Source organism: Danio rerio, chromosome 14, assembly GCF_049306965.1.
Source record: "Danio rerio strain Tuebingen ecotype United States chromosome 14, GRCz12tu, whole genome shotgun sequence".
NCBI classification, from domain to species: Eukaryota; Metazoa; Chordata; class Actinopteri; order Cypriniformes; family Danionidae; genus Danio; species Danio rerio.
This window is the reverse complement of record NC_133189.1, coordinates 34,794,079-34,938,257: the sequence shown is the minus strand read 5'-3', so window position 1 is coordinate 34,938,257 and position 144,179 is coordinate 34,794,079. Positions and strand designations below refer to the sequence as shown.

The window sequence follows — 144,179 nt, the reverse complement described above, 5'->3', positions numbered from 1 at the left end:
TGCCAAAAAAAATATTTATTATTAAGTAAAAATGTTCCTTGAATATATTTAGTAAATTTACTACTGTAAATATATCAAAATTCAATTTCTAATTAGTAATATACAATATTAAAAACTTAATTTACACAACTTTAAATAGGATTTTCAGTATTTAGATTTTTAAAAAGTTTTTTTTAATGCTTTGGTTCCAGATTTTCAAGTAGAAGTATATCTGCCAGATATTGTCATATCCTAATAAACCGTATATTACAATGGAAAGCTTATTTATTCAGTTTTCATGTGATGAATAAATCTCAATAGCAAAAAAATGGCACTTATGATGGTTTTTGGTGGCCAGGGTCACATGAGACAAGGCAAGGCTGTTTATTTGTAAAGCATCATTAACAACAAAAAATAGTTGTACAGCATTTAAAAACAGTAAGATTTTTTAAATACATAACTTACTGTACCTAACCTATACAAAATATTCAAAAGGGATTTAAAGGTCCCCATTGGGGGCAAACTATTCCAAATTTTTGGAGCTGTCAATGAAAAGGCACAAGAAAAGAAATGCCCCAGTATGTCAAGACAGTACAACAAGTAAAGGGTAATTTTACACTGCGAAAATGTGAAACCCTTTAAAATGTTAACCCTGCTTTTAATGATATGTAGAGGATGTTTACACCTGTAATTTAAAAGCAGGCATTGCACAACTTGATTCTGTGCTCTTGAGCAGAGTTAATCCAATTCTCACCAAACTGACAGACATCAACCAAACAGCATTGGGTCTTGTCAGGTCAGCCCAGTTTCCACGATTTCCTTCAGTCACATTTGAATGTCACATTTCACCCTGTCACGGAAGGAGCACAGAACTTTCACAGATCTGTCCTTAAAGCAACTTCTCTGCTGGTTTATTGACTATGATAAAATAAAAGGACTTAAAGGGGACCTATTATGCCTTTTTACAAGATACAAAGTCTCTGATGTCCCCAGAGTGTGCGAGTGAATAATCCTCAATTTAAATGCAATCAACATAGATAATGACCTGATTTAGTTGAAAAAAAAAAAAAAAAACAACTGTTAAAAGTGCAATAGGTAATTGTCTTCTGAAATAATCTTTGTTAAGCTAGTTGACAGTCTCTACACATCCTGATAGCAATCAATAAATGAAGTGGTCTAATCGTATTTTTATATTTTTAATATTCTGTGGAAGGTGTAGGATCATAAAAAATTCATCCTATCAAAATTTTTGGCCCGATTATTACAACAGGCTCTCCTACCTGCCTGTCAGACATATTTAATTGCATGCACCTCATGTTTGCTCAGAAAAAAACGTCATGTGCATGTTCACAGACATAAAATGGCCAGCAAACACCAGCATTCTACCTTCTAGTTTTAAGTTTGATATTGTAATTACTTTAAAGTTTTCTTTCTGGTGAATGTTGTGTAATGTATTGTAGTGATGTATTCTATGTGTGTTCCTGCATTCAGGGGGCGTAGCTTTGGATGGCAATTTGCTGGTTGGGATGCAGGCTTTCAGTGCTATCAAGCTAACGTTAGCATTTTTCATTATCTCCTGTTGCATCGTTGGGTTAGATGAATGCAAAGGGTCACAGAAGTACAAAAACCATCCCAAACTCTAATTGGATGTGAAGTTTACATATGGAAGGTTTTACACAGCTGCTGTACTATTGTATTCTGAAAATTATGACTTCTGCGTGATCACTTGTAGACTGTCAGAAACATGGAAACATGGTTTTACCTCATGTTGATATCTGTTGGCATTGGTTAACAATCGTTTTCATGTGTTTAATGAATGGGAGAAGTGCATTACACTGTGGGATACTGTATAGATGATTCCGTTGATGGTCTTTTCATTGTTTCAGTGCTGGAGAATCGCATCCGTTTCCTCCTAAACCTCTGAGAGAGTCACAGAGTCGCCTGCTGAACAACGGACAGACAGACGGAAGTGAAGACCGAGACAAGCGAGGTGAGAGACAAACAATATCATTACTCTTGATATGAAGATGAGTGATAAATCAGACATTAAACACATTCTATACACTCCAAAAATGAGTTTAAGCAACACAATTTTTAAGTTTTTTTGGGGACAACTTAATTGTTTTATGTTCAATCCACTTAAATTTGTAAAAAAAAAAAATATTAAGTTAACTTTTGTGTCAGGACAGCATGAAGGAATTGTGTGGAAGCCAGCATTTTTACAGTTGAACTGTCAATGTGTGAAATGATAAATCTGTGTGATAAATACTTCTCATTCTCTATTTTCCTAACAGGCACAAGCAACCCAGCCTTGACTATTGAGAAGGAAACTTAGAAACAGGTTTGTTCTTTTTTTGTAATGCTTGTAAACATACAGTTGAATCAGAATTATTAGCCCCCCTTTGATTTTTTTTTTTTTATATATATATTTCCCAAATGATGTTTAACAGAGCAAGGAAATTTTCACAGTATGTCTGATAATATTTTTTCTTCTTGATGAAGTCTTATTTGTGTTATTTCGGCTGTAATTAAAGCAGTTTTTAATTTTTTAAAAAACCATTTAAGGTCAAAATAATTGGCCCCTTTAAGCTATATATTTTTTTGATAGTCTACAGAACAAACCATCATTATACAATAACTTGCCTAATTACCCTAACCTGCCTAGTTAACCGAATTACCCTAGTTAAGCCTTTAAATGTCACTTTAAGCTGTATAAAAGTGTCTTGAAAAATATCTAGTCAAATATTATTTACTGTCATCATGGCAAAAATAAAATAAATCAGTTATTAGAAATGAGCTTTTAAAACTATTATGTTTAGAAATGTGTTGAAAACATGTTCTCTCTGTTAAACAGAAATTGGGGAAAAATAAACAGGGGGGCTAATAATTCTTACTTTAATTGTATTTTTTTAAATAATACAACTTATAATAGTTTTAGAGTTGTTGATTAAGGCATACATTATTTAAAGCTTATTTTGCTCATAAAGACTGCATTTGTTTGATCATTAATACAACAAACACAAGCAAGAAGGTCGCTGGTTTGAGCCCTGGCTGGGTCATTTGGCATTTCTGTGTGGAGTTTGCATGTTCTCCCTATGTTCGCGTGGGTATCCTCCAGGTGCTTCGGTTTACCCCACAGTTCAAAGACATGCACTATAGGTGGATTAATTTCTTCTTTATTTTCTTTTCGCCTTAGTCCCTTTATTAATCAGGGGTCGCCACAGTGGAATGAACCACTAACTTGTCCAGCATGTTTTACACATGTCCTTCCAGCCATAACCCAACACTGGGAAACACCTGGTATATGTGAATTAAATAAGCTTCATTGGCCCTAGTATATGTGTGTGAAAGCAAGAGTGTATGGGTGTTTCCCAGTACTGGGTTGCAGCTGGAAGGGCATCCACTTCGTAAAACATATGCTGGATAAGTTGGCGGATCATTTCGCTGTGGACAACATCAAGGAATTGTGGAATAAAGGGACTAAGCCAAAAAGAAAATGAATAAATATAATATAATATAATATAATGTAATATAATATAATATAATATAATATAATATAATATAATATAATATAATATAATATAATATAATATATTTTTTTTAAGTTTTCTTATATTTTATTATGTTTAATGTATTTAAGAATACAGTTGTTATTTATTTAGTTTTGAACTCTATACTGTATTACTCAGATAATATTTTTATTGTTACTGTAAACATTATTGTCCCCGTTTGGGCTGATTTGTTCTGCAGCGTATAGATTTACAGCACATATATCATATCACACACCTAAGACAAACATTAAACAGCATTAATATTACTTAAAAAACAGCACCTACCTCTTCCCATTAAAGTTCAGCAAATCAATCCCACAAGAAACAAATGAAAATTGAAATCTGTTGGTCCTTGCCAAAGGGATGCTATACTGACATCCTGAGGGAAGTATTTGAATTGACTCAAAATGAGAATGAAATCTATCAAATTTAATCTGATGGGCTTTCTTTAACACCTGGCTTTCAAACAAATAGGATAACCCCGGCAATCATTTCTCAAATCATTTCCTGAAAATGAATGAATGTGTATTCTGACCTTAATGAACTCTCTTTCTCCAGGACTTCTGTGCTTGTGATCTCTGATGAGTGAGATGTTTCTGCTGCTCTAAAATTGTCTATCACTGTCCACCTAAAGGCTTGAGATCTTTCACAAGAGCAAACAGTGCAGGATTGTGGTCTGTACATACACAAAGACATACACGCAGAGTCTCCTTTCCTGCTCGGAAACAGTATGGCAGAGAAATCTTAACGTGCCTAAAGAAGCCCACAAATGTGGCTGAACATTTGGAAACATGACCGTGGTGCTAACTAGAAACCACATCTTAAAGAACAACAACAAAAAAAGTAGACATTTGTATGGTAAATGCCTTGAATATAGCTTGTGTGGTGTAGGCAGTGCTGAAAAAGGTTTTTGTGAGTCTGGGAAATGTTCAGTATTTATGCATGCATGTGTGATGATGGTACTTTGTCGTTTGTCATGTTTGAAATGTGAAAACCGAAAAGTGTTTCTGCGCTAAACGTTATTCAGTTTTTGATTGAAATGCAGCGTTGAACTGTTTTGATTCATTACTAAACAAATGCATTTGCACATTTGTAAATATAATCTGTTCTATTTGACAAAGTGTCAAAGAAGAGCTTGTCCGTCACCCTTAAGTCTGGATCTCAGCTGTAAAGGTCACTTACAAGCAAAACGACTGATGTAGCAAAAACTGAAGGCTATTTTTAGTGCTGGATATATTCAGACGAAAGCACGGTTTATTCAAGTTTTTACCTGACAAGCACAGGGAAGACAAAAAATGCTCGATATGCACTTTGAACAGCGCTTGAAGCTGCACATATTTTTCACATTTCCAATTGTCTGTTCGTTTTTCATTACAGTTCTGTCAAATTAAATATGCAAGGAGTCTTGTGTCCTTGTGTGTTATTAAACTGCAGACATTGTTAAAAATGACTGTATATATAAATATATATTCGAATATTTTTAGCATAATCCTGTTTGCACAATTAATGCAAAAATCAAGAGATGTGGTTTTGGTATCATGTCTGATTAATCTAAGGGCTCTATTAATGTACTTTCTTATCTGGATTTGATTGCATGTTAATACACTTGATTTTGACTGAGGTGTAACGAAACCTCTGAAATGCCAAGAGTTGTGGTGTGTTATCTGTTTTGTAGTTTTTAAGTCGTACAGTAATTCTGTTCTTTTGAGATTAGTTTCACGCACCACATTAAAAGAAACTGTGATTTCTACTGGTTCTTGCTTTGGTGTCCTTTAGACTGTTGTAGCTGCTTTTGTTATCTTTGAGAGTGTGTATGTGAACTTCTGCTGGCTCTCTGCGTATGTAGCTTAATGTTTTCACGAAAGTCAGACTCTGTATGACAACGCCATTGAAGGATATGCCTTGATGAGTGTTAATGTAAAAAATAATAAAATGATATTTTATTAAACGCAACACAGTCTTGTTATTTTGGGGTTTAACTGTCCAACAGAGCTTGACTTGATTGGCTGGTAACCGAACCAATGTGTGTATTCATTTTTAGGGAGTCGAATGGCTGAAGTATTGATTCTGATCAATTTTATCCAGCAAAACAATTAAATGTAGACAGCCTGGCTAAAACAAGGCTAAACTTGGGCTGTCAGTGAAAATCTAACAGACATCTAAGAATACCCCACACCGAGACTTGTCATCAAGTAGACAGACTTTATATGTGGTCATTCATTTCTGTTTATTTGATGACTAGTCTAGTTTTGGCTTATTCTTAGTCGTCTATTAGATTTCCACTGACTGCCCAAATATAGCCTTGTTTTAGCCAAGGCGACTATGTTTAGATGTATATTCTACATCTTTAAAAAACAAAAAATGCTTGCTGGGTAGTTTTTGATTTCACAGCCAACAGCTGGAGAAAAAACAATCGAACCGAAACAATAGGCTTTGGATATAAGATTTGTGAGAAACAAGTCCTAGTTTTATGGTCCAAACTTGATGTTTAGGTGTGTGTAAACAGTCCATCACCATCTTGTGACCAACTCATACCCTCGCAGGAGGGATTTTGAGCCATTCTTCTTGCATAATAGCTTTCAGGTTACTATGTGATGCTGGTGACAGAAAATATTTCCTGAATCGTTTCTCCAATACACCCCAAAAGAGGCTCAATAATGTTTGACTCAATGATGGTGACTGTGCAGGCCATGGGAGATGTTCAACTTCACTTTCATGTCTATGCACCAATATACCCAGCAAGTCTGATAACAGTGATTTGATAATCATCCTGATAAATAGCACCACCTTTAGGATAGAATGTTGGGACCATTGGGTACACACGGTCCTCCAGAATGGTTTAATGGTCCTTGCCATCTAGAACAATTATTGGGCGTAAGGAATCCTATGATATTGCGGTTCAAACCATCACTTATCCATCCCTATGATTTACTCTGGGCATGGGGCTTCTCCACACTGTAACTCTCTCAGATGTGGGAAAGGCAATGAAGGTGGACTAATCAGAATACAATACATGATTCACATTGTCCACAGCCTAAGATTTCCTCTGCTTACACGAGTGATTAGAGGATTGGCTATTGCATTCTGGGCCTGTATATTGAACTGTATATTGAATTCAATTCCTGGAGGGCCGCAGCCAACACACTTACCTGTAGGTTTCAAACAAGCCTGAAGGACGCAATTAGTTTGATCAGGTGTGTTTAAATAGAGTTGGAACTAAACTGTGCTGGGCTGTGGCCCTCCAGGAATTGAGTTTGACATTCCTGCCCTAGTACATAAACAGTGAGTTTAGTAAAGTGTCGTATAGCCTTCTACAGTGTATTTAGTTAAAAGAACTGAATTTTTGTTTTCACAAATTAAATCATACACTCTTACCATTTAATCTAACATGAAAAGAACTTGTAAAAAGAACCTATAAAATGCTCTTATCACCTCTTATCCACACAAAGCGATTCAAGTATAGCTTTTTCATGACTTTCCATCAAATTAAATATATTTTTTTATTCCTTTAATGATGATTAACAAGTATTGAAATTAACACCCCTTTTTAGGGTCGGACAATGTCCGCTATGCCAGGGGTTCCCTAACTTTTGAGCCTGCGACATCCAAAATAACAATGCCAGTGACTTGCAACCCCAACATTCCTCTGAGATGGTTATAAACACAACAACCGGCCTACAAAAACATGAGCATATTGACAACACAAAAAAGTGCAACAGTCTAACAACCATATATAATTTATATAGTCAATTATCTTGGTTTAATTTTGCAGACAACCACTCAGAAATCATTCTCAATGTTCAGCTGTGGCCTGTATTCATTTTGAAAGTATTTGGTTGTTACAAAGGGTATAAAGTCAATCTGCTGCAGCTAACATTATTGCTGTGTTGTTAATTAAATGTAAACACCCATTGTATGACAAAAAAATAAATAAATATTAAAGGCTGATGGCTTTTTATTTGCGTTGCTGTTGTTTTTATGTAACTATTAACTACTATTTTTAGCTTCTGTGGGTTATGGATAAAATATGGTAATTCTAATAGTTTAATACGATTTATTTGACTTTTGGAAATCACCAAGCGACCCACACTTTACTGCTCACTCACGCCTGTAGAATGAACATGTAATATGAACATCACTGTTTTCAGAAAAAAAACATTATTTAAAATGTATTATTAAAATTATTATTACAGTCGGTTGAACAGTTGCATAAATGTATCCTAAAACGATACCTTCAATCAAACCTTAGTGGAGCATACGTCTGAACAACATTTGAATATGTTAGAAAAGTCAGGCTTTTATTTCCAAATTCTCTAAAAACAGTCACTCTTCATATTGCATAATGCCACCGTGGATACTGTACACATCGAGATGACAGACAAACAGGAGGGGAAAGGTTAAGAGCTACCAAAATGTAATTCACAGAAGTAAAAAAAAAAAAAAGCTATGAGCCGTTCATGCGATTCACATGTCTATAAAAGCTCTGAATAGTTAACACAGCATTTATTCAAATATCTTTCAGCAAGTACATGCAGCAGATCTACGCAACACACAATTGTAAAGCAATACAATACAAAAAAGGAGAAAAACCCAAACAGCACAACATTTGCACCATTCAAAAACTAGCACTACAAGTAAAACTAATTCCACTGACACTGAGTATTTGAGTTGGCTAAGATTTCTTTAAGAGACATCGTCATTTCTTAAACGAGTAAAAGGCTTTGAACTTTATCGGTACTAAAATACTACAAAACCTTTAAATCTTTTTTAAAAATGAAAACGGAAAGACAATCTTGATCCAGGAGGTGACCTCAGTTCACTTAAATAGTGGCAGTTACTACAGTACATCACTCTTAATTTACTTGTGTGGTAAAATCTGTGCTAACCCAACGTAAAGGGTAAAATCGGTGCGAAGCTTCGCTTGACATTTAAGTGCCAGCATTTACCTGTGCGTCCGTGAGATCCTCCGTCTGTCTAAAGCTATTGTCAAGTGTGAGGAGTCAGTGATCAGGGAATGACAGTTCATGTAGGTGACCGGTGCAATCAGTCGATGAACCACGCAACAATACACAAGAAGAAACGAATGCAATAAATTAACGATAAAAAAAGAAGAACGTAAAAAGTAGCTTAATATTAAGGCTGAGCTGTGGGAGGGAAAAAAAACCTAAAACACCAAATGGTTCGTCTTCTTTAACTATAAAAGATGAACTTTGTGTGAAAAGATTTAACCCAGAGAAGGCAACAAAGGGAAGAAGTTTTTCTCCGATCTGTTGGATTGGAGCTTTAAAGTGCAAATTCCTATCAAATCTCTCATGGAAAACAAAACAAGGACAACTAAAAAGCCAAGTTTTAAGCCCTGTATATGAGGTTGTTTATGGTGAGGGATTGTTGTTGTGTCATGACTGCTGCTTGTTGGCCTCCTCCTCGTAGGCATTTCCGGTACCGTTCTGGACATAGGATGAGCCTGAACCCAGTCCGTATAAGTGACCACAATACTTTGCATCATCAATGTGATCTTCAAAAAACATCTGCAATGACAATGTTCTTAAAGTCAGTATGCAGTGCCACTTTAACATATCAAATAAGATTAGCATTTTTTTGGCTATTGTTTAGCTGAAGGCACACCTCTCTCATCTTGAAGAAAGCCATTCCTGTGAGGAGCGAATCAGAGCCTGCTTGATGCTGAGGTCCGATTCTCTCCAGCTCCAGCTGCTCTGCCACCTCCTGCAGGCCACCCTGCGCAGCACAGCACAAATCACACTTACACATACACACACTTCATACTTCAGTGCTGCACTGACGACAGTGCTGCCATCCAAAAACTGTGATGCCTTTAAAAAGCATTCACACTCAGGTTTATTTTGCAAAGCACGCACACGCACGCACACACACACACAAAACGCATTATGCCTTTTTTTTTTTTACTGGTTAACAAAAACATATCAATGTTAGGCATGGGCTGGTATAAGATTCTGACGTGTGACAGATAAAAATATCACGGTTTCATGGTCATATGTATATAATTTGGAAACACAGACTTCTTTACTATTTAAAACCACATCATTGGATATCTTTTCTGCTGGAGATTTCTTTTCTTTCTGTTGTCCTAAAAAAACAAAAAAGAAAATAAATAAAAATCTTACCACAGGAGTGGCATAGCAGAAAATCGTGGCGGTTTTTAAACCTTGAAAACAATTATCATCTCATGTCGCCTGTGTATTATTATTATTTATAAATAAATATTTATTATTTATTTATTTTTCCAAGTGATGTTTAACAGAGCCAGAAAAATTTCAGTATTTTCAATTATATATTTTTTTCTGCAGAAAGTATTTTATTTAAAAACTTTTAATAATTTAGGTATTTTATTTATTTAACAATTTTTTATTTTATGTTTTAGTTTGGCAAAAATGTAACAAACCACTGCTGTCCAATTTATCCTAGTACCAGTAGTATCCTATTTGCCCAGTTAACCTTAGTAACTACCTTAAACCACTTTAGGATTACTTAAAATCACAAAAAAATGTTTTTAATAAATAAAATCATTTAGTGGTAAATAGAAATGTATTTACAAAAACTATGGGAACATTAGTAAATATTATCTATTCATAATGGCAAAGACAACAGAAATATCATTCGTTATTAAATCTATTATGTTTAAATGTTTTGAAAAAATGTTAAACAGCACTTTAGAAATATATTAAAAAAATTCAGAAATGTTGTTCAGATAAAAATTGGTAAATAGAAATATAGTTAGAAAAATTACAGATGTCTTTAAGTGACTTTCAAAATATCTAAATAGAAAACAACTTAATAAAAATAAATGCATTTTCTTTTAAGTGACTTACAAGCAAGCAGAAATAATTGTAGACATATATACATATTAGTTTCAAATGAGAAACATGTTTTTACAGCACATTTCACACATGCTGCTAATTTCTTAACAGTAATAATAAAATACCTTCAAGTTCTTACAGCTCTTCATGAGGTATTTCACATCATAAATGATGGGGAAAAATAAACGAAGAATCTCAAAGAAGTCGACCTCTTCATCTGGCAACTTCGAGTTGGACAAAATTTTAATCAGGTACCCAAAGTCATAGCCGCTGTTTAAAAGAAACACAAGAATATGCCTGAAAATAAAGAAGAATAATTGAAGATGTCACAGCTTTAGATTTTACACTTTAAATGGAGCCACAGCTTGAATCTCCACTGAAACACTGCATTCGTTTCAGTATGTCTGGTCCATATGACAAAAAGCATGTCACGATTTAAGTAATTTCATATCCCGATACGATATATATCACGATATGGTACCATTTCTGTAAATTCAATCAATTAATGGTGTATATATAAACTTATCGGCCACTTTATTAAGTACACCTGTCCAACTGCTCATTAATGCAAAATTTCTATGCAGCCAATCACATGGCAGCAACTCAATGCATTTAGGCATGTAGACATGATCAAGATGATCTGCTGCTGTTCAAATCGAGTATCAGAATGGGGAAGAAAGGTGATTTATGTAACTTTGAACACGGCATGGTTGTGCCAGGTGGGCTGCTCTGAGTATTTCAGAATCTGCTGATCTACTGGGATTTCCATGCACAACCATCTCTAGGGTTTACAGAAAATAGTCAGAAAAAGAGAAAATATCCAGTGAGCGGTAGTTATGTGGACACCAGAGGTCCGAGGCGAATAACCACTGTTACAACTGAGATATGCAGAAGAACATCTGTAAACGCACAACATGTCAAACCCTTGAAGCAAATGATCAACAGCAGCAGAAGACCACACCGAGTGCCACTCCTGTCTGCTAAGAAAAAGGAAACTGAGGCAACAATTTGCACAGGCTCACCAAAATCGAAGATTGAAAAAAATGTTGCCTTTTCTAATGAGTGCATCAGCATCAGTGCATCTGCTGCAATATTTGGATGATAGGGTCAGAATTTGGCGTCCACAACCTGAAAGCATGGATCCATCCTGCCTTGTTTCAACGGTTCAGGATGCTGGTGGTGGTGTAACGGTGAGGAGGATATTTTCTTGACACATCTTGCTCCCGTTAATACCAATTGGGCATTGTGTCAACACCACAGCCTACCTGATATTGTTGCTGACCACATCCATCCCTTTATGACCACAGTGTACCCATCTTCTGATGGCTACTTCCAGCAGGATAATGTGCCATGTCATAAAGTGTGAATCATCTCGTACTGGTTTCTTGAACATGACAATGAGTTCTCAAATGGCCTCCACAGTCACCGGACTTCAATCTAATAGAGCATCTTTGGGAGTGGGAGATTGGCATCACAGATGTGCAGCCGACCAATCTGCAGCAATTGGGTGATGCTATCATGTCAATATGGAGCAAAATCTCTGAAGAATATTTCCAGTACCTTGTTGAATCTATATCATGAAGGATTTTGGCACTTCTGAAGGCAAAAGTGGGTTTAACTCGGTACTAGTAAGGTGTACCTAATAAAGTGGCCGGTGAGTGTATATTGACCACATTTAAAGGACTAATACTTTTTTAAAATTTAAAGTACATAATCAGAAAAGTACTCATTCATGTGTGATCATATTTCTCAATTTACTTAGAACATCGGGACAAATGTTTAATTCCAGAAATTGTAAATAAATCTGAACAAAATATGAACCAATTTTCAAAAATGCTTAATCGTAAAATAAAATGCAAAATGTAAACATTGCACTTTCAAGATTACACCTTTCTCATGCTGCTAGTCATGTGTCCGTGTCCAATCCCGTAATGGTGTGTATTATTGCACTCATATCAACTATAAAAAAAATTACTAAAAGCAATGTATTTTTTGACATCACAAAATAAACAGTAGAGCATAATATGAAACTATATACTTTTTATTTTGTCCACATATACACTACCTGACAAAAGTCTTGTCGTTGATTCCAGTTGTAAGAGCAACTAGAGCAATTTCTAGTTGATCATTTGTAAAAGTGGCAGAAGGTAGATTTTTCCGATGAATTATCTGTTGAACAGCATCTCGATCTTCACATATACTACAGAAGACTTATTGGAACCTGAATATAGTCCAGATTCTCACAGGTATCAGTAAAGTTTGGTGAAGAAAAAATTACGGTTTGGGGTTACATTCAGTATGTGGGTGTGCGAGAGATCTGCAGAGTGGATGGCAACATCAACAGCCTGAGGTATCAAGACATTTGTGCTGCCCATTGCTTTACAATTCTTCAGCAGGATCACTCCTTCTCATACTTCAGCCTCCACATCAAAGTTCCTGAAAGCAAAGACGGTCAAGGTGCTCCAGGATTGGCCAGCCCAGTCACCAGACATGAACATTATTGAGCATGTCTGGGGTAAGATGAAGGAGAAGGCATTGAAGATAAATCCAAAGAATCTTGATAAACCTGAGTCCTGCAAGAACGCTTTCTTTGCGATTTCAGATGACTTTCTTAAGTTATTTGAGTCATTGCAGAGATGTGTGGATGAAGTCCTCTAAGCTCATGGGAGTCATACACAATATTAATTCTTTTCCACTGCACCATGACTTTATATTCTATACTGTACAATATTTCTGTAAGTTTTGTCTAAGCAAAGTCAGACCTTACTGTCCTAATTAAATAATTAAAAGTTAGGGGTGATCGTATTTTATTTTGGTAAAATGAGCGTAATCTAGAGGCCTTTGCCTTTCATTTAAGCCACTTGAACTACTAGAAATCAAGTTATTATTTGTTTTTCCTAAAACTTGGATAAGCGACATGACTTTTGCCAGGTAGTTTATATACAGTTGAAATCAAAATTATTAGCCCCCTGTTAATTATTTTTCTTTGTCAAATATTTCCCAAATGATGTTTAACAGAGCACGGAATATTTCACAGTATTTCCTATAATATTATTTTCTTCTAGAAAAAGTCTTATTTGTTTTATTTCAAAGCAGCTGATTTTTAAAAATCCATTTTAAAGTCAATATTATTATAAGCCCCCTTAAGAATTTTTTTTTTGACAGTCTACAGAACAAATCACTGTTATACAATGATTACCCTAACTCACGAAATAACCTTTAATAAGCATTTAAATTGCACTTTAAGCTGGATGGTAGTGTCTTAATAAATATCTAGTAGAATATTAAGTACTGTTATCATGGCAAAGATAAAATAAATCAGCTGTTAGAAATACACTGTTAAAACTATTCATTCATTCATTTTCTTGACGTCCCTTAGTCACTTTATTAATCCGGGGTCGCCACAGCGGAATGAACCGCCCACTTATCCGGCAAATTTTTTTTTACGCAGCGGATGCCTTTCCAGCCGCAACCCATCTCTGGAAAACACCCACACACACATTCACACACACACTCATACACTACGGACAATTTAGCCTAACCAATTCACCTGTACCGCATGTCTTTGGACTGTGGGGGAAACCGGAGCACCTGGAGGAAACCCACACGAAGGCAGGGAGAACATGCAAACTCCACACAGAAACGCCAACCGAGCCGAGGTTCGAACCAGCGACCCAGCGACCTTCTTGCTGTGAGGCGACAGCACTACCTACTGAGCCACTGCCTCGCCTGTTAAAACTATTATGCTTTGAAAGAAAAACTCTATGTTAAATAGAAATTGTAGAAGAAAATATACAGGGAGGGATAATAAGAAAGCAGGGCTAATAATTCTGACTTCAACTGTATATATCATCATACTGCACAGGCCTAGATTTCTGTATGTAAATGTTACAGTGAGATTACCTATGGAATGAGAGCCATTTGACCCCTTCACAAAGCACCACACCTGAGGTCATGAGCAGCTCAGCAAAATACATTGTCTCAATACCCTCCTCCTCATGCTTCTTAAACTGGATACCCGACGACGTGAGCAGCTCTATGGAGTCCTGTGCATACATGTCTTCCCTGAAAAACACAGGCCAGCTATCAGAAGGTATCACACAGATACACCTGAAGACAAGGAAAGTCATCCTTGTCATCTCTCTTTAAAACACGATGCTCTGATAAAAAAAAAAAAAAAGAGCGTTATACAAAGTGCAATTCTTACGTGAGGTTAAATTTAAAGTTGAACTGCCATGTCGATGTCCCTGGTGGGTATTCGCCCTGTTCGTTCATAAATGTAAGGCCAAGCTGGATGATCTTTAACAAGTCCACGTTACACCGCAGCAGCTGGTACTGGTAATCTGCATTGCTTCGAAATTCTCCGATTGGTCTCGCTACTACACCTGGAAACTCTGTGTCCTACAGATGCAACAAAACGCATGATGGTTGTCATGGGGATTTGCATATTTATAGTCGAGGTTATAGTTAAATACAAAAAGGGGCTTTGCTGGGGATTTTTCAAAATATTAATCTTTATTAAGAAGCCTTTGAGGCTAATATAAGAAAAAAAAATTGCTTTTAGATTTTTTATTCAAGTTATTTAGTTTTATTTTTAATAAGCTTGTGCTTCATCCCACTCCCCTTTGAATTATATTTTAAGTGTATATGCATAAGTAAATATTTTTGTTGATTATGATTTATTATAGTATGGTATTTTTTGAAGAATTGTTTTAAATATGTGATATTCAGTTTAAAAATACATGATAGAATCAAATAAATAAAAATTTAAAACTCCTTTAATGAAAACTTTTGTAATTTTTTTATTTTAATAAATGTTTATCTAAAAATATATTAAAATTGTTTGCATTTTTTTCATAGATTTAGTTTGTTAGCAATAATATTAGAACCAAAGTTTAGCCTTCATGATGTATTGTCATTTACAAAGAGCAGTAGCATCTACAGCTGTCTATCTATCTATCTATCTATCTATCTATCTATCTATCTATCTATCTATCTATCTATCTATCTATCTATCTATCCATCCATCCATCCATCCATCCATCCATCCATCCATCCATCCATCCATCCATCCATCCATATATATATATATATATATATATATATATATATATATATATATATATATATATATATATATATATATATATATATATATATATATATATAATATAATAGTAATTAAATAGTATAATGCTGTATAATGACAAATACATATGATAGTAAAATCACCAGCAGGTGGCAGCAAGTAAAGGTTCACTGAGTTGTTCGATTAAGCCAGGGGTTCCCAAACATTTCAGCCGGCGACCCCCAAAATAGCAATTCCAGTGACTTGCGAAACCCACTACCTTATTTTTTTTTAATCCTTTTATTCCTATTTTTTTTTAATATATGCAAGTGCCATAAAGGTCACAATTTAACATGGTGCTGTAAAATCAATCTGATGCCCTTGATGGTATTGCTGTGTGGTTAATCGAACATAAACACCCCAGGAGTCTCAATCCAATGAAAGAAAAAACAAAACAAAAAGGCAGATTTTTATTTGTATGCTGTTTAATTCATTCATTTATTTTCTTTTTGGTTTAGTCCCTTTATTAATCTGGGGTCGCCACAGCGGAATGAACTACCAACTTATCCAGCATATGTTTTACACAGCGGATGCCCTTCCAGCTGCAACCCATCACTGGGTTCACAAACATACACTATGTGCAATTTAGCTTACTCAATTCACCTATACCACATGTTTTTGGACTTGTGGGGGAAACCGAAGCACCCGGAGGAAACCCACGCGAACACGGAGAGAACATGCAAACTCCACACAGAAATGCCAACTGACCCAGTGGGAGCTTGAACCAGCGGCTTTCTTGCTGTGAGGCAATTGTGCTACCCACTGCGCCACCATGCTGCCCATGTTGTTTAATGTAACTATTAAATACTATTTGTGTGCTCTGTAGATTATGAATAAAATATAGTAATTCTAATAGTTTATTTAAATTTAATCAATTTTTGGAAATCATCAAGCGGCTCTCCCACATTGTCCTGCGACCCCTCCCCACCCCCCCAGGGGGTGCCAACCCCCTCTTTGGGAACCACTGATTTAAGCAATGCAATTAAAACTGCAATCTGCTTTATTTCAAAATTAAATGTGACTGTGTATTTGACTTGCAGGGCAGCACATACTGAACAGCATCTGACTTAAAGCAGTGAATGCTACTTTATCCAACTTGAGACTACACCGATGTCAAGTTTTTTTTCCTCCTTCCCTTTCCCTTGTGTTACTGCACAAGCTTTGATGACAACACAAGTGTTTCACATTTGGCCAGGTGACAATGCCTCTGGTCTTTTCTGAAACATTACAGCTCAGGTGATGCTTCTGAATTTGTTTTTATAAAAATACAAACACATTTTATGCAACCATAACTATCTTTTTTTAACTTTTTCATGTATAGCAAAATAAAATTGATAAAAATGTATAGAAAATGTATAGATACCGATGTTACAGGCTGGGTATAAAGCAAACTGTTGCATTAAAAATGATCTGAAAAGGCTGTCTATTTGAAGCATTCGATCCCAGAATGCATGTGTAATTATAAAAACACAAACTGTTTTTTTCTTTCTTCACTTGAATTACACAGGCCTATCTAGTTTAATGCTTTTGGGCCCTCAAGATGTGTTTTTGTTTTGTGCAAAGCTAAGGGAGTGACATACAGCTTAAACGAAATTTAAACAACAAGTATAACAATCATCACATGCCCTTACACCTCTGTGACATCTGATGTAGACATTCTGGATATTAACAGCACTATTTAAACTTGCTAAGCAACAATCCTAGATTACATGTGAAAAATAAAACTGGACTCATTTAAATGAAACAACATGACTTTCAAACTCACCATTGCAATGTAGTTGAACTTTCGGGTCACCTGTCGGATCCTCTTCATCTCTTCTTCCAGATTACAGGCCCAAACCTCACATATTCTCTGGCTATGATCCACAGTGGCTGCGGGCATAGTTCCACTCTCAGGTGCACGGCATCAAAACCAAAAAAACACTCCCCAGGGGATATTCTCATGAAATAATAGTTGCTTGTTCCCTCTTTTTGCCTGCAAAAACAAACAAAGCATTACAACTAGCCTGCTGATTTAAATCAAATGACTTTATTCTTACTACATCACAAACAATACACTAACAAATAAATAAAATGCAAATTCATTTTATGAAAGTGTAAATAAACAGTGTTCAAAATGCAGAATGAATAAAAGAATATGTACTAAATGGTTTATATATGTCACCAAAAGTCCATCATCTGTCATTAAAATGAGAATTTTGTAATCAAGTATGCACAAACTGAATTTTCTGCTCTAAACTCTAAATAACAACTAAACTTGTCTGTGAATTTAGTTGTGGATCCTACGTCTGCCATGGCCTGGATGATTCACTTGGGTAAATCAATATAAATGTGTTTACAAATTTCACACTTTGTTAGATGAACAACCTTTTCATTCCAGACAGCATTATGAAGATTAGAAACAGAAGGAGATTTTCTTCCTCTAAGCTTCCTCTTTGTAAACATGACTCCTCGGCTGCTATTTTTGCTTCATGACAGCATTTGAATAATGATTCATACTTACAACATACAGAAAAAAACTACTGTAGTGTGACTAAACATTACAACAAGTGCCAGATAAGACAACATGGTTTCAGGCTAACAGAAGCATTCACTTCAATATGCAAACAAAGCATGTAGGAAGATTGGTTGTGTGCCAAAAATGCTTTTGAATATTCATGCACGTTAAAGTGATTTTATAGTCTATTGTATTCTGCCTCACATGTCCTTAAGCTATTAAACGCCCAAATAACTTACTGTGGGTTGACAGGTTAGAAGCATCAGCAGCAGCTAGGACAAAATCTGCTAAACTGAAAAAACAACACCGCAAACGTCCTGAAATCACGTCTACACTAAGCTTTCAAAGAACTGTGTTAGTAGCCTCTCGTAACGTGTGAATTGTGCTGTTTGGAGAACGGGGTGAATGTTTATTTCTGTATGAGGCTAGCGTGTTAGCTACTAGCTTAGCCACAAAGTTTGTCCTGTTAGAATGATCAAACTTGACTTTTTTTCTGTCAGGACTTACCTTTCCTCAAACAAGGTAGTTACACTTAAAGCGTATACTGCTTCAGTAATACACAATCACCTTGTTTAGAAAGGACTGGGACGTTTGTTCTTTACTTTTATATAGTTTTATTGGGCTAACACCGATATCAACAACCAGCTGCCACCTCTGAAACTACATCACAGCGCTACAGCGTGACGTCACAACACCACGACGCCTGACCTTTGAACTCCTCGTGGGAGTTTTATGTTCGTAAATAAAGACGCTGATGTGCAATTTAGTTATTTTTATGTTTATGCTTCATAACCCCCAGGTAATGTTTATTTTCATATTATTTTCTATATATTCATATTATCTCTCTGTTTATCTATCTGTCTGGCATGGGACAATAGCCGTTCTCAAGGTATACTGTACTTTGGAAAAGTCAACGTTTTAAAACCGCCCAAATTTTCAGCTATAACGTTTCTTACAAGGTATGTGTAATAATTTGTATTCAGTTTTTTTTTTTTTTTTTTTTTTAGGACAACAGTATCTCCAGCAGAAAAGGTATCCAAAGATACTATTGTAAAGAAACATTTGTAACTAGATTCTTAAAGTTTGAGGACAAACTTTGAGGCAGGCTTGTGAAAGCCTGATGATAATAGTTTATTTAGTTTAAACAGTTTTAAAAAGTATGAAAAGATGATTCTAGCATGAATTAGCATGATAGATAGATAGATAGACAGACAGACAGATAGATAGATAGATAGATAGATAGATAGATAGATAGATGATAGATAGATAGATAGATAGATAGATAGATAGATAGATAGATAGATAGATAGATAGATAGATAGATAGATAGATAGATAGATAGATAGATAGATAGATAGACAGACAGATAGATAGATAGATAGATGGTTTGCTAGCATGAGTCAAACAAGCCAACCCCAGCTTCTCTAAGATGTTCTGATACTAAGATATAGCTGCTGTTAAATCGTTGCTAGGTTAGTCTGTTTTGTTGCTATGGAGTTGATTGACAGTTTAGACTGTTGATGTATCAAAGCTTCTTGCCAGTATGAACAGTTAAAAGCAACACATGTCTCTATCTCACTGCAGCATGACGATATCAGTCTGAACCTCTATAATAGCAGTCTATGGGATCGTTGCTAGGGTGCCGCATCTGGTTGTTAGGGGTGTGGCTAGAAAGTTAAAAGCTCATCAGTTATTGGTAGTTTGGTAGTCTGAGTTAATTGAGCCCAGTTAAAAGTCTGTGCAACAGTTTCATGTAGAGTTATGAGCTCACAAAGTTTGACCCAATGTAAAGTCAATGAGAGTCTTTTGCAGTGGAAGTCTATGGGACAGTTTCTAGGGTCCCAAAAGTGGTTGCTAGGGTGTGGCCAGAAAGTTAAAAGCTCATCAGTTATTGGCAGTTAGGTAGTCTGAGTTAAATGAGCCCAGTTAGAAGTCTGTAGGACAGTCTGATGCAGAGTTATGAGGTCACAAAGATTGGTCCAATGTTAAGTCAATGGGATTTTTCCGATGGTCCCGGGACGTTTTTCGGAAAACCGAAAGTCGGATCAGTCGGAAAAGATATAGCAACCCGAGTCAGACCAGTTTGGAGGTCTGGTGTGAGTTTGGTGGTCATAGCTTGAAAGCTCTAGGAGGAGATAGAGTTTAATTTTTAGTCTCAGAAGAAAAATAGGATAACAATAGTCTGGCTTGCTACACAAGCCAGCCTAATTATAAATAGACATTTTAAAATAATGCATTTTTAAGAGCAGTAATCACAATACCATGATTTTTTTTAATCCAAGGTTATCATACCATCAGAATAATATAACGGCTCATGCCTGCCTACTATCCATCCATCCATCCATCCATCCATGTCTGTATGTTCTGTTCCAGCTTGAATTGATGAGCATCAAAAATGTTTCTTTTAATTTTGCCTTTATTTGTATGGACATCAACATCACACAGCTGGGAGAAACATGTAAATAAGTTAAAGCATTATTCACTATAATCTGTGAATTGTCTCCAATATTCCTTCAAAATGAGTACATTATAACATAAATTCCATTAACCACAAAAAGCATGATTTATTAAATATCAATAATATTAATCACAATTGTAATCATTGGGTCATTTTCTTTTGGCTCTTTGAGTTTGTTTTTGACTATATGTGCCAAGCTCTTAGTTTTAGATCTGCTAAAAACAAACCACTGTAAATAAGTTACTTAAAGCAGATTTGAAGATTGAAATATCACAATTTCACACAAAAAAATCTTTTTTTTACGTGTTTTGGATATTTTCAAGTGCATAAAGTGCAAAAAAAGAAATAAAAATTGAGGACATTTATTGCACACAAGTGTTTAATGTTTGAAATATTCCATGCTAATGAGAAATTATAAATATATATTAGAATAAAACATCCCTCTTTATATGGAACACCCGTAATACACATTCAGACAGACAGACATGCTTCTGTAGTGCCAAACACATGACATGAGGCACATAATCCAGATGGTCCAATATCTTTGCATAATTTAAAAATACCCACTCCCTTACTTTGCTCATACATTAGACACATTAGTGTTTGCTTTTTGCAGACTTGCATTTGTTCAGGCTCTGTTGTGTCCAGTCTCGTCTGAGTCTTTCACACTGTCCTCACTTGGCAAAGACTCTTCGCCAGAAGAATGGCAGCTGAAATCTGCTACTCCTGATTCCTGGTCGCTATTTTCAGCATCTGAACTTTTTGGTTTGTCTCCAAACAGGCTAAACTCTGTGCTTTCTTTCTCTCCTTGCTGTGAGGTGAAAACATTGGGAGCACCACCTATAAAACCACCAAGGTAATCCTGAGGTGTATTGGCCAGACTTACATCTAAAGGTACCGACCAAAGAGCCTGCCTGCTCTCTAACACACCCTTTTGCATATAAAGAATTTTTGCACGCTCCTTATCTAGAACAGCCAGTTTCTGCAAGAAAAAAAAAAAAACATTCAATCACATAACTTTCAATGTAAAGGAAAAATCCTTATATCATATACTCAAAAGTAGGGTTTTTGGAAGAAAATGCTGACATTTTAATGCAGTTTTCAAAATGAAATAAAAATGAAACCATTATCATCTATGTGTAAAATACAAAAACAATATCTAACCTGCTCATAGAGAGCCATCTCTTCTTCTAATTGCTGTGTTTCGTCTTTTACTGCCATCAGACAATCCAGCTCAGACTGACGTGGGTGCAACTCTCGGTCAAATCGATTATACAACCTCCTCCAGTATCTAAACTCAGAAAAGACACAACAAACAGACATAAATAACACTGTATTTCGAACCATTTCCTTTTTTTAAATTGGACAGTAATCTGAGGTACACTTTGTTTTGATGGTCCCCTTTACCGTAGATATTATGCTGACTACAACTAACATTGCAACTACAAGGGAGCTCTATTTAGTATATAAATAAATAAAATCAATCACTGATTAGTCATATCTGACGATTTCCAAACATGAGTAAAGGCAGTTATTATTAAGCATATTTCAAGAGTTATATTTATTTTGAAGCAAAGAACAAATAACATCAATGTGACATAAAAAACAAAAATCAAACTTACAGAACATTTTCATATTCAGTTATTGGTGTTAATTGGTGTTACATTAACGAATGTTGTTTAAACAGCAGCTAAACTTTGCAAGATGGTGAGCTAAAAAGTGACTGAAACCTACTGCAGCTTGCCCAGATGAAGGCCTCTTAGGTGCTGACCCAAGGGCCACCTACTACTATTTTTTGACTGCCGTATCTAAGGCTGCACAATATATTGTTTGTTTCAGCATTGATATTGCAATGTGATCAATCACAATGCTCACACTGCAGGAATATATGCAATGTGGAATATTGAGTCTGGATGAACATTTTTAATTTTTAGTTTTTGAGGCCTGTGACTGATGATTCTAAAAGCATTTATGGATAAGATTTTTTTTAGGCTCGAAAAAAGATAAAACAGTTTTTTTCTATTGCATATTTGTTTTTTTGCTGTATTGATCTATGCTTGTAGTTTATTATATGTTATGAAAATGCTCTTCTCCACAGATTCATCACAATCAGTCTAAAATGATTAATTCTCTCCAAACAGAGATAGTCAAAGCATCTGGTGAAATGATATTTAAATCGCAATATATATATATATTGCAGAATAACAAAATATAGCAATGTTACAATTTTCTGAAATTTGACAGCCCTATAGCTGTAACCTTCAGCATTTTAGCTATAAACTTTGTGCTACAATCACTGCTCTTCTATAGTTTTAATCAATATGTTTTTTATAAAATAAATGTTTCTTGTTGTTTAATTTATTAAAACACTGTTCTACTAGCATGGTAATATATATACAGTTGAAGTCAGAATTATTAGCTCCCCTTTGATTTTTTTCTCTTTTTTTTAATATTTCCCAAAATATGTTTAACAGAGCAAAGAAATTTTCACAGTATTTCCTATAATATTTTTTCTTCTGGAGAAAGTCTTATTTGTTTTATTTCGACTAGAATAAAAGCAGTTTTTGATTTTTAAAAAAAACATTTTAATGAAAAAATTATTAACCCCTTTAGGCTTGTTTTAATAGTCTACAGAACAAACCACTGTTATACAATAACTTGCCTAATTGCCCTAACCTGCCTAGTTAACCTAATTAACCTGGTTAAGCCTTTAAATGTCACTTAAAGCTGTATAGAAGTGTGTTGAACAATATCTAGTAAAATATTATTAAATGTTATAATGGCAAAGATAAAATAAAGCAATTATTAGAGATAAATTATTAAAACTATCATGTTTAGAAATGTGTTGAAAAAAAACTGCTCTTTGTTGAACAGGAAACAGGGAAAAAATTAACAGGCACTAATAATTTAAGGCGGCTAATAATTCTGACTTCAACTGTATATATTCTTTACCAAAAGATTCACTTTTTATTTTTAAAAACAAAAGTGAATTGAAATTATTTGTATGACGGATGGGGAAGATCAAAACAAAGTGTTACCTAAACATGTACTATCACATTAAAATTATTGTAAAAAACAAAGCTGCGTCCTAATACGCATACTATACTATGCTGAAAAGAGTATGCCAAAGGTTCCCTGATTATTTACTATTTCCTGTAAAACTTTGAAGTGAAGAAGCGTCCATACACTACCCTCTAATATTGCCCACAATACATTGCACGTTGGATGTGAATTTGACTAGAACTACAAACTTGGGTAAAAAGTGTAAACAAACTATAAGCATGACGGACACACGAGACCAATCGTCAAGTAGAGAGGCATTGGTAAAGTTGTTTGATTGACTGTTAATCAATATCTAGCCAACAGAAACATAATTAAACCAAATTTCTGTGTTATATTTCATCTGCAAGAACAATGTGATCTTATATCAAAGATTTGTTTGAATATTAATTTTTAAATGCATAATTACCAAAAGACCTGAGGAGATTTCTCTGCATGAAAGACTTGTGAATGGCAGCTTATCCTGCTGCTGCTTCTTCAATAAGGTAGGTAATTAATTATGAAAGAAATGTAGATGATGTGTTGAGATGATTGACAGGGTATGTAACTAAGCAACATAATAATCTGTTAATGACGAAGTAGTATGTCCCAAAATTTGTATACACACTCAAAAGTATATGCTTTTCTTTTATCAAAAAAGTACATACTTTTAGGGCATGGTATAAATAGGTGAATTGGGGACGCAGCAACAGTTTACAGTACACAGAGGAAGAGATGTTCTGACATACTTAAAACAGTAGGGGGCAGTGCTAGGCCTTAAAAGTCCCTGATTCTGGATCTGATCAGGTTTGAACAGAGGGTTCATGAAGTCCAGCTTGTTCTCCATCAAATAAGGCCATATGGAGTGAGTTTTCTCTCTGATGCTGCAGAAAAAAGTGAAAAAAGAAAAAAAGATTCTAATGTCTTGCAAAACAACAAACAGAAACTACTTTTCATCATATTATTAAACAAACGGGAGAGTTACCGCAGATCTTTCCTCTCCTTCTGGCTGTTACAAATGAAGTTGCCGTAGTGGCTGGAGTAAACGTGGTTGTGGATGCTGATTAGAAACTTCTCATTGTACTCAAAAGCGCAGGGAAACTGGTCCATAAGCTGCCATACACATTCCAGAAACTGGTCTAGAACAGGAGACACTTCTTTGGCTTCTCCGTCTAGGTGACCGCATCTGTAAAGCCATAAAGTAAAACACAGTAAGAATGAGAATGCTCATCTATAACAACAAAACCGGTAAAATAAATTGTAATATGAAGGCCAACCTGTGTGAAAACTTGTGTCCAAATAAAACCCAGTCTTTCTCAATCAGCACCTACAGATGCAAATATAAATACAATTATACAATTATTTAAAAAGTGTTTTACTTAAACTATCATTCAATTATGTTTAGTTTTTTTAATCAGTAAAAAGACTCTCACTCTCATTCCTAGTGCTTGTTCACTGCTTTATCAGGGATCGCTACAGTGAAATGAACCGCCAATTACTCTGACAATTGTTTTATACAGAGGATGCCCTTGCAGCCAAGTACAAACCTCAGTGCTGTGAAACTCTCACACACTCTCTTCATTCTCACACTATGGTCAATTTCATTTATTCATTCATTTTCCTTCGGCTTAGCCTTTATTTCAGAGGTCACCACAGAGGAATGAACCACCAACTATTCCAACATATGTTTTATGCAGCAGAACTAAAACCAGTGACCGATTTTTATTTTAGAAAGATTTCATATAAAGGCTGTTTATTTTTAAATTAAATGTATCAAACAATCCTTTAAAAATTGTACAGTTTCCAGAAAAACATTAAGCTTGATCACTGCCAAATTTAGGTTTTAAAATCCATGGAATACAAGAAAATTTGAATAAAACTGTAATGTTTGCAAGTTTATCTAAAATTCTGGAGTTTATATTTTGGAAATTTGAGATAAAAACACATTTGAGTAATTAAAAATTCCAAAAATAAAAACAAAAAATAAATAACAACAAAATGCTTTGCAATTATACAATAAAAAAATACATTTTAAAAAATTGTGAGTTGCAGATCTAGGTGGCACATTGCAGAAATTCTAACAAAAATTCAGAATCATGAATTGTAAATTCAAATTTTTTTAACCTTAAAATCTCAAAAATTTGATAGTTTAAAAATAAAACGTCCATTTTAAATGTTAAAAAATACATAAGAATAAAGTACAAGTAGATAATTTGTAAAAAGTGTAAACAAGTTGGTCATCTAGTCACTAACATTATGATAAATGTGATCTATTACGAGAACCAAGTTTGGCACAGAACTATATTGTTAGTCTTAACCATTAAATACATAGGAACTGTTTACAAAACTGCTTTTAAAACAAAGAAAATTTTAGCAATTTTGTTTATTGATTATTATTGCTTGTGGTAAAATTCCTCTCTGTAAATGGGTCATATAGAATCATTCTACACATACCACCTTGTTTCAGCGCATCAGGAAATGAGATGGTTTTCCAGACAGAACTAATCTGTGCTAGAATGCATGTCCTACTTTCTATGCTGACCCCATGAGGGTAAATTTCTAAGAATGATTTTACAAACTGAGACCATGCTATTGAATGAAGCCTCTCCAGCAGAGATGCAGCCTCCCTCCAGCAGAGAACCAGCCAGAGTCAATCCTTACCATTAAGTAAGTTATGCATCTTCTTACACTGTGAACTCACTGACTTGAAGGGTGGGGGGAAAATCACTAGTGCAGCATGTGGTTATTTACCATCAGTCCTTTGATGGTTCTGTAATAAGGGTCCAGAAGAACACTGGCCACAGAGCACACCTGAGAGGTCCTGTCCCAGCCGTCAGAACAATGAACCAAGACACTGACACCTTCATCTGCCACAGCCTGAGTGTGTGAGAAACATGAAATAAGTTCAAAATATAGATGCTGAATAATAGCATTATTTCCTCACCCTTCGTTTATCCAAACCACTCAATGATTGTTTATTTCAAAAGATCAAAAAATTAAATCATACAAATTAAGCAGTTTAAGTTTAATTTGCTAAACAATGCACAAATATAATTTAGGCTTTTATATGGATAAAAATCTTCATTGGAGAGTAAGCAGAGAGATTAAACCTAATTATGTTTTGCAGAAACGATTTGACATGCAAGAATAAACCTCATTGGTTATCACACGTCAAGCAAGCAAGGCTGAAAACTTGGGGTGGGGTTGGGGTGGTCTGTGTAAAGTGTCATTTCACTTGAATTTATTCTTTGATCTCTTGATAAACATTCAAGTTTCCTATCTGGTAAAAATAGATTTTCAACTGAGACACATAAATCTCATTTATTCCAATGATTTAAACTTTGTTTAATAAACCTGAATTAATACATTTGTTAATTATTTAATAAATGTATTTATCAATTATTATCAATTAATTCATTTGTTTATTAAATCTGAATGAAAAATGTATTAAACCTTAACTGTAATTTAAACTTAAACGTTTATTAAACCTGATAAAACATAATTGTTTTTTACTGTAAGAATTAACCTCATTGGTTATTACACGTCAAGCAAACATGACTGAAAACTCATCGGGGAAAGGGTGGTCTGTCTAAAGTGTCATTTCAGTGTCATTTGGCCTGCTTCCACTGAGTGGTATGGTTCGGTACGCTTTTATGGCCGTTTCCACTGTCAAAAAGTACCAAAAAGCAAACTTTACCATACCACTTTTTGGGTACCATTTGTAAAGGGTACCTAGCACAACGTAAGGGTACCATAAGGCGGAGCTAGACACACAGCTAACCGCTATTGGTTTACAGAGAAACGTCACTAGCGCATACATAAGCCAGGAAAATAAAAACAAAGGAACCGTCATTTTTAAATAAACAGCCGAGACATTACATTGTAATACCATAAACATACAATAGCGAGCCACGGTCGACCTGAGCTCAAACAAACCTTGCTGTTGTTTTAATAAAAAGCCACAAGGCCAAAAAGAACAAAATCACCCATAATCTGTTTTTGTTTTATGAGGTTGTCTATCAGCTAGAGCGGTTTCACTTTCTCCAGAGTGCACGAGAAACAAATTTCTTGAGCTCATGATAATAATGTGCACAGAATTATTTAAGTGCTTCTGACATCTGATTCTTTCAGAAACGGATAAATGCAAGAGTCAAGCACAAAAAAACTAAGGAGAAACCGGACAAAACAAAGAAGCGAATGATCCTTTCAGCAACCTAAAACATGAACAAACTGCCATGTTTAACTATTATTATCAGCTTTTGGACTATTACGAACTCAGAATGACGGAATTACTTTCTAACAAGAGGTTACATGTGCTGCTGAAGATTAAAGATATAGATGAGAGGTTTGCACTGACCATTGGTACCCTTTTAGCAGTGGAAAGGCAAGCCTGAAAAAAGTGACCTGTACTGTACCGCTCAGTGGAAACGGGCAAGAAACATTCAAGGTTTCGATCTGGTAAATAGATTTTCAGTCGAGACACAGTAATCTCATTTATTCCAAGGATTTAAGCTTAACTATTTATTAAACCTGAATTTATTTATGTATTAATTATTTATAAAAATGTTTTTATTTATTTATCATTTATTGATTGATTCATTAATTAATCTGTTTATTAAATCTGAATAAAAATATATTAAACCTTAACTGTAATTTAATCTGAATTGTTTATTAAACCTGATAAAACATAATTGTTTTTTGCAGAAACATGCTGATTTGACAAACAAGAATGAACCTCATTGGTAGGCCCACACGGAATCTCCGCTCGCTGAATTCCGCAGATTTCTGCAGATTTTTAGCCCATCATTAATTCTGTTTATTTACTTATGTAAATGTGTAAATCTGAATTTATTCAGTTTTTATTCAGTAATTTATTACTTTTTATTTCATATATTAAGGTTTTAGTTATGATACTCTGCTGGATACTCCCAAAATAATTCCGCAGAAATCCGCAGATTTTTACCAAAATTCTCTGCAGAAATAGCAAAAAACGTCCGCAGATTCCGTCTGGCCCTACTCATTGGGTATCACACGTCAAGCAAGCATGTCTGAAAACTCATCAAGGATTTAAACTTAATTGTTTATTAAACCTTAATTTATTTATTTATTTGTTTGTTTATTAAATCTAAATAAAAATGCATTAAACCTCAATTGTTATTTAAACTTAATTGTTTATTAAACCTAATTAAACTGAATTGTTTTTTGCAGAAACATGCTGATTTGACATGCAAGAATGAAACTCATTGGTTATCACACGTCAAGCAAATATGATTGAAAAGTCATAGGGGGTAGGGGTGGTCTGTGTAAAGTGTCATTTCACTTGGATTTAGGCAAGGCAAGTTTATTTATATAGCACATATCAAACACAGTGGCAATTCAAAGTACTTTACATAAACAGGAATAAAAAAGACAAGTATAAGAAATAAAAACAAATAATAAAAATGATTAAAAACAGATTAAAATGTGTTAAAAACAGGTCATAAAAGATTGAAAAATAATTTCTTTGATCGCTTGTTAAACATTCAAGTTTTCTATCAGGTAAGTTGATTTTCAACAGACACAGAAATTTCATTTATTCCAAGGATTTAAATATTTCTCATGGGTTTGAAATGACACAATGGTGAGTGACAGAAATTGAATTAACCTTTTTTACCTTAGATATGAAGATTCCAGCCTCCATGATTGATCTGATGTGCTTCAACCAGTCTGAATTTTCAAGACCCAAGAGAAACTCTCCCATGGAGGGAGAACGCAGAGCAGAAACTGAAAAAAGACAACAAACACTCTGAGAACATCCAGATATATTTACTGCTAAAGTTAACTATATGATGAAAACCAGTAGCTCTATCAAGAATTTACAGTAGGAAACTGATACCAGGATTATTTTTAGACCTCTTCTTTAAAGTGCTCAATATTTACTTTGGCTTTACACAAAATAAGCTAGTGACTAACATGCGAATCTGTAGTGTCCTCTGTGAGTGTCCCCTTTATTTATATTACTTAAAATATGCACGTCTGATGAATTGGCTTGATGACAGTTCTGTCTTCCGGCTCATTACTTATTATGACAACCAAATAAATTAGTATTTCTATAAGTGGCGTTGATTCCTTCTCCACCCCAACATAAACATTCCCCATGAGCACTGTGAGCTTGGACATGTCAACAGTTCAAGTGTGATAAGGGCTGGTGGCGTCCCATGAGAACAGTCCAGATGAGAGCTCAAACCTTACATGACAAACCTGCTCGCTGTTAATGGCAGAACTCCATTTCAAGGAAAAGAGCATTCTAGGAAGAATCAAGCATGCTGTGATGAGATCTCAAACAGTCTCTGCTGGACGGCTATATGATTATTCGACCATATGACTCCCTAGTGTTTTCTGGGTCAAAATGCTATCTCACCCAGTGCCACTATTATTTCTTTAACACTGGAAGATTTCATTTCTCACGCCCTGCTTTTTCTCAATCAGCGGATAAGGCTCCCCAATCGTTGAGTCAACAAAACAAAAATAGGCAAGGAATAAAAGCCAGATGGATTTAAAGCACCCCTTCTACACCATCTGCTATGCCAAGAAACTCTCCTGTGGTACAATCTACTGCTTCATTACAGAATAATATCTTTATTATAGACCCTATTATAAATATTATAAAACCCTAAATCTTGGTTTTCTCACAAAAAAAACATTTCATACTGGTTCAAGCTGGTCTAACAGATGGATTATTGCAGAGAGAAAGCACATTGGTTCATAAGGTGAAAAGAAAACGTTTTGCATACCCTCTATGAGTTTCTGCTGACTGTTTCTCATCACGTGGATGTTTTCAATGCCGATAAACTGGAATTTAATGTTGCAGTAGTTGTCCTCATTTTCATAGCCTTTGCCTGCAGCTCGGTTCGCCATAGCATTTAGCTGGAAATACACAGGATTCTCATATATGGTGTCTTTCATATGCATTATTGATATTTCTATTAAGCGAACTGACCTTGGGTCTGGTGTCCACAACGTACATGAATCTGCTGCCAGGATTAGACTTCATGATGGCCTGCAGCATTTGCTCATCCTCCAGGCAACGAGCACTGAAGCCAGAAAGAGGCTGACTGCTGCGACATATCGTGGCCTACAAAACGAAAACATGAGACAATATTTGAGCAGGTGCTTGCCTGTGTGCTCTAGTGATGGTTCTTGTGTACCCTAGCCAGATAGGACAAGACCAAAACAAAACTGCTTAGTAGTTCTTCATATTAGATAGTCCATGTAGTAAAAATGTGAATAAAATAAAATAATAACTAAATATATGTACGTGCATGTATAGAACAGGAGTGCCCAAACTTTTTCGTATAAAAGGCCAAAAACCAAATATCATTGAGAGCCGTGGGCCGAAGATAAATATACCAAACTGTATCACATTAAAGTTGCCATGGGTAATTAAATTTAATTTATAAATGTATTTTCTGATATTTCAAAACAAATAGAAAACATTCATTTAAATTGTATTAACTAATGCAGTATAATTGTTTTGATAAAAAAATGGAGATACATAATTTATTACAATAAAAACATAAACAATCACATGTATAGCACAGTGGAGTCCCACCCCTCAATGCTGTATACACTACTCAAGCCCAATCTGCCTTTATTTGCTCACTGATGTCTGTGCATTGGCCTTTGTCCATCAGTAAAAAAAATTGTGCTTGTCCGACAGTAAAAAAAAAAACTAAATCTGATTCATTTTATTGAAACATTAAATTTCTGTTCAATTTTTGGAGCTTAGAAATAAAACAAACAAACAAACAAACAAACAAACAAACAAACAAACAAAAAGTTACATTAACCCTTTAGACAAGCCAGTGCAAAAAAAGTTTCTGACTTTTATATGGAGTTCTATTGAGTAAAATGGCAAATTGTAGTGTGCATGCATCAATACACTTACTATGTTTACTATGTTCTGAGAGCTGAAAGGCTTATTTTTTATGTTCTCAAACATATCAAGGTAAGTGTGCAAAGGTCTCTCACACACACTCACACACACAGCTTTTTTTGCACTGCAACTGATGATCAACAGGAAAAATGTGTAAATTTACCTTTTCCCAACAGGGAAAACCAGCAACAATCAAGAACGCATGATTATAGGGTGTTTTGGATTTGCAATCGAAAATTTGTTTATAATGGAAGTCAATGGGGAAAAAAACAGCCAAAAAGATAACAAAAGGGTAGTTAACTTGCCCAGAGTGTATTGTTAAATGTTTATTTTACCCAAAATATGTCAAAATAAGATTTGTCACCAAAAATCATTCTATTTGCTGAAACACATTGAAAGTCAAAGTCACGCCAGAGTGGATAAAAACATCCAAACCAGCACATAAGGGTTACATTTAAATCATTAAAATACATGTTTGATATAGTTTTTTTTAAACAAGACAAAATATTAGTAAATCTAGCAAAAATGCATTATACTATTGCCAATTAAATTTACCCGGAGTAATAGATAAATAAACTTTTTAAAAATGCAATTAATGAAATGTGTGTGTGTTTGAAAATAATTAAAAATACCTCAATCACATTCTTCCCATGAAACCAAACAAAATACTGCTGCTCAATCAAGAAAACATGCAATCATCAGAGTCATTTCCAGCTTGATCCTTTCACGCTTGATTAATAAATTAAACGGCACTGTCCCCTCAGTGGAATGGCTGTTTCATGAGAATTTGGCCCTGGGCTCTTAAAACTCTGAGCTTGCAATATTACATTTTTAGAAACTGTTCTAATCATATTTTGGGGTTAACAAGCCATGAACAGAGGGAGATATTAAACTATAACTGACCCCTGTGGGCCTGACCGTCATGATCCTAATGTGGAAGTCACACACAAGACTCTCCATGTGGTTTGAATTCATGTGTCCAAAAGAAAACAGAGACTCCAGGGGGAATATTTGACCTCAATGAAATTAAATGTCTTTTAACAGAGAGCCGAACCCAAGAGGGTGCAAAAGAGGTCTGGCTTTGGCATTAAAGTATCCATTATTGTCATATTTAATGAAGCAAGCATATGCTGCATGACACATTTAGTGCCTTGTCATGTTAAATGCACCACTTAACATTTAACTTACTGCAAAGCTGGAGTAAAATTTTATTTGTAAATCAAGCTGTAGTTTAATGTTAGATCAAGCTGGAACAAATTTATATATTTTATACACAGTATAAGAACATTATGTTCATGAACTCTCATCCTCAATCGAACGACCAAATATTTGGCAGGCAAAGACATATGAAGAACAGGACGAAATTCTCCACAGCCTCATTAAAAAGGACAGATGAATGTTAAAATGGAGACACACTGTACCAGATGTAGTCAAACTCACATGGTTTTCTTTGCAATAATATGACAACGTGGGAAATCGACCTCTGCTACGAAACTTAGAGCTCCCTACGATGACAGGGAGGGTGACGGATTTAGGCACAAACAAGTCAGCAGGGTAAGTGTCACACACCTGTGTTAAAAAAAAAAGTTATGCATATAAACAAACCTCCATGTAATCAACTGATTGTGTTTACATAGTATTGGTGGGTCATTAACAGTACTAACCCTGTAGTCTCGGTTGATTGGAGTAACATGCCAGAGTTTATTTGGAAGTCCCATTCGACTGTACTCAGCCTTCAGATCTATAAAGTCCCATGAGTGTTGTCGTTCAGCCTTGTCAACAGCAGGATTGAAGGAAAAACAATACAGCTCTTCATATTTTTCTGCAAGACAGGAAAAGAAAACATGACAATAATGTCCTTATTAAGTACTATAGGTTTTATATTATATTAACCCTTTTAAAGGCATACATTGAGTGTGGAACATTATTTGCTACCCTCCTCATACTTTTGTGCAAGATATACACCTTTAAAATATTATTAATATAGCTGGGAATTGTTTTTTTTTATTTCCTAATACTTTTTTTGTTTTAAAGAAGTGCATAGGGTTGCTGAAGATATGGTATGAAATAGTGTAAATATGTTTTTTGATCAAGGCTCAATTCTTTGTAATTCATCAAATTAGCAATTTCTGATATAAAACAAGGACACAATTTAACCATAATTAGCATAGTCATAAAACTATTGTTTATCATCAGCAAAACAGAAATACAGTAGTTTGAATGACATTAGTTTCACCATTACTTAGTATGACTTAATATTGTTAAGAATGTAAATATAGAAAGTAAAGATAGTAAATTCCTCTGCTTAAACTGAATTGTTCCAAATTCCAGGAGCTATAACATATATTTTATTTGATTATTTTGACATTTATTAACATATTGGAAGAATAAGAGATTAATCAATGTTAGATATACAGTATAGGTCAGGGCCAATGAAGACTGGCATATTAATGATTTCATAAACATTTATGCATTTAAAGGATTAAGTGCCCTTATTGTGCTTTTTTCAAATGTGTATCCACAATATAGCAGTTAATGACTAAAAAGTTAATGACTTTGTCTCCAACTAACTGCATTTTTTATTCTCTGCACAAGCCTAAGTATTGTTTTAAACACATTTAGGTATTGCCAGCCAGTGTCTCTCCACGAACAATATCTACACCATCAAATACTGTAATTGTAACTAATAAAAAAAAAAGACTAATCATATCCACTCTGAATAAAATCCCCAAAGGATCAGGTCAAATATACTCCACTGTTACCATCTTATCATACATTCACATGCTATGAACTGAAATTCAGATATTGTAATGGGTATTTCAGAAGTGTGCTGACCGATCAAAACAGACGAAATATCTTGCCAATCAGAGAAGGGTAGGATTTTTTTTAGAGATCCAATCCTTGAACTAATTATTTCAAATATTATATTGTCACAAAAGAAGTGATGCTGCAGTGCATACTATGAGAAGTGTTTTAACCTTAAACAATTTTTAGTTGTTCAAGAAATGGAAATCTAGCACTCAAAAATTCTCTCTTGACTCAAAATTCTTATCCACAAAAAGAAGCTGCTAAAAGCTAAAAAAATATCAAAAATATATACGATAAATGTCAATAACTAATTTTCAGCTACAACAAAGTTACTGCCTTTTGCCTTTGCACAATATTATTGTAGTGGACTTTGAAAAAGCATTATAGGTACAATTTGAATGTTTAACTATACATTTTTCTGCAATAATCCTGCATATTGTTCAAACAATGCAAACATGTATGACGCACCTGGTCTGGAGAGACGTGTGAGTGAAATGTAAACATTGTGCAAGTCGCTCTCTTGAAGAATGATAAACTGTATGACCTGAAAGTTCTTGCAGTGGATTAATAAAGGGTATCCACTATGTGATGCTTTATGTTTTACAATGTTACATACTAAACTGTGCAGGACCTGTGAAAAACAAATATGCCATTTCAGTACTTAAAACTGAACATTTAAAAAACAGAACAAATGTTCAGTGAAAAAAGGAAAATAATGTGGTACGGCAGGCAAGAACTTACCCAAAGCTCATTTCGGTCCTCAGATCCTTTACCTACAAAGATAGTGTGTGTTGCTGTCAGGTAGAGTGTGCCCACTTGAGATTTCCGAGAGGAACTTCTGTCCACTAACCGGACATTTTCAACCTGCAGACACAAAAACAAAGTAATTAGACACATTAATATGTGAAGAGCTACAAATTGAACAAACCTTCAAGCCTGAAGTGATACTGCTGTATGCTAGAATCATCTTCATACCGTTGTCACACAAGAAAAAAAAAAAAATCTGCTTTTTAGACTTTTTAAAAATATATAAGATGTAGGCCTAATATTATGGTTTTCATTTTATATTGAACACAGTGACTGAGCTCACTGAGTATAAAATGTCATAATATCCCATCAAGGATGTGGAAACAATGCACTGAGAGTTCTGAGATACATGACATAAAAGAGATTTGTTGTGATGAATCATTGTATCATTCATTGTATGATGCTGGGCATTTACCTTTGGCATTCTGATGTGTTCCATCTCTGACCACCACACCTCTGGCGCATGAAGCGTATCAGGGTTCAGAAACACGTATTAGTGTCATGCTAAACGAGTGTTTTTGTGTTCGTGTAAACAAAATAATATTTCAAGTATTATCCGAAACGCTGAGCCGCTTCGAATCCGGGTTGATACGGTTACATATGGCTCCTCCCGTCATCTGTAATGATTCACCGTATGGTCTCTGTGCCGCTGCTGGGTCCTAAAGCCGACGAGTTTGGTAATGTGCGCGCATTACGTTATGATTTCAGCAAACAAGCATATCTCTCTGAAATATTTAAGTATTTACTCAAATTAATTGTATCTTTATTGCGGTTTCTTTTATATAACACAAATAATAGTAATGTGTTCAAGATCAAGATCAGAGCAATACTTGGATGTTTGGGACATCAGAGAAGCTGCACTGTGCGAGTGTCCAAAGGGCCAGGATAATCTCCTCATGCTGCTGCGTGCGCTGTGTAGAGGATGTTATCACTGTGCATTTTTCTCAAAACAAAATGAACATATCTGCAACTAAAAATTTTGCAGTGAGAAAACAGCAGTTAAAAAGCATTTGGGAAAAGAAGTGTAGGTGCTTGTGCAAATTCTGTAGTTCAGTACTCAAGTACACTCATGTCACATGTATTTCCTAATCAAATAAGTCAGAGCCCCATTACACCTATACAGGCCCGAAGCCAGTCTGGTGAAAGGGGCAGATCTTTTTTCTCAAAAAGTGGACCTTTTAGCAGTTATTAGGCTCATTATCTATTTCTACCAGGTTAAGTATTTAAAGTTTAAATACTGCATTTTAGTGACATTTTAAGATTTATTTACTTTGTGATTAGCTTGTCGGGTGGCCATCATTACCATACATTTTGATGTGTCAAAACCTTTCCTAAAGGTTTAGAATAAAGAAATATGAAAAACGTATATGTATTCTTTTTATTATATGTCATTATGAAAAAAAGAATCTATTAAAGTTTTAAATCAAAAGCTGCCTATTAAGGCTAAGTAGCCTTTTATTAAGCATTTTTTAAGCTTGAATACCTTTTATTATCATTTATGAAGCAAATAACAAACTAGGCAGCACATTCAACTATTCTAAGTTAGAATTTGGCCACTTGAATAATAAAAAATATACATGATATTAATGTTAATAATAATAATAATAATAATAATAATAATTATTATTATTATTATTATTATTATTATTATTATTATTTAGAATGTCCTGATTTTTCTAGCCTCTCTTGCAAAAAAGTACATTTGAAAATTCATGAATAACAACAACTTTAGCCTAATTAGTATTAAAATTAACTTTTATATGCTTTAAAATTCACTTTTGGTGGTTCACACCTTTTTATTGGTAATTTTTTCTTTCAAGAACAAGGTGCAAGATTTAGAATAAAAGTTCCTTGTAAAACGTTTTCTCCAACAAAACAGTAGGTCAGTAGTGAAAGTTGACATCACTTTAGTCAGATTCTTCTTGGTCTTAAAGCCTTCTTCGATGAGTTATTTTCACAATTGATGATTTATACAGGTCAAAATAGGACTCATGAGCTCATGCATGGGACAAATTCTGGACCTTTATCATTAGGGGTTGGGTCATTCGAATTCGAACCACCTGAATCCTCCTCAGCTACAGGTCTGATCTATTATGCTAGTGTTGTAGTGCTACATTTAAGGTGCTTACCAATTGTGTGCTAGTGAAGGGTTGCACCAGTTGTTCGTTCTTGTTTAATCTAGAACATAAAGTCCATACTAGAGGTTTTGTAAGTACAATGAAGTCTATTCTAATGGTGCAATGCAAAAGTGTGTAAGTTGTAACTTGGGGTCCATTTACATCAGCTATGGGGTTAATTTGTGCACTGCTGGTACAATCAGGGTCAGATGTTTAACAACAAGAAGCTGTACATTATCCCACTTTTTATCACAATTTAATTTAGAGTAAATTACATTTTAAATGAAGTTTACAATGTAGGTTCTAAAGAAGCCTAATTATTTAGACATGTCAATCATTATCACGTGCGTATATAAGTGATAGCTTGAAGCCCGAATCGAGCCTCCTTTAAGGATAGCTGGCCAAGTTCTTTTATCATTATCTAACATCACTGAATAAGCAGAGAAATTTGTAAAGCACAAATTATTACTGCTTTGGCTTAAAAGGTAACGATCATCTTAAAGTACTGAAAGCAATGAATATTGATTAATTGTATAGAATTTTTAATTGACCTAGCTTACATGACTCATGTCCGGTCTTCTTGACCTATTTTTTTTCTGTAATGAATTTTAATGTGATTTATTTCACCAATTTACTTCACTTCAGTTGTTCACAGCTAATAATAGCATAAGTTCACAGACAGCTTATCTGTCAAAATTCTCTCTCCACATTTATTGACTCCGCTCTCTCTACACAGAATACATATTGACACTGCTGTGACGTCAAATGAATCTTTGAGTTAATCAGTGAGCCTCTACGGACAGTTGCAGTTTTGTTTAGTACTTTGATTTGACAAATTTACACCTAATCCCTGTGATTTAATACTGCTTGTTGAACTTTTCATTACTGTTACTTTTCTAGTTTTTATCCATAGCTACTTTAAAGTCAAACTAATGATGCATTACTTAGATCTCTTTTTACATATCATAAACTTGTGAATGTTTTTTTTATTGGCCTACGGTAATGAGTGATATGGCTTTCCGAATAAGAAAATATTTAGGGTAGGACACTATTTTGTATATTGAAAACTGATTGTATGATTTTGTTTGTTGCTGCAAATCATATTTAGTGATAGATTGTGATTTAATTAAAATGAAAAAAAAATGCAGTGCATAAATAATTGATAATAAACAAAGCATATTTGCATCAAAAATAAGAATAGTTCTGATGAAATATAACACACATCTCTGAAAATACAATGATACGTTTCACATCACAGGACAAATGACATTGGTGGGTTTCAAGAACTCCTACTTTTCCTGTTAAAGCTTGTTGAATTTGAGGCCTGTGGCTAAAAACGTTAATGCATTAGTAAGCATTTCTCTCATTATCTCTGATAACCACCATGTCCCAGATTTTAACAGTACTATATGCATTTGTAGTCAATAAGTTCCATATCATCGATATTACCCTATAGTACATTATAGCGTACATTTAATGGCAAGAACAGACCTGCAGGAGCATCCTGAGTTTAAGTGCTCATGGCCATAAAGCCTGATTGTGACCTAATGGCCCAGTTTCTGTAACTAAGGATTTACCCTTTAGCTTTTATTCTTCATTACATTATTTATGGCTCCTGACATTGTTAGTTGACATGGAAAGCTCAACAAATGTATATATGTATAAAAACTTTTGGCTGAGTAACAATAAAAAAGAATTTCATTCTATGTGGTTGGCATAGAAAATCGACTAAGCTAAAGAAACCTTGAGGCAGTTTCTCATAGAAACACAGTCTTTAAGAGGATTATGCAAATTGAGCACTTTTGTAATAAAGAAAGCATTAAGTAGATATTACACTGCGCACAGGTGATCATTTCAGCCTTCACATTGGTATTCAATATAAAAAGATCAACGAAGCATTAAGGAGTATACTGGGTTAGTATGTCAGTCTTCACCGTGCAATGCTATATTCATATCCCCTGTTTGTTATACACTAGAAAGCATAGAAAAAAGCTACTTGTGCTGTCTTACCTCAAACAAATTCTCCTTTTAGAAATTATAGATGATCAGTTTCCCATGCTGATTCTCACAGAACAAACCAGTAGATATCCAACTTTTGCAGTGTCAGCACAGGATCACTTAAGTCTAGACTATACATCTTCTAGTGCACAGATGTAAGCTTCAGTTCATTTTTGGATTCAATCAGTCTCCCTTTAACATAGGATGGTTGACAGGTTAGTGAACTCTAAACAACTTTGCCTGTGTTTACTGTTTAATGCGTCACCAAAACAAAAGCAAGCACAAAGTGACGTACATTGCATAAAAGTTATTTGTTCTTGCAGATAAAGAGTGAAGGAGGGCAGTTCATTTTAGGAAAAGCTGTATGGGTTTTGTAACAATGGCAAAAGCTGATTGCACAGCAGTTTTGCATTTGCCTTCCCCTATTTGTAGCCATCAACTACTGTCCTCATGTCTTCTCACTAATAATTGACTTGTAGATTTCCTGGTGACAGCTTTGTTAAGTGGTGTGGAGTGTCCCTATGACAAACAGTTTCAGCAGCGCTGGATAGCCGTGTTGACATTAGAACCAATATTTTCACATTAGATGAACTGACCATGGACATGTGCATGACCCTTGTAAATTGCAGAAGGATCTTGAAATGAAAAATATTCATTTATTCATATTCTTTTCGGCTCAGTCCCTTTATTAATCTGCAATGAACCTCCAACTATTCTGGGCATATGTTCAGCGGATGCCCTTCCAGGTGCAATCCAGAAATTGGGAAACACCCATACTCACTCACTCATTCACACACACACACACACATGAACGCACGCACGCACGCACGCACGCACGCACGCACGCACACACACACACTACAGACAGTTTAGTTTATTCAATTCACCTATAACGCATGTCTATGTCTGTGGATTGGGATTCGACAGTGCTAACCACTGAGCCACCATGCCTTCCCTTATTATATAAATAACTTTTCTCATTTAGGGAAAAACGGTTGTTTGACCTGTAATGACAGTCTGGTTTAAGAAAATTAACAGTTAATAACAGTTCAACAGGTTCTGTCACGCTCAAAATAAATGTTCGGGTGGATCCAATAGCGAGTGAACAAAGTAATTTATTAAACACAGTCAAACTCAAAAAAGGCAGGATGTAACAAAAGAGTGAGGTGCTAAGGCTAGGGGAACAGGACAGGAATCGAACAGGAAATCAGGCTCTAGCAGAAGCTCCTCACGGTCCTGAGCACAGACAGAGAGACACACATGAGCACACGTAACGAACTGACAATGAACATTAAACACGTAGCACTTAAATAGTCACGATGATGTAATTCAGCTGGCGAAAAATCAATCCAGCGGAGTGACGTAAGGCCACGTGACCAAAACAACACACGTGGGCCACAAAAGCAAAACAAACCCACATGATCACACAGACATTCCGGAAGAGCGCACAAACCTGCAACCGTGACATTACCCCTCTCTCAAGAGCACCTCCTGGTGCTCCCAGAAGCGCTTACCTGGCGATTGTAATCATCGATAAGAGAGTGATCCAATATGTCCTTTGCAGGGACCCAACTCCTCTCCTCCGCACCATAACCTTCCCAGTCCACCAAGTACTGAAATCCTCGCCCCCTCCGTCTTGAGTCCAGAATGCGCTTAACCGAATAAACGGTCTCCCCATCTACGAGACGCGGCGGGGGGGGAACCGGAGTGGGCGGATTAATCGCCGTATGAAAAACGGGCTTTAATTTGGAAACATGGAACACGGGATGAATTCTCCTGTACGCTGGAGGAAGTTTGAGGCGGACTGCCACCGGACTAATGATCTTGATGACAGTGAATGGGCCAATAAATTTGGGTGCAAGTTTATTACATACGGAACGCAAGGGAATATTCTTAGTTGAAAGCCACACTTTTTGACCGACGACGTAAACGGGAGGCTTCGACCGGTGGCGATCGGCTTTAGCCTTAGTGCGCGCACCCACTTGGAGGAGGGTCTGCCTGGCCCTGTTCCAAGTGCGTCGGCACCTCTGGACAAAGGCGTGGGCGGAGGGGACCGCGACTTCGGATTCCAGACTGGGAAAAGCTGGTGGCTGGTAACCTAAACTACACTGAAACGGAGAAAGGCCCGTAGCCGACACTGGTAATGAATTGTGTGCGTACTCCACCCATGGGAGCTGCTGACTCCAAGAGGAGGGATTCTGGGAAACCAAACAACGTAACATTCGCTCGAGATCTTGGTTTGCCCTCTCAGTTTGTCCGTTACTCTGAGGATGAAACCCAGAAGAAAGACTTACAGTCGCTCCCAATAAATGACAAAATTCTCTCCAAAATTTAGAGACAAACTGGGGCCCCCTGTCAGAAACCACGTCCGTCGGGAGGCCATGAATGCGAAAGACGTGATTAATGACAGCATCCGCTGTCTCTCTGGCTGAGGGTAATTTGGGCAGAGGAATAAAATGAGCTGCCTTCGAGAACCGGTCCACAACGGTCAAAACAACCGTATTGCCACCAGACGGCGGGAGCCCGGTGACGAAATCTAGCGAAATGTGCGACCAGGGTCTCGAAGGCACTGACAGCGGCTGAAGGAGTCCAGCGGGAGGGCGATTAGAAGTCTTAGAAACAGCACAAACAGAACAGGCCAAAACAAACTCGCGTATGTCCCGTGCCATAGCTGGCCACCAGAATCGCTGTTTAACCAAAAATAATGTACGACTCACCCCCGGATGACAAGCCACTTTGGAGGAATGTCCCCACCGAATGACGTCAGACCGAATCTCCTCCGGCACAAACAAACAACTGGGTGGGCATCCGGCCGGGGGCGTTACCCCATCCAGGGCTGTGCGGACCCTGCTCTCGATCTCCCATGTCACAGCAGAAATACAAATCCTCTGGGGAACGATGGGCTCAAGAGACGTATTGCGCTCGGAAAAATCAAAAAGACGGGATAACGCGTCGGGTTTGATGTTTTTGGAACCCGGCCGATAAGAGATGGTAAAATCGAAACGACCGAAAAATAATGCCCACCGAGCCTGCCTGGAGCTGAGTCGTTTGGCGGACCTGATGTATTCAAGGTTCTTATGATCGGTCCAAACGATAAAGGGAACCCCCGAACCCTCCAACCAATGACGCCACTCCTCCAAAGCGAGTTTGACAGCCAACAACTCCCTATTACCAATGTCGTAATTACGTTCTGCGGGAGATAATCGGTGAGAGAAAAACGCGCACGGATGAATTCTGTCATCCGAGGCGGCGCGCTGGGACAGGATAGCGCCCACCCCCACCTCTGACGCGTCAACCTCCACCACAAACTGCCGGGAGGGATCAGGTGTCACTAAAATAGGAGCTGAAACAAAGCGGCTCTTCAGATTGGAGAATGCAGCCTGTGCTGCGATCGACCACCTGAAGGGAGTTTTGGAGGAGGTTAAGGACGTCAGAGGGGCGGCGAGCTGGCTGAAATTGCGAATAAAACGCCGGTAAAAATTAGCGAAGCCCAGAAATCTCTGCAGGGCCTTACGAGACTCGGGGATTGGCCAATTCACCACAGCCTGAACTTTCTCTGGATCCATGCGCACCCCCTCGACTGACACAATGTGTCCTAGAAAGGGAACAGACTGTGCATGGAACACGCATTTCTCCGCCTTGACAAAAAGCCCATTCTCTAGCAGCCGCTGAAGCACTCGCCTGACGTGCTGCACATGTTCCTGGAGAGAACGAGAAAAAATCAGAATGTCATCCAGGTAGACATAAATAAACTGATCTATCATATCTCGCAACACGTCATTTACGAGTGCTTGGAAAACCGCAGGAGCATTAGAAAGCCCAAAAGGAAGAACACAATATTCAAAATGCCCCCTGGGGGTCAAAAACGCGGTTTTCCACTCATGACCCTGCTTCATGCGAACCAAATGATATGCGTTGCGGAGATCTAATTTCGTGAAAAACGAAGCCCCCTGCAGACGCTCGAACGCTGAAGACATCAGCGGCAAAGGATATGTATTCTTCACCGTGATGCTGTTCAGCCCTCGATAGTCAATGCAGGGTCTAAGGGACCCATCCTTCTTTTTCACGAAAAAGAACCCCGCCCCCGCCGGTGAAGAAGAGGGCCGTATGATCTTGGCCGCTAGAGAATCAGAAATATATTTCTCCATGGCCTCCCTCTCAGGAATAGAAAGAGAGTATAACTTGCCTTTAGGCGGAGACGTACCTGGCAATAAATCTATTGCACAGTCATAGGGACGGTGAGGAGGCAGTGAAGCAGCTCGAGACTTACTGAACACTCTCTTCAGGTCGAGGTACTCACTGGGCACGTTTGACAGGTCCATGCGCTCCTCCTGAAACACAGAACAAGAAACAGCAGAACGAGCAGACGAAAGACAAGACTGATGACAGTTCTCACTCCACGAAAGTATGGCATTAAGACCCCAGTTAATGTGAGGCTTATGAAGAATTAACCAAGGATGACCTAAAACCACTGGTGTGTTAGAACAGTCTGTTAAAAAAAATGAAATGTGTTCAACATGATTTCCAGACGTGATCAGCTTTATGGGTTTGGTGGAGTGAGTGATAGTGGGAAGGGAAAGTCCGCTGAGTGCGCGTACTGCAATGGGTTGTGACAGTGCAATAACCGGAAGTTTAAAACTGAAAGCGAAACCAGAGTCAATGAAGTTTCCCTCCGCCCCGGAATCGACGAGCGCCTGTGTGTCTTGAGTTCCGGAACCCCATGATAAGGAGACGGGCAGTATAGTGGCAGACGTAGAGGATTTGTCCAAATTAATTTCACCCATCAGTAACCTCTTACCTACTGATGGGTGTTGACTTTTACGGGACAGGAAGCCACCCGATGCCCCGCCCCACCGCAGTAGAGACAGAGTCCCTCCGTTCTTCGCCGGCGCTTCTCCTCTACGGACAAGCGGGATCTGCCCAACTGCATGGGTTCCGGGTCAACGCTCCCAACTTCCGGTGCCATCGGCGAGACCGGCGAGTCAGGGACAGGATCCGGAAACCTGTTTTGCCGCATGCGACTCTCACGGCGAAGCAGTCTGGAGTCCACCCGGATGGCCAAATCCACTAGCTCGTCGAGGGTCTTGGGAAGATCTAGGGAGTAAATCTCGTCCTGAAGACGATCCGAAAGGCCATGAAGGAACATGTCCCATTGAGCCTCCGCGTTCCAGCCGGATTCAGCAGCCAACGTGCGGAACTCAATGGAATAGTCCGCCACGCTCCGATTCCCCTGGCGGAGCTCAGCGAGGACTCGAGCGGCCTCTCTCCCAGAGGCGGCCCGATCAAAGACCTTTTTTAGTTCCTTTGAGAACAGGTCGAACGAAGAACAACAGGGTAATTTCTTCTCCCATGCTGTGGTTCCCCATTGAGCCGCCCTTCCTGAAAGGAGAGTGATGACGAACGCCACCTTGGCCTGCTCTGAGGAAAACAAAGATGGCTGCAGGGAGAAGTACAGGGAGCATTTGGCTAAGAAGGACCGGCATAAGTGAGGCTCCCCAGCATAGCAGGTCGGCGGAGGAAGGCGAGGCTCAACTGAGCGACCAACGCCCAAGTCAGCACTGGCAGTCACCGGCGCAGGTATCACCTCCGGAGCTGGTGCAGGCTCCCCTTGTGTTGTTCCGGAAATCAGCTGTTGGACCTGCGTAGTGAGTAACGACACCTGACCAACCAAGGCCTGGATAGCCTGTGCAGTCGTGGCTAAAGCCTCGTCCTGGCGATCGATCCTGGCGTTGCTAGCAGTAAGGAACTCCGATATCTGAGAAGTACTCGCTGGATCCATGGTAAAGGTCAGTTCGTTTTGTCACGCTCAAAATAAATGTTCGGGTGGATCCAATAGCGAGTGAACAAAGTAATTTATTAAACACAGTCAAACTCAAAAAAGGCAGGATGTAACAAAAGAGTGAGGTGCTAAGGCTAGGGGAACAGGACAGGAATCGAACAGGAAATCAGGCTCTAGCAGAAGCTCCTCACGGTCCTGAGCACAGACAGAGAGACACACATGAGCACACGTAACGAACTGACAATGAACATTAAACACGTAGCACTTAAATAGTCACGATGATGTAATTCAGCTGGCGAAAAATCAATCCAGCGGAGTGACGTAAGGCCACGTGACCAAAACAACACACGTGGGCCACAAAAGCAAAACAAACCCACATGATCACACAGACATTCCGGAAGAGCGCACAAACCTGCAACCGTGACAGGTTCCTTCTCATTTCTCTAAGCATCTTGTGTTTTGTTCTCTTTGTAGTGTAGGACTATATTGGCAGATGAATACAACTGCTCTTTGGACTTGATTTTATGCCCAAAAACTGCCTCTGTGTTTCAGACCAACGCTGAGAGATGTTTGCCAGGGTCCATTCAGTTGTTTTTTAATGCAATTTGGAGGCTGTTACAGTGAACTCAACCTAAAGCTGTTCAGTTTCACAACAAAAATTCAGTTTTAAAAAGTATTTAATCCAAGTAATCAAAGTACATCAAAGTTTTAAAGTAATTCCTTTTATTCATATCAGGTCGGTCTTGTGCCTGAACACCATGCCAGTGTTGGCAACCACGGTAAACCACATTCCCTGAATGTCAGTAAAGGAGTCTGTCCTGCTGTTTCCCTGGATAGTGTATGAATGTTTGCAGTGGTGGCTCCTACTTGCCAATTCATTTAGAGTGGCATTTGCTTTCACTGGTGTTCAGATAGATAATGGGCATGAAATGGACACAACTGATAAAGAGGTCTGTCTCTGCAAAGTTGTAGAAAAACTCTTTTGCAGGGTTTCGCGGAGATCTAAATATACACAACTGCTTTTAAATGTTTTGTTTTATATATAAACATGTGCTACAACAAACACCTCTGGCTATATTCAGCATCTGTGCTGCATTCTAAACTGCATAAATGCAACTCAAATGGGCAATTTTAAGTAAGAACAATGGACTTGTGAACACTAGATTCTTTGTCTATGTGTAATGTGTGATGCAGATAATGCAAACCTGCATTTAAAGGAACTTTTTTGACTTCAAAAGTCTCGACTAAACCCTTCAAAAGGATTTCTAGCATAAGATCCTGGCGGGGGAATGGGAGGAAAAACTCAAGTTCTACACACATTTTACATTTTTGAACCCCATGATCCATGTCATGTGTGGAAAAATGTCAAAGCAAAACAATAGGAAAGTAGTGCAATGAAACGGAAAAAACGTTCTGTGTGAATGGCCCCTTTGTTATCACAATGGAAATCTGCTATTAAAGGGCCATGACACCCCCCCACTTTAGGTTAAAGTCTACTTCAGAATTTTTTCAAAAGATGCATGATTAATGGGCGTGGAGCTCCGCAAGCATCGAGCAGGAGTGGGCGTGGCCAGCAGGGGAGAACGTGAGCGAACAACTATTGATGTCAGTTAGCTCACAAAATGAGACAAACCGTGAGGAGATGCATGAGTTTATAGTTTACAAAGTTAAAATGCAAAGAAATGAACAGTGATTTAGTGCCCTGCTACATTTGTTATTCGTAATTTCATATACAGACAACCACAATTTATATAATTATAAAGATAAGTGTGTTTATGTAAACCCTATAAATGAGGACTTCTCCCTCAATCCCCGTATCCAGCAGACTCAGTGCAGCAGGTCTCCTGACTTGTCTATTTTAACCATTAGTCCTGCTGGTAATCTGGAGGATTTAGGCAAACACAGCAGCACTGTGAAGTGTCTGAATGTGAACGAACTCCTGATAAAAGACAGCGTCCGCCATTCTCTAATTCTCGTGCTGCTCTCCTGACAAAAATGCTTGCAGCACACACACAGCTTTGCTGTATGATCGGCCCTGACAAGATCGCGGGGGAAAACATGCAACAAACCCCGTGGATCATGGAAACAAACGTATATGAGCCTTCATGAACGGCTAAATACTGTGTGTCCGTGCCGTGGGTCCGTGACGTGTCTCACAGCTCGGGCTTGACTCTGGTAGGTCTGGCAGGTCTCATGAATAATTAAGCAGCCGGCTCTTCTCATATTCAGGCTCCGCGCTAAATAATAATGAGAAACCGACGCGTCATCATTGCACTTGCAGTACTGCGCTACGTCGCCGATTTTGATCCCGCCCTAAAAATCATTTTAAACCCGGAAGCTGAAATTAGCTGACAAAAGCTCAAAATTATCCAGTTTTCCCCACAATTAAAGCTGACAGGTGCTTACATTGTCTTAACTGATGCTCAACACACACAAATCTGTTAATATATTAAAAAAAAAGTTCTCCGGGGTGTCCTGAACCTTTAAATGTATAACAGACAACCTGCTCTGACTTTACATTAGGGAAAATTATATACTGAGAGTTTTTTTTTCACCAAAATCTTTATGTTTATTGTTTTAAACACTCACCAGCACCTTTTTAACTTTAAAATGATTTGAATTCATAATACAGGAAATTCAACAAAGTGCCGAAAACATAACAAATGTTTAAAGATTGTGGTTCATATTAACATTCAGTTCCTGCAGATTCTTCACTCTTATGAATTAAGGATTAACTGTGGACACCATTTGAGTATAGTAAACTATTGTCCTGTTCAGAAAAACTGTTTGCGCTTTGTGACACATGGTGCAGTATCATGTTAGAAAAACACATCACAAGATGGATACACTGTGGCCATAAAGAAAACAGGCTTAAGCCTAACCTTTGGTATTGTACTACACTCAAAAAAATGACGTTTGCTGTTTGTTCAAACTACTTAAATGAAAATGACCTGAAACAACACAAATCTTGAGATTATTTGGGACAACATAATTGTTTTATGTTCAATCTACTTAAGTAAAAAAAAACAACGACGAATAAGTTAACTAAATTTCTTCATGTTTTCTGAACACAAATCGAGTGTGTTGATCGCATTTTTTTCACAGTGTATGGGGCCAAAAGTGTCAAGACTATATCCTTCACACCATTACACCACCACCATCCTTAAACAGCGAGCCTAACATCCAATGGTTACTTCAGAATTTGAGCGCAGTTACCAATTTTTCAGGCCTGTGTTGTTTAATTCCAATGAATTGTTTTATGTGCTTATAGCTGGAATGGAAGCGATGTGCTCTTCTTCTGTTGGTTGTTGCATGTTCATACAGTTGATGATCTTCTGCAGATCTTAGTTGCAATGAGTGATTATTTGAGTTAGTGTAGCATTTCTAGTCTGTTTATCCTCCTCAGACCTCTGGCATTAACAAGGCATTTTCGCCCACAGAACGACCACACACTAGATGCTTTCACACACTGGATCTTACAGTTCTCTGCAATCTTACAGATGGTTACGCATGAAAATCCCAGCAGTTCAGCAGCTTCTGGAATACACAGGTCAGAGTGTCTGGCACCAACAACAACGCCACATTCAAAATCATTTTTTTTGTCCTCTGATTTGCAGATTTCCTTGAACTTCAATGGATTGTCTTGACCACATGAGTTGCTGCCATGTGATTGGCTGAATAAAACAAGTAGTTGAACAGCTGATGAACATTTGTGTTTATTATTTCTGTAAATGCAGCACTGAGTGACAATCACCCCAGGGCCCAGTCTCTCCTGTTTCAGCTTTGTGACGTGGCTGCTACTGTCATTTTGGAGAGGCCTGTTGACCCAGTATCCTTGTTTTTATGAGCTTATATATAAGGGAAACAATCTTCCATTAAAGCCCTTTACCTGTGATAGCTCTTTGTCCAATCAGCGCCCATGCTTTTAGCGACTCTTCCTGAACTACACTAGGCAAACAGATCTGTCTGTCTCAATGTTTGTCAATGTCAGTTGCTTAACCATTTATCAGCAGTCAGTAAGTGCACTGACAGCTGGGACTTACTCTGGGCATGAGGGTTTTCTCCAAAAAAAAAAAAAAAACTACATTATTAACACACAGGTTTTTCATAAACCCTGCTGACCTGGGATATTAGCATTGCCTCGATCTTTGTGAAGTGTAAGTCTCCCTCTATGGGGCAGCACACAGCTGCCAGACCAGTCCTCCTCATAGGGGGCAGGGCAAGTTAAGACAAACCAGGAGTGAGAAAAGTAGGCAGTAAAACCAATGCGGTTGTGGGCTGACATGTCATTTGAGCTTGAAGAAGGACGGGGCAAACTTGACACAGGACTTGGGAAGGACTGACTTCGAGCTTGTGAGCTTTTTAAAGAAATCAGTGGAGATCACTGAGAGCTGTGTGTGGTTGGGGGTGTGTTCCTGTGTATTTGGGCGAAAGCCATAGGAACTTTACTTCCATAGCGTGATCCTGCAGCTGCCAGTCAGTCATCAGTCGGTGAGTTTTAGTATTGGTATTTTTAATCAAATACACTATTTTAGATGATTTCTTAAAACTATGAATTACTCATTGCTTGTGTATTTACATATAGTCATACACTGAATTACTTTTAATTGGTTCATATGTGAAAAATCATGTTTTTTTATTTATTTTGCATGCACTTAAAACTTAAATTTACTCATTATTTACTGGGTGGTATTTAAAGGGTGAGTAAATGTTGACACTTTTACTAATTTAAAACACTGTTGACACAGTTTAACTAATGTCTTTAAGAATTCTATTTGCAAAAATAAAAACTGAGTTATCTGTTTTTGAAAATAAACTAGCCAACTGCATGGACAAAGTATGTACCGGTTCCTGTAGTATTAATTCACTCAAACACAGATTAATGTCTGGCTTAGCTTTAAAATATGCAGCTTTGTAACTGAGCTTTAGAGTTGTCTGTCAAGTTGGGCTTCATAAAGCATGATAAGCGCTCAGGGCTACTGCTCACAGGTACAGCCTTATACACGTCAATCTTTGCCTCCTTTACTCCTTTTACAGGTTTGAAATAGACGCAGTGTAATGCTAATGCCATTGTAATGCCTCGATGTTTGGTCACATGCAGCCCAATGTGACAAATCTACAATAAACACATGTCTTAAATGTAAAAGTTTATTTAGGAAGCAGCTTGAGTGTAAATTTTCATATCTAACTCAGAGGAAAAATGAGAATATTAATATTTAAAACTCTTCTACAGATGTATTTTGTATTTTTGGGTGTGTGAACACTATCACCAAAATTTTTTTTTAAATGTTTGATACGTTTATGTGATCAGTAATACAGCAAAATGGTAATGTCATATTTTGAATAGCTGTTTTCTATGGTAATATTATTTTAATAAAGTCCTGCTATGGCAAAGATCAGTTTTTTTTATTCTATTACTCCAGACGTCAGTGTTACTTGATCCTTCAGAAATCATTCAAATACAATTACTTACTGTCGTCAACATCAGAAATATGTTTTTAGTGGAAATCACAACATTTTTATAGAAGTATTAGAAGAGTAAAGTCCTATTGACCACATTTGAACAGTATATAAAGATTTTATTTACTATACTTAGTATAAATATATATAACTAAAACATTTTCAAATGTATCTAAAGAGACTGTCTTAAAATGTGTTTTTTTAGCAGTTTAAACACTTCATATAAATGTGCAAGTGTGTTTCATTAAGTATAACCCATCAGGTGTAATGCTTTTATAATGAACTCTCATAATGAACTTGTAAGCCAATGCACGAGTGAAAAAACCCACAAACTTAACTCTTTAACTGCACGAAAGCACACCAGCCAATAAGCGATTTGCAAAATACATACGCCTGTCAAAATGAAAGCACTTTATCCCACTATTATGCAATAATGCCTAAGGCTTTAGCATTATTCTACATTGGGCAATGCTAAAACCTGCTTAAACTGCAGACATGTGCAAGTGAGAACAAAGGTTAAAGTGTTATAATAATACTGATGCTATTTTATATGCTTTAGCTACGCTTTTGTTTCCAGCACCACTGATTTTGCATAATCAATTAACTTAATTATAGATATATTATTTATAAAACATGCACAACTTGCATATGAGTTCATTTTGGTGATGTCCTTTTGACATGCGGTTGAGTATAAGAAAGTATGATTCTTGACTAACTCTTATTAGACTATTAGTAGATTGTTCACTGTAAAAAATACTGGGTTCCACACAATCGATTTAAGTTGTGACAACATGAAGGAATTAAGTTAACTTATACATATTTACAAATTTAAGTAGATTGAACATAAAACAATTAAGTTGTCCCCCAAAAAATCTCAAGAATTGTGTTTTTTATGTAATTATATGTAAGTAGTTTAAACAAACAGTGAACATAATTGCTTTTGAGTGTAGCTTAGTGGGTTAGTAGAATTAGTTACTACATGCAAAGTTACTTACAGTCATCAGAATGTCTGTTCTGTTGGAGGAGCATCACAATCAAGAGTTTGTGTACCGACTTATTTATTTGACAGTTTGTGTCAACAGGAAGAATGCTAGAACATTGCCTCACATTTGGTCGCTCCCTTGTGAGGAGGAAGAATGTGGACCAGGGCTGTCTGGAGGAGTCCAAGCTGTGCCGCTGCCTCTCAACTGTTGATCTCATTGCTCTGGGGGTTGGAAGCACACTGGGGGCCGGTGTCTATGTACTCGCTGGAGAGGTGGCCAAAGGCAGTTCCGGCCCCAGCATCGTTGTGTCCTTCCTCATCGCTGCATTAGCATCTGTGATGGCTGGTTTGTGCTATGCTGAGTTTGGTGCCCGGGTACCCAAGACTGGCTCTGCCTATCTGTACAGCTATGTGACGGTAGGGGAGCTCTGGGCCTTCATCACCGGGTGGAACCTCATTCTGTCATACGTTATCGGTAATTATGAATCTTAAATCAGTGATATTATATCAAATATCGGAGTTCATTTACCAGTATCATCTGATGTTCTGTTGGACAGGCACCTCCAGTGTGGCACGTGCCTGGAGTGGGACATTTGATGAGATAATAGGCGGTCACATTGAGAAATTCTGCAAAATGTACTTCAAAATGAGTTTGCCTGGCCTGGCGGAGTACCCTGATTTCTTTGCTGTTTGCCTGATCTTACTTCTGTCAGGTAAAACAAAAAGTCTGTCAGTAAATCTATTCAGTTAATAATATTTTTAAAATGTTGCTGCTTATATAGTGACATCAAAACCCTGAAGACCACTGGTTCGATGATTTTTTTTTTTCTTTTTACAATTCTAAATAAAGGCTAAACTTTATACTTGAAGAGTTGGGAAGCAAAAACCTCTAAGTGCCGTCTCAAATTTGCATCTAAAATTAATAATTTTCTTAGCCTCCTTTGTTTCTGTTAAGTTATTTTACTTTAAAGACCAGGAAAAGGACTTATTCTTTGCCATAAATGTGATATTACTGAATAATGCTCAGTTAACAGGAAAATTTCAAATGGCATTTAGAGGTCTTCATACATTTTGTTGATTATATGAAATACACGTATGAAGTACATTTCATCATTCTTTTTTATAAACCTTATTTTGATAGTCACTTGACAGACAACAGTCTACTGACTGTAAGGACAACGTTGTCCATTTATAGACTACTATAATCCTTAAGCCTAACCTAAGAGTCTAGTAAAGCCTAAAAGTCCTAAAGGCTCTCCAGAGTCACACGAGCACCCTTCTGGAAGCTAAAATGTTGAAGGGGACAAACTGCCATCTTATACACTCAAATGCAGTGCATTCGTACATTGTAAGCCATTGTAAATCAGCCAGTACACATAGAATGAATGGACCAAGTACTTTGCAAAATGACCTTAAGCCCTGTGTACACCTGGCATGATCTGATCAAAAGTGGTCAGTTGAAAATATTACCGTTACCACCTTGCATTAACATACATCCATAAGCATCCAGTAAGCACTTGTGCTTTTTTGTTGACTATAAAAAAAAAACTCTGATTTACTACTTCAGTTCAGTGCAGCATGAGCACACTTTGCATCATAAAGCAATTAAATGAAAAAGATGTTGATGACTGATGACAACAACTTTGACTGTAATCCATGTGTTTTGATACAATGCAACGGTGTATGTATACTTGAGGCACATTCTCACAACCATTACCATAATGAAAGTTATAAAAACCAATCTAGAAATCTTGAGTGAGCCAGCAGTGAATTAGTCTTCCAGGTTTTGACACCACAGTGACACCACCCAATTTTTCTTTACTAATTTGTTCTATGTATTGCTATCACTTTATTATATGAATCACTTTATATGCTTTAAACGAATCGCTTGTTGTAATCCTCATTTGTCTCTGCTTAAGTGAATAAATGTAAATGTATGTATTTTGTTAAAACAAACAAAAAAAAAATTAAATGCATCTTTTAAAAAAACATATTGCATAAGATAATGGATCCTTTCCACAAGACTGTTATGATGTGTTTAATGGTCATCATAATCTTTAAAAGTTGTAATATCTTGATGTTTAAAAAACAAATGAACACATATGTATTCATGTATGCATCATATTTCCATAAAATTACAAAAAAAAAAAACAAATTACCTCTTGTGCGGGGTATTTCCCATGTAAAATATGATATTAAGTAAATATGATACTGTTCTCTCTTGTCTGTCATTATCAGTCTCGCACAATTTTAATCCTTTCTCTGAAATTCTTGATAACACCATTGTGGGGTTGTTTTTTTATTAATTCAGCAAAGAGAACTGTAAAAAAAAAGTATTTGTTGTACTCTCCCATTCACTGTGCTCTAAGTTTACCCAACTATGACGACTTCCACTACTGAGAAACCATATCAACAAGAACATGTATTTTTTATAAGCTGAATATAAGTGTTCATTTTTCCACAGGCCTTCTCTCCTTTGGGGTGAAGGAATCCGCCTGGGTCAACAAAATCTTCACAGCAGTAAATGTGCTTGTGCTCATGTTCGTTATCATCTCTGGATTTGTCAAAGGAGACTCTCTCAATTGGAACATATCAGAGGAATCGCTCGTAAATATCACAGTTGTCAAAAGGTGGAAAACATTTCTTGTTTCTCTCGAACTCCTCGTCTTTTCATTCACCCTAAAGGATCATAATCATTCAAATGTTTATTTACTTCACTCAGAAACATCTCGGGTGCTGCTAATGTCACCAGCGATTATGGGGCAGGAGGCTTTTTTCCGTATGGATTTGGCGGAACGTTGGCTGGTGCGGCCACCTGCTTTTACGCCTTTGTGGGATTCGACTGTATTGCAACCACAGGTATTCAATCACTTATCATACAGTTATTTCCAGTCCTTCAGTGTCTAGTATAATGTTCTATTGTGTTTTTATATCTGACTAGGTGAAGAGGTGAAGAATCCCCAGAGGGCCATTCCCATTGGCATAGTGGTTTCCCTTCTGGTCTGCTTCCTTGCCTACTTTGGTGTTTCAGCAGCCCTCACCCTCATGATGCCCTACTATCTGCTGGATGAGAAGAGTCCTCTACCTTTGGCTTTTGAATATGTAGGCTGGGGGCCTGCGAAATATGTAGTTGCGGCAGGATCACTTTGTGCTCTTTCAACCAGGTAAACATCTTTCTTTGTGCCCCTAATGCAGTTCTGCTGGCCAAGGCTTGTATATTAAATCAGCATGCTCACATCAAACACTGTGAATAGTTACATAAAAGTGCGCTTATTCATTTTGTCATTTGTTTGTCGTTCAGTTAAACAGGTCTTTCCTAATTGTTTTGTATGAAATTCTCAGTTGGGTCTGTGGTGGATTGATTCCTATGCTTCGCATCTCTAATGACTTTTTGATAGTGGTTTGTTTGAAAGAGAGCATATTGTGTAAATAATCACACGTAGCATTTCAGTAATCACATCATTAGCATTTAGATGTTTAATGTTTATAGTCGCTCTCTTTCAGAACAAAATTGTCATGTGGTTTGTGTTTTTCGTTTTTTCCTGGACTTTTGTTTCATATTTTGCAACAATCATCTAATTCAAGCAGTGCTAATGCAATGATTATTGGATTTATTCTGATATTAGTCTAAATTATGTTAGAAATGTGCTGGGTATGGTTGTACCAGCTGATCGTAAGTTTTTTCTTAAACTGGAACGTAAAGTTCACACTTTAGGGGCTTAGTAACAACTAGCTAAGCTAGTTTGTAACTAAATTTGTTGTCTCTTCGGGTGTACCACATGTTTTAGGGCAAACCTTAGTTAGTAGGTCGTAATTTCTCCGTAAAGTCATACATAGTCCCATTGAATGACGCAATATTCAATAAAAAGCATTTAAATTGTTAAACTGCTTTTAAAATTCTGTACCTATTGTGTCTGTATATAACTGTCCTTAATGAAATTATAAATGACATTTTTATAGCACATTAAATTATAGTCAGTCACTAATATCAGACGACGCACGCATCTGCATCGCAAACTGAAAATGCAAAACATTAAACTTTTTTAATATCCTTCTCATGAAAGTAAAAAGAACAGGAAGAAAAACTTAGTCATGAAAAAATTCTCGTCTTAATTGATGGATACAGTTAACAAAAAACACTCCTTGAAAGAAAATTACACTTCTTTTATAAAACGAAAAAGCAAAATTTGGGAGAAAATTAAGGCTGTGAGAGGAAGAGGTGTAGAAAGAGATCATTCTTCATTATGATCGGAAGCTCCTTAATGTTAAGTAATCTCGCTGTCATCTCTTTTCTACCATTATACATGGGGGGAAGGCTGTCATAAATATTTAGTTGGAATACAGCGTTACATTTAAACTAAGTTCAGTGGTGCAACACAAAAATATTTAGTAATTTGCAACTAATCGTGTCCCTTTATGTCACAACTAGGCTACGTTTTAACTTACACACTGCTGGTGCAACCGTCCCCTGGTCTTTTATTGGTGAGGTATGACTACGGATCTACTACAATTAATCTTTTATATTTAAAATAAATCACATGGTCATTTTATAAACCCAAAAAAATATATATAAACATTATAAACATATGAATACCACAACCTATAGGTCATGCGCAATACTCCCAGGAAAAAATGAAGTTGTTTTTAGCTGTACATTTGGTCCCATTTGCATCTGCTGAATCTATGATCTATGTTCTGTATAATGATGTGCTGTCAAATTTGACATTCCCTAAAGTCAACATGAAATATGTTGTTTTAACATTAAATATTTTTTGTGTTAATTTTATTTGTCGTAACAAGATACAGATATTTAGCCTATCCAGATAGATAGCATATGTTACCATCAACAAAGTCAGTGACGAAGGCTCATGGACAATTTTTTTCCTTTTGTCCTGTCGTTCAATAAATAAATTGAGCGCAGACCTTCATTGGTACTAGTCATTTGAATAAAATTTGGTCAGAGCACCAAACATGTCTAAAAGAGCGTGGTGATTTACATTCTACCACCAACAAAGTAAAAAAAGTCAATTTATTTTAAAAAGTCATTAAAATTTTACTAATAGTAGCTATACTTCAAAATGATATTGAATTTAAACACTTATGTGAAAGGATGTCAGGCAACATGCTACTATCAAAAGTCCACTAGGGTTAATGATTATTTTATTAATCCTTTCCTGCGGCCGTTCATTCATTTATTCATTTTCAACTGCTTTTCCGGGGCCTGGTCGCAGGGGCATCAGTTTTATGAGAGAACCTCAGACTTCCTTTTTCCCCGGACACTTCCTCCAGCTCGTCCGGGGGGATCCTGAGGCGTTCCTAGGTCAGCCGAGAAATAAAGTCTTTCCATCATGTCCTGGGTCTTCCCCGAGGCCTCCTCCTGGTGGGACATGCCTAGAACAGCACCCTAGGTAGGCGTCCAAGAGGCATCTGAAACAGATGCCTGAGCCTCCTCAGCTGACTTTTCTCGATGTGGAGGAGCAGCGGCTCTATTCTAAGATCCTCCCAGGTGACAGAGCTCCACATCCTATCTACGTATAAGGGTGCGCCCTGCCACCCTGCGAAGGAAACTAATTTCAACCACTTGTATTCAAGGTCTTGTCCTTTCGGTCAAAACCCAAAGCTCATGACCATAGATGAGAGTAGGAATTAGATTAACCAGAAAATTGAAAGCTTTGCCTTTTGGCTCAGCTCCTTCTTTACCACAACGGACCGGTACATTGACGGCATTACTGCTGCCACTGCACCAATCCACCTTCCCTCACTCGTGAAAAAAACCCCAAGAAACTTGAACTCTTCCACCTGACGTAAGGACTTTCTTTCAACCTGGTCAGGGCAAACCACTTCTTTGCAGTGGAGCACCAAGGCCTCAGACTTGGAGGTGCTGATTCTCATCCCAGCCGCCTCACACTCGGCAGCAAACTGCCCCAGTGCATGCAAAAGATCTATGTTCAATGAAGCCAACAGAACAACATTAACCATTGGGATCTAATGCATATTTTAGAATCTCACTAGAATTAGTAGTCACACGCTTCGAACGTTATCCCTCGATTGAAAGGACGTTATCAGTGGTTATCAGCTGTTAGATGTGTGTGTGTGGGGGGGATTCCATTATAAATGCAGCCAGGGTTCATTCTGATTTCATGTTGACTTTAAAGTAAAAGCGACCAGTTGCACAGCAGTAGAAGTGTTTGGGATCAGGTCTGCAGCATGTGATTAATTGACCCGTTGCTTCTGCTGATGTCTTTGCTCACATGCAGTCTGCTGGGCTCCATTTTCCCAATGCCACGTGTAATCTATGCTATGGCACAGGATGGGGTGCTTTTCAAAGTGTTAGCCCAAATCAATCCTAAGACGAAGACCCCTCTTATTGCAACAATGTCTTCAGGTGTAGTTGCAGGTGAGAGACGGAGGCATGATTGCTGTGCTTAAAGGCCAATGTGATCCACCAGGCAAATGTGAAAAAGAGCGGAAAACTAAAATGTACTGTAAGAAAGTATTCTATGGAAATATACTTCCAATTTATCGATTGCAGGGTTCTAGCAAACCTTGAAAAACAGAAAATATCAAGACATGCTAAAATCATAACTTCCAGGCTTGGATAAATGAAAGGCCTGTGAAAAACCTAAACAAACAGGACACATTTTAATGTATATATGCATTACATTTAATACATACTGTGCCTATGAAAAAACATCATACACGCTCAGAAATAAAGGTACGAGAGCTGTCTCTGGGGTAGTACCTTTTCAAAAGGTACACATTTGTACTTGAAAGGTCCATATTGGTACCTCAAAAGCTTATATATGTACCTAAAATTTTCAAGAGGAACACTTTTGTACTTTTTAGGTACTAATATGTACCCTTGAGGTATTAATATGGAACTTTTAGGTAAACATTTATACCTTTTGATAAGGTACCACCCCAGTGACAGATTGCGTACCTTTATTTCTGAGAGTGTACCCTTTTGAAATAATGACTTTATTTGTCATACAACCTGAAATCAAATCACTTTCAAAATAACTTTTCTTGAAATGTTTTTAACACCTTCTCCTTTTGCCTTACTACAATTTTCGCCTGAAGGTCTTTTGAAATCAGGGTGTAATGTAAAGGTATAGATTTTTGACAGAGAATAATGTTTTTCTATAGGCACTGTATATTCAAACAGCACTTTAAATTAAACCAATCTGACAAGTATTTGCTGACCAGTATTTGCTCCTTCACACTTGCCGGTGTTAAAATGTTCTTTTTCTTCCAGAGTTGCAGGTGTCTGAACCATGACTCCTTTTTGTTTTTAGCCTGTTGGGCTCAATGTTCCCCCTACCCCGCATTCTGTTTGCCATGGCACGAGATGGCGTGCTATTCAGATTTCTTTCCAAACTGAGTAAGCGCCAGTCGCCAGTGGCTGCCACTATGGCAGCAGGCACTACCGCGGGTAAGCTAAGAGTGAAGCAAGCCGTGCATGGCCTGCCGTCGTGTTTGTGTCAGCCTGGTGGAGGTGCGATGTGCCTGCTTAATTACAGGAGGCTGCTAATGGATGCATGCTGTTACTGTGGTGTTGGTGATGCTAAATCTCATTATTCTGTAAAACTATGCAAAGGTTCATTATTGCATGCAAAAAAACTAATTGGTAAAGTTGGATAGAGAAAGAAACTGTTAGGTCAAGTTTGAAAGATTATATAATTTGGGGAACACTTTAGAATAATGGTCCATTAGTTTGTTGATGTATTTACTAACATGAACAAACAATGGGGCATATGCACACAGACTTTTAATTTCAGTCAGCCAGCCCCAGGGCTTCTGGTTAATTGTCATCCCACACCAAAATCGCAGCGTTTAAGATCTGATTTCTTTAAAAAACAGCAATATTCACTGCCTGGCTGAGATGCGATATAAAGCGGGTATCAGACCAAACAAGAAGCACTGCATTTAATAATATTTTTTCATGCCATGTCTTTAAAATATGGAAATTAAATTTACCCCAATATTTTCATTAGTATTTCTCGTCTGCTGCTAATGAAGGCTCCTGCGTTTAACGGTCTTTCGTCTCTTTTTACACTGTACATTACAACATACTGTAGATGCTGTAAAAGGAACTGCATAAAATTTAAAAGTCACATAAAGCTTTCACTAGAGTTTATCATTGGCTGAAAAACTCTAGCTGTGCATATAGTTTATTAGTAATACATTTGTTATTCAAATTTGTTAAAATTATTTAATGCAGTTGGCGCAATAGCCTAGTGGTTAGCGCGCCGACATATGGTGCAATAGCACGTCAGGACGTCGCGAGTTTGAATCCTGGCTCGACAACATTTCCCTACCCCCTCTCTCTCTCTCCCACTTCGCTTACTGTCCTATCTAATAAAGGCCAAAAAAAAAAAAAAATTATTTAATGCTATTTAACAAGCACAACTTTGGATTTTAATAATAATCCATTAGTTAATGTTGAAGTATGATAAATTAGATTATTTATACTTAATGTTAGTAAATACATTTACTAACATTAACTAATGGGCCCCGTTATTTTAAACTGTTATTGTAATTTGTAACAGTAATTGTGTGAAACATTATTAAAATCTGAGATGGATTTTCAGCATCACTACTCTTCAGTGTCACATGATCCTTCAGAAATGTAACAATTTGCTGCTTAAGAAGCTTTTTGTCATTTGTTATTGTCAGTGTTGCTTTATAGAGACAGTTCACCAAAAAATTACAATTCTGCAATCAATTACTCACCATTGTTATGTTCCAGTGTTTTGTTTCTATTTTGAAGAATATTGGAAACCCATTGACCTCTGTGGTATTTGTTTTTCCTACTATGGATGTCAAGGGTTACAGGTTTCCAGATTTTTCAAAATTAATCATTTTAGGTGCAGCAGAAAAAAGAAACTTAAAAGAAGAAAAATAAAATAAAGGTTTGGAACTAATAAATGTAAAATTTTGGGGTAAACTGTAACTTTACTAGTCTTAATATTTAATGATAAAAATGGAAACCATGAAACAAAAGGGATTTTGAGTAAGTCACAATAGAAAAAGGGTAAGGAAATTAATGAGAATTTGTGGCAAAAGTTAAATCAAAATGGCTAAAAATGTCCCAAGAAGGCCACATGTGGGCTAATGAATGCAGCGTTAACTAAATTAAACCTTGATTAACTAATTTCAAAAGAACACTTGTCTTGACCATCTATTTTAATAAGTTAAAGGTCTTTATCAATGATCTAATTAACTACTTTATCATTATGATTATTGTTTTTAATCTGCTTAACGTAAACACTTGAATGATAATCTATTATAGACTCAAAAATTTACATTTGCTGTTTGTTCAAATACAAATTAAAATTGAGCTGAAACAATTCTTGAGGTTGTTTAAGGGACAACTTAATTGTTTTATGTTTAGTCCATTTCAATTTGTAAAAACTAATAAGTTAATTCCTCCATGTTTTTCCAACAAAAATCAATTGTAGTCTCCAAAATAGAAAACAACAAGCAACACTTAAGTTAGAGCTAAACATTAAGAATAATAAATCTTGAGGACCAATATCAGCTTATCTGAATCATTTCTGGACGATCATGTGACACTGAAGACTAATAATATCTCATGTCAGGTGCAGATGTGTAATACACTGCAGACAGCTGCAGGAAAGCAGAGATTCTCCTACAGTGTGGAAATAAAGCACTTTGATGCTAGCAGGAGTCACTCAGTGGTTGCTTATGAGTTCTGAGCACTTCTGAGGAAAGGGAAATCAGAGGGGAAGCTTATTCAGAGGATGAGGACGCAGGACAGTTTTTGCTTTTCAGAGCCCCCTGCCCACTGCACATGTTAAGCCTATACTGTAACACGGTATGCTTGTTAGTGTACACTGTCTTCTTGCTGTGAGGGAAGTCTGAACAGCTGTATATGAAGTCACAGGGCACATCTGCTGTAGGTTTCGTCAGAGCTAGTGCATCCTGAGTTTATAGTTGTCCACTAATAAAAGAAACAGTATTGATGGTTGATTTATTTGTTTAAGTCCTACATTGTCAATATAATATTGATGATGTGTAGTACATTACAGTTGTCATATACAGTACATATTATTTTGGAAATTTCATAATTCAGCAATAAGGCTTTTCAACATGAATACAATAATATACTGATCCATGCATGCTGTGTTGGTGTGTAATGTTTTAACCTCAAATGTTTTTGATAATAAGGTCGCACTCATGAATGTATGAATGTCATTGCATAAACAGATTTGACATTATTTGAGTTTTTAAATTTTGCATAATTTCAAATGTTTTAAGTGCTAATATTAATTAAAAAATATAAATATTAATTAAAAAGTTATTATTAAGATTATTGTGCTATAAAATGTGTGCATTTTAATTGTGACTTAAATATGTTAAAAGTTGGGGCCACTGTAAGTAAAATATATTTGTGATTTAGTAGTGTGTGTTTGTCATGCTTTTAATCCATTCTTTTTAAACTTCAGCTGATCAGCTTTTTTCATATCAACAGCTATCATGGCTTTTCTGTTCGACTTGAAAGCGCTGGTGGATATGATGTCTATTGGAACATTGCTGGCTTATTCCCTTGTGGCTGCTTGTGTTCTTATACTCAGGTTAGTAAGAATAAGATTAAATAAATAAAACAATTATTTATAAATATATCTTTTTTTATTGACAAATTGTACAAAAATGTCCAAAAATAAAGTACAAAGGCAGTACTTTCTCTGGTATTTATGGACATAATATTTTTTTTCAAACTATTACAATGTCAATATTTAAACTGTTGAATTTTCAATGGCAAATGTTGACAGAGCAGGGATCAAGGCCCCATAATTGGGTTCATAGCTAAATAAATGGAAAACACTGCTGAACTGACAGGAATACTGGTAGTGTAAGTGTGTTTTTTAGTGTGATTAGGCAAACAAAAACTCAGACAACCTCAGATGAGAAAGAAACTCACTACATTTATATTTATGTAGGTTCAAGAGTCATACTTAAGTTATTTTTCACTATACTGTTAAAAAGGGGTTTCTAAGGTCATATCTTTTGATTTTTTTATTTAAGTATTGACACTGTAGTAGTTTGAAATAAAATATTATGTCCATAAATACCAGAAAAAGTTCTGCCACTGTACTGTAAGTTTGTATATTTTGTAAAACTTTTCGACATCAATAAATAAATAAACAAATAAATCCATTTCCAGTACAAATATCTAAAATGATTGTCAAAATAAATTGACATGAGAATAAAATAAATCTGACAGATTACGAGCACAGTTTACATTATGTGCAATTTTCATCAAGTGTGCAGACTGCGTACATGTGCAGTAGTTTTAACCAGGCAAACTTTGTTTGTCCCGATTGCACACGTGTTTTCTTTTTGTACTGCTGAGCTTGTCCACAATGTGTCAACACTTGGACATGGAACAAGAACAACAAATAACTAACGATGATGGCAAAAACTTATAACAACTGCATGTGTGAAAGAAAAAGATCACCAAAACCAACTCTCTTTTGAATTATATTTAATTGCTCTTTTGGTCCAAAAAATGCTCCATAATTTTTTCTAAAGTGCATGTGTCAAGGGCCTGTATTTACACAGGTTACCAGCTGAAGTATACTTTGAATGCTTGTGCATATAAAAGGCTATTAGTACTGAAAGTCTTTTGATGAAATACATAAAACTTTGTTTTGAATAAAACTGTTAACAATAAATAAATAAATAAATAAATAAATAAATAAATAAAAAAAAAAATATATATATATATACATACATATATATATATATATATATATATATATATATATATATATATATATATATATATATATATATATATATATATATATATATATATATATATATATATATACATATATACATATATTTAAAAATATGTTTTATTTAGTCTGGCTAGAATAAAATAACATTTTTTTAATAATATCAAAGTAAGAAATATTAGCCCTCTTCAGATGTTTTATTTCTTTATTGGGCATAGAACAAACCACTGTTGTACAATGACTTGCCTAATTAAACAAACTTACCTAAATAACACAATTAGCCTAGTCAAACCTTCAATTGCACTTTGAACTAGTATCTTGCAAAATAATAAGTAAAATAGTACGTACTGTTACCATGGTAAAGACAAAATAAATGAGTTATTCAAATTATTTTGTTTAAAAATATTCTGAAAAAAAGCTGGGAAATGTCACAGAAGGCCTAATAATTTTGCCTTCAACTGTATATCTTAATATGCCTTAAAAGTCAATAGTCTAAAATACAGCAATTTCCTTGGCTGCCGTTCTTGCTGACTCACTGACATGCTCAAGGTCAAGTACAATTAACAATGATAAATTGCTTTTATTATAAATTAAGATACAGATCTATGAAGATTTTAATTTTGTGCAGTCTAAAAGCAGTTGTGTTGTCCTAAAAAGGTGGTGTACTATTGCCCACCCAACCCAATTTTTAAATAGAAGTATATATGCAAAGAAACTATGAAAGTCAGTGTTTCTTTGATTCATTAGCAAAACATATATTTGTTAAACATTAGTTACCTATAACTATTCACTTTCACAGAAGAAAACAAAAATCGTGGAAGTGAATGGTTACAGGTTTTCAGCTTTCTTCTTTTGTGTTCAACTGGTAAAGGTTGAGTAAATGACAACAATTTTTGATTTTTTGGGTAACCTATATATATTTAAAAAGGAAAAATATTAAAACAAACGTGTTCATTTAATGTGACATGCTAATAGTCCAATTCTATTTAATGATTTATGCTTAGCTAATAGTGCCCCCAGCGGACACAGAGATTGGCTAAGTAAGCTGTGGTGAAACCCAACTGTTTAACTCTATAGGAACTTGTAAAATGAGACTTTTTCCAAAAACTTTTTTGATTTATTTTAATATTGTACAAAAAAAAAGTTAAAAATTTTTTATAAGACTTTCTCCAGAAGAAAAAAAATTATCAGACATACTGTGAAAACTTCTTTGCTCTGTTAAACATCATTTGGTAAATATTTAAAAAGAAAAAAAATCAAAAATCAAAGGAGAGCTAATAACTCTGACTTCATCTGTATATGCCAGAAACATATGCAGTGCATCCGGAAAGGGTTATTTATTTATATATATATATATATATATATATATATATATATATATATATATATATATATATATATATATATATATATATATATATATATATATATATATATATATATATATATATATATTCCTTCTGGAGAAAGTCTTATTAGTTTTTTCCCCCGGCTAGAATAAAAGCAGTTTTTAATTTTTTAAACACCATTTTAAGGTCAAAATTATTCTAATAATTTAATAATTTTTTCGATAGTCTACAGAGCAAACCATCGTTATACAATAACTTGACTAATTACCCTAACCAGCCTAGTTAACATAATTAACCTAGTTAAGCCTTTAAATGTCACTTTAAGCTGTATAGAAGTGTCTTGAATAATATCTAGTAAAATATTATGAACTGTCATCATGGCAAAAATAAAATAAATCAGTTATTAGAGATATGTTTTCAAAACTATTATGTCTATAAATGTCTTCTCTCCGTTAAACAGAAATTGAGGAAAAATAAACAGGGGGCTAATAATTCTGACCAAAAATGTATGTGCAATACAGGAAGGGGACATATACGTTTCTGATATTTATGTGGCTATATGTATTTAGCATAAATTAACATATATGTTTATGGCATATAGAACATATGTGTTATTCATGTAGGGGACATATATGTTTCTGACATATAAAAGACTTAACCTGTACCTAAAAGAATGATGTGTATTTTTAGTGAGCTGCCATCTAGTGGTCATCTGTCACTTTTAAGATGTATGTTTAAACTATATGGACAATTCTGATCTTAGTCATGGTAGAATTAATAATAGTAAGATCATGTGTTCATCACATTTAACAAAATAATATAATAGTGTTCTAATTCTGTTTCAAAGCACCTACTTTAAATGGTTTCATTTACCACAAAATTCTGTCATCATTTACTCAATCTTCTTCCAAACCTGTTTGAGTTTTTGATCATCTGTTGAACAAAAAAGATGATATTTTGAAGAAAGCCAGAAACCTGTAACCATTAACCTAAATAGTCTTTGGTTTTCCTACTGTGGAAGTTGATGGTTGCAGTTTTTCAGCTTTCTTCAAAGTATAATCTTTAGTGTTTAACTGAAGAAAGAAACTCAAGAAAGTGGATTGGAATCCCTTGAGGGTAATTTAACAGTGAGTAAACTGTATTTTTTGGGTGACCTGTATCTTTATTATGTATTTATATGATGTAAACAACCGAGTATTTCATGACAGATATCAGCCAGATGCTTCGTTCGAGAGGTCGAGGATCAGTGAAGGGAAGGAGGAGGTCGGAGAGTCTGAACTGACAGAGTCTGAGTCTCATCTGAACATGCTGAAGGATGGAGGAGTAACGCTGCGCTCTCTGCTCCATCCTCCACTGCTGCCCACTGAAAATACCTCCAGTGTGGTCAACGTGTCTGTCATCATCACAGGTCTGAACAGCAGGAAACTGACACATTTACTGGACACAAGTTTACATGTGATTTCCGAGACTGAATCTGTGTGTTTTCTCCTGCAGTGCTGGTTGTGTGTGTTGTGAGCACACTGAACACATACTACGGACAAGCCATTATTGCAATGGAGCTTTGGGCACTGGGAGTATTAGCTGCATCACTGTTCATCTTCATCATATGTGTCTTTCTTATTTGTAGACAACCACAAACAAGGAAGAAGGTTTCCTTTATGGTAAGTCCACGATTCATAACTGTTCTTATTACATATAGTTATAATGTTATTACAGTATTATTACAGTTTTATTGATTTATATTGTGATATAGTTTGAAATTTCATTTCTTTTTGTAGCATTATTACTTGAGTCGTCTTTGTTGCATGATTTATCAGAAATCGTTTAAACAAGATGATTCCCTGCTTAAAGGAATAGTTCACCCAAAAAGGACAGTTTTGACAATGTATCTGTCATCAATCTTTCTTCTGTTGAACACAAAGGGAGTAGATTATATTAGATTCAACTTTATTGTCATTACACAAGTACAAGTACAATGCAACGAAATGCAGTAATACAGAAGATTAGGAATGTTGAAAAAATGCAGCCATTGACTTCCATTAAGTTTTTTGATCCTGCCATAGATGTCAATGGCTGTTTTGTTTTGTTGTTCTTCAGAATATCTTGTTTTGTGTTCAACGAAATAAAGCACTAAACAATTTGAGTGTGAGTAAATGGGAACATTATTAATTTTTAGACAAACTATCAGCTATCAGTCTTAAATGTCGTTAAATCTTTATAATCCTTGTATAATTTGTTTCTATTATTTTTATCTATGATTTAATTAGAATAATTATATTTATGGTCATAATCTATTTAACACATCCTGTTGAATAATGTGTTTCACAGATTATATTTCAAATTAAAGTGTTTATGGAGGAATTGAAAAAAATGAAATTTTGTCAGAATATATATTCATACAATGGGCATGAATGCCAGTATAAAATTTGCTATTATACATCTTCATAAAACTGCTACTAGATGGTATTTAATTTTTTTAGCTCTTTTATTGAAGCTTGACACTTGACATCCATTTGACTCCACTGTATTGAAAACGGGTAGCAACATCTAGACTTTTTTTAGATTTGAAATGAAGTTTTTCAGGTAAGAGTTCATTTAGATGGTTTCTGTTATTCTACTGACTTTAAGTAACTTTGCAAGTCTCACAAGTCTCTCATGAGTATTAGTTAACTGTCCAATATCTGTTAACACTTTATTTTTTATTGTCCCTGAACTGCCTTCCTTCTATAAGTTTGCATTTCAACTTATTCTATTATTTTTTTAGTCATATTTTATTAGTTTTATAATACTCTTATAAGCATTGGCTGACAGTAAGTTGCAAAGTTTTGAATATAATCACACGAAATCTAAAGAGGACAGTGAACATAACATTGAAATGCACTATTTATTTATAAGATGTGCCCCAAATTTAAAAGTGTGATCATCTTGATGTGCATCTGCACAGGTTTTAGGGTAATAGCCTGTATAAAATATCTGTTTGTGAAGCACTTTGTGTTCTCTCCTTATCTGACATGAAAAACAAAGTGATCTGACCCGAAAGATCCAGCATTCACTGTTTTTTCTTTCTTTCTTTTTTTATCTGGGTCACTTCATTAGTGAGTGCTGAGTGGAGTGCAGTCAAGCACATGTTTGAAGCCATGTGTATTTTTGTTTCAGGTTCCTCTTTTGCCCTTTCTACCCATCTTGAGTATATTTGTCAATGTGTACCTCATGGTTCAGCTCAGCGGAGACACGTGGATCCGTTTCTCCATCTGGATGGCCATAGGTACGTGCTATCTTTGTGTAAACACACACACACAAACACACACACACACAGGATGCAATCCTAAACCACGTTCAAACAAATCGAAAAAGGACTTGTTTACGTTTCAAGGTTGCTCACTTAAAATCAGACTTGATTGTAAATAAATGTAAGAAAATCTTGCAGAAATAACCCACTTACACTAGCACAAACCTCTATGTTCAGGTTGGTTTATATGGGTTTATGCTAGAGGAAACTGACAATGAATCCTTACAGTACAAAATGACTCTGATTTATTTATTTATTTATTGGGTGAACTTTCTCTTCATCTTGTTTATATTAAAAGCTTCTTGAAAGTTTTCAATCACCTCTTTAATTGACCTATATATTTAGGTTGGTTAATCTAATAGGGATAGCTGTAAAACGTACAATAAGGTTCTTATTATTCTGTTGTAATGTACATTAGGTAACAAACTCAGAATCGTTTACTTACTTAGTTTCAACATGATATTTAATAGACAGGTCATTTTTATTAGTGCTAAATTAATCATGATTAATCACATCCAAAATAAAAGTTTATTTTGAAATAATTTGTACTGTGTATATTTATTATGTAAACATGGAGATGTGTAGATATTCATTCATTCATTTTCTTGTCGGCTTAGTCCCTTTATTAATCCGGGGTCGCCACAGCGGAATGAACTGCCAACTTATCCAGCAAGTTTTTACGCAGCGGATGCCCTTCCATCCGCAACCCATCTCTGGGAAACATTCACACACACACACACACTCATACACTACGGACAATTTAGCTTACCCAATTCACCTGTACCGCATGTCTTTGGACTGTGGGGGAAACCGGAGCACCCGGAGGAAACCCACGTGAACGCAGAACATGCAAACTCCACACAGAAACTGAGCCGAGGCTCGAACCAGCGACCCAGCGACTTTTTTGCTGTGAGGTAAACGTGCTACCCACTGCGCCACTGCGTCGCCATGTGTAGATGTTTATTTATATTTAGATATAAATTACATATGTATAAGATACAATTGATATATAAATGTAAATATTACTTTGTAACAAAAATCCTTTGTATAGTTTTGTTTCTATGTGTGTGTATTTTTGCTGCTTGTTCAAACTACTCATTAAGCAACACTGATATTTTGCTTATTTTTTTTCTTAATTCATTGTGAATACATGGTGGTTACTAGGTCAATCGCTTTGAAAATCGGTTGGGATTAGGGAAGGGGGTGGGTGGGCTTATTAGTCAGTTGGCCGGTCAGTCAGTAGACAGTGGCCGCTGTTAGATTTACGCGAGAAAAGCAGGCACGAATGGCACTGGAGAGAAATTTGAGATCTGAAAAAGCAGACACAGTGACCTCTGGTAGATTTGCGAAAACAAAAACTGCAAAAATGTACCTCCTGGAACGGATTTCGTGCTGTGCAGAAATGTATACAGGAGTACGTATCCATAATTAATATTTTGAAATAATAATAATATCCAAATAATATTTTGAATGCGATTAATTGCATTAATTGCACAGCACTAATTTTTATTAACCAACACTAACAAAGCATAATAAATAATTTTCATTGTAAGCCATGTTAATGTATAACTAAACACTTGTGTGTATTACAAAAAAAAAATTGTCAACATTTACATATTCCAATTTTGATCTAAACTCTTTTTTTAAAATAAATTATGAATGAGAAATAATTTTGGCAAACATGCTTTGACATCAATCCACAGGTTTTCTCATCTATTTCGGCTATGGAATGTGGCACAGTGATGAACGCAAGCGGCATCTACAGAACTGTGCTGTCGCAACAGAGAAAAAGACACTGACCGGAAATGAAGGCTTTGTGGAGAACAAGACACACACAGAGAAGACCAGCCCATGCTAAAGAGCAGAAGACCAACTCTCACTTTAACTATAGCTGTTATTCACAGCGTTCCCCAGCCGGCTGACAGACGTAAGCTCTGTGCTTTCAGTCACTGCCGTCATGAACAATTACTGAAACACTTCTCACTGCTGATGTGAGCTTATAATGTAGTACAGTAGGTCATTAGGGGGGTACGATCTGACAAAACCAATGCTTCGATTATAGAAATGACCCTCAATATAATGAAAATCAATATAAATTGTCATAAACAACAATTTAGTCAATGACTTATATTCATGGTAGTTTCCGATAATAATGAATAGTGACCAAATGATTTTTGTATACTTGGATTTCTCATCGCAATATTTAGAACTTTTTAAATAGCATTGAAGGGCTGTCAAATATTTACAATCCCTTGAAGACAAACCTCAGCATGTGAGTGATTTGATTTCAGTGTTTGGATGAGAAAGGGAAAGCTTGTGGCTTTTTTTCATTACAAAAAAGTATTATGATTTCTGCAGTCAGTCTCTCAAGTTTACTTTTACTGTGAAAGTAAATATAACAACAGTAATATTTTACTACAGTATTCTTAGTTGGGAGAAATAAGTGTAAAATGATAAGTGTCCTTATCGAATGTGGGATATTAACACTTTAAAAAATATTTGTAAATGGACAGTTTTCCCTATTTTGAGATTTATGTTTTTCCCCTCTTATTTATGCTTTTGAATTGCATTATTGGACCTTAATTTTTACTTCAAAAGATTTGGATGAAAATTTGTCCAAAAAAAAGTCAATAAAATTCACTTTGGTAAACTGTAGAATTTAATTTTCAACATAAAAAGTGGACAGAGCTGAGATAAAACTCACATAATGCAATTCACAACCGTAAATAAACATAAAACAACAGATGAATAATTAACAGATTTTTTTCAGTGCAAATAATGGTCTAACTTTGATTTAGAATTAATTCTATTGACTACATCTTTCTGAATGTGCCAGAGATGTTAAGCTGCTCAGATAAAAAAAAAAAAAAATCATGTTTTCTTGTATTAAACACTAGTTCCTTATTTTTACCCACGTTATGTGTGTTAGCATTGAATGTTTGACAGGACATTCTACTACAGTATTCATACAGTAGGTCAACCTGTTGTTTAACAACCATAAGGTTTGAAGACGTTAAAGAGGAGCAAGTAATCAGTGTTTTGTCTTGTACAGTTACGTTTATTCAATTTGATTTCTTTCTATATTTGTTTACTTCACAGAGACTTTTATTTTGTTTTTGATGAATAACAATCATTGGCTGTTGTCGTTTGAAAATTGACAATCTGTTTAATTCAGTTAATGATGGAAAGTGTTTCTTCTGCTAACTAATGGTCTTCTGTTGTGCCACTAATGCATGAATGTATTATTTTGTTTTCTCTTTAGAGCTTGTGTATAGTTGTTTTAACCTTTTTTAGTGAGGGAAGTAAAGTATGGATCGTCATATCAATGCAGAGTGGTTTCATACAAAGCAATAAAAGATTCCTTTTTTTAAAAACAAAGATTTACACATTATTGGAAATAGATATGCAGTCATTTTATTTCTGCTTTAGATATAGACAATTCTTGCTTTAATGTATGTACATCTTATCTATTAGGTCATATTCTTTTTGTATGAGTAATTCTCTGGTAATGCTTGATGTCCAAAATGCTCAAAATATGCTTAGTTTAAAAGTCATTTTAATTGAACAAAAGGTTTGTTCAAATGATGATGAAAATAATTAAGCAAATTGAAGTTCAAGCAAACTGTAATTAGAATGATTTTTTCTAACTGATAAACAATAAAAGCACTGCAATTTACATGACCAAAGAAAATGAAAACTGAAAACCAAACTAATAGCTAGGCAATAGAGTCAATGCATTGAAAATGACTCTTCTATAGCAACTCTACTAAGATCTCCTTATAAGTCTCATTTTGCATTTTCAGCGCTGTATTTGTAACTATTATTGTAAATATATTGTATAGAAAAAAACATACATCTGTAAACTAACAGATTGGGTTCTAGCAGCTCATAACTCAGTTTTTTTGCAACATTATTTACATATATTTACATATAAAACATATTTTAAACTATGAAAAAAAAAAATCAGTCAAATATCTTTGGTAGATATCTACATATCAAAAGCTCCCAAAGATCAAAGTACCATAATCCAATTGGAAAGCATAAATACAAGAGTGCAATACAAAACACCTATTAATGTCAAGCTTTTAATGTCTAAAAAAGAATGTAAATCGGATCCTATGCTCAAAAAATAATTAATCATGATGAAGTTTTATATTAACTGTTTGTAACCTTTAGATTTTATTTATTTTTGTCAGTTTTTTCATTCCTTTATTCATTTTTCTTCGGCTTAGTCCCTTTATTTATCAGGGGTCACCGCAGCAGAATGAACCGCCAATTTATCCAGCATATGTTTTACTCAGCGGATGCCTTTCCAGCTGCAACCCAGTACTGGGAAAAATCCATACACACTGATATACAGTCAAGTTAGTATATTCAATTCACCTATACTGCATGTCTTTGTTCTGTGGGGGGAAACTGGAGCACCTGAAGGAAACCCCACGCGAGCATGTGGAGAACATGCAAACTCTACACTGAATGCCAACTGACCCAGCTGAGGCTCGAACCAGCGACCTTCTTGCTGTAAGGCCACTGTGTTGCCTCAGTTTTTTCAATTCCTTAGAATTTATCTAAATCTGTAAAAATCAAATACAATTGAATTTAATCAGTTAATATATATATATATATATATATATATATATATATATATATATATATATATATATATATATATATATATATATTACCATATATATATATATATATATATATATTACCATATATATATATATATATATATATATATATATATATATATATATATAYACACACACACACACACACACACACACACACACACACACACACACACACACACACACACACACACACACACACACACACACACACACACACACACACACACACACACACATTTATAGCAGTAGAAAAAAACAGATCATTTAGTTAAATTCTAGGAGACTGGTTTACTTAATTTGCAGGGATAAAATTGATGCCGCTTCATACTCATAAATATCAATCACTCAATTATGTTAAAAAATGAAACCCAAAAAGATTTTATATACAATCGGAAGACCTAAATCTTATTTGATAGGTCTAAATATTTTTGGAGTGCAACAAGATTGTGACTTTTCTAATAAAACAACTCTTTTACTTTTGTAAACTCTAAAAATAGATCAAACCAAAACTACTTTAAGAGCAAAAATGTTGAAGATTAGCTGATATTCTGTTGATCCCTAAAATGAAAGACACCCATCTTGTGTCCTTGTCTGCACATCAGAAAAATCTTGTGTGTAGGCTTGCCTCTCATATGCTATAATTTGTTCTGAAACAGATGAGGTGTTTGGCACTGACTTTGCAGTTAGAAATGACTGGGTTTATCAGTTCAAGAGCAAGAGCAGGATCATCTGCAGTCCAGCAGAGGGCATTAGAAAATCACAGAACAGGGCTCACAAACTAAAACACCAAAGGGGGAGTGTGCAGATGGGCAGAGAAAATTCCTACTTTTCACAGAGGATGGAGCTGATATGGTGTAAACGGGGCAGACGAAGTGGACAAAGAGCTCCTGCGCTGCTCTCAGGCCTCCAGAGCCACAAGAACAGCCTGTGACCATTGCTGGAAAACTCCATCAGAGCCATCATGAAGTTCTGGCTTTTCTTTACACTGGCTCTGCTCTGGCTGGAGGTCCAAAATGGTGAGCAGATCTCTCTTTGTTTCTTCTAGCATGTTATTCTTCCATCAAGACATTAAATGTTGTCAAAGAACATCGTTGTTCATTTACTCTAACCGAGAGATGTTATGATGAAAGTGTGCCAGTGGTGCCAAACGGACGCCAAAAATCCAGCGTAGAAAGAGGGGAAGGAATCAAATCAGGGAGCAGTTTTATATTAAAAGAAAGAATGTAATCAGTAACAACAAAGCAACAATATCGGCTTTTCATCCAAACATGAACAAGGAATCAGAAAAAGTTCTCTATGACTCTTGCATGTTGTATAATTGAATTCATAATGAAATCATATTTCAGATTTTTGCAAAGACAACAAGAAAGGCATATTTTCTGCATTGCTGTTTGTACAGCTGTGAGCTCAACTGTAGAGAGTAGATTTCCAGATGGCAAAGCCCTCTTTTGCTTGCTCCCCTTCACTCTTTTCTTTGGCTTGGTCATAGAGGAGTCATTTGTCAGTTAAAAGGAACATCTATAATGTGAAAATAAAGCCAAACCTGTAACTTTGGTTAGGGATTTTCTGCAACCATGTGGAAAAACACAGTGTTCAGATTTTGTCCTCCAAGTGAAATTACGTAGGAAAGTGTCTGACATTAAATCACTGCCCCTTAAGAATACTGTAGAATGCCTGTTTTTTCCAAACTTTTTAAGTTTATACTCCTTTTTGTTCAACAAAAGAAAGAAACTTGACAGGTTTAGAAAAAGAATAGAGGATGAGTAAATGATGACTCTTTATTTTTGGGTGAACTGTCTCTTTAATATTTAATAATGGTTCCAATGTGCTTTCTGAATGTGCTTCTATAAAGTTGTGCATGTAACATACCAGTCTTCCATCCTAATGTAAAGCAAAGCTTTCAAAGTTTCTTTATAAAAAAATTAAAATAAAATAAATCCCAAATGCTAATTAGATGCATTTTCATCGAGTTGTTAAAGTCCCCAAGAAATCAAAATTAATCATATGATTTCATAAGCTTAAATTGCTGATTTTGTAGATAATAATGTGCTTATCATTAAGAAAAAATAAATAAAATGTTTACCCTTTCTAATTTTTAATTGAAATCTGAAATTGCACTTCCTGTTTGTTTCCAGTTAATTTATCAGATGATGTGATTTTGAGGTAATGGGCGTGGCTAACGCTGCTCCAACTGTCAGTTTTGACAACAAACAGAAATGGTGAGGAGAAGCAGTCAGTAAGGTTGTAATAAGTCTTCTAAAACTCCTTTCCCAATCTCTCTGAATGAAATGCCTACTTTACTAAATCCATTCGGCCTGCGGTTTTTACAATCCTTTTTGCTGAAATAATAAAAGAAAAACTCCACAATGATGTTATCAAGACTTACAGAGAAAGGGGAAAAATAGTGTGAGACGGTAACCAGAGGAGAGAATAACGTCAAATTTACTCTCAGCCCCATAGATGCTGCATTACAAACACCTAAGCTGTGATTCGTTTTTTGCAATTTGACGCAAAGATGATATAATACATTCATAAATGCAATTAAATGTTCATACATTAAAAAAAATCTAAATATTAAGAACTTCAAAGGAATTAAGTTTATGATGACCGTTAAACACATCATGACAGTCTTGTGAAAAGAGTCCATGGAGACAGCCGATTAGTCACATGGGTGTAATGTTTGCTATGTCAGAGTTTATTTGGCAAAGGCATTCTCATCTTCCTTTATTCACATGAGCCTATATTCAGCATAAAACTTTTTTCCAAATTAAGGGATTTTTATTTGAAATTTTGTCATTTTCATCACTCGCTCATGCGATACTCCAAAATGTGCATTAACATGGGGTGATGGAAACCCAGCTATAGTCTTTAACTCAATTCACACATAACAGAGCTATGAGATTAGATTTATTCTGAAAAAGCTCACAGACATAGCAATAAAAGTGCCTAATTGATATATTTATTTATTTTTTCGGCTTAGTCCCTAATTTAATCGTGTGTCGCCACAGCAGAATTAACCGCCAACTTATCCAGCATGTGATTTATGCAGCGGATGCCCTTACAGCTGCAACCCATCACTGGAAAACACCCATATACTCTCATTCACACACATACACTACGGACAATTAAGCTCACCTAATTCACCTATACCATGTGGGACGAAACCCGCACGAACACCGTAAGAACATGCAAACTCCACACAGAATTGCTAATTGCTCCAGCCGAGGCTTAAACCAGCCACCCACTGTGCCACAGTGACACCAGCTTACTGAATAAAAAAAACACTTAATACGAACTATATAGCCAAGTGACAGTCTTTGCATTTAAAGGGACATGCACATAAAATGTGTATTATCTCACACTCAAATAGGGGGCAAATTTGACAATGTGATAAATAATACGGATGGACATTTTGAGATGAAACATCACAGACATTCTGGCATTGACATCTTATTATTGGGGCCATATTGTGACCCATTCAGAGAGAAATGAAACCTTTGCTGTTCTGTTTTTTTTACTCACGTATGACAGAACAGGAATGAAATGAATGTCATTGCTCCCCCCACCCAACAACATATGCTGGAGATCAGAAAGACTCAGTTTTGGTTTCTGCAGGTGTGTGTCAGCAGGTCAAGCGTAAGAAAGAGGCCGGAGAGAACCGCATTAAACCAGGGAGGAAAAGGGCAAAGGTTCGCTACCCCAAAGTCAAAGAAAAAGACACAGGAAGCAAAGGACACTCTATTCTCACCCAAGTCCTTGATAAAGGCCGTTTTCTGCGATTGGGAGAGAGCCTGTCTTTGAATCCAGGGAAAACACTGGAACTGAGATGCAAAGGAACAAAGATTGGCTGGGCTTATCCCTCTTATTTGGACACCTTCAATGACAACCGCCTCAGGTATTCTTCCATCCCACTTTATTTTAATAATTTAGTGTGCTTTTCGTGATTACATAGTCAAATACAGTAAATACACTGTATGTAAATATATATTTTCAGACCATTTTATTAAAATGTATGTTGGAACAGAGGCAGAATTAAATAACAAAAAAAAAAACTTGGAAAAAATACTGCAAATGCAGATACAAAATATTTTATTTACATTATCATCTTTTAGATTAGGTTCTTGTATATTGTTCTTTATTAGTAAATTTAACAAGTTAGCTGGAGATTTTCTATGCAGAAATTTGAAAATAGGTAATTGAAGATATACAAATAAAATTACTAAATATTGACAATTCTAAATATTGTTAATATTGTCAACTATTATCATATGATGCTGATCTTCTGGTGTTTTGATAAGTTAAGCACTGTAAACTCTAGCACACATGTATCAAAGCCAGTTCCTGGAGGGCCGGAGCCCTGCAGAGTTTAGTTCTAACCCTAATTAAACACACCTGATCAAACTTTTTGAGTGCTTTAGGCTTGTTTGATACCTACAGATAGGTGTGTTGAAGCAGGGCTGGAACTAAAATCTGCTGGGCTCTGGCCTCAAGGAATTGACTTTGACACCACTGTTTTAGCAGATATGAAATTTATCAGGGGTTTTCACAGGGGAATGAACTGCAAACTTGTACAGCATATGTTTTACATAGCGGATGCCTTTCCAGCCGCAACTCTGTACTGGGAAACACCCACACACTCTCACATTCACACACTCATACACTACCGCCAGTTTAGTTTAGTCTTTGGACTTTGGGGGGAACTGGAGCACCTGGAGCAATATGTCCATTTTTGAATAAATAATATGATTCTTCAATTTAATTCTAACTTGCACTCCTGGTCCTCCATAGAGAAAACACTGTAAAATGTAATAAGTTGACCTTACTTTGAAAAATTAAGGAAACCGATTGCCTTAAAATTCCGAATTAAAGTAGCGTATTAATTTTAAGTGAGCATAAGTTAAAACAGTTTGTATTTACAACTTCTTAATAAAGTAAAATTCAGTACTGTTGACTCAAAATAGCTAGTTGTGTTAACTTCTTATTAGTGTTCACATTACTAAGAAAATATTAGGAAATCAATTGCCATAAGTAAACTGAACTAAAAAATTTAAGTAAAGACAAAAACCAAAACCTTACTTACTCCCAGGGCTGTTTATAATGAAGTTGATATTTTGCCGCGTTTCATAAATTCTAATTTTTACGAGGTGGGTCGTTAGCTCAACGTTTAACTCTCAAGCTGGAGGACCAGGACATACATTTTTGGTTTGTAGGGAAAAACCAGAGCACCAGGAGGAAACCAACACAAACACGAGGAGAACATGCAAACCCCACACAGAAATGCCAACTGGCTCAGCCAGGGCTCGAACCAGTGACCTCCCCCCCCAAATAGTTATCCATAATACATACTCTTTCCTATGGCCTATGCTGATGCAGTGTGAAACATCAAACAAGTAAGAATAGCCCACGAGTAACTGCTTCAGGTTTGAAAAGCCCTATTGATTGTGTTGTTGCAGCATCAAGCAACATGAACGCTACGGCCAGCTGATTCTGACGTCGCCCTCTGCTGCTGACACTGGAGAATACAGCTGCTGGGTTCTGCTCTGTGACGGACAGGAATGTGAGAAAGATGTAGACACCATCTCTGCCACCTACATATACTTCACAGGTACATTATTCTCTTACAAATAACACAAATACATCTATATGATCAATAAACTCCAAAGACATTGTTATGCTTCTCTTTGTATCCAGACAAAGATGAGCTGTTTGTTCCCTCTGCCATTCATTTTGAGATCATTTACCTGCGCCCTGACAAACCTGCCACCATCCCCTGCCGGGTGACCAACCCCAAAATCAAAGTCTCGCTACACAGAGAAGTTCCTGCAGAGGAAATTGCTGTGGATGGGACTCAGATCTCCTACAATCCCACTAAAGGCTTCATCATCCAAAACCCCAGTCCAGAACATAAGGGAGCGTATTACTGCAAGGCCAACAGCACTAGCAAAACCACCCCGCAAATATCAACTAAATACCAGCTGCTGTATGTGGAGGGTAAGAGGAGAACATACATTTACTGTCAGGATACACATTTTTGGCATTTTGTGATGCATTTCCTCCTTTGCAGTACCTAGTGGTCCCCCTTTTGCAACGATTGAGGCTTCTTCAAATTCAGTGAGTGGTGGAGATGTATTTAATGTTACCTGCACAGTGCTGGGTGAACCAGAGATGAATGTCAGCTTCAGCTGGAGGTATCCCGGCCAGGTAAGTATTGCATTTTTACACATTAAGGGCTTTTGCACTAGGACCTATTATAGCAAAGGTGTCAAATTCAGTTCATGGAGGGCCACAGCTCTGCACAGTTTAGGTTTAACCCTAATTAAACACACCTGAACTAATTGAGCCCTTCAGACTTGTTTAAAATCTTAGGGTAAAGCTGCAGTTACACTAGAGTTTGTGTATGCGAAATTCAGACGGCGCTGCGAAAAGGGGAACTTGTCATAACATATATCGATCAATCAGCTTGGTTGTCAAGGCAGAATTTCAAGTGCAACCAATCCTTTTAAACAGACATGTTGAATCGGGTAAAGAAATTAAAATGTTAAGTTCATAGAACTTTAAATATTAAGTAAAAGACTTTTGCTGCCTAATGAGTAAGTTACACACATCTGTTTAAGTTTTGATGCCAAAAAAACTTGATATTTAAGCATTGTCAGGTTATATTAAATTAAAATCTTTAGTAATGATAACAGCGGGGTTTACAGTATATAAAATAAATGTAGACAAAGTGGGCAATAGTGGACAGTCTGAAAGAAAAGTGTGATTTTGGTCATTGTCATTGCCATTTGTTATGTAGGAATTAATTTGATTTCATCTAGAATGTATTCGTTCAGTCATTGTACACTTGTCACTGGTAGTTTCTCTTGTGGTGGGTTAGACCCTACTCTGAAGTAAAAGCTGATGTAGTAGCCCAGCAAAAACTTCCTATAACTAAAACTCTTACGAGGAAATGAAAAAAATTTACGTATTGTCTGAAAAATGGCTATTTCATTCATATGAAATTATTATATTTTTTTAAGGGAGGGGTGATCCTAAACCCCAGTCCTTTGCTTACCCCTTGGGGCATGGTAAAATTGTACTAAAAAGTACAAATGAGATTGTTCAAATTAATGAAAATTAGCCACTAGGTGAAAAAGTTACAAATAGCCTTTTCTGAACAAAATCATGCTATATTGAAAATGAAAGTAATGACTGCCGAAAACTCTGACTTACATTTATAGTATGAAATTACCAAATTTTATTTAAAGTAAATAAGTGTAAAAAAATTACATGTGTGTATGTGTCTACTCAGGACCAGAGACCGGTGAACATTCAGGACTCCTGGAGGCTGATAAACCGCGGTGTGGGACACACCACACGCATCTCCCAGAGCGTCATGATTGTGGATGATGTTGAAACCATTGATTATGGAAAGTATATCTGCACTGCCAAGAATAAGAATGGAGAGACACTGGTGGCCACATCGGTGAAATCACGTGACTAGGAGAAACGACATAGATTATATTCTGAGCTGAGCTGGACTTCATTTACATTTCAGGCTTTATGCTGTCATTTATGAAAGCATTATGAAAAAACATGAATCGTGTATAGAAAATAAAGTGCTTCATTTAACCTGAGACATAACAATGATGAAGGTTAATGCTAACGTCTTGCTTGATGGTAAAATCAACAGTTTATCTAATATAACATTCAGTACTACCTGTGAATCAGGTTCAGGGTTTTTTGTTTTCAGTCTTTAACCTGCCATACTGAAAGTGGAAGGTGTTAAGGTTTATATGCATATTTTTACATGCATGAAATATGTCTGAAGAGCATGAAGGCTTTGTGCTCCGCACTAATGGACTCCGTATGTGGAATGTGCAGAGGGAGCCCAGAGCTTATTTTGGTTCAGTGCGACACATTCAAAGTATGCTTCTCCAGCTCTTGCGGAGATGTCTGTTATTGAATTATTAAGAAATCAAGAATATATTAGAATGTAGTTCACAATCAAACGAGAACAGATCAGAATCAAACTGGCAGTCAATTTATGACAAATTTGCTCTCTATTTGTTATAGCGATTTTAATTCAAACATAGACTAGCTAGATTAGAAATAGATAAAACAGTAAGACCAGCAGAGCACAATACAGGAGGTATAAACAGTTTTGCTGCAGAGTCTCTTTAAGGGATAGTACCTTCCCTTAATTTACAAACTATGTCCTGCAGGATAGTATAATTGCTTTCTTATCCGTATAAATCTATCTCCAGAAGGTACTATAAAGTAAAAGTCCCAACCCAAATAGCAAACCCTTACTGTCTTACCTTGAGACCTACTTTGACATTAGGTTAAAGTTTGTTCAAAGCTCTTGCTTTGCACAGTGCACCTGAAAGCTAAAATGGGAAAGTCTTGTGGACTTAATGGGTACTTGTATGTGCTAGCCATTGTAAAAGGAGAAGACCAAGACCAACGTCCTGCTGAATTTAGCTCCAGTACACTTGTCTAGAAGATCTTGGTGACCCTGAAAATCATCATTCTGGTTCAGGTTTGTTCAATTAGGGTTGAGGTTAGCAGGTTAGAGGCCTTCCATGGTTTCTTACAAAAGCCACTCAGAAGAGAATGCAGCCTTTATTCAGTAGAACATAAAATAATAATAAATATATTGATTTTTTTTTTTAAAGGCAGCACGTTGGCTCAGTGGTTAGCACTGCTGCTTTACAGCAAAAAGGTTGCTGGTTCGAGTGTTTCTGTGTGGAGTTTGCATGTTCTCCATGTGTTCACATGTTCTCTACTGGTGCTCCAGTTTCCCCTACAGTCCAAAGGCATGCGCTATAGGTGAACTGGTTAACCTAAATAGGCTGTTTGTATGAGTGCATGTGTGTGAATGTGAGAGTGTATGGGTGTTTTCCAGTACTGGGTTGTGGCTGGATGGGCATCCACTGCGTAAAACATATGCTGAAATAGCTAGCGGTTCATTTTGCTGTGGTGACCCCTGATCAATAAAGGGAATAAGACAAAAAAAAATTTAATTTAAATTTTTTTTTTTTATAACCAAACCTTTCTGCATAACTCTAATTAGACAAAAATACCATAGTAGTCAATTTAAAATTAAGCAAAAATAAATATAAATAATTTAAAGTCTTCTGTGTAACAAAGAAATGCACACAAATTTGGAGCAAAAGGAGTGATAATAAATAATGACTAAAATCCCCAGTCATTGTCAAGCGGGTAAAATTAGAGGAAGACTCACTTCAACTTCCTTTCCCATTATTACACATCATAAACACAAAAAATACAAATGGGGAAAAAAAATGTACATTTTTTATTATTTGCATATTTTTCATAGTTTCACGCCAACATCAACGCAACCACTTAGAAATGCATACCAAAAACAAACGAAAAAACCCTGCAACTTCTTTTGCATTTCAAACTCTTTGTCACTAGCTTGTACATAAAGCTGCAGTGGAGGGTTTCAGACAGAGAGGAGCACTCCTGAGGCCACTGGAACATGCTCAGTCAATCACATTGGTCTCATGATCAGACATAAATATAGAAATAAAGACAAATAAACACTCAAATCTGTCCCCTTGGGCTCAATCATACTGAATAATATACAAAACCCGTATTCAAGAAAGTAGTGAAACAACTTGCAGATTCCCAATAGCTCACAGCGCTGCCTAATGGCATGCCATTTCAATATCAAGCACTCGTCCGTTTACAGCATACCATTACAATTAGACTGCATCTCTGATTGCCAAGAAAGTGAGGAAGAGAGATAATTCAACCCTTATGCAGGCATTAATCAAAACATTCAACTATTAGTAATTCATTCTGCATCAATCATAGTTTGGAGTTTCTCCTAGGCATATGAGTGATATGATATGAGCACATCTGTGGTGAAACATGCACCTGGATGAAGCTCACCATGTTCATAAAATGTGTGACGATAAAAAAAATTCCATTTGCAAAAACAATAACAACAACAACAACAAAATAAAGGCATGATATAAACAAGACCAAAAAGGTTGCATAAGGTTTTGAGAACACCTGGTTGAGATCAGTGAATATCTTTCCGTTTGAGTTAAAGGTAACAGTCAGTTTATGGCATGAGTTGATCTATGAAGTGCTTCTTCAGAAAAGTTCGTCTGAGGTCCTATGAGAAATAAAGGGATACCAAACGCTAGACAAGCAGCAACAGCAGCAGCATCTGGCAAATGTCCACTGGCCAACTGGCGTTTGGGCATTTGTCCCAGAGCAAAAGATAAATCCGGGTACACTTCAAGGCGTCTGGTAGAAAAGCTTCATTGGTTGACAAAGGCCTCAATCATGGGATGAGATGCCAGTACTCTACAGAGAGCTGGTTAAAGTCTGGAACTTCAGGGGGGAACAATCCAGAAACAAAAAAGCACAAATTTGAGAGAAACGTTCAATAAGCCCTGAGATATTCCTTTTTCCTCCATAGACGTGAAAGGCATAAGTACGAGGGTGGCCTCATTGGTAAGTGCTTCTGTGCAATACTGTCTTCAATTTTCAATCTGTACAAGGGTTCATTCCATTTTGAGAGCCACTGATATGGTCCAGACCTTCAGTATGCGGGAAGTGCTCGGTCCTGTATTAAAGTGCTTCCAGGAAGCTGAAGGCCATTGTTATCTTGGCGAGACCGGAGGGCTGGAGAACATCCCAGAGGTTCTTGGTGATTGGAGATTTAGGGATGGGGAAGGGGAGATCTTGCGAGGGCTAGTCAGATCACCGTTGTGGAGCTTCCAGAGAAGTTCTTCATTCTCCATAGACAGACGTTTGTTCACTTTGGACTCCTTCTGGAGAGATTCCTGCAAAACTGCCTGCTCTGTGGACAGTTGTCTGAAATGACACAAGGCAGTGCTCTGGTTATATATTGTTGCCTTAAAGTTAGAACGGTAAACAAGCAAATTGGGAGAGAGGGGAGCAGAATTGGGAAAGGTCCCCACGGCAGGATTGGAAGTTGGGTTGAACTTACTATATTTCACAGTGCAGTCTATACATATATTGGCCCTGACAGGACTCTGGCCAACTTAATTAGATTACTCAACATCATTACTGCACAAGATGAAAGGATAGAAGGTCTCTTTGATGCAATGAACATGCAACTTTTCTGTTGCCACAAAGAGCACAGACAGTAATCAGAATAATTAACATAATTAACCAAGCATAGCGAGAAGGCATTCTGCAGAATTTCTCTGATATTCAGGCTACATAATGCAAAACGCAGAGGCTTTGCTTTGGTACATGTCTAACTGACTGAATCCTACTGGGGAAAACACCCAAATGTTAAGACAGAGACACACCAAGCTGACAGTCGGCCATATGGCATTGACGGTCCTTCGGTCATCGTCTGTCAGGCTAGTTTGTTTGGTGTGTTTAAAACATTGCTTGTCATCAGGCTTACATCAGAGGTTGACTGATTCAGAAAGTAGAATCAGCAGTGGTCATTGGTGAAAGAGCACTCTGATTGGCTGTTCAGCTACAAATCAGAGTGCAAGAACAAAAAACTGAAGTAACGAAGCCAACAATGCAATTCAAGAACACAACACAAAGGAGACAGCTGTCGCATTTCTTAAATATTTACAAATTATATGGATTATCAGATTAACAAACATATTTATAAGTGCAAGTCCCGTTGAGGTGAGTGAGAAGCACTGTAAAAAAATAGTACGTCAATGCTGCTTTGTTTATGGTTTGTATATGTGCAGCACTACTTCTGTTTATTCTTTGTGGAACAATTATACAGACTATAGGTATACCTGCAGGTATAAAAAGATAGATCCTCTCACACATCTCGTTTCAGTCAGCTATTATCCATTTGGTTTGTGCACAGCATTTTTATCTAGACAGGACTAAAGCAGCTGAAATAAGACATCAACACCATCATTGTTGCTAGTTTTATAACATCCTGAGCTTTAGAATTTAAATAGCCAGATTAAACAAAATCAATTCAATAATGTCAACCAACTGAATAGATTGAGAATGTGAAGATGACACTTAAATATTTAATTCACCTCCAAATGAAAACTATTTAAATACACTTATTTGATTAAAAGCAAAGATTGTAATGTTATGTTAAGTTATGATTCTCATCCTTGTTGATTACTTTGTTTATTTTCTTGTAATGTTTTAACAAAGACTTTAGGGGAAAAAAAGCATTACTAAATAAGTGGATGGGCACTAATGAACATTCCACCACCACAGTAGAAAGTATTCATGCTTAAATATACCCATGCTGACTAGACTGAATTGGCAAAGATTGGAACGGTTAAGCAAAGAGAACCATTCAGCCTATATTGTAAATGCAGCTTATGTGAACAAATTAGAGTTGCATCAGCATGTTTAGTTTTCTGACTGAATTATATTTCTATCACAAGTCAATGAAGTTTATGTACTTTACCTAGACAAAGCAGCATGTCTGTCCATTCTGGCTTTGAGGTCTTCGTTTTCCTGTTGCAGCTTCTTAAGACATTCATCAAGCTTCACATTCCTCTCCATCTAGGAATAAATCAAAGTCTTAGCTAATGTCTTTCCTGCACGGATACTAAAAGTGCATGCAAACATGATCACCTCTTTACTGTTGATTTACAAAAAAGGAAAATGTCTTTATGCAAAACATGACCAAGCTCACCAGTTTATCGATCTGCATGAGTTTCTTGTCTTGTTCGTGGATCTGCTTGTTTTTGATATCCAGCACTACTTTAAGGCTTTCGAGCTCCTGCTCCAAATAAAGGGTGTGGGAGTCCTTTTTAAATAAAGAAACAAAAAAAAAAGAGAGATCAGGCACAGATATATACTGACAATCCTAATCTATACTGTATTCATAATGTTTTTAAAATATTAACATTTATGGGGGGTTTATGTAACAAACAATGGGTTTAGTTAAGACACTTTTGTACTCATGTTCAATTAAAATTAGTTAAATATTGTGTTTCATAAATACATAAAAAAGTATCTTTAAAGATTGAATCATTCCTCTATTTCTAAGCATATGATATATGCAGTGTAGTTATTATTACATGACTCTTTTAAACCCAGGTTATGCATTTCTAAAATATGTTAATTTTTTTTTTAATTTAGCCTTTTATTCCTCTGAAGTGAAAGTATCATAAGAATGTTTTTTGTTCAAGGTTTTTCTATTTGTTTTTCGCGTTTAAAAAACACCCCTTTTCCAAAACACCTAGGAACAATATATAATCAAATATCCATAGAGAAAATAAGATAAAAACATGACATGAAAATGACAAGTTCCTTTTTTTCCTCATGTTGCCAAGTTGTGTGCGTCCATTTTCATCACAAGAGTTAAAAAAGGTTGCCAGACTCTTTGATAGTGTGCCTTATTTTCTCTAACTTAAGATGAGACATCACTTCTCTTATCCAGAAGAGAACCAAAGACTGACATTTCAATTTATCTCATGTTGAGCATTTTCAGGGGCCACCCTGAACAACGCATGAAATGGTGATCGCTGTACTACCACCCCAAATGCCTCAGAAAATGTGTCAAAAATACTAATCCAGGACATTTCCAGAACATGTGCAGCAGAGTAGTAGGAGCCTGCCTACTGCCTATTCGCATATGGGATCTATGTCAGCATTGATCTTAGAGTGTCTGACTTTAGACCAGTGCAAACGATGAATAATTTAAATTGTATTACAGCATGTCTGAGGCATATGGATGATGAGAAAATTCCTTGTATTATTAGAGTTTTGTTCATCTAAATTGGTCTCACAATAAATTTTAAATAAGTCTAAGGATGCTAAATCATGTATGTTGAGCAATTCATTAATCTTGCTTATAGTCTGTTTTTTGAATGGTATCATAAAAAAAATCTTAAGTAAAATATTTTGATTTAATATATTATTATTATTATTATTATTATTATTATTATTATTATTATATTAATGTTAACACTTTGAAAACAGCTTTTTTTTCTTGTCACAATCAGTTCTTTGCATCATTATTTAATAAAAGTATTTATTTATTTATTCCTTGAAAAAAATAAAGAACTTTACTGATCCAAAGTGTGCAAACAACATGTAAACAAGCATAAAAATCGCATAAACTGCTATGTCATGTGTTAAAGTTTTTAAATAAAGCATCTTCAAACTGCACGAATGTAAGAGATAGCAAATGAGTTCACAGGACCAAAAACGCCCAGAGCTAAAAAAAAACAAAACAGAAATGAACTTTGCTTGTGGTGCATTTTGTCACTATTTATAGGGCAAGATCTGGGTTTGTTATCAAAAACTCTTAAATAAATTTTCAGAATGTTAAGAGTTCCAGAATCTCCTAATCCCTGATTGGTAAGACCAGTCTAATATTAACCCTCCATACTATCAGTGCCACCAAGTTGAGTGCGAGCTAAAAAGAGGTGTTAACATGCAGTACCTGTGTTTTCTCAGCAAGCTCCATCCTTCGCTTCACCTCAGCATTCAATTTTTCTTTGAGGCTGTCATTTTCTGTCATTAGATCCTGAATTTGATTCTGTTTGAGAGGAAGCACACCAATATGTGTTACATTTCAACAGAAAAACAGGGAACAGCAATATTGAGAGAAATATTGTGAGAAATTATTTTCTTACAGATAACGTTTCTTCTGATTCCTTTAGTGTTTCATTGAGGTTTTGCATTTCCTTTTCATGGGACTGTTTGAATCCTGCGAAAAAGGTCAGATAATATATCAGAGCACAAGTTATGATGTTATTGTCTTTCAACACTGAAGTAACAGGTGCAATATTTTCATGCACATGCATACACACATGCTTAAATGTCTAAGCAATATTCCAAAATAGCTATATTTACTATAAGCTTACCTTACCTAAGAAACTCTGACTTTTACAATTTACAAAAATCTTTTATGCCATTAGTAACAAAAACACATTAAAGAAACAGTGTCAGATTAAAATCACAACTGGGCACACATTTCTTCCCCAAACATTGCACAAAAAAACGAAATATAATTTTATATATTTACCTTTAAAAGACTCTTCAAACTGCTGCTTAAGGCCGTCCACCTCCTCTATATGGCTGAATTCCAGTTCTTTCTTCAAAGCCTCATGTTTTGACCGAATCTCTTCTAGCTAGACAAGCAAATTTAATGTTAATGTAAACGATTTTGCCAATATTTATATATTTCATGATCAAGGAAGCAGATGGCATGTCCAAACAACTGTAAGGTAAGAGCTAATATCCAAGATTCAAGAAAAAGTAATGAAATGACTGCTTATGGGGAAAGTTTGCTGAATTTCATGTTTAAGAACTAAAGACAAGCTAATACATTAGAAATTAAATATACTGTATCTTAAAAAGGCAACCATGAAACACATAAATATCTTATGAAGACTTTGTATGAAGTTAAACTATGCCAACAACTCAAAACACACCAGAAGAAAAAAAAAGGATCTTAATCATGCAAATGATTTGTTAAAACAAGATAGCAATGTGCTAGAACCTGCTAAAATACAAGCAATTCACTAAAGCAACAACCATGTAAAACTTGTTAAAACGTGCTACAATGTGCCAAAATGTTAACATGTAAAACATGTTAAAATGTCATGCTAACAATGCTAATATCGCTAGCAACAAGTCTAGCTGCTATTGTGCCTGTCTAACTGTCCATTTATACTTATCTGACAGACTGAAAAACCATTAAAATCCACTTCAAAACATGCTTATAAAGGAATTGTAAGCCGTTTATTATTAGAAGCTTTTTTTTTTTTTTTTTTAAATACAACTAATAGGTCAAAGCTTTTGGTTTTCTTGTATTTTAACATAAGCAAAGAAATGAATCCACTCACAAAGCTACATAACAACAATATATAAGCATTAGCCTAAAATGACAAGTGAAGATATCTGAAATAAAACATCTGTGTCAGGACAAACAACAAAAAAGCCATAATTTTCCTAACCTGCTGCTCCATCTGAGCTTTGCACTTGTCTGCCTCCTCCTGGTAGGCCTGATGGACTTTCTCCCATTCTGTAGAGTAAAAGGTCTTCAGTCTCTCCTCGAGGTCAGCAAGGTCCAAGCGGTGCTGCTCCTGGACCTTCTGCAGGACTCCATCAAAAGCAGAGCGCAGATCCTCCTTCTCTTGCTCCAGACGCTCACAGGAGTGACCCGAGCTTACTGAAAAAAAACATAACGTATTAGAAGTATACTGCTCACAACATAAAAGCAACACTAGTGTTGTTTAAGTGTTCCCTTTATTTTTGAGCAGTATATAATAATAAAAAAATAAAAAAATGTTTATTTTTTTCCCTAAATGTTGACAGGGATAAGAAATGGCTAGAATTACCTCTGTAATACCCTTTGCCTCTAATGTGTTTAAAATTTTAAACCTGACTTAAATCAAATGTTGATATTTTTGTGCTACAAATGTATACTTACTATAATAATTTCAGCATATTAAATGAAATACTTCATTTCCATATTTAAATATAATATTTCCATTAACTAGTAATACAAAAACATTATTAATAAACATTTTTTTTACCCTATTCACCTACAGTGTATTTCTTCATCAATCAACCCCATATAAGCAGCCTTTAAGATGATTGGCTTTTTTTGGCATAATGTCAACAGCTCTCTGGATTTTAAAAGAGCAGCTGTCTGCTACTGATCTAATGCACTAGTTTGTCATATGAAAATATAGATATGCTACATGTAGACAGCAGTGGAGCAAATGTTTAAAGGCCAACATGTCCATTTGTTGCCTTGACATGAGACTCTGCCAATGAGACGCGATGATTCATTACTCAAGAATTCTGCATTGAAACCCAGTTGTCTCTACAGTTCCTATATCTCCAGCACTTCTGTAAATAAAATGTCAACTGTTACACGAAACACGTCAAATTATAACCAAGGGAAAGTTCAAAGGAATGCATGCAGACAGACATTTCCTCACAGTCTCGGGAAAGTGTGCCACAGACACTGCCCCTTTGAACATTACACATCTTTGCCCAAATCTTCTAGTTGGGAACAGATGACACATTTAACTGCCCTGCACCAAGCACATTTGCACTGGGCTGCTGTGGTTTATACATAAAGTGACACAATGAATGCTGCAGCTGCTGCTGGCTTTGTAGTGTACAAGTGTGCTAGAAGTAATCCAGTGCATGAGGTTTGAGGGTATTTACTGGTGGGACACACATGAGGCTGGGATTGTCAATAGACAGACTTATAAATTACTTAATTATTGCACATGTCTAAAAGCTGTGGGCAGCTTCTAAACATTTATTCTTTTCTATCTGTATTTATTTAAATATCTGTATTTAATCATGCATCATACTCTATCTGTACCTGAATTTTAATATGGTCAATTAGTTAAATATGTATTCAGTTATGCATTTAATAACTCATTCTAGCTTCGTCCCTTAATTTTTCTGGGGTCACCAAAGCTTATCCAGCATATGTTTTTGCTGTTAGGCAACAGTGCCAACCACTGAAACACCGTGCCGCCGCATACAATGACAATATTTAACTTATTTTTTACTATATTTGCAGATATTTAAAAACCTAATTTTTTTTACATGCATCATTTGCATGCATGTCTTAGCCTCTTTGCATGCATGCCTTTAAATGTCAGTATATGTGAATATATCTGTTAATCATAGATCCATTTATTTAAATGTCCGTGTTCACACACTCACACGCGCACGCACGCACACATTTTTTTTTTGCAAAATTATATGTATTTATTTATGTATCAGAAATTATTGAAGGGCTGTTTAATTGTGCATTAAAATAGCAGCATTTTTCATTTATTGAACTGTCATTTATTTGCGGGTTATTAAAAAAAATACCATGCAGTTTTGTATTTATGCATGCAATTCATACACACAAAGGCTGAAAAACAACTTTTCCATCAGGATCCTAATTTTCTGTTTAGCATTTAAACATGACCTTTAATGGGGCATAAAGAACAAACATCAGTGTGATAAAACTGTTCTGATATCTAAAATATTATTGAAGTGATTAAAACATCAATTTTTAGGCCATTGGCAAATTTGTTTTTCTTAGAAAAAAAAAAAAGAATTCAACCGCTTCACTGCTTTAAACAGAAAAGCAAACAATTGTCCTCTAAATCCAACAAGTGGCCTGAGCATAAAATAATAATAAAAAAAAATAAATAAAAATAAATAAATAAAAAATGGAATAAAATAATATAAGGTAAAATAAAATAAATTAATTAAATTAAGTGTAAAATGAAATAAAATACAATAAAAAATAAATAAAATATTAAATATTAGATAAAGTCTAAAATAAAAATAAAATATTAAAAATTCCATTAAAAATAAATAAAATAAAATATAAAATACCAACCATGCAACCAACAAGCAAAGGTCATTAAGTCACTTTGTAGCACTTATTTGTCAATGACCAACAGCACCATAATAAAACAACCAAATAAAACTAACAAAGTTTACAAGAACATGCTTATATCCAACTTCAGTACAAAAACAGTTAAACTGCAGCAGATTTTCCAGCTCGTCTCATTTGTATACTGAAGCATCAGTGGGCGTTTCTGAACTTCATCTATTATCAAGGTCAAGAGCATGTCGGCAAATAAATTACTTTAATGAGTCACAACACAAGAACGGCTGTTGTTCTCCTGGGGAAAACTTGGGTCACATCCCTTACTGGCACTGCAATCTAATTATCCATATTCAGTGATGAACACCAGCTTTATTTTCCCCTTTAAAGGCAACCTTAAAATGAGGTTCAATCAGAACCGTTATAAAGCTGCTTTCGGGGGATAAATGAGAAGTAATGTATCTAATGACTTGGTCGTCCAAGCAACAGTTAACAGAGCTAAACTATGATCAGATCCACTCAGAGAAGAGCCAGAGCCGAAGTTCCCTAATGGCCTGATGCATTTCATAAATCTGCAGAGTAATTGTATTATAGGTCAGATTTATGATGCAGAGCAGGGCTGAGGGCCTAAAAATAATCCAAATAATGCAAACAAAAGGCAGACAGTTAGGAAGATGACTCTTTCTTTTTTTTAAACCACAGAAGAAAATAAAGGGACAAACAGATCAGCAAAAATGTATGTGCAACTGCATACAAATATACTTTTTTTCTGAAATTAGTAAAATATTAAGAAAGAAGCCTAACATGCATGTTTGTGCTTCTATTTTTGTAACTAATGTCTTATAAAAAAAGAGAAAATAAAAAAAAGGATATTTAAAGGGACCGTTCATCCCAAATTTTCTGTAAATATTCTCATGCTTTATGTATGTGACTTTACTTCAGTCATTAAAGATGATGTTCAGTTGAAACCATGATCCTTGGGGATTTATATAATAAAAGTCAATGGCTACTGGCGGTAGAGGGTCAAAATATAGACAAGTAATACAAAACTAATACCCACGCTACCCATAGCCATGATGATACAGTACATTAGGGCTACATTACATTACATTGATGGGTCTGTGCAAGAAAACGAATATTACTAAGACTTTTATGTTATTATGTAATTAACACTTCGAGGCCCTATCATACACCCGTCACAATAAGGTGCAAGACACGTGTGCTGCAATGTGTAGCTATTTTCAGACCAGACCATTTTTGTGTCACGATGTTTAAATAGCACATCCATTTCCACCACTCATGGGTGTTCTGGTCTAGAAAAGAGGTGTGATAAGGCGCAATGTTGGCATGTTGCTATTTTGAGAAGCTAAAATAGACCAGTGCAATAGACCAGCTGAAAACTAGCTTTTGTTTAGTGTTATTATTATTTATTACATGCATATTTATATTTGTTTTATTAAAAACAAGCTTAGATTTGTCCACCTGTCTGGTTTTGGTCTATATAGGGCATAAGACATGATGTGCGTTTGGATATACCTCTGTTTTTTGACCACACGTCATTCATTCATTCATTTGGTGGAAATTGGGACTGAATTTATAAATAGTTTTGAAACAAACTAAATTAAATATGTAGGCTAATGGATATCTTCAGTGGAGTGTGTACAAACGGTTTACAGACACACCCTTAATATGCTTTTGCGCCATGCGCTTTAGACTTTGTGGCTAGATTGTTAAAATAGAGCCCTAAAAGGTAATCTACCCTTTTATTTCTGTTGCTACATTCAGAAAAAGCCTCATTTTAATCAACAGTGTTATTTAACATCTGCATTCAATTTCCTGCACAAACTGATTGTTTCACTTTAAAAGACCTTAAAAAGTGCCACAGATATCAACTTGATTACACTGTATATGTTTTTAGTTTGACTCTTAAAGTGCTGGTACTGTAGCTTTGACATATATTATCAACCACAAAGGATTAGATTTAGCTGAAAAAATACAAATCTTTAACACTTTAATGAAAAGACATCTTTAATAGTCTAAAGGGCGAGTACATCCCCAGAAAATATTCATTTTTGGATGAACCATCCCTTCAAATGAAGTTTGAATTTATTAACAACAATCACGTGACATTGTTATTTTTAAGATAAAAATGTCGGTAACACTTTACAATAAGGTTCATTAGTTAATGTATTTACTAACTAGACACCAAATAATCATGAACAACACATGTACAACATTTATTAATCATAACTGAACATTTACTAATGCATTATTAAGATCCAAGTCCATGCTTGTTAACATTAGTTTAATGCACAATGATTTAACATAAACTAACAATGAACTACTGTATTTTCATTAACTAACATGAACAAATACAGTAGTAGATGGAGTGTTCATTGTTTGTTCATATTAGTAAATGCATTAATTACCATTAACTAATGAACCTTATTGTAAAGTGTGACCAAGATGTCTAGACTAAAATCATCCCTAAATCAACATGCATTACCCTTCTGCACTGAGAAATTAATAAGTCACATGGCAAATAGCGAGCTAAATGGATTGGACACAGTTCTATCAGGTTTTGTGTGAAGACAGCACTCGTTTCATTAGACGAGAGCAGTTGTCCTGTGTTAAAAGACACTTTTGTTTTATATGGGAATTCTGGGTGTGCGCCAAAAAACATCACGCTGCAGTATGCGCAATGACATCACTCGCTCCATAGCAGGGTGAAAGCTGAAACTAACAGCTATCAGTGGGTAAATTTTGCTAATATTTACTGCAATATTGTGGGTCCCAAAAGTGGTCTGAGAAATTCTTTATAGGGTCTTAAACATGGTCAGGAATGTGCTAATACGCTTAAGCGGTGATTATAATAGTAAAGAAAGATCATGTGCAGGACATAAAGGTTTATAACGTGAGAAAACTGATCTTTTTTTAAATCATTTACTTCAAATAAATTAAAGTGATAGCTCACCCAAATGTGAAAATTTACTTCATATTTACTCTGTGGTTCCAGATGTTTATGAACTTCTCCCCCCCCAATGAACACAAAAGAAGTAACACTGGAACTACATAAACTGGGACTATATAAACTGGAAGCCATAGACACCATAGCAGAGGCAAAATACTGTGGAAGTGTATGACATCCAACATTCTTCAAAATATCTTCTTTAGTGTTTATCAGAAAAAAAAAAAACGGGGTTTGGAAACCCTTGAGGAATTGTAATTTTCACTTTTTAGATGAACTTTCAATTTATTCCTGATAAAAGCTGAAGGTAATATTATATATGATCAGTCAACAATAAAGAAAAAGCCTCATATCACTGTCCTGCACATGCTCAGTTACCAAGTGGTATTACGAGCTGTGAAATCAATGTAGTATAGATCTCATGAGAGACGCCGGTTAAATTAAATTCTCTATGTTACTTTGCTCAGAAGTGAGGGACATCAGCCTTGTCTGACCTTGTTGACAGGCATGAGTATGACCTTCACAATTCAGGAGTTGAGCTTGTGTTTTTGAGGTGTGTCTCATAAATGAGTATTATTACTGTATGGGAGAAGAGAGACTTTTCAACATGAACAATAAAACAGACTACCTTAGTGACCTAAAAAGGATGGACTGAAATGCAAATATACTGAAGTAGTAGGCATTAAATGATAGACTTCTGTTCAAAACTTATGTAAACTAAACATTTTAGACAATGGAATCTGACTTAATTTCACAAAGATTTAATAGTTTTGTCCCATCAAAAAGTACAAAAGCAAAGAAAACGTAATTCATTCATTGTTTACAACAACATGGATAATAAATATTATATTTCTTGCGGTTTTTGAAAGACTGAAAATAATCAATGTAAACTTAAAAGTATTATAAATATTTTGTTTAGCATGTGACAATCTGAAAACTGTGAACATGTACATGTGTAGTTTAAAGATTTAATTTAATGCCAAATTTAATTCTGGGGTCAGGCTAATATTTTAGGACAGTTGTCGGACTCACATAGTACAAGTTAACTATTGTGTCATTTTGTGACATAAAATGCATTTTTTGGAATTGAAATGCAAAATTTCAAAGCAAAAAACTATTTATTAATTTTAATACATTTAAAAATGATAATAATTTGGAATAGACAAATCATAAATTCTAATAAAATTAAAAAAAATCTGAATATATTATCACATAATAATATATAGTATAATTTTAATCATGTTAAAAAAACAAACATTGAAGCTGCAATCTGAATACCCCACTCTTACTCCACATGATCCTTCTGAATTTGTGGGAATGAGAAACTTTTAAAAAAACAATATGTACATTTTTATGTCTTTGCTGTTACTTTCAAATAAACACACCCTTTCTGAATCAAATATAAAAAAAGAAAAAAAAAAGAAAAGAGAAAAGTCTAGAGTGTGCATAGCTAAAACAAGACTTTATATTTAGCTTAGTTTTGGTCACTTCATAAACCAATATTTGTATGTGGGTTTATGTTACTAATACTACTCCCTGCACTTTATTTCTACATTTCTCTCCATCGATAAATGAATGACAGAAATACTCTGCTAATAAGTTTGGACTCATTATCCCATGCTCGCGTGAGAGGTTGTGGCAGTTTATTCTGCATGTTACAACAACAAGTGGCACACCTACTGCTCATCCTATTGTTTACCACGTGTCACCCGCAATCCAAATATTACATTAATTATAAACCATGACATTCTGGCAGCTCTCTCCCTTCTACCGGCAGACAGAGAAAGCGAAGCAGTCTACAACCACACACACACACACACACATACACACACACACGCTTACCCAGCTCCTCACGCAAGGTGACCAGCTCCTGAGACAGATCCCGTCGCTGCTTCATCACCTCGTCATGCTGCAGAAAACACAGAATCACATTATTCAGAAAGTATATTAGCATAAAACCATGTGCAATCTAATAAACAACAACTCCTTTTGCAGACAAACTTTCTAATAACTTAACCTTTCAGCATCCGTTTTCTTTTGAATTATATTTTGCCTATATTCATATAAATAGCATTAATGTGTAGTTTTTTTTTTTTTGTCAATTAAGATGTATTTCAACATTTAATTTCACAAATGTATTCTACAGCAGGCACAGGAGAGAGATCTTCCAAGGACTTTCAGGACAAAATTGCCCCCATGAAAACCTATTAAAACTGCAATATTTTATCTCAGTGACATTTCAGTGAAATTTCAGACACACTTTTCTGCAAAAAGGGTTCTACTTTGTTGGCAAGGCTTTAAATGTTTTTAATTGTTATAATAATACATTTAAAAAAGCTATGACTTAAGACAATTGAAAACCTATTTTCTGCTATTAAAAACTGCAGGTCAAATCAATTAAATAGTGTATAAATAAACAAAGAAACAAATAAATAAAACAACTTAGTAAATAAATAAATGAATTGTGTGTATTTTCTATGTATAAACGTGTTTAGTTTTTAAAATTATACTGCAGTTCAAACATTTTTAGATAATGATCATTGACTTTTCAAATAATAAATCAATAATACTACAAATAATGATAATAATAATAAATAAAACAATAATACTAAATCACTAACAACAACAACAACAACATTAATAACAAACAACAAAAACAAAAACAATAATAATAATAAAATAACACTAATCAATAATAATAATAATAATAATAATAAACACAATAACACTAATAATAATAATAATAATAATAAAATATCACTAATCAATATTAATAACAATAATAATAATACATTTACTTTTAGTCATTTAGCAGACGCTTTTATCCAAAGCGACTTACAAATAATACAATAACACTAATCAATATAAATAATAACAACAACACAAAAAAAAATGTATTATTATTTATTTAGAGTTTGCATGTTCTCCCCAGGTTTGCATGGGTTTCCACTGGGTGCTCAGATGTCCCCCAAGTCCAAAGACATGAGGTATAGGTGAATTAAATAAGCTAAATTGGTCGTAATGTGTGTGTGTGTGTGTGTGAGAATGAGTGTGTATGGATGTTTCCCTGTGATGGGTTGCAGTTGAAAGGGCATCCGCTGCGTAAAACCATATGCTGGATAAGTTGGCGGTTCATTCCGCTGTGGCCACCCCAGATTAATAAAAAGGACTAAGCCGAAAAAAAAAGAATGAATGAATTTATTAATAATAATAAATAAAATAATAATAATAATAATAATAATAATATTAATAATAATAAATAAAATAATAATAAATAAGTTTAAACTAAAATAAATGGAAACATTTTTTTCCATGAAAAAATAAAAGCATTATATAACTAAACTGAAATTTGAAGGAACTTCAAATGAAGGAATTTTTGGTAGTTATCAGGTCAAGAAAACTAAATATTATACATTTATGATCATTTCTGACACTGACATGTTTGTCCAGCATGTTTTCATGTGTAACTTCTCTTAAATTGACTCACAAGGGTTAAAAATAACATTGTCCAACAGTCAAGTGACAACACAGCTGTGAAACTAAAACACTACAATGACAGCTCTCAATGCGTGATGTAAAAAAAAAAAAACATCAACATTAAAATGTGGAGCAACAAAACCACCAGCACCTCTTTCTTTTTAAAGTCACCCAGCATCACAGCAGCTGCAGTGCTGTCAGCCTCCTCAAACCAACACAAAGACACTTAAAAACCCACGGTCCTGATCTGCCCTTTCCCCCCAAAAAATCAATACATGGCTGTACTCACTAAAATAACCACATTTATATCAATCACACTCCTCATGATCACATCAACACAACAGCATCTCACTGAAATAACATACTTTCCACTACCATCCCATTACGAATCTATTCATCCTTTGTCCTGCAGTGAGAATGATATATCTTTACCCTGTGTCCAGCGCAGGCAGAATTAAGGCACACTTTGCTGCCAGAGCAGCCCATGATTGCGTGTCTGTGACTTCAGTCCAGATGCATGAAGCCCTGCACCTCCAGCTCCTCTCTCACTGCAGTCTCTCTCTACATCTGACAGACTGTAGTGGAATAAGATCATTGGCTTCGAGCTCACCCAACCACTGACCTTGTATGTGGTGAAAGGATACCGTAAAGTGTCTAATAGAAGGGCAAAGGAGGGAGGAGGTGTACTGTGTTTTGCGAGGTTGATGGAGAAAGGCTGTACTTTAGGACACCCGGAGCAAGAAAAGAGTAAAGAGAAACAGAGTGAAACATGACATTTGTGACAGTTGGATGATTAAATGGTTGTTTATGAAATGGTGTGTGTTACAGTAAGAGGTGACCTTCACACAGGACAGGGGCAGATGGCTTTAGTTTCAGCCATAGCTTAGAATTTGATAACAATACACATTTGTATTTCTTATTAACTGTTATTGACTGATAGAGTTTAAGTCAAATTTGTCTATTTTAATTTGACACTATTGAAAACAAATATCTCAAATGAAATTAGGTTTCAATTATAATCCTTTTATTTCATGACTTTATTAATAGCATTATCTGAATTAAGTAGAACACAATGGATTAATGTTTTATAACAACAACAACAACAACAACAACATAATATTAACAATAATAATAATAATAATAATAATAATGACAACAATAATAATTTATTATATTTTATTATTATTATTATTATTATGAATAATAATAATAATAATAATAATAATAATAATAATAATAATAAAATAATAATGATTTCTTATATAACTATAATATAATAATAATTTAACAACAACAACAACAACAAGAATAAAAGTGTTGTTATAATAATAATAATAATAATATAAATAATGATTATTGTTATATTGTTTTATAATATATTATAATAAATTAATTATTTTAAAATAAGTTTAATATTATATTATAATAGATTATTATTATTATTATGGAAAAAGTAGAAAAATATAATAAAAAAGTAAAAACTACAGCATAAACCATTTTATACACAATATCGTTGACATAATATAAATGATTTGCCTTGCATATTTCAGAAAAAACAATATATTACTGTAATAAACTATATATAAAATAATAAAAGAAAAATGTACCTATTTGCACCAAGTAGTAGTTGTGATAATAATAATATTAATAATACTACTAATAAATCATTTTGCAGTAATCATGCTTTTATTATTAACAATGTGTATGCAAGTGTTGTTTTGCTTAATTATACATTCCACTTGTATTTTATATTATTTATTTAAAGAAAGCAATATTAACAATCATAACTACTGCTGTAGAAAAAGACAAATATCACATTTCGTGACTATATATCAGAAGAATCATAAAAAATTAGAAATAAATTATTATTATTATTATTTTTATTATTATTATGGAAAAAGCAAAAAAAGTAATAATAAAAGTAATAGAAAATTACTGCATAAACCATTTAATATACATTTAACATAAAATAAAGTATTTATTTTGCCTATTTCAGAAAAACATTCTTACTATAATAAACTATATAAAATAATGGAAAAATGTTGATATTTTTGCATTCATGCAGAAGAGATCACGGCTTTGTACTAAAAGTAGTTGTAGTAGTAGTAGTAGTAGTAGTAGTAGTAGTAGTAATAATAATAATAATAATAATAGCATAATGAATGCAAAATGATTAATAACCATGTGCGCGCAAAAGAGTTTTCTTTTGCATAAGTGTATTTTATTTTTATTTTTTACCATTTATTTAAATAAAGCAATTTTAACAATCATAAATACTGCTGTATAAAAAGAAAAAATATATTACTTTGTAACTGTATATCAGAGGAATCATAAAAAAATTAAAAACCTCAATTTCTCACTATCAACTACATGAATTAATGATGCAGCTTCAGGGGGGAAAAGCATGTGTGGCCTCTTCTAGTGAAATTATGGCAGTGTGCACAGTGTGCTGACAGCTCATTGCAAACAAAAGGAGATGAAGCAGCCTCCAGCAGCTCTCTAGGTATCCCAGCATGTTCCTGTTCGGACCATGTCGAGACAGCAGCTGGTGCTCTCACACAGACACAGAGAAGCCTAGGATCCTCTCATAAAATTAATGAAGGCATTGAAAAATTCCTATAAGGGACACTGTAATCCCACAACACGCTCTCGATCTACAAATGAGCAGTCATGACATTTAGCATTTAGACTCATACATACACCCACAATCAATATACAATTCTTCCATCTATTCATTTAGTAGATGCTTTTATACAAATATACACAAAAATCACAATTTTCTGCTGTATGCAATGAAGAATCATTTATTATATTATATAATGTTTATTATATTTGTTACATAGATTATTAGAGTTACTACATTAAGATTTTTCCACATTATTACTATATTATTACTATAATAGAAAAGCTGTAGTTTAAAACCCCTCAACCATGATTCACAATTGAATGTTTAATAATATACAAAAAAACAAAGAAAATATGGATTTTCATGTGAATAAAAAAAACGTATAAAAAATTTAAAATCTAAATTATATATTTAAATAATTTACGTGGGTTTCCTCTGGGTGCTCCGGCTTCCCCCACGAGTCCAAAGAAATGCGGTATAGGTGAATTGGGTAAGGTAAAATTGTCTATAATGTATTTGTGTGAATGAGGATATATGGATGTTTCCCAGTGATGGGTTGCAGCTGGAAAGGCATCTGCTGCGTAAAAACTTATGCTGGATAAATTGGTGGTTAATTTGGCTGTGGCAACCCTGGATTAATAAAGAACCCCCCCCCCAAAAAAAAAAAAAAATGAATAGATATTTAAATAATCTGAATAACCTATTATATTTGAAGTATAATTACATTTAAATAAAGCATGAAGAGAGTTTTGATTTTTAGCTCTTTAAAAATATACACCCCATTTATATAGACTGATTCTGTAAGAGCCACAGCTTAATTATGGTAGTGCCTTTTAGTTTAAAGTTGGTCCTGGTCCAAATTCTGCAGAAGCAGCCAACATGCACTTCAGAGAAAAGCTGGTCAGCTCAGACAAACTGCACTTCTGCTTTCCTTCTGCACAGCGTTCAGACTGTTGTCCTTTTCTCACCATTAACATTACACATGTACTGCCAACCGGCCTTCACATCATGGTTTTATCAAGGACCATTCTAAAATTAGCAAGCTTGTATCAGTCCAAGTCAAGTATGGCAGGAGAGATTATATGTAACATGAGTTTCAGCAGATCAGTATGAGGAGTTAAAAGGGAATAGCAAAAAAACAAAAGTAATACTACTATATATACAGTAGCTATGCATTTAAGAAAAACATTGTTGTTATTAACATATTGCTTTCTGTTTTAATTTAAATAAATATATTTCTGCATAAAGTAAAAAGGTGCCAAGATTTCAGACATATTTAAAACACAATTTGGTGTTTTTAACTACAACTCATTATTTGGGGGACTAATCATGTTTAAAAAAAAAAAAAAAAAAAAAAAAAAAAGATGAAATTGTTACTCCAATCAGTTGCCATTATCTGGAAAAAAACAATACAACAACTGAGGTCAAGTTGATTGACATATTTATGCAAGTACACACACAAAAAAACTTTTGCTGCTTGTTCAAACTAGTTATTTAAGTTGTTTGATTAATAATTTGTTTTACATTCAATCTACTGAAATTTGTAATATTTTTCGTTTTCTGTTGAGACAAGGAGAAGGAATTGTGTAGAACCCAGCATTTTTTTTTTTACAGTGTATGCATGCATGTTTATTCATTGTAATCTCAACGCACTACTGTCCTGTTGTGGTTCTGTGACAATTAAATTCAAGGTCTAAAACAAAAAAAGTTGTTTTTTTTTTTGGATTTTTGAGGTAATTGTGTGTGCCATTAATTATAAAAATGCAAATATATTGATGGCTCATTATCCGATTGTCAGAGGTCATTTCGGAGTCTCTTTACATCTATATCAGGAAATAGTAAACAATAAATGACGACATGAACGACACACAAGATAAATGGTGCATGCTTCATTTCACAATGTATAGTGTACAAATAAATTGCATAAAGCATAAAAAACATTAATAAAACATTTAATCTATTGACAGCCCAATTAAAACTAAATAAACAGTTCGGGACTTGGATTATAAAATATTATGGTATATTTTTAAAATAGTACCAGAATAATATACAATTATTATTAACGATGAAGACAGGAAACGATAAGGACAACAAAAAATAACAAAATAGTAACTAAAAACGCAATGAAAGCTCAACTTTCTAAAGTTTTATATATATAGATTAGATTTGAAAATCATTGTACTGTATATGTGGCACTAAAGTAATTCATAAGCAAAGTGCCATCAAAGAAAATGAATAAAAAACACAGCATGAGGGAGTAGAATAATAATACACAGCCAACCTTCAAACACACATCAGAACTACAAACCAATGAAATCTGTGCTGGGTGCTCATTTAGATATCCAACCCTAACCCAAGTAATCCAACCCTAACTTGTCAACTGATGGGACATCTTCCTTATTTAATATTAATGTCTGCTGCATAGCACAATGATAGTAAATAAATAAATAAATAATAATAAGCTCCTCACCTCAGCATAGAGATGCTTTATGACCACAGCGACAGCCTCGAACCGCCGGTTGTTGGATAGAAGTGTGTTCTCCAGTTGTCGGATGGTCTGGTTCTTCTTCTCACACTGAGCCTTGTAATACTCCACATTTCTGGATTTGCTCTCTGGTGGCACCAGATCTGGTTGCCCATTCGTAGGCGGCTGTGGATTTTTGGAGCTCGTCCTCGACTTGTTCTTGTCAACTGTAAGAGAGCAAGCATTTAGTACTGTGACAACATTCAGCATTATTTTCCTTCAAGGTGCTCCTCCTTCATAAGACCTTAGACCCGACTGTGTCGCTTGTTCATTTGGAATCCAAACATAAGAAAGTACCAAATGCAAGCCTGAATGAGACAACCGTTCACCCCATCACCAAATATTATCTTCCCCTCTGTGGATCCAGCCATCAGAGGCCTCTTATTTTAGCAGGGCTATGCCACTGTGGTTTTCATTTACATCATCTCATAAATATAACACCAGGACATAATCAGGACACAAATCCCTCTAACAAAGTGGGCCTCAATGCTACAGGAAGGGCACCTACTGTAAAGCTTGCCACTGACTTAGAATTGTTTCTATATAAAGCTGTAAAGTGGTACATACAGTACAAGTTTTATATGAAGATTTTTTTTTCCCAATGCCAACACCTAGAGTCTGTGTTGTTAATCCCATTTGTCCCAGCAGAGTTATTACATAACAGTTCAGTGTGAGCAGCCTTTGACATTGCTGAAATGCCAGCTTTAATAAGGCAGGGCTGAGACACAAACCCAGCGAGGCCTTTCTCCTCTAATGTCACTTCAACAACTCATTCACAGCTAGTTTACATCAGCAAAGTCATTTCTAAACTGTCAAAAACAACAACAACAACAACAACAACAACAGATACATTCATCATTCTTTTCTACTTTTATATAATTTTAGCTTTAGTGTACTTAACATATAGTAAAGTAGAAAACACTGCTGTATAATCAATTATTTAAAACAAGTTATATATGCAAGGTATGATGAACAGAGACTACTGTGTTTTAATATTATGGTGCCATTTTAAGATTAATGCTAAATTGCTTACATTTTCTTCCAGTAGTGTTGGTAGTTGCAAACATGATTGCCATGTGAAAAGTTACAGTAAAAAAATGCTGGGTTCCACACAACTGATTTGATGGATAAAAGCAAAAGTAAATAGGGGAAATAAAAACACATCAATTACAAAATACGAAAAACTTTTTTTTTTTACAATGTGGGTTAAAAAGCAGGAAAAAATTCCATTGAAATAAAAAGAAATATTTCAGTTTTTACTGTTAAAGTCTCTTAACTAAAATGAACTGAGCAAAATGATATGAAACGATACCGTCAAGAGTCCATCTGGAGCTACTTTAGCTGTGCATTTTACTGAAGAATAACAGAATGTCTATAATTAATAGAGATAAAAATACAAACTCACAATTTAAAGTATTTTATATAGTGTTTTAATAATTAAATATACACAGTTGAAGTCAGAATTATTATCTTTTTTTTTTATATTTCCCAAATGATGCTCAACAGAGCAGAGAAATTTTCACAGCATGTCTGATAGCATTTTTTCTTCTGGAGAAAGACTTATTTGTTGTAATTCAGCTAGAATAAAAGCAGCTTTTAAAAAACATTTTAGGCTCAAAATTATTAGCCCTGTTAAGCTATATATATATATATATATATATATATATATATATATATATATATATATATATATATATATATATATATATATACACATACACATATACACATACAGTTGAAGTCAGAATTATTAGCCCCCCTGAATTATTTGCGCCCCTGTTTATTTTTTTCCCCAGTTTCTGTTTAATGGAGGGAAGATTGTTTCAGCACATTACTAAGCATAATAGCTTTAAAAACCTATTTCTAATTACAGATTTATTTAATCTTTGCCATGATGACAGCAAATAATATTTTACTTGATATTTTTCAAGACACTTCTATACAGCTTAAAGTGACATTTAAAGGCTTAACTAGGTTTATAAGGTGAACTAGGCAGGTTAGGGTAATTAGGCTAGTTATTCTTTAACGATGGTTTGTTCTGTAGACTATGAAAAAAAATTGCCTTAAAGGGGCTAATAATTTTGTCCCAAAAATAGTTAAAAAAAATTCAAAACTGCTTTTATACTAGCAGAAATAAAACAAATGAGACTTTTTCTAGAAGAAAAAATATTTTCAGACAGGCTGTGAAAATGTCCTTGCTCTGTCAAACGTCATTTGGGAAATATTTGAAAAAGAAAAAAAAAAGGGGGCTAATAATTCTGAATTCAACTGTGTATGTATGTATATATATATATATGTGTGTATGTATATAATATATATATAATGAAATTATGAGTTGGGAAATGAGTTGTTTGAAAAAAAATCTTCTCTCCGTTAAACAAAAATTGAGGAAAGTTTTTTTTTTTTTCAATACAAAAGACAAACCTAATGACCATATATATATATATATTTACACAATAGGCCTGTTAGAGACTGCTTCAAAGTCACAAAATGTGCATTGTTTTACACTAGAAACAGGCCAGATGGACCCATTGAGAAACAACTAAGCAAGAAGGGTGGAAACATTGTTCCACTCATTTGGATGTCTGCCACCTCAGAAACATGATCCAAAAGTCAATAAAAAATTTCCAATAGACATGGTCTACAACACCAACATTTACTGCTGAAACAGACCTTTAAAATAGACTGAGAGAGCATTCAATATATATGAACGTTCTTTTCATCCCGCATCCTGTTACGCCTTCAAGACAAAGTTGCAAACAGCTCCAGGTCTGTTAGTTCACTGTACCCACCCATAAAATAAACAGACCCATTTAGCTTATCTTAAGCTTATGGATTAAAGAAACTGGAAACATTACAGTCCTGATGATAAGCTAGCCTGTGATTTTATACATTTTTATATAATGCTCAAATCACTGATAAACTGAATTTAAAGTTATTTAAATTGAATTATTTTAAAAATTAGCAGTGTATTTTTAAAAAGGCAAAAAATTGAGGTCAGCGTCTCAGCAGCTTGGTGCGGCACATCAGAAATTCTTTAGCCAACACAAATGCAGTATAATTCAAACCATAAGGTGTCAGTGCTAGGTAAACATTTGAGTGACTCCCTCTGCTGGTCAAGTGTGCTGAACAACAGACTGCAGGAGCATTGAAAGCTAAATTTAAGTTAAACAATGTCAGTTATGCTATTGGAAAAAAAGGAGCCTACAGTCTTGCATATTTTCAAGTTAAAGGTACTAATTTTAGGTTAGGCAATGCACACAGTTGGTTACAATAATTAGCTTCAGTCTTACAGATCGCATGATTAAAGCAATAATTCACTTAAAATTATCATCATTTACAATTAACCAAAGCGCTGTAAACTTTTATAAAAAGTTCATTTATTTTTTCACAAAACAATATATTTTGAAGAAAGCTGAAAACCTGTAACCTTTCAATTCCCGATAGGAAACACTGATGACTACACAGATGATTACAAAACGTGACTATGTTTAAAACCTTTTACAAAAATTTCTTTTGTCTCAGAAATGCAACAGATATTTTGAAGAACGCTAAAAAATACTAGCTATTGACATACACGGTAGAAAAAATTATTCTTTGGAACCCACTGGCTAATTTTAAATGGAAGAAAAAAACCCAACCGTGTTTAAAATCAGTGGATCAGGAGTAAATTTGAAATATTTTTAGGTAAACTACTGCATCCTTCTAAGAGAATTCTCTTATTGTTGTAGTTCAAAAGCCGCCACTGGAGGTCTCTGTGGTTAACAGAGCTCTTCAAATGCAGAAGCTTGCATCATAAAGGCTGAATCCAGATACTATTAGAAGTTTAACTTTATATTTTTAATCCTAAATGTTTTCCTATCCCTGGTAAATTAGCTCTGTTTAAACAATTAAAAAACACAAGTGAAATAATTTGTAAGATTTTAGCATACATTTTTAAATAAAACAGCTATTTAAGAACACATTGGGGCCCCAATTGTCCAAACAGAGAGATCTAAGATATTTATTAAAACAATCCAATATGAATGCAAATGATGAAGCCTTTTTTCATGGTTAACAAAAATGACATTTCCCACCTAGTAATTACAGTAGAGTTAATTAACCTTTATCTCATCTTAATTAAGGTTATCTTTATGATCCAGGGAACATATTTGAATCTCCACAACAGCATCTGTTGAAATCCAAGCATCTCTTAAAAACAAAACACCTAAAAGATAATATGAACTCATAAAATACTAGGCTGATGATTGAGGTGAAAAAATACATTGGAAATACATTTAAAGTGTTTTATACATTTAACTTGCTTATATCAATTACACTGATTAAGTAATATCACTAATGTGAAAAGATTTAGTGACCTAGGCTAGTATATCCCATCAAATGTAACACACAAAACAGATTTAGACATCAATCAGGTTATCATAAAAGCTATCATTATAACTGTTGTATTTATATTTAGTGATATTTCAACGGGATGAAACTTTATCCAAACACTTATTTAGCTCAAATGCAGTCCTCTAATGTTACACACATGAAATAAATAGACATTCCATTACTTGATATAGTCCTAATTTGTCCAGTAACTTTAAAAAGGATTAGTTCACCAACAGCATCTCCTCTATGCAAATTTAACTAGACATTACATTCAATCTAACATCTAAAGCCAAAACCAATCAGAGATGATAAAAACATCAAAATTAGGTAAAATCAAAACTCACCTATGAAATGAATCAATTAAGTATGGACTTACTTAATCTACCAACTTGGTAGGTAACCACCAGAACCCAAACTGCGGCACAGATATACATGTTATTTACATGAAGACCCCAGGCTCTATTTGTGGCTAGCAAGAAGATGCCTACAGACCGTTGCACAAATATCAAATACTCTTTGGCACAGAGAGAAAAACAGTCCAAAGATAGAATCATCAGCACAGGGTTGAAGACAGCACCTTAAGAGCTACTTTGAAACGTCTGTACAGAATGAAGGAGAGCAGAAACAAGGTTTACTGAGCTGCAGACCTGCCAGAAACCCCACAGCAAGCTTGCATCCTGAGAGCAGCTGGAGGTTTCTCAGCAATCCCTTTGCCGTCAGCCTTACATGGATGTTGGACAGAGACAATTTGGAGATGAAAAACATCTTGACGAAAAGATAGAACTCTACTCAAACAAAGCAAAAACACACAGAGATGATGCTACAGCAAAAACACTTGCCAAACAAATGGCAAAGACTGTGAGAAATGAAGGAGAAAGGAAGAGATCCGTTGTCCCCTGGCCATACTTAAGCAAGAAAAAAATTCTCTGAAGCAGCATGGAATAAAAGAAGCATTAATCCACCAGTTTTGAGCTCTTATTCAGTGACACTCAGCATCTCTGGCTCTGCGCTGGGTGTTAAGGAGGTGTAGGATGCTGGAAGGTAGGAGAGAGTGAAGGGAGGGCACTGGGAGGAGTAAACAGGAGAGTGGGTTTGGTGGGAGGGAACACTCCTTTTTCTAGCTTTCTCTCCCGCCATTTTTAACACTCCCCCACGTGAAAGAAGTGAAACTAACAGCATATAGCAAAATGTTTGACAAGGATTACACCCTGAGCAGGTCTAGTAAAGTCACTTATATGGAAGCTTGTTTAGACAGTTAAGTAAAAAAAATATATACTGTACACTACCAGTCAAAAATTTGGGGTTAGTTTTTTTTTATATTCTCTGTTCATCAAGGTGGCATTTATTAAAATGTATATATTTTTTAAACTGTTAAATATTTCTTAATTTTAATTAACTGCTTTCTTATTGTATGTAGTTTCAAATTAAATTATTACTCCAGCCATTATTACTTTTATTACTATTATTATGATGATGATGATGATGATGATAATAATAATAATAATAATAATAATAATAATAATAATAAATATAATAAATATAATAAATATAATAAATATAATAATAATAATAATAATAATAATAATAATAATAATAATAATAATAATAATAATAAATATTAGAGGATAAATTCATCATTAAAATCACTGGATTAAATGATTAAATTAAATTCTGAACTACTTTTTCATTTTATAGTGCAATAACATTTCAGTATTTTTACTGTATTTTTCAGAATTTTACTGTATTCAAGGCAAAGGATGAGATTTCTTTGGGGTTACAAACAGGCCAGCGCCAATAGCAAACAACCACAGAAACGGTCTAACACAAGCATGTAATGCCAGCAAGAGCTCAAAAAAACAAAATGTGCAACCCACAGTAGACATAATTTCAGGTTTGAAGGGGTTGCTGACGGCAGCAGACAATGCACGTTTTCAGTTCAGGCTGCAGTCCAAATACTAGAGGAGGAAGGAGCCATAAAAATCAGTTTTAAGAAATACCAAACCTTCTCTTCAATATGTGATTCCACATTCAAATACAGCTGGGTCAAAAAGACTGACGAAAAAAAACAGAAACAAAAAAATTTGTCTCATTCTTTATAGTTTAGAAATTATGTTACCAACATCTCAGTGAAAAGGCACTGTCAAAACTTGAATGGAGCTATATGTAAAATTCATGATTACTTATCGTTAGCAAATCATATTTATAACTCAGGCTCGCATTTGTGCACAAATAACATACAAGATTCTAAACATTATTTAATGCCGCAACTCAAATCCACTCTTCGATACACTGCTATATACAGAAAACGAACATCCAAACATCATTCATGCTGCTAAGAGATGAACTTAGATGAAAACTAAAACATGTGCCGTTTTCTTTCTTCTCAGTAATAAAACAAATAATAAGACAAATGGAGAGAACACAGCAGTAGAAAAAAAAGCATCTGATCATAATGACATGGATGTCTGCACAAGAGGTGAAACAAATTACACAGATTATAGAGCCTATTATGTTTTCGTAAATTTCACACCCCTTGCAAACACCGAGATCTCAGCATAAAAACGAAAAAATAAAAAATAAAAAATAAATAAATGAAGAAATAATTTATTCTGGCATACATCCCTTTATGTTGACAATAAATACAAGGCCTTCAAGGCAGTGTTTTACAGGAGGTAATTTATGGCACAGAAGATAAATGCATGCATACACCCAAGATTAATCCCTGAAAGGAATGCTATGGTCTTTTGTAATTACAGTACTTATATGTGGTAAGAAAGCATTGCATGTGCCAGGCTGAGATAAGCCAGAATTCAGTCGTATTCAGTAGTGCTAAAATATACCTGCTTAGCCAGGAGGGTGTTTCACAGCACTTATACAGTTCAAACATGCTCTCCAGCCATCTTGATTTTGTGTTAAAAGTTTATCTAAAACAAACCATTAAAAATGTATATAAAATAAATTTATAGATATTTTAAACCCCAATTCTTTCTTAGATTTGTTTTAAATATGCTTCACTTTTAACTGCTAATAAACTGGGTCTCACCTGTTGGAGTAGCAGCGGTTCTCACTGGTCGGGGTGTAATGGAGGTTTTCAGAGGACTGCTTGAAGACCTCACCGAACTTGACGATGATGTTGATGCATTTTTGCATCCTGCTTTAAATAAAATGGTTAAGAGACAACATATTACACTTTCCACCAGGAGCATCAGCAAACCTAAAGATGACTACATGGTAGATTCAAATTATGTTTAAATGAGAAAAAGAAAGGTTTTATTAAAAAACATAAATAATAGGGGTAAATATAAAACTATGGGCATTAAAAATATAAAACTATGGGCATTTAAAATAGTGTTACGAAAAGAAGAAGAAAAAAAATCTGAATGTAAACTGGCATCAGATTTCTTATTTTAATTAATTTTACATAACATCAACTGTTTATTTATTATTAACTTTACTTGAGAACTAGTCACATGCTACAATATTTCTATAATGAAATACGATTTGTAGTTATGTTGAATACTAATAAAAAAGTTTTCAGTTCTTTTACAACACTATTTTCCATGTTGCATGTTTCTATGTTGGTCCATGTTGCATTTACAATTTTGTCAAACTTTGTCAAACGCCAGCTTTTTTTTTTTTTTTTTGGAAGCAAACCTAATCTGGACTTTTCAGTAGTCTCAGTCTGCTTGTTTGGTGAACACCAAGTTTCAGATGACTATACTCAAACAATTACCAATTAACAGAAGTTGCCCTAGAGTTCGTTTTAATTAAACCAAATATGCCGGGTCTGAACACACCCAGCGACAAAAGGTTAAAGTTTTGTTTTTGTGTGCCTGCAGGAACAGTGTTGGGAATTACCCTAAATTGATGAACAAAGCTGAAGCCATTAATGGCTTTTTTACTTTCTTTTCTTTTATTGTTCTTTTGATTTTGAGGAAATTTACTAGGGCATGCCCTGACCTGACAGTGTGTTATTCCTTCACCTGAGGTGCAGAAGTTAATGCTTACAATGTTGTTGAATGTATGACTCATACCTGATGATGCATTCCTGGTAGGTGGACATTGCAGCTTGCTTCTAAAATAAGTTGCCCTGTTAGATGGTGTTTTACTCAGGCTTCCCACAGAAGGCTCTTCATGATCTGATGAAGTGAAAAAAGTAAATCATTAATCCTACACACTATCAGTACTTGCTCATTATTTTTTTTGTATGTAAAGTTTCAGTCTCCAGACCTTCACCAGTCACACTGTATATAGACACTCACGGCATTATAAAATAAACAGTTAATATTAAATGTCAAAATATGCAAACCAATCATTATATATATATATATATATATATATATATATATATATATATATATATATATATATATATATATATATATATATAAATATAAATATATAAATATATATATATATATATATATATATATATATATATAAAAGCTCTTATATATATATATATATATATATATATATATATATATATATATATATATATATATATATATATATATATATATATATATATATATATATATATATATATATATATATATATATATATATATATATATATATATATATATATATATATATATATATATATAATTGCTAAAATAAATACAAGCAGAAATCTTCCTTGGTGGCATAATGGCAGGAATAAACAAGTCAAGAAGCACTTTTTAATTCGATCACAAGTCAGCAATGCTAAATTTAAAACATTAAACATTTCAAGCTTGCCCGCTTTCAAACAGTTGCAGAGGTAGTCAAAAACTACTACATATAGTAGTGTAAATGCTTATGTGATTGAATGCCTACAGACTACTCATATTCCTAAAAAAATAGCAAACATGCATTTATACCAAACTAATCGGATAGCATTTAAATTTTGCTGTTTGAAATTTAAGCCTGGTGTAAGGATGAAAAACTTAATAATAATAATAATAATAATAATAATAATAATAATAACAAAACAAAATGGATAAGAGATTAAAACTTTGTATAATAATCAGTCATTAACCAGAATGCATCTAAATACCAGCAATCAGGGTAAATTAATAATAATAGAATGAATGAATTAGTAATTTTCTTTAGAATAAAAACTGATAAAAACACTAAGCTCACTGTACCTCTTTGTAATAATAATCCTGCTTCTATAAATCGACGATCTCTGTTGTTTTTGCATGTTCTCTCTGATAAGCTGAAGTTTGATATCTTGCTGGTTTTGAAATGTTACCATGAGAACAGCAAACACCATGCTGAAAGACCTCTGTTACAATTAACAGCAATATTCCCAACCGACAAACAGATCTGAATACATTAGAAACACAATTTCATATCCATTTTTGTTATTTTACTTACTCCACAACTGATTCTTTGGTTTCCCATGAAAGGCAGAAAACAAAGGAATAATACAAAAAAGATAGAATCCCATAAGGAAGCATGTCAAAAGAGTCAGATCAAACTGAAAAAAAGAGCTTGACTGCAGATTCAATGTTGAATTAGTAAAAACATGCTCGGAAATTTTGGTCAAAGTGCCTCCACGTGCAGACAAGACCTTCCACTGAGAGTTAAGCATGGTGAAAAGAAAATAAGATCCGTTTGCAGAAAATCCTCATTTTCATGTGAAGAGATTTCTCAAACCCCAACAAAGTGAACTGAGGCGGAATAAACCCTGCCCTGCAGACGTGTGGGACTGAGTGACCCGATCCATACAAACATCATGTCCATCAACCAATGAGGGCAGCAGACCATAAAAAAGCTAAAAGTGAGCCTAGACTAAAAAGAGTGGCCTATATTCTTAATGTGTAAATCTCCTGATCAAACTGAAATCAGGAAATGACTTAATTTAAGCTCAAATCACCTTCCAAATTTGGGATGTCTTAAAAATCTAGTCAAAGTAAATGGAATCCCTTAGAAAGGATTTAATTTTTAGGCTTTGGATTAAAGGCTCCACTGACCTAGCAGAGAATTTGGGTCAAGCTGGATGGTATGAGGTTGATCTTTTCTGATTAATTTTTCAAACCCATCACCACAGCTCTAAAATTACAGAATTATATTATGCAAAATGATACACAATACAATAGCAGCATGGAGTTGAAGAGAAGAATCACCTTGCTTTGGTTGTCCACTCGGCTGAGACGCACTAGAGCTCTTAAGCTGTATTTTGGGCTTCACGGGCAGTTTGGAGGCAGATGTTGGAGCTGAGAACACAGCAGGTCTGGATTGAGATCCTGAAACTGTACTTGCACCTTCAGTCAAAGGGACTTTGAGCTTAACTGCAGTGGGAAAAAAAAAAAAAAATCCATTATCAATCAAGAGTCACAAACATGTAGATGACTGTACTGCATACTTTGCATTAACAGTTACTGCTAATACTATAGATATTAATAAGAAATGCCATCACAAAGGTGCCAGTGACATTTTTTGAGGGTTAAAGGATGCAGGCTTTCCTTTTTTCCAGCTTTCCATATGCTTTGCTACAGCTAAAAAATAAAATAAAATGTACGGATAGGTGGGGGGGAAATGATTTTCATTGGGTATCAATATTGTTATAAATTTTTTTAAAAATCCCAACACAGCAGGTCTGGATTGAGATCCTGAAACTGTACCTGCACCTTCAGTCAAAGAGACTTTGAGCTTAACTCCAGTGGGGAAGTAACATACAAATCCATTATTAATTTTGTTATGAGTTGCATACATGTAGATGATTGTACTACATACTTTGCATTGTCAGTTGTCCCTAATACTATAGATATTAATGAGAAATGCAATCACAAAAGTACCAGTGAAATTTTTTAGGCACTAAAGGTTGCAGCCTTTCCTTTTTTCCAGCTTCCATAAGTTGGTAAAGGTAAATAAAAGTCAGTGGAGGAAAACTGATTTTCATTTGGCATCAACAATGTTTATTTCTTTTTAAAAATCCTATGCTTCTTAACTTTTACCAAATGAAAACTTCCAAATCAAGATATTAGAATCATTTGTGAAAAAGCAGGCAATGCTGAAAGCAGAAAAAATGAAGTTTAGAATAACTTAATGAATGTTAAATATCTGAAAATTATTTTTTGAAATCTTATTGTAAAATTAATTAACATTAACCCTTTGACTGCCCCTCTACTAAACGGTTGACCATGTTTTTACAGTTTTAAATAATAACTGTTAAAGTCATTTAAAAAAAAATTACTGTTTTAAATAATGGCTTACACACACAGCATTGTTGTTTAAAAAATAAATACATAAAAAATCTTGTTGCACTACTACACTTTTGGTTTTATTGCATAAGAAAAAAAAGCATGTTAAATGAGAATCAGAAATATTTTATGGCATACTTAAAAAAAAAAAAGTGATTTAGTATTCAAAAGTGTTTTATTTTGAATATTTTAAAAAATAAATCGGTCTTATACCATGAAAAATCTGAAAATATGACATGTATTAAGTCCAGTACTTTTACCATAAACCGACATATCATCTACTTGGTAAAGACTGATATTTAAAAAATTATGGGAAGTGTTGGTTTTTTTTCTTGGTGGGGTAGTTTATTATATTTTTTAAATAAATACAATGTCAGCATAAGAAGTTTTTGAAACATAAGGAGAAAAATACAACCCCAAACGTTAAAATAGATGTGTATGAATAAAATAATAAAACGAACAAAAAAAAATAAATAAATAAAAAAAAAACACTTTTGCATCAATAAAGAACATTACTTCTACACACTTATTTTAGACCAATCATGTGTTATTACTGTAGTGTTTTGAACAACAGACTGGAATGGAACAGTGGATATAAAAACAAAATTCGCAATACTAAAAACTTGATCATAACATAATTGAATAATCCAGAATGTACTAGGCATGGGACGACGTCTTATTAATAGCTTATTATAGCTTTTAAAACTTTAAGACATTCTGATTGACTTTAATCTAATATTGTTTATGCTACATTGCATTTGTGAAAAATATTTTTTTTTTGGATTGATTTTAAGAAGACTTTAAGATTAGCATCTCATTGTGAGTGTCGATTAAATAAAATGACACCAAAAAATATATATATTTTTTAAATATAGCATTTTAAAATAATTTAGAAATTAAAGGTGTAGTTAACCTCAAAATAAATATTAAAAAAAATATTTTATTGAACATTAAAAAATGCTATTTATATTGTGCAAAAATTTTGTAAATATAGCTTTTAATACTTGTCTTTTTTAAAGAAAGGTTGTGCTAAGAAATATGTATGTATATAACTAGAGTTTGCTTGTTTTGACACATTATTTAAAATATGTGGCTAAAAAATAACTGAATTTTAATTTTAATTGGGCAAGTAAAAAAAAAAAATCCACCGGTTATTACAAAAATTATTAGCATTTTGCCCTGTGATAGTCTGAAATTTAATTGATAACTGTCTTAAAATGGTATTAAAAAGTCTTAAATTTGCCGTGATGAAACCTGCAGAAACCCTGTTTTTACCCAGACATTAAAAAAAAATAATAATAAAAAATTCAGAGCAATAATCACAACACCGTGATATTTTTATCCAAGGTTATCATACCGTCAAAATCTTATACCAGCCCATGACTATAATTTACTGCAACTTGTACCAACTCAATGTGCAAAAATAAATTAATTAATTTAATCTCTACAGCAGTGCCCTTACCATCAGGTGTGCTCAGTTTTCTCTTGGGTGAGGGGGTGCCATTAGCACTACTGCCATCTCTTCCTGCTGCACCAGGCTTGATCTTGGAGGCAGAAAGTGGTGGCCGAAGGTTTGCAGCTGGAACGTGAGCAGCAGCAGCGCCTCCTGTCCTGGCTGGGGATGGCTGGGGTCCAAGCCTGCCTCTACTCCACTCGCACACTGCTGCCGCTGCCGGCCTGGCAGACACCGCCTGCAGAAGAAGATCCCTTTTAGCAACTTGCTCCCATGCATGCTGTCCCAAACCTGCACTTACTGCAGCATTGGCCATAATAACGCAGCTGAAGAGCAGGACTGAAACTCTTCAGGACTGGAGATGCAAGCAGCTATTGTAATACAGTCCCCATGGGGATTCGGAAGTAGCTGCCAAGTTTTTTTTCATTCCCCTCTCCAGCTCTGTAAACATGATGTGATGCGTGTGCACATGGAACGCATTTTCCACAGACTCAGCTTGCTGCCCTCTTGCAGTGGTAATTAAAATGGCAATTACACTGCGGAAAAGCTTGATTTTTGTTTGTGGATCTGTGCTTCGTTTTAGATGGCTGATCCACACATTAACATAGACAAATCATTCAAAGCTTATCCATCTTAAGGTTTTCATTATTGGCTAATAACATCAATTAATTTTTTTGAACCAGTTAATATTTGATAAAGTGCTCAGCATAACCAAGTACACCCCATTTTGAAAATGAATATTTGTATCCATTTCTCAGTGAATATACGCAATGTATTTTGGTGCATTTCAACAAAACAGATTTATTAAACCGATACATTTCTTAAAATAATATTTTAGTCACCAAACAGGTTTAAAAATAGAATGAAAATTCAATTAAATTCAAGCAAAATATTTAAAAAAAAATTAACAACTTAAACATTTAAACTAAATTCAACTAGCTTCTCTTGATTCTCTTTTGTAAATTTGCATTTAATATTTTTCCAACATATAAATATGGGTATACTAGTTTTTGAAAAATTATCGTAAGTAATTTTGTTAGATAAGCTCCAGAATTGGCCTCAGTACTGACTGATCTAATGTATATGCACAAATATAATATTGCATAGCTTATAAAAAATATGAACTAAAAAGATAGATCTTTGAGGGTTGTTTGACTTGTATATGCAGAGCACTGTACATTGGAAAATGGTGCTTATTAAAGGATTAATGAATAGAGAAAAATTTCCTGCCAACCTTTTGCATGCTTTCCATTCTTCTTTAAAACACAAATAATTTGGTAAACATAAATATAGTAGTCAACATTTGAAGTAGATCAAAACCTTTCATCAAAGTCGTACCAAAACTATTGAACAACACGCGTTCTTGTCTTAAGACAATTTTGAAGACTTTTTAGTCCACTTAAGATGTTGACTTCTGAATACTTTTCAGAAACAAAATATATTTTGACTTTGATACTTATGATTTTAATAAAAGCCTAAATATACGAAAGTCCCATTTAAAGCATGGTTTAAATTAATAAATCATACAAGACACTAAAATGTTTTTTTTCTCTAAATCCATATTTTAAAAAGTTGAATTTATAATTTCTTCTTAAAAGGATACATCAGCCAAAAAGGAAAACCCTGTAATCATTTACTTAACTATCAGTTATTTCTTCTGAAGAAAAGCCGAGAGGAAATTTTGAAATACGTTGATAAGCAGAAAGTTAATGTAGCCATTACACCCCTCACATATTTAAATTCATATTTTTAATAGGAAGGTTAACAATATTAAATTTGTGCATAAACATTAGATGAATCAGTACTGAAGCCAAATCTGAAGCTTATCTAACTAAATAACTTATGACAACAGTCCAAAAACTAGCACATCCAATTTATGTTATAGAAACATATTAAATACAAATTTAAAAAGAGTAAAATTCCAAAAGAACAAAAATGTTTAACAATTTTGTAGCTTGCAATTATCCCCCCAATATTTAGCTTGAATGTAATTGTATTAATCTTTCAATTTCTAAAGATATTCGGTGACTAAAATATTATTTTAATAAATATATTGGTTTAATAAATCTGTTTTGCTTAAATGCACCAAAATAAATTGCCTATATTCACTGAGAAATGGATACAAATATCTATTTTCAAAACGAGGTGTTCTTAATTTTGCTGAACACTGTAGTATTTTCTTTTATAGAAGCCAATGGGTACAGTGAACTATTTGAGTCCCAACATATTTTTAAAAATCTGCTTTTGGTTCATAAAAAAAGAAAAAAAAAATACACACCATTAATATTAATATTGTTTTAGTAGTCCTACTCCATCATACTTATTACTCACCAACAGACTGATTCTTGGATTCTTCCTTCGAACCTTCTGAGACTCATTTCCTTGCGCATCTTCCCTAGAGGTCTCCTGTTGGTTCAAAGGTTTGCTCTTCCCACTTTGATTCTGAGAACATCCTTTAATGTTTTTTCGTGGTGTGATGAGGTTACTGAAGACTCCATTGACCTGTGGACTCTTTTCTTGTGTCCCATCTTTACTTGTTTTAGAAGAGGAACCGCTTTCAGACCATCGGCGAGGTCGAGTTTTTGAGGCCGGTCCACTTTCTTGGCAAGTAGATGTGCGCGTCCGTTTAGCTGCAGTAAAGCTCTTTACAGACGGAGCGTTTGAAACTGTAGTAGAAGCAGATTTGTTTGGAGAAGACTTACACTGGTCTGTATCCTGGCTCTCATTAGTCTGACATACAGAGCTTGATGTAGTTTTTGGAACTTGTGCATTTGTCGTCTTAAAGGGATTGGAGGCACGTGACATGATTTTAGATTTTATATTACTGAAATTGGGCTTAGGAAACCGTTTGATCTCGATCTTGTTGCTTTTACTTGCTGATGTCTTGGGCTTTTGAGAGACGGCGCATTTGGACTCACTTTTTTGAGAGACTTCGGCTACTGGACTCACTTCATCTTTATTCAGAGGAGACTCGGATAAAGAAGGAAGACAGAACGTCTTGTTACTGACAGATTGAACTGGAGTTGAAGTTTGAGCATTACCGCTAATGTCTAAATCCTCACAGGCAGTAAGAAGCACTGTTTTACCCTCCACTGAATGATTGGATCCTCCAGTGTTACATGCCAACTTTTGCACGTCTTTATTAGATTTATAGTATTGCACAGGTGTGACGCATTCCAGCTTCTCAACACTTGATCTTTCATCTATGAGGAAGGTTTGATTGTTTTGTTGGATATAAGTACACTCCAACATCTGACTCTTGACCTCCTCTTTCGGAAATTCAGCCAAACCCTCACAAACATCAGGTAACATACCTGAGATTACACCAAAGTCTGAAGAAACATCCAGAGAGTTTTTAGAGTCACCAATCAGAGAGATACTAAGTAGCTGATCAGTCTCGTGCACGAGTAAGCTGTTACTCCTCATCATCATCTCACCAGAGCTGACGGAGCAGCAGTTCTCGCTAGATCCACGTCTCGAGGGTTCAGAAGAATCTACCTCAGACATTTCTCGATCTCCACACTCTGGAGAGCTTTCAGAGCCTCCATCACTGGACTGAGTGTGCTTTGGGTTTACTATCAAAAGAGTCAAATTCTCATTCCAGTTGTCAAGTTTTAAGTCCACAGGAATTGTCCTGCATGATTTTGCTAGATTTGCGGAAGAAGTCTCACATTTTGCAGGACAAGTGAGACAGTCCTTCATTTCTACATCAGGAGGACTGTCTGAACCGCCACAGCTCAAACTGGTGGAGCTCCTCAGAGAATCGAGGGAATGTTCACTAGGGCAGGTGATGTTATTTCCATTTCTGTCCTCAAAGGAGAAAGTAAGATTTATGGGTTTACGTGTGGTCTCCATGGAGCAAATTCACAGAGGGATACAGTATGTGAATAGTACACAGCAAGTTGTCTCCTGAACCTCAGCTTTTCAGGATTATTTGTTGAAGTCCATTATGGGAATGGTCCTGGAAAAAAAAAAAAGAAAGTTGTTAATTTAATGGTTTAGACCAGGGGTGGACAGTACATTTTCACAAGGGCCCACATAAGAAACTGGGGTGGTTTTACAAAGCTGGATCATTATGATTAACTCAACTCTGCCAAAAATATTATACATTTATCATATTTGAATAACACACACACACACACACACACACACACACACACACACACACACACACACACACACACACACACACACACACACACACACACACACACACACACACACACACACACACACAAACACACACAAACACACACAAACACACACAAACACACACAAACACACACACACACTTTACATTGAGACAATAAAATGTGAAGCACTCAATTATTTAAGTATATAATAAACAATCATGAAAAATAGGAGCTGCACGATATTGAAAAATCTGACATTGCGATTGTCTCAAATCTTCATTGAAGATTTGAGTAGCTCTTTTTGGAAAGATTTTTTTAATTTTAGATTGACTGATGTGATCAATTCTTTTTCTATGAAGTTAATCTGCATAATTTATAATAAATTACAAGCAAAAGTTAATAAATAAACAATGCTTCATGGTTTTCTGGTGAGTCTAACAGTATTCAAGTACAGAACTCAAATCAAAAGTGGCCCAGGGGTCGTAAAACACCCAGGTCTGGTCTAGACCTTGGCATGGGTTGGTATAAGTTTCTGACGGTATGATATACTTGGATAAAAATATCATGGTTTCACAGTATCACGGTATTGTGATTATTGCTCTAAGTTCTTTTTATATGTCTTCGTAAAAACAACAACTTTTTTCCCCAATGAGCACAATATATTTCATTTTAGAAAATATTTGCAGCAGTAAACATGTCAGCCTAGTTATTTAAATAATTGACCTCTGCGGTCTTCATTAGTTTCAAAAACAAAGATTTCTTTACGATACATGTAAAAAAACAACAACTTTAAAATCCTTTACCTTTACCTTAGGAATGGTATAACATCATTTTTATGCAGTTTTAATATCTTGACATTTTCAAAACCGCAGTAAACCTTGAAACAGATTATCATCTTATGCCTAGACAGATGTAATGAGGGATATAGAGGTAATTTAATGCACTGAAGCCTAAAATAGAGGGCCTAAAATCAACTTTTGTTGATGAAACACTTTACTCAATAAAAGCACACATCCTGGCTTTTTACAATTTATGCAACCTATTGTGTTTTCGGTTGCAAAACAAGTAACACAGTCCTCTTTGTGGAGACGTTACATAATCTACAGACCAATTACTTTTAGAATAATGAGGAAATTGATCCCCTGTTTAATTCTTAATGTTTCCTAGAGAAACACCATTAAAAATGAAAGGGCTTACTAACAGGTTATCAACTCCTATTTCTTCCTAATGTGGAGCTAAAAACTAATCTTAAGTTGTGATATAAAATATATGGGGCAAGTCAAATTCATACTGCAGTTAAAAATGGTACAGTCACAGTAAAACAGCTATGGTCAAATAGTATTGTAATTTAGACCAACTGTATTTATTATTATTTAAAAAAAAAAAAAAAACAACGATTTTGTTTCTTCACTGATGGTAAAACCCTCCAGATAATTATTCCAGTCCAGTCACAAGTGCAAAATTTAATCTTCTAAAAATTCAAAATGAATGCTTTTGACAATTTAAATATGTGAATGTATTTTATAAAATACCAAAAATATTTCAAGATTGAAATTGTGCAGTATCTAATACACAGCCAAAACTTATTTAAATATACACAAACAAACAATAAATTAATGAGAATTCTCTAAAACATTTATCAAACTGGTGTAAATGGATATCTGATGAAACAACACACTTCAAGGATGAAATCCTCCTGATTATTTATTCACTCCCTTGTCAAAGATGTTAATTTCTTTTTTTTAGTCAAAAGAAGGGCTTTAGGGGAAAAATTTTGATGAAAGGGGATGAGCAAATTAAGTTTTATTCTGAAAGTTAACTAATCCTTTAATAAATGTTACTGATAAGAAGCAGTCAAGAGACCTTTATGTGACATGTTTTGAGTTTCACACTATTGGTGGGTTAACTAGGATTGGTGAGGGGTCAGCACAAGCCCATGTGTTTGGATAAGCAGTCCAGAGCTCTACTGAAAACAACTCGTGTTTAAAAAAGACAGATCCAGCTCTGTGACAGTGACAACCCAACACATACCCTTTTCAAACAGATAAATCTTGTAGTGACAAAAATAAACAACTATATCTTTAGTTTTATAAAATTTAATTACTACAGCAGATTTTAAAGTTTAAAAAATATCATAATTGTAAAATAATAATAATAATAAAACATTAATAATATCTCCCTAAAAACTAGACTACATGGAACATCTCTGTTACTTTTTTTTGTCCTCCGTCTCCTCAGGTTAACATCATTGCTTTGCTCCACAGCGGTGGACGAGGCATGGCATAGTTTGCCTCTGCTGAGGGAAAGGCCTTGCATGCTCTAATGCACTTCTGTCAAGTACAATGAGGACAGAGGCCAGTTTATGCAGATGCAGAGACAAGCTCTTGGTCAGGCTTCTTTTGAAATAACAAAACCCCTACAAATCACAGCATGTGAACATGTTGCTTTTCACTGTGGAACGATCAAGATAACTTTGGGAATAAAAATAAAACTGAAAACAAAAATTACCATCAAATCAGAAAACAAGAAATTCTACACAAACAGTGCTATCAAAGTGCAGAATAAAAACCAGTACACAAATTGAACATAAATTCACCAAACAATGACTAGTCACAACAATAATGGTCACTTTTTCTTTCAGGCTTTTACAAATAAATGACATCTACTTTCTACTTGTGATCATGATAAAGAACAAGCATTTTAAAGAAGAAAAAAAAAAAAAAAAGAAAAAAAATCTCATGTTTTGACTTAATTACAGAATTTAAAAAAAAAAGTTAACACCTTGAGTTTTCTTTCTTTCTTTCTTTTACCCACTTACAAAAGTATTATTTATTATTGGTAAAAGGTTTGAAATAGAATGCCCTTCACGTGCAAAAAAGAAGAAAAAAGAAAAAGAAGAAAAAAACTTAACCAATTTAGGGGGGGGAGGGGGGGGGGGGGGGTAAATGCTTTCTATAAATAATAGGGGTGTCAAAATTAATTGTTTCTTCGGTGCACAGCGATGCTGATGGGGACAATTCAATATCAATTCAGTAAAAGATCTTTACCGGTTATTACGTACTGATGCCATTTATGTCCTATGCACGATGTCACAGTAGAATACTATGGCAAAGGAGGCGAGGTCGAGTAAATAAAACGCTCCAACTACTTAAAAGGTAGATAATTATTCATTAATACAAAAGATTTTCATTAACATTGAAGAAGGCACAGCACACGAGCCGCTATTTCACTACTACGGAGAAATTCTGTAAAACTTCATCTTTGCCTCTCTCTCTCACACTTTGGACATTTGACCCGCTGGCCTGTTTGTGAGGTAACTTTTCCTCTCATCTCGGCTGTTAAAGCGATACTTGTGGATCCAGACACGAGCGTGCCTGAGGTGCGAGTTTTCTCCACTGTGTCTATTATGGATTACCTGTGTTAACCGCGTATTATGCCTATATAGACTGTAACCACGGCTGTCACTCACCGGTGAACGGCGCTTTAATTTCTAAAGCCAAGCGCAGCCCTTTCTGTTGAGCAGGTGAAGACAATGACGAATCATAGGGGTGTGAGACAGCGCTCAAAAAGAAAGTGGGATAATATTTATATTTGTTTATTTGCTACAAATGCTCATGCCGTCTTCTGTGCATGTTTTGGAGTTTTGTTTGACACATTCAGAAAGAGTGTTTTCTTTGAACAGGTAAAATTTAAGGTACAGTTCATATCCGACTGCTTGTATTAAAAGGACAAAATTGTATTACAAACAATATATAAATATAAATATATTTATAGATTTTTTTAAAAAATTGTGTTGTGAGGAAAAAAAACTAATTATTAAAGGAAAGTATCATCAATGTACAGAGATATCGAATTGAACCGAATTGATGGCATGAAACAAGTTATTCAGCGTTTTACCCTATTAAGACTCATTTTCTTTACACAGGCTCTTATTAATTGCTCTTATTATGCTTTGCTGCATATATGATGCTTTTTTATGCAGGTGTGCTTCGGTTTTGTTCATTAATGCGGTTAGGTGAGTTTATCACTATTTGTTTTCTAACGTGTGTGATGTAAGGCAGCCTTGGCTGTTTAGAAAGCTGCCATTAAATAAAATTAACTATTAGTATTTATGATTTTAAATTTACTGTAAACATATTTGTGAGTTTTGGTACTTTTTCTGTTGCAGGTTGTAGGAAAATGACTAAAATTTGATAAACTGTCTGTTTGCATTTGTCTGAAAATAACTGCACAACATATAACTTGTTAACAAACCAGAATCTCTCATTCCACAGCTCAGCAGTTTTAGCGAAATATAAAAACATGCCAATCTTTATTTAGCCGCTTTGACTTGAATATTTTATGTTTTTAAAAATCACACAATGACTTAAAATCTACACCACAAAGCTTTTAATTCACTGTTAATTAATACTGTTATTTCCCATTGGTCTCTCAAGAGTAATTCACCATTACTCATTAATACGTTTTCTTTCATATATTCCAACAATAAAAAAAAAGAAGTGTGAGCTTTCTTTCCTCGGCTCACTGACTGAGTGAAAGGTTACCTTGGGAACTAACAGTGTGCTTAGTCATTTACAGTCCGACTGCTCATGCAAGGGCTGGGCATTAAAGAAACAAGAGCCCCTCTGTTAATACTTCACTACCGCCTGGACAATTATTGATGGATGTGTCTTATTTCATCTTTGAAGATGCATAAAACGTAAAGTCAGCCATTTAAAAAAACAAAAACAAATCAACAGTAAAATACAATGAATTATTCATTCTTCATGGTTAAAGCAGTCAAATTATTTGTTACAATTAAAGAAAAAAAAAAAAAGACATGAAATTAATAAATCAGCCATTAATACTCTTTATGGCTAGCACATTGCATGATCCCAAAAGCTTATACTTTTAACAAGATATGCATTATTGTTAACTTAAAATAATTAACTTAAAATAATGTTGAAACTATTTCAAAATAAATTTCCATAAATAATACCTATAAATGGCTCTTTAATATTATTTTTTTTTTTACTTTCTGTGAGGGAAACTTGTCTTGTTTCATATAAAAAGGTCATTTTTATTACTTTTATTATTTAGTATTAATTCTTTCTAAACTCATAAACAATAACCTACAAAACAAAACTCTTAGTGGTCATTACACGTTCTTATAACACACACCTAAAAATAAATAATTATAAAAACCACCTTCTCTAAATCAAACACCATCAGCACAACAAAAGCAGAATGGCAATATAATATTATTTTTCCACTTGACAAAGACAATTTATATAGCACGGAGCTGAACATCTTTTAGAAATGCATAAAAAAAGTCTTACCACAGTTAACATCATGTTAGCACAGCACATCCCATTCACGCTCCTGCAGCATGTCTCAAGATCAATCCTATTAGTGCTGTGGTAAACACTACACCACACTCAACGCACGTATATAAAGCCTGCCAGCTCTGAAATACCCATCAGCACCAGCAGTCCCTCCTTCAGCACCAATGGTTTGTCTCACAGGAATGTGGCACAGTCCAGGCTGCTGTCAGCACACTTTTTGGGCTGTCCCTGCATACTAAAACACGCCTCTACTCGTTCCAGCCCAGGCCAAGACTGAACCCGCTGCAAAGCCTCTAGGCTAACTTTACAGGGGACAGCGTTTTTTTTTAACCCTATCCCAGAAGAGCCCTACATAACATAGGGGAGTGGCCAGGGCATGTCAGGCCAAAAGCAGCACTGGGTGTTGCCAAGCAGCAGCCAGTAGCATTTTTTAAGGGATTTAGATAGAAGAGGATAAACAAGGAGAAATACTGCAAAACTACATATCAGCTCAGCTGTGAAAAATATTAATTGGAATATTTTTTTACTTCGGCATTACTTGTAGAATTCCAAAATAAGTGGCAAGCAAGTATTGTTTTATTTTAGTGTTGCTAACTATTGTAGGTTTTATATAGTTTAAAAAAACTTAATAAGCAAAAGTAAAAAAAAAAAAAAAAAAAAAGTTTATAATAATGTTTAATGTTTTTAAAAGCTTTAATAATTTATATTTTTTATTCAGCGGAAATATTTAAACATACAAATAATAACAATAATAATAATAATATTAATAATAATAATAATAATTATTATTATTATTATTATTAATTATTATTAAATATAACGCTGAGGCAAGAAACACACTGAATTACACATCCAAATTTTTTGGATTTATTTTAATCTTTAATTAATGTTATTAAAATATATAATAATAATAATAATAATAATAATAATAATAATAATAATAATAACAACAATTTGATCATTTAATTTCTTTTCGGCTTAATCCCTTTATTAATCAGGGGTCGCGACAGCGGAATGAACCGCCATCTTATCCAGCATATGTTTTATGCAGCGGATGTCCTTCCATCCCCAACCCAGCACAGGGAAACACCCATACACGCTTGCATTCACACACACATACTAATGCCCAATTGACCTGGGGCCTGTTTCAGAAAGGAGGTTAAGTGAAAACTCAGAGTATTTTTACCCTGAAATGAGAGAAACTCTGGGTTTTCCGTTTCAAAATGGCAGGTTTGTTAAACTCAAGAAAGCAGGGTAAGTCAAGCCTGTTTCTGAACGAGAGGTAACTTTAACTCAGAGTCAGTTACTGTGGTAACTTACTCTGTGAACCTAACCTGGTCAGAAGCAGGTTTTGTTCTCTAAACTCTGAGTTTCTGTCGGTCTCCTCCCCTTTTTTAAAGACGAAGTGGTATTTCTCACCTATTGTAAGGCTCATTTTGGAGATATGCATAAAAACGATTGATAGAAACGTCATGATGCACATAACTTTTTAAAATATGCATAAAAAACGCGCATAACTGAGTAGGATAAACTTTTATTCGATAGAAAATGTGCGCATAAACTACGATGGAAACACTTTTACTGAACAAATTACAGTATGTACATTACAAAAAGATCATGATCAAATGATGATGAAAATGTGTGTAAATCGACAAACCAGCAGGCTGAGCACACTGTAACATGTCTTAAATATTGTTTTAGTCATTCTAAAATGCCTTAACTGTTTCAGTATTAGTGTATATTATTAATTACCTCCGAGCGTCTGGAGCGCGTCAAAAGTCTCCGCGTCTCATGGCTTCAGATGCCCCCACGTGTTCATTGTGTTTCAGCGTTGTCTTCTGACATCGAGGCGCAAGTACATTTATTAAATAAAGAAATAATTTTTTTCCTCTTTGACTTGTTGAATGGAATCTCTGCTTTATTCGCATCTTTTATGCAGTATTCCAGTTTTGCACAAATTTATGTAGTATATTTAGATGGAAACATAGCTATTGCCTACATTTTAATCACACACAGAAGAACTGTACGAGAATGGCTTGTCCTTTTTTAATAAATAATTCAATTAAATTGACCTTCTGAGATTATTATGCTTTCTAAAAATTATTTTTAGTACTGCTTACCTTCTAAATGTTATATTAACCTCTATCACTTGATCAATAAAAAAGGCAGACACACAAGTGCACTGTTAAATCATTTAAAACTGATAAATGTGTAGAAAAGTTTAGAAAAAAATATAAACGTCACACATTACATTACTTATTTTATTATACTTAAATATTTAAATACTTAAAAAGTGAAATTACACATTAACTTGAGCAGCTGTTTTCCATTGATAATGTCTTTTTATAGTCACGGTTTTAATCTCTCGGTAAATCAACTCAGAATTCAAGTTTAAACTGAATTGGAATTGAATTTAAACTGAAGTTGGTTGAACCTCCTTTCTGAAACAGGCCCCTGTACTGCATGTCTTTGGACTGTGGGGGAAACCGGAGCAGCCAGAGGAAACCCATGTGAACACGGGAAGAACATGCAAACTCCACACAAAAATGCCAACTGACCCAGCTGGCGCTCAAACTAGTGATTTTCTTGCTGTGATGCGATCGTGCTACCCACAAATTATCCCTTTTATAAGTGCAATAAAAAGGTTTATGGAAAGTATATGTTTGGAACTAAAAGGAACATTATTGGTACATTAAAGGTTAGTATCTAAAAGTTTACCAATAACATGTACATTTACCAACAAACAAACCAATAAAGTAAATAAACAAACCAATCAACCAAACCAATCAACAAGCCAATAAAGTGTGCAACTTATCTAAAAAGTGCAAAAAAGTGAAAAATAAGAATTAAAATAAAAAAAATAATTATTTTATTTAACAAATACTTGGCAATATCTTAACTTCCTTATGTTATGTAATGCAGTCATGAGGGGTATTATATCCTGTCAAGGGGAACAGTACTATTTCTGACTAATCCGTCTTTAAAGGCTTTCAGCCAGAGTGGGCGTCCAATCCATAATCTTGTTTTACAATGGACACCAATAAATGTTGGACGCCAGATCACGAAGTAAATAAAGATAGAGAACTCTCTATGAGCCCTTTTGCTGAATCATCCCATCTTGATTTAGTATCCAACCAATTAACTGCAATCCACTCACAAATTAATGAACCATACAAAAATATATATGCAAAGACAGAAAAGCCATTTCAATAATTAAGAAATATTCAGAAAAGAGCATGAGTCATTGGTAAATAATTTATATAATAGTATTAATACCGCAGAAAGAAAATTACATTGACCAAAAGGGACATTCAAATGAATGGTACTATTAAGAACTACATCAAATAATTCTTGATTTAAAAAAGGAGAAAAACAGCACTCACCACTGATAATAAAAATATGTTTTGAGTAACAAATTGAAGATCATGTGATACTGAAGATTGTAGGAAATAGGGCTGCTCGATATTGGAAAAAATCTGACATTGCGACATTTTGTATAGTTGCGATGCATTTTGCTACTGTATATGTAAAAATAATTAAAAATAATAATCTGTAATCTGTAATTCAATCTGTAATTGTAAATTTGTTTCGGGATTTGTAAAAGTGTTTTGTGTCTTGTTAATTTGTTTTCTAAAATGTAAATTTGTTTCGTCCTTGGTAAAATTGTTTTTCCTATGTAATTGTGTCTGATGATAATTAAACATGTTTTTCAAAATGTAAATTTGTCTTGAGCTTTGTGAAAGTGTTTCAAACTTTGTAATGTTGTTTTGCACTTTCCGGCCACCGTATCTTTTTGTGAAAAAAAGAAGATGAACTTAGATTGATAGGGTTGATTGTGTAAGGGTGTGAATCATGTATAAAACAAAATGCAAGAATAATTATAAGAGCAAAGAACAAAAAGTAAAATTAACAGTTCTTTATGGTTTGCCAGAGATTCTAAACAGCATTGAGAAACAGAAATTTAGTAATGTAAAATACTGTAACACTGCAGAGTCTTTATTGCATTAATAAATCAGTAAAATTTCTGATATCACTTTATATCTATGGTCCCTTTAACACATTTTGTTAAATTTAAGGTTACATTGTATCTACATGCCAACTAATTCTCATTAGATTATAAGTAGACTGTTAAATTGGGGTTAGAGTTTGTGTAAGTTGACATATATTTGCAAAGTTTCTTATACTCAAATAAATGTTGAAGGAGCAGTATCACCAGATATTAAGCAGACAGTCTTCTATATACTCAAATGAGAATTAATTGTCATGTAGTTGCAATGCAACTTTGTCAACAAAATGTGCGATAGGGATCATCGAAACAAAGTCTTACTAAATTTCTCTTCAATAAAGTTACAAATGTTTTACGTCATTGTGCCCGAATGCTTTACACTCTTGAAATGCTTTTAAAAGACGTGATAAATGATAAAATTTGACTCTATTATGGTTATACTTTGCAATGACTCCACAAATCTCATGTATACTCAATTGTTGATCAACTATAATCCCAGCTTGACACTGCATATTCTGCAATGTGACTATTGCGGACACACACATTGCAATATTGATGTTGAAACAATATAATGTGCAGCCCTAGAAGAAATGTTACTGCTTTGATATCACAACAACAACAACAACAACAACAACAAAAAATCACAATCTAAAATAAAGTTACACAAAAAGTTATGTTTTTTTACCGTATTTTACTTAAAATAAACACAGCTTGGATCTGAAAGGGAATACTGGCAACTAACAAACAACCACAAAAAAAGAAAAAAAAAAACTAAAAATAAGCATTTATCATACATCATGATATACCATTATGGCCACCAGTACATTATGTGTATTATGCGTTTATGCTTCATCAACATGCATTATTTTCCATTTCATTAATACAAAGATTCTCATTCAATTAATGAACATGCTAAACAAGCCAATACATTTTAATTCATAAAAACTTTTCCAGATGCACCAATATACTACAAACGCATTACATTTCTAAGCAAAGCCCACCCACAGTATGAAGTCCTAAAAGACACCTGCACTGTAGTGTAGTGTAACCTGCAGTGGAATTCAAAGCTTCTGCCCTTTGAGCTTTTCACTCTTTCTGAACACCATATCTGGCCAAATCAGCACAAATTCCACATTAAAGCCACATCAAACCAACATGGAATCAACATGATAGGGGTAAATTTGATTATATTTGCACATTCTACTTAATATAATTTCAGAAAATATTATTTGCTAATTCTAAATATGGAAATCATGTTAGCAGCCAATGACTATCAAAGTACATGGTTCACAGTCAATTAAATAGTGCTAATGATGTTTTGAAGTCATACTTCAATGCGATAGGAATATATGAAATATATATATATATATATATATATATATATATATATATATATATATATATATATATATATATATATATATATATATATAATAACTGTATGAATATAAAACCAACTTTACCTCAGTCTAAACATGCATTCATAAAATACAGGTTTATTCCTCGCAATTCCCTTATATAATGTAGCATCTTAAACAATTAAGAGTGTTCAAGCGAAAGCAAAACACAAACTACAGAAGTAGGGGGAAAATAGACTATGGCTATGGGAGAAACTGGTTGAATGTCTTTAAATCTTGCAACCTATTCCTGCTGAGCTCAAATTTCTCTCTGTGAGCCACAATCTATTTCCTGATCTCTGCCTTTAAATTGTCTTGTGCACCTGACAGAGAAACTTCAGAGGCCTGTTTGTGTCCTCTGGCAGCTCCGTCTATAAATAACACGTCAAGTAAACAAAGTTGTAAAGCTAAAGAACGTGTACCCCCTTCTAATAAATGTATACATACAATGCAGAGCGTATGAACTTGCAATAGCCTACGCGTTAAACATAAACAAACGCAATGGAAAGCAACTCATGCGACACGAATAACCACAAAAACAAGTCTCAAACCAAGGATGAGGAGTAAAGTACAAGTAGAGTTTGTAGGAAAGTTAAATATTTACACTGATGTCTGATAGAGTACTCACCCCACACGTTGTAAACTGGCAGTCACAGATTTGTCTACCGTTAACAGCAGCGCGTGCACGGGACAGGTGAGAGCTCAGGTGAGCGCGCGCTCTCCTTAAATTACGTCACTGCAGGACTGAGAGACAAGAGCCGCTACTGTTCAGTGTTGCTGAAGTCGGAGCCGCATACTAGCACACTAGTACTAGCGTGTGGTAAAAATAGTAACACTAGTACACTATAAGTAGGTTATAAGGTTTCGGCTTCAGTCATACAAGGCTTATAGATGTAAGCAAATTTGGATAAACTGTTTTCTGTTTATTCAAAAAGCATTTAAAATATAATAATAATAATAATATTAATAATAATAATAATAATCACATTCCCAGAGATGGGTTGCGGCTGGAAGGGCATTCGCTGCGTAAAAACTTGCTGGATAAGTTGGCGGTTCATTCCGCTGTGGCGACCCCGGATTAATAAAGGGACTAAGCCGACAAGAAAATTAATGAATGAATAATCACTTTCTTAAAAATACGTATTTATTTTTTAAATAGTTAAAAGTACATAAAACTGACACAAAAGATATTTATTGTACATTTTTGAGACCTTATGAATTAGTGGCCAATCTGTAAGCCATTTTCTCATAAATGCTTTAATTCTGTTTCAACATAAACTAGGCGTGTTATTTATGTATGTTTGTCTTTGATGAGATGTCATAATAAAATACTTTTTCAATTGTTGCTTTAGGCACTCAAAACTGAAGAACAGACACATTTATTTCTTTTAAAAATGAAATTGTTCAGTAAACAATTGAAAAAAAATTTAAATAAGATGCTCTAAATAACATTTGCAATGTGGTGTTTTGACCTGTAAAAATGCACTTCGGACCTGTAAATGCTTCATAATGTTATATTAAATGACAATTATTATACTTTTTTTTTGGTTTCAGCTTAATTATGGTCCCTTTGTGAAAAAAAAATAATTCATTGATTCTTTTTTTTTCTCGATTTAGCCCCTTTATTAATCAGGGGCTACCACAGCAGTTTGAACCACCGAGTTATTCAGCACATACACTACAGCCAATTTAGCTTAATCAATTCACCTACAGGTATAGCTCATGTCTTTACACTGTGGGTGAAACTGGAGCACCCAGAGAAAACTAATGTGAACACAGGGAGAACATGCATACTCCACACAGAAATGCCAACTGAAGAGCCAGGGCTTGAACCAGCGACCATCTTGCTGTGAGGTGATCATGCTAACCACTGTGCCACCATAATGCCCCTGTGAAAAAATCTACAATTACAATTATATAAGTTATAGGCCTATAAAAATTAATGGAATAAGTTTTATTATTTATGTAGTACATTAAAACAGGTCTGAGTCCGTTTCTTAAATATTCTATGATTATGTTTAGGTTTATGTGGAATTAGCCTTTATATTCACTACTGAATGGTGATTATTAGCTATTTACCATGATAGATGTTTCTATAAAAAACAATCACCAAGAAAACATCTAAAATTATTTTGTTTTATTTTGTCATTTTAATTGGATTTATCAAAGTTAAAGTCAGCTTTATTGTCAATATGTACAGGACATACAGAGAATTGAAACTGTTACTCTCAGACACTAAATTAATGTTTTTTTATTTTTATTTTTGACAATAAATACAATTACACATAATATAATCTAAAAATAGAAGTAAAAATCAAAACTTATAAACAATACAATTAAACCTGAAAAACTGACTTTTGTTCATGTATTCTTCATTAATCTATATTTCCAAATGAGAAAACATCAAGTTAAAGATACAATGACGAAAAGAAAAAAAATCACAAGGACACAGCAAAGATGTGTTGAAAGCTTTATTGTTCTTTATGCAGGAGTAAAACTAGCTTTTAAACTACACAAGACAATAGACTACAAAGCTGACATATAACATTAATTGCCCTAATACACAAATTAATTAGTTCCTTTGTGGTTCAAATATCCTCAGAGTCATGAATTAAACCTCATTAGGCTCAAAATTAGCGGGTCTGATCTTCATCTGCACAGATTTAAGGGAATACCACCAGCCATGCCACGGGTACCACACGATGCCATCATCAGTGGATGCACTGTAGGCTCCCCGGTGGTAGAATCCATTCAGGTTGGCAGAGTGACATCTAGAGGAAAAGAGGTGAAACGAAACACTTGAAAGCACGTCAAATGTAGGTTACTCTGCTAAGATACACTCACTGGCCACTTTAATAGGTACACCTGTCCAACTGCTCGTTAAAGCAAATTTCTAATCAGCCAATGACAAGGCAGCAACGTAATGCATTTAAGCATGTAGACACGGTCAAGACGATCTACTGCAGTTAAAACTGAGCATTAGAATGGGGAGGAAAGGTGATTTAAGTGACTTTGAACGTGGCATGCTTGTTGGTGCCAGAAGGACTGCTCTAAATATTTTAGAAACTGCTGATCTACTGGCATTTTCAATCACAACCATCTCTAATGGTGTGGGGGATATTTTCTTGGCCCACTTTGGGCCCATTGGTACCAACTGAGCAGTGTAAACACCACAGCCTCAGCCTACCTGAGTATTGTTGCAGATCATGTCCATCCCGTTATGACCACAGTGTACACATCTGATGGATACTTATAGCAGGATAATGCGAAATATCATAAAGAAGAAAACATCTCAGACTGGCTTTTTGAACATGACAATGAGTTCACTGTACTCAAATGGCCTCCACAGTCACTAGATCTCAATCCAATAGAGCACCTTTGGGATGTGCTGAAATTAGAAATTCCAATCATGGATGTGCAGCCGACAAATCTGCAGCAATTGCATGATGCTATCATGTCAACAAGGACAAAATCTCTGAGGAATATTTTCAGTACCTTGTTAAATCTATGCCACGAAGGATCATCAAGGCAGTTTCGAAGGCTAAAGGGAGTCCAACCCAGTGCTTGTAAGATGTACCTAATAAAGTGGCCGTTGAGGTTATATGTTATACAGTAAATCAAAAATAAATTATACCCTTTTTAAAATAATGCACCAACACTAAATCACACACACAGTGGAAAGACACAACAATCCTACAAGGAACACTTTGTTCAAAAAAAAAAAAAAAAAAGGCAAATCTTTTATTAATACTGAATTTAAGCCTGTAGAGATTAAACATTGAACTTATATTTGACTTGGAATTGTTTAGTAAATATAAAGTTAGTTTTGAGGAAATCAAAAAGAAAAAGAGGTGAAACATCACAACTTTCTGATATTAGCGTTCCCTTCATGGGAATTTAACCTTTTTCACTGTTTTATAGCTGAATATATATAGCTTTCCTTAAATCTGGGGTTATTTTTCTATTTTTCAAAATACTGTGGTTTCTGTATTCAGTTGGTAATTGGTGTGTTTGTGCTACCTTGTGATGTGCAAGTATGTTATCAAATAGATTTGAACAACTATCCACTGGATTGTTTATTTTTTTAGGTAAAGCTTTAGAAACGTGACTACTTTGAGTAAAAATTTTAAACAAAATTTTAAACTTCTGATTGAAAAATTACTCTTAAATAATAATGATTTTAAACAACTTGGTTAAGCAAATTGACCATACATCATATTTAAGTGCAAAAATCTTGGCAAAGAAAAATTAAGTACAGTTTATTTATATATATATATATATATATATATATATATATATATATATATATATATATATATATATAGTCATTGTTTTGAGTGTGTAAACCTGTTGAACCACCAGCCACCCTTGTCCTCCTGAGCACAGTTGCGGTCATAGCGATCATGATCTCGATCTCGTGTGCTAAACTTCATGCCCTGATGACTGGCCCACCACTGCACCTCTGGATGAAAACTGCCAGACAGAGCATCTCCAGCAGTCCCAGAGTACATACCAAACTGGAGCTGGTAATGCTTCTATGGAGACAAATGGGACAGTCAAAACATTAACCAAGTAAATAGTAAACAGATTATATATTAGTTTTATATATATATATATAAAGGCATAGTTCACCCCAAAACAACAATTTAGTCACCATCAAGTGGTTCCAAACCTTTGTAAGTTGCTTACTTTTGTTGAACACACAAAAAAAAAAGATATTCTGAAAAAAATGTTGCAAACCGGTAACCATTGACAATACTATAAAAGTCAATCGTTACCAGTTTTCAACATTTTTCAAAATATCTTCTTTTGTGTTCAGCAAACAAAAAAACTCAAACAGGTTTGGAATAGGGTAAGTGTGTGTAAATGGTGACAGAATAAATGTCCTTTTTTGGGATGGAGGGGGGGGTGTTGTTAAACCTTAATGAACATAGAACAATTTTATACAACATTTTAATGCCGCAATTATGTATTAAATTTATGCATTTATCACAGTAAATTACGAGAAAGGAACAAAAGCAAACAACATGAGATATACTTTGCCAGGATTATTTTACAGACAAGGAATTAATAAGATTAAAAACCTCTTCATTATCCACTTTGAAATTCCTGTACACTGCAAAACGGTGGGTTCCCTCAAAATCCTCCAGATTTATTCTTAAGGTGTAATCACCTGTATAAGAAAATGTGTTTTACTGCAATAATAATACAATAAATATTAGCAATCTAAAATTATATAAAAAGAAAATAGAAAATGATACTTCCCATGCATAAATTTTATAATATATTGTAATATAATATTAATATAGTTGAGGTGTGTGGTTTTTAATGTGCTTTTTATGTCAACACACTCACCTTGAGATGTTAGATAATGCAGATTATCATTCCCCAACCAGAACTCTCCATTAGCAGACTTCATGTCACCAAATCCTATTTTGTAATCATTCCAATCTCTAAAGGGAGAATCGAATACAAAATTTCATTAGTACACAGTAGGCTACACACCTCTTCTCAAATAAATAAATAAATAAATAAAAAAAACCTTGTCAGTACCTGTCAAACGACAGACTGCCATCAGAGCGCCTCTGGAAGAGCGTCCATCCACCGCCCTCTGTCATATCACAGAACACTCTGACCCGAGTTGGACTTCGCAGCGGTTTAATCATATAAAACCCACTGCTCGTGCTGCCGTTTTTAAAGATCTGCGCACAATCTGGCAGATTGATTTTTGGTTAGTAGCCTATTTATTCTCGCTATATTTAGACAAATGCAACATATTTACTCAGGAATATACCATATCTTAACAAAATAATAACCCATGTACTGCGTGTCTCCAGTGTCATAAAACGAGCCCTCTTTCAGGGAACGGTCATCCATCTGGTTGATGTTCATTAATCGGTGAATAAGTTGCTGCTGCTTTGTGTGGCGAAGCTCCAAACTCCTCAACTCCACCCGAAGACGCTCGATCTCATCTTGACAATCATCCGGTGCCTATACAAACATACACATAACACACTTTTTGATTTGACATGCAATTTAAAAACAGCCACACTTTACAATAGGTTTCATTAGTTAATGTTCATATGTTAACATGGAAAAGTGAACAATATACTGTACAGTATTTATTAATCATAGCTTAACATTATTAAAATGCATTAATATACTAAATCAAATTCAAGCTTGGTAAGGAATAGTTTACCCAAATAAGAAAATTGTCATAATTTACTCGCTTTTTACTTGTTTAAAGCCTTTTAAGAAGCTTCTTTTTTCTGATAAACAATTATATATTTTGAAAATGTTTAGAAACCTGTAACCATTGACTTCCATATTTGTTTTCCTACAATTGAAGTCAATGTTTACAGGTTTTCCACTTTCTTCAGAATATCATCTTTGTTGTTTAACAGAAAACATAAACTTACAAATCACTTGAGGGTGAGTAAATTTCTATTTTGGCGAGAACTGCCACTTTAACGTTGGTTATTGCACTGTGAGTTAACATGAACTAACAATGGACAACTTTTTTCATTTGCTATCATAAAAAACATGAAAAATACTGTATTTAATTAATAGTATATTGTTTTTTTCATGTAAGCTAATGCAACAACTACCATTACATAACTACCAATACAAGCTTAAAGTGTTACTGTAAAGACAAAAGAAATCAGAATGGATTTTAAGCAAGTATACTTACAGAGTCTGACAAATCCAGAGTGCAAAGCATCCACATGATGAACAAGACAGACATGGTTTATAACCCTCCAAGCGCATCAACAAAAGTTATTTTATGCACTAAAGAACAACTGCAAACTTGTACAAATGTTTCAGAGGTCTGTTCTGGAGCCAGACAATGTTTCCTGTGGTTGGATGTGAGCTTAGAGCTGAGTCACTGCAGATCTAAACAGATGTGCGGATAACTGCAAACAGCTCCTGATAATATCTGAAGTAACAAGACTAAACTGCTTTGTGAAAGTTAAAATGTAATTTTCTTTTACTTCAGCAACTTCAGTTTGTTTAAATAAAAATGTAAATAAGTTCAGAATTTAAAATAAAAGTCAGAATTTGGAGTAATGGCCCTGATTGTGTAAATACGAAAAGTGAATATATTTGTTTACCCAAGTAATAGAATTCTAAATTAGAATACCCAAGTGATTTAATTCTGAATAAAGAATGTTTTTTCTACAAGGTCGAATGCCTGATTTGATTCACCCATAAAAACAAAATGAGAAAAACATGCGAGACATGCTCATCTCTGAGCGAGAGAGAGAGAGAAAGCACGAAAAAGAGTAACGAGTGTTTTACTACAAACAATAAAAAACCTTTAAGCTAAGGATCTCTGGTTGGAGTCAGACATAGTAAATAAAGGGTGAAAAAAAAAAAAAAATCAGTAAATATGTTTTGTTTTCTGGCCAGACACTTTATTAAGCTGTTAAATTTAATTCAAACTGTCACATACCTTTAGTAAAATAGTTGTGTAATAAATGACAGAAAAACTGTAAAAACCGATTACTAAAACCAGTTGCCTTAAAAGCAATAGTTTACTACCTTAAAAGTGAAAATTTACTGTATAAAAAGTGAGTAAATCCATTGCAATTTATAACTGTTAAGTTCACTTACAATTTTTTTTTTTTTATAATTATGCACAGTTCAGTTACTTCTATTTCTATTTTACAGCAATGGGTTTACTCACTTTTTAAAAAGCAAATGCAACCAACTGCTTTAAACACAATGTTTTGAAAACTAAAATTCTCACTATTTACTCAACCTTACATTTAGGCACTTCCTTTTTTCTGTTTTACACTTGGAAAACAAATACTATGGATGTCAGTGGTTACAGATCTCCAATTTTCTTTAAAATTCTTTCTTTAATTTTCAACGGAAGAAAGAAATCCCATATTTGGATCAAGTTTGAACTGTTTTGGGGGAACTATGCCTTTAGCTGAAGTCAACCAATTGCTTTATACAGTGAAATAAACAAACGTTATTGAATAACTTTTGTCATAGCAAAGAATGTATCTGGTCGGCATCAGAAAAAAATATTATCCTAAAATAACTTCCTCACACTTTTGCTATTTCCTTATCAATCAGTCTGCAGAGTCAGATATACATGTCATAATAGTGCGCATTATAATCTATTTCATGCTGTTCTTAATTACAATGCGCATAGCAAAGTCATTGTAAATATTGCATTTACTGAAGCAAAACTGCATTGTAGTATTATATAACAGTTATACTATATCTGAAAATAAGGACTAATGTTAGTCATACTAGCACAAGAATTTGTATTTTCAACACAAAAGAATTGCCCACAGAGCCATTTTAAAGTACAAAAATACAGTCCTCAGTGTGACAAAAAATAAACTATATTATCAAAATCCTAAAGATAAAGCAACACTTGAACGGATTTGTTATTTACATCTCAAACAGCAAATAAAAACATTTAAAATGTTTCAATTTGTTATGCAACACAGACATTTATATTTTTCAGAATGGCACAAGAGTTGATAAAGTGACAAAAATTGTGTGTGTCCACAAGAAGAGATATGTGAAAGTTCAGAGGTAGAATTCAGCCATTACGATTTTAAACGTGCTCTTTCCTATACTTTGTTCCTTTAATCGCAGTGCCATTGGTTTCAGTTTGTTCGGAGTTGATGGCAGATTACCATGGTGTGCATGGATTTGGACAGTCTCTGACATAAGACTCCAGTGTTCCAGTGGACACTTCCATCAGTGAGGTGTATGTTGTCAACTGTAAATACAGGACAGGAAATGGACTCTTCACTTTATACATCATTTTAAAGCACAAGCTTCAAGTTAAATAATAATGTTTCGTTAAAAACATTACACAAACTAGATGACTTTTTAATACATAATATAAAAGGTATGTAGCCTTGCATTTATTATTATTATTATTATTATTATTATTATTATTATTATCATTATCATTATTATTACTGCTATACTCAAATTGCTGATAGCCACTGACTTGCATTTTATGAATCAACACAGACCACAGTTTCAGCTAAAAATCTTTAACTTGTTTAAATGAAGAAAAAAAATATTACCTAGTAATTAGTGAGCAAAATAACAACAAATTTTCATTTGATTTAATTTAAAATGGCTTTGGGTGAGACTCTTTAGATATTACACAACTTCAAAACTAATAAACCTAGTGTATTGTGATTTTTTTTTTCAAATTAATGCTTACCTTATTAAGAACAGGTTTTGTTGACAGAACATTATATATTGATGCCAGAGAAATGTTCTGTAGGGAAAAAAAAAACATCTTCATTAAGTTGTGCTCTTTATTTATAGTGGTATTAAAATGAATTAAAATACTTTTTTAATCTGCCCCTACAAATATATTCTAGATAGATGGATAGATATGTAGATATATTTGTTTACTTATTACCACATCAGCAACTTATACAAAATAAATATACAAAAAAATTACATGATAAGAACAACTTTATATTTGAATAAGAGATGATACACAAACTAATATATAAATAGAAATAAATAAATAAAGTTCACAAAGAAATATACATTAAAAGTTAAATACTGTATATTTTTTCCAATTCAATATTTCATAAATAACTTCAAATTCTTTCTGGTGCTACCTTTTTAAAAACATCCATCAAGGTGTTTTATTATTAAAAAATTGTCTAATGGTACTTAAACTTTCACATTCTAACAAAATATATTTCATGGTAAGAGCAGCTTTTAGACAGACAATCAATTCAACACAAAATGGCACATACCGCTTGTGTGGTTTGATTCATGCACTTCATTGCCGGTGTCCGGCGGTCATCCAAGAACATAGGCTTATCCCAGTGATCGTAGTTTGTCTCCAAGACGTACCATCTTCCAAGCATTAAGTCAAGTCTTTAACATAAACAACAAGAACAACAAATTCAGACGCCAATTAAAATAACTGCAGACAGATATTTAATACTTTGGTCTGATATGATTTACTCACTCCCAGATGTCTAATGTGTTTATTCTGGTCCTGGTAATCACACAACCCTGACCTGTCCGATTACCACCCAAGATGAAGTAAACTGGAGCCAGTAGTTTCGTCTGAGAAAGCTGGTCTTTGGCATCTTCATAACTAAGTAATTAAAGACTGATGATTAATAATATATACAGTGCTCAGCATATACAAGTACACCCCTCACAAATCTATCTTTTAAGATAATATTTTTAATAAGCTATACAATATTATATTTGTGCATTTACATTAGATTAGTCAGTACTGAGGACAAATCTGGAGCTTATTTAACAAAATAACTTACGATAACGGTCCAAAAACTAGTACCGCCAAATTTGTATGTTATAAAAGAATATTAAATACAAATAAAAAAAAAACAGAGTAAAAAAAAAATCAAGAGAAGGAAAAATAAATAAATAAAAAAATAAAAATGGAAAAATTTAGTTAATATTTTGTAGGTTGTAATTTTTTTGCAATAATTTGCTTGAATTTAATTGTATTATCTTTCAATTTTTAAATATGTTTGGTGACTAAAATATTATTTTATTAATTATGTCCGTTTTGTTTAAATGCACCAAAATACATTGCCTATATTCACAAAAAAATTTCTTAAAAATATTCATTTTCAAAATTGGGTGTACTAATTTATGCTGAGCACACACACACTCGCGCAAACAAAAACATTTAAAATAACTTTTGTCAAAATAAAATGTCAGAATATGGCTTAAATCTTATATTCCAGTGTTATATATTATTATCATGCTAAATTTTTTTATACATTTTAAATTATTCAAAGGGCTCTTGTTCAAAAAAACATTTAAATTACTTTAAAGATATAATACTATAACTCTGAATGGCATATGTGTGTGATCATGTAAACAACAAGAAACCTAAAATTATTGCTGCTTTAGTTTTGTTTAGCTTTTTTTCTATCATGATGTTTAAAAACAGCTTTGCATGTTCATATACAGTATTTTCTTGATCTCTTGATGTTTTTTAGGTTCCCCAAAAAAAGTGAGAAACAAAACATTATTGGTAAAGACTGTGAAACTAAGGAAGTTGCGCTTTCATATTATGCAAGGCTGTTTTTGGTTTTACCTGGTAGAATTTTCCAGAACTCTGCGAGTAAGAAAACCCGTCCACATTCCATCTCTATTGCCAAAAATCCAGTCCAGGATCCCTGTGAGAATTCCTCATGTTATCTAACCAGTCAACCATAAAACACATCTACAGTAGTTGCACCCATGATTTGAAGAGGAAAACACAGTAGTTAACATTTGAAGTGAATTACGACCTTTCATTAAATTTGTCCTAGAACTACTGAACAACATCTATTCTTGTCAGGACAACTATGATAAATCTTTTGATCCACTTCAAATGTTGACTATAGTAAATAGTTGGTTTAAGTCTTAGTTTTTTCAAACTGGCTAAGTTCTATTATAATGTCTATTGATACACTTGTCACTAAAAAAAATCATGTCAAGATAATAATAATAATAATAATAATAATAATAATAAAATCTTACCTATATATCCCCCATCAAAGTCGAAGCGTTCATTCATTGTTATAGTCAGTTCACCCTAAACAATAAAACAATGAATTATTTAATAAAACTGTAATAAATTATCAACAAAATGATTCATTTAAATTTATTTAAATATTTATTCACTTACAGGCCTAATACCAGTGAGCATGCCAACATATCCAGCAAAACTTGTTGATTTAAAGACTGTTTGGTTTTTCCTTTCGAAATTGATGTTCACCACAAGAGGCTTAAGCTTCTCTGTTAAAGTCCAGGTTTTATTCTGTCGATCCCACCTTCATGAAAACACAACAATCTCATTTTATGAAAAATAGCATCAATGCTTTTGTTTAAAAAATATGTAGCAAGTAAATATATCTTACCCCATAAACAGTCCAAAGTCTAAATTACGGCCATGATAAATATTTCCTGAAAAGAGAGAGGAAAAAAAAAACACTTAAAAGACATTAGATGAGACATTTTATAACACATTTTTCTTCTTTCTTTTGACATGCAATGTTATCTTCTCACCATTAATGTCTTCTGCAACAAGTGATGTGCAAACTGTGAAAACCTCATAAAAGATATTGAACAGTGCAATCTCACCTAAAGACACATATCATGAATTAAAACATACATTAAACATTAAGTTGCACTTACATGTAATGTAAACAATATATAAAAAAAACTGAATTAACAAAAGACAAATCTTACCCAAAGGTATGCCAGAAACTGCTGCTATTCCCTTTATTTCTTCATTAAAAGGGTATGGAAGGGTGTCCACAATAAAAGGCTGTGAAACAATGACCATGAGCAATAACAAATAAAATACAATACAATAATAATGTTACAAAATGTATCTCTCAAAGAGTATTACTCTAAAAGCATTTCCTAAAATTAGTTTGTTTATACATTTAGTTGCTTACCAGCTCCTTATCCACAAAATTAACAAGTTTTCCATGGAAAAACCCTTTGGCCATGTCTTTTATAGTCTGTACCATTTCAATCAACTGAAAAGCAAAAGCAACATGATTTAATCAAACAGGAACAATCTGATTTGATTAACTGTAATGGGCAAAGAAACCAAAAGTATGCTTCAGTTTTCTGTTTTTCTTTTTACAATCACAACTTAACTTTACTTTGATACGTGTTGTATTGATATTTCATTCAAACCACATCCGAATTGATTTGAAACCAAGCTAAATTTTTAGGGGTCTATATCCCCTTCCATTGTGTATGTCAGAGTTTAAATGGTGTTTAGAATAGTAAAAATAAACCCTTACTATTCATATCATATAAAGCTATGGTAAAAGTAGTATGCGAGTGGGATTTTTTCAAAATCAGACATGTTATTAAAAAATATTTAAAACATGGCAGCAGAAGTATTCAAAGCGACATAAACACAAGAAAAACGTGACAGATCAAGGTCCAAACGTTAACAGGTTATGCATTAATGTGGGAAACAGTTACCTCTGTGTTTTTATCTTTGATGATTTGTGTCCATCTCTCACTAGGGGGCAAATCAAGATTTACAGTGTACCAGGTCACGTTTCCTCTGTAACTAAATAAAATCATTAAAGAAGACATGTTATTAACACCAAACATGAACTTATTCGAGTCTAGACCACAAAGTGGATAAAATGTAAGAGCATAAATAATTGGAAATAAAATAAGTTGTACGTTGGTCCTTTAGGTGGATACATCCCACTTCTGCAATCCTCCAGCTGCAAAATACAGCCCAACATAACCATAAAGCGTGACACAAGCAAAACTGAATAAAACAGCTCTCAAAACAGCGAAATGATCTTTAAAATATGATAAAGTAAGGTCTTACCCCTTGAACATAGAGTGCGTGAATAAAAATGGATATAAACAAAGCGTTGTAACGGAACACAAGCTTCATCGTTTTGCCTTAAGGATCTTCAAAGATTCAGTCAGTTCATTACAAAACGCGTTGCAAGAAATAAATTTCACGCCGGAATGTACCATAATGTAAGGGGTGCTTGAATACAGTAGATGTTGGTTGGATGGTTTAAAAAAGATTGACAGACAATGCATTTATTTTTTAATATTAATAATAAGTAATATTATAATTGTAAAGACTAAATGAAATGTAATCGGTTTTGGCTGTGCTTGTTTATGAGTCCACCAAGAGCACAAACACCCCCGACAATGAAGATTGAGCTTCACTCGGCACGTAAACAAGGAAGTTGAAGTTCATTCGTTCGTTGTTTTGGTCTGTCAACGAGCGTGACTGGCGAGGGCATCACGAGTGTGCAAATTTACCGGCCGCATCAATACGGAAATAAAAAAAAAAAAATCACGAGTTCTTTTTGCCTCTCACTTAAGTGGAAAGCCCATTACTGCACCGTAAGATTCAAAAGCAATTGTCATCATAAATTAATATAAATAATATATGATTACTGTATAAGATACAAAGTCGAAATTATACTATAAAATTAGACAATTATAACTTTTTGGATCATAAAAAATAT

At 34.7% G+C, this 144,179-nt stretch overlaps 8 protein-coding genes across 40 annotated transcripts in view; 3 read left to right on the top strand and 5 right to left on the bottom strand.

Moving 5' to 3' along the window:
• zdhhc2 (zDHHC palmitoyltransferase 2) overlaps positions 1 to 5,483 on the top strand; it is a 24,969-nt gene extending 19,486 nt beyond the window's left edge. The window contains exons 12-14 of one of the 2 annotated variants that reach the window (XM_021481011.3): positions 1,866 to 1,969; positions 2,274 to 2,320; positions 4,089 to 5,483. In XM_021481011.3, the coding sequence (XP_021336686.1) occupies positions 1,866 to 1,969; positions 2,274 to 2,314 (145 nt within the window). In that variant the 3' untranslated portion in view covers positions 2,315 to 2,320; positions 4,089 to 5,483. 2 annotated transcript variants of the gene reach the window in all.
• Positions 5,484 to 7,807: 2,324 nt separating this feature from the next.
• Positions 7,808 to 18,660, bottom strand: cnot7 (CCR4-NOT transcription complex, subunit 7). 15 transcript variants are annotated; one of them, XM_073921652.1, is made up of 7 exons: positions 18,231 to 18,660; positions 17,260 to 17,469; positions 14,574 to 14,767; positions 14,270 to 14,476; positions 10,492 to 10,663; positions 9,156 to 9,266; positions 7,808 to 9,058 (listed from the first exon to the last, which is right to left on the bottom strand). In XM_073921652.1, the coding sequence occupies exons 2-7, from the start codon at positions 17,374 to 17,376 to the stop codon at positions 8,927 to 8,929; spliced, it is 933 nt and encodes a 310-aa protein (XP_073777753.1). In that variant the 5' UTR covers positions 17,377 to 17,469; positions 18,231 to 18,660; the 3' UTR covers positions 7,808 to 8,926.
• A 1,727-nt stretch (positions 18,661 to 20,387) lies between these two features.
• Positions 20,388 to 45,154, bottom strand: mtmr7a (myotubularin related protein 7a). 5 transcript variants are annotated; one of them, NM_001040316.2, is given in 14 exon segments: positions 20,388 to 21,431; positions 21,614 to 21,740; positions 24,238 to 24,372; positions 24,474 to 24,674; positions 24,766 to 24,815; positions 26,240 to 26,365; positions 29,142 to 29,251; positions 30,262 to 30,394; positions 30,468 to 30,602; positions 32,844 to 32,972; positions 33,068 to 33,225; positions 34,680 to 34,842; positions 34,953 to 35,075; positions 35,434 to 35,556. In NM_001040316.2, coding segments are annotated over 14 exon segments (1,968 nt in total). In that variant the 5' UTR covers positions 35,458 to 35,556; the 3' UTR covers positions 20,388 to 21,077.
• Positions 44,781 to 71,135, top strand: slc7a2 (solute carrier family 7 member 2). 9 transcript variants are annotated; one of them, XR_012389491.1, is made up of 13 exons: positions 49,198 to 49,403; positions 51,455 to 51,829; positions 51,912 to 52,067; positions 53,819 to 53,984; positions 54,077 to 54,213; positions 54,296 to 54,518; positions 57,612 to 57,751; positions 58,650 to 58,786; positions 61,850 to 61,952; positions 65,677 to 65,876; positions 65,963 to 66,129; positions 67,625 to 67,733; positions 69,461 to 71,135. XR_012389491.1 is itself a non-coding variant. In XM_073921380.1 (12 exons), the coding sequence occupies exons 2-12, from the start codon at positions 51,460 to 51,462 to the stop codon at positions 69,613 to 69,615; spliced, it is 1,926 nt and encodes a 641-aa protein (XP_073777481.1). In that variant the 5' UTR covers positions 44,781 to 44,919; positions 51,455 to 51,459; the 3' UTR covers positions 69,616 to 71,135.
• A 2,051-nt stretch (positions 71,136 to 73,186) lies between these two features.
• pdgfrl (platelet-derived growth factor receptor-like) lies at positions 73,187 to 80,007 on the top strand. Its single transcript, NM_200314.2, is given in 6 exon segments — positions 73,187 to 73,410; positions 76,010 to 76,289; positions 77,848 to 77,999; positions 78,086 to 78,385; positions 78,459 to 78,595; positions 79,683 to 80,007. Coding segments are annotated over 6 exon segments (1,116 nt in total). The 5' UTR covers positions 73,187 to 73,355; the 3' UTR covers positions 79,875 to 80,007.
• A 1,659-nt stretch (positions 80,008 to 81,666) lies between these two features.
• Positions 81,667 to 130,872, bottom strand: mtus1a (microtubule associated tumor suppressor 1a). Of its 6 annotated transcripts, none has more exons than XM_068213221.2 (15): positions 130,802 to 130,872; positions 117,645 to 119,274; positions 115,323 to 115,551; positions 112,784 to 112,948; positions 110,702 to 110,806; positions 109,711 to 109,821; positions 102,240 to 102,460; positions 95,509 to 95,575; positions 88,297 to 88,511; positions 87,363 to 87,468; positions 86,971 to 87,044; positions 86,778 to 86,873; positions 85,020 to 85,133; positions 84,789 to 84,886; positions 81,672 to 83,227 (listed from the first exon to the last, which is right to left on the bottom strand). In XM_068213221.2, the coding sequence occupies exons 2-15, from the start codon at positions 119,166 to 119,168 to the stop codon at positions 83,014 to 83,016; spliced, it is 3,339 nt and encodes a 1,112-aa protein (XP_068069322.2). In that variant the 5' UTR covers positions 119,169 to 119,274; positions 130,802 to 130,872; the 3' UTR covers positions 81,672 to 83,013.
• A 1,757-nt stretch (positions 130,873 to 132,629) lies between these two features.
• On the bottom strand, positions 132,630 to 137,031 carry fgl1 (fibrinogen-like 1). Its single transcript, XM_001923551.7, has 7 exons — positions 136,865 to 137,031; positions 135,990 to 136,164; positions 135,727 to 135,886; positions 135,529 to 135,626; positions 135,258 to 135,346; positions 134,521 to 134,708; positions 132,630 to 132,944 (listed from the first exon to the last, which is right to left on the bottom strand). The coding sequence occupies exons 1-7, from the start codon at positions 136,916 to 136,918 to the stop codon at positions 132,785 to 132,787; spliced, it is 924 nt and encodes a 307-aa protein (XP_001923586.2). The 5' UTR covers positions 136,919 to 137,031; the 3' UTR covers positions 132,630 to 132,784.
• Positions 137,032 to 138,460: 1,429 nt separating this feature from the next.
• On the bottom strand, positions 138,461 to 143,619 carry asah1a (N-acylsphingosine amidohydrolase (acid ceramidase) 1a). The gene is given in 14 exon segments (NM_001006088.1): positions 138,461 to 138,919; positions 139,379 to 139,435; positions 139,932 to 140,055; positions 140,150 to 140,281; positions 141,260 to 141,341; positions 141,688 to 141,742; positions 141,836 to 141,980; positions 142,068 to 142,113; positions 142,216 to 142,290; positions 142,399 to 142,477; positions 142,611 to 142,694; positions 143,155 to 143,245; positions 143,365 to 143,408; positions 143,519 to 143,619. Coding segments are annotated over 14 exon segments (1,173 nt in total). The 5' UTR covers positions 143,588 to 143,619; the 3' UTR covers positions 138,461 to 138,829.
• Positions 143,620 to 144,179: the final 560 nt, after the last annotated feature.

Excerpts from the sequence above, each read along its gene's own strand:
- fgl1 (XM_001923551.7), bottom strand. The coding sequence starts at position 136,918 with ATGTCTGTCTTGTTCATCATGTGGATGCTTTGCACTCTGGATTTGTCA. Across the intron at positions 135,887-135,989 it reads TGGAGACACGCAGTACATGG|ATTGTGCGCAGATCTTTAAA; the intron begins GTTATTATTTTG and ends TCAATCTGCCAG. Across the intron at positions 135,347-135,528 it reads GCATTATCTAACATCTCAAG|GTGATTACACCTTAAGAATA; the intron begins GTGAGTGTGTTG and ends TTTCTTATACAG.
- mtus1a (XM_068213221.2), bottom strand. The coding sequence starts at position 119,168 with ATGGAGACCACACGTAAACCCATAAATCTTACTTTCTCCTTTGAGGAC. Across the intron at positions 115,552-117,644 it reads ATCCAAGAATCAGTCTGTTG|GCGGTGTCTGCCAGGCCGGC; the intron begins GTGAGTAATAAG and ends CTTCTTCTGCAG. Across the intron at positions 110,807-112,783 it reads GAGTGGACAACCAAAGCAAG|ATCATGAAGAGCCTTCTGTG; the intron begins GTGATTCTTCTC and ends TCACTTCATCAG.
- cnot7 (XM_073921652.1), bottom strand. The coding sequence starts at position 17,376 with ATGCCCGCAGCCACTGTGGATCATAGCCAGAGAATATGTGAGGTTTGG. Across the intron at positions 14,477-14,573 it reads AACTTTAAATTTAACCTCAC|GTGTATCTGTGTGATACCTT; the intron begins GTAAGAATTGCA and ends CCTTGTCTTCAG. Across the intron at positions 10,664-14,269 it reads AAATGGCTCTCATTCCATAG|GCATATTCTTGTGTTTCTTT; the intron begins GTAATCTCACTG and ends CTTTATTTTCAG.
- slc7a2 (XM_073921380.1), top strand. The coding sequence starts at position 51,460 with ATGCTAGAACATTGCCTCACATTTGGTCGCTCCCTTGTGAGGAGGAAG. Across the intron at positions 52,068-53,818 it reads CCTGATCTTACTTCTGTCAG|GCCTTCTCTCCTTTGGGGTG; the intron begins GTAAAACAAAAA and ends ATTTTTCCACAG. Across the intron at positions 54,519-57,611 it reads CTTTGTGCTCTTTCAACCAG|TCTGCTGGGCTCCATTTTCC; the intron begins GTAAACATCTTT and ends GCTCACATGCAG.
- mtmr7a (XM_073921586.1), bottom strand. The coding sequence starts at position 43,917 with ATGGGTGAAATTAATTTGGACAAATCCTCTACGTCTGCCACTATACTG. Across the intron at positions 30,603-32,843 it reads ATTATTGCAAAGAAAACCAT|GCCACGATATGTCGCAGCAG; the intron begins GTGAGTTTGACT and ends TTCGTTTTGTAG. Across the intron at positions 21,741-24,237 it reads ACTGCCCCCTACTGTTTTAA|ATACTGGAGGAGGTTGTATA; the intron begins GTATGTCAGAAC and ends TTCTGAGTTTAG.